Source organism: Phoenix dactylifera, chromosome 15 (assembly GCF_051530095.1).
Source record: "Phoenix dactylifera cultivar Ajwa chromosome 15, Ajwa_hap1_PhDact_Kaust_v1.1, whole genome shotgun sequence".
Lineage (NCBI taxonomy): Eukaryota > Viridiplantae > Streptophyta > Magnoliopsida > Arecales > Arecaceae > Phoenix > Phoenix dactylifera.
The window spans coordinates 3395309-3501484 of NC_143204.1; the positions used below are offsets into that span (position 1 = coordinate 3395309).

A 106176-nucleotide genomic window follows, 5' to 3' on the forward strand; every position below is an offset into this window, starting at 1 on the left:
ATAGAAGAATACCTCTAACGCTAATCTAATGTGCAGAATTTCCACTAGGTGCCCAAGTGTTCACCCTCCAACGTTGATCCACACGAAAACTTGATTTAAGTCTTAAGCTCCAAAGACTTGATCCTTAATGCAGAATTCTTCTAAAGAACTCTAATGGCTTGCTTTCCTTTCTTTCTATTTTTCTTTAACCTTCTAAAATCACTTCTAATCCTTTTGTCCTAAAGAAGACCACCTTGTCTTGGCTTAGGACACACTAGAAGAAATGCTAGAAAGAAAGAAACTAATGTAAGAAAGAAAGAAGAGAGGAGTGGGGTGGAGTTGGAATGATGAAACCCATGGAGTGCTAGCCTATTTATAATAGGTGTAGGGATGCATCCACACATCCTCTCATGAAAGGGCATCGTCTAAAGGGCCATATCAAATAAGAGGAGGTGCAGATCAAGTGAGGAGGTGTATCAAATGATATGTCCTTTCATGTGGTGCCATATTTTGACCAAGTCAACATCATATGCTAATCACATGTCCATCACGCCTCACCTCTTAATCTTTCATGATGATGATCCAAGGGCTCCAATGCAAGGCGCCATTCACTTGACCCATTATGTCTTCATCCAATGGTAGGATTAAGATCCAATGGTCAATTATGATAGCCATCCTCTAACCCAATCCAATTGGGTTAAACCAACTCTCCATTATGTCTTCATCCAACGGTAGATCAAGATCTAACGGTCTAGATTGAATGATTTATTAAATCTAATCCAATTAGACTCAAACCAAGCCAATTAGGTGCCAACTCTTGGCTAACCCATATTAGAACATGATCTAATCAAATTAGATCAATTAAGAATCGGATTCGAATCCAATTCGAATCAAGAGGTAAGGGTTTGCAACATCTGCTAGGATGTCTATCTTGCAAACATGATCTAATCCAATTAGACCCTTAATAAGTTTTCTTGTGTGTGACCCATTGGGTTCCATACTTAGCCAGCAATAGGTGTGAGTGCGAGTTAACCCAACTTGATTAGAACTCTTCTAATCGATTTAAGTCCAAACTGCGCGCACCTGAACTTAACAATTAGAATCCTTTCTAATTGGTAATCGAATTAAACTCTTTAATTTAATCAAACCTATAAGACAAGATTGACGTCTAGGAACGTGTCATGTCTACCCGAAAAATATGAAATTTGGTAGAAATACCAAAAATACCCTTCAGTGGCAAGTTACCGTGCAATTCAATCCTTTAATCAAACTGCATCCCGAATATATATATGAGTATGAATATATGTCAAACTCAATTTCATATTCATATATTTCTCAATATTCTAATGATAATTCGAATAATGAAACATTAGAAACTCTTTCTAATTTTCATTGTGCTTTGATCAAAGGCTTCCTGAATTATCATATGATTAGAATAAATAGGATGCGATCTTCTCTTACTAAAAGTGATTAATTCCTTGTTGACCTACTCATAACCTTCGTATACAATCCACCATATCCAGAAGACCTCGTACATAACTTATTGTCATGAATGAGTGGAAACCAAAATATGAATTTATGTGCACAAGATACTATGGTGATCTCAGGTCAAAGGATCAGTTGCACAACTCCCACTAGGAGAATCATCTTTTGACATGTAAGTAAGACTTCATAAGATTTCTCTTTGTAGGTCAATTCAGGGAACTCATTTCTCTAATGAGCACCTACATTTTTGTATTAGTGTCTCCACACAAGTGATTGTGAGATCAATCACCCTCTGCATCGAGCATACATAAGATGTGCCAGTCTTTCCGGTAAACATTGATCTCCGACTCAATGTACTAATGACCGGAAATATTTAAGATTAGAATTTTAGGATTTTAGGTCTCACTAGTATGATCTCATCATAGCCTCAAAATCATTGCCTTAATCTAAGGGGTTCATCACAAATATAATCAACAGCATATGATGAAACACAATGCTTTTATTTATATTAAATATCATGTACATGATTTGGAAAATCAAAAGAAAATCCTTCACAATACATATTGCGATTGGCTTGTAGAGCATCTACTCTTTCACTAGAAGTCTTTCCTTCGCATTCAAGGCTCTTTCTCTGACATCGGATCTTCAGTGCATTCAAAGAGGAGACTCAGAGTTCAAGAAGCCCCTTCTTCCTCTTCCAAAATCTGTTTGAGGGCTTCTAACTCTACTCTTTTCATATTGTTTAATATTTGCTTGTTAAGAAGCTTTCCTTGTAACTTTTTCCAAACTATTTTCTTACTTAATTCAATCAGAGGATTGAATCAAGGGTTGTAAGGTTTGTTGGTGAGCCGAAGGTAAAACCAACGGTGTAAGGGTTCGATTGTGATCTCGGAAAAACAATCGGGTGGTTCCAGTCGGTGAGCCAGTGAAAACCGACCGAGTTCGTTGTGATCTCGCAAAAATAACAAGTTGGGTTGTAAACTTGTAAAACAACCGGCTGTAATCCGGAGAATTATAGTGACTCCCAAGTGAAGCTTGGAGAGTGGTCGTAGGAGCAAGGGTTAGCTCCGAAGCATTATAAATTGGTTTGTGTTTGTATTGGTTGCTGTTTTCTCTCTCTCTCTTCATTCACTTCATCTAGTAACTTAACTAATTTGCTTGCAATAGATTTAGTTAATTACTAATCATAGTTTTTAATTGGTCGAGAATTAATCCAAACCCAATTCACCCCCCCTCTTGGGTTGTCTTCTTGGGCAAGATCATCCAATAATAAAATAGATAAGCAGCAAATGATAAAACACAATGCCTTTATTGATATATATCGAGTGTCAAAGTACATGATTTGGAGGATTACAAGAGAAACCCATCAAATGATTGGCTTATAGGGCATCTACTCTTTCAATCTCCCACTTGCACTAAAACCAATCGCCCTTATATTTTAACCCCATTCAATCGAGGTGACGATTGAATTGCTGCTGTGGTAGAGCTTTAGTAAATGGGTCTGCTATATTGTTCTTTGTGTCTACTCGTTCAATCTTGACGTCTTGTCTTTCGATTATCTCTCGAACAAGGTGGAAGCACCTCAAAATGTGCTTGGATTTATGATGAGACCTTGGTTCCTTAGCCTGTGCAACAGCTCCAGTGTTATCGCAATAAACTGGGACTGTTCCGGCAATCTCAGGAACTACACCCAGCTCTATGATGAACTTCTTCATCCAGACTGCTTTCTTAGCAGCTTCACTAACAGCTATGTATTCTGCCTCAGTAGTTGAGTCAGCTACAGTTTGCTGTTTGGAACTTTTCCAACTCACAGCTCCACCATTCAAAGTGAAGATATATCCAGAGATTGACTTGCTATCATCTAGATCAGATTGAAAGTTAGATCTTAATAGCCTTCTAGTTTCAATTCTGATCCTCCATAAATCAGAAAAACATCTTTAGTCCTTCTCAAGTATTTGAGAATGCTTTTCACAATTTTCTAATGATCCTCCCCGGGATCTGCTTGAAATCTACTTACCATACCCAAGGCATAAACTACATCAGGCCTGGTACATAACATAGCATACATGATCGACTCTACTGCCGAAGCATAGGGAATAGAACTCATTCTATTCCTCTCTTCAGATGTCTTAGGAGACATCTTCCTAGAGAGTTGTATGCCATGTCCTATAGGTAAGAAATCTTTCTTACTTCCATCCATGCTGAACCTCTTCAGCACATTATCTATGTACCTAGACTGGGACAAACCTAGCATCCTTTTAGATCTATCTCTATAGATCCTTATACCAAGTATATAGGATGCTTCACCCAAGTCTTTCATAGAAAATTTCTTTGATAGCCAAGTCTTGACCAATTGCATCATTGGAACATCATTTCCAATGACCAATATATCGTCCACATATAATATCAAAAAGACAATAGCACTCTCACTAGTCTTCTTGTACACACAAGGTTCATCTATATTTTTAATGAAGCCAAACTCTTTGACTATCATGTCAAAATGGATGTTCCAACTCCTAGATGTCTGCTTTAATCCATAAATGGATTTCTTTAGCCTACATACTTGATTTGCTCTTCCTCTTGAGACAAATCCCTCTGGCTGTGTCATATAAACCTCTTCCTCAAGGTGACCATTAAGGAAGGCGGTTTTGACATCCATCTGCCAGATCTCATAATCATAGTATGCAGCTATAGCAAGCATAATCCGAATAGATTTGAGCATAGCTACGGACGAAAAAGTTTCATCATAATCAATACCTTGTTTTTGCCTGAAACCTTTTGCCACTAGCCTGGCCTTGTAGGTTTCTACTTGGCCATTAGCTCCTATCTTCTTCTTGTATACCCATTTGCACCCTATTGGAATCACTCCCTCAGGTGCATCAACCAAAGTCCACACTTGGTTTGTATACATAGAATCTATCTCGGATTTCATGGCGTCCAGCCATCTGTCAGAGTCCCTACTCGTGACAGCTTCCGAATAGGTCAGAAGGACATCGTTATCAACAATGTGGGCTCATCATTCTCAATGATAAATCCATACTTCTCAGGTGCATTGCGCACTCTTTCTGACCTTCGGAGAGGAGTAGTGTGTAGTGGCTGTACCTCTTCCATGGGTACATCTGGTTGAGGATTATTATGTGTCTCACCTTGTAGGTCTTGAACTTCATCAAGTTCAATTCTTCTATCCTTGCCCTTTTCTAAGAAAAACTCTTTTTCCAAGAAAGTGGCATGCCTAGCAACAAATACCTTTTGTTTGGTAGGATCATAGAAGATATATCCTAAACTGTCTTTAGGATAACCTACAAATATACATTTGTTCGATCTAGCACTTAGCTTATGTCCAAAATTTCTTTTGACATAAGCATGACAACCCCATATCTTAAGATACTTAAGATTAGGTTTCTTTCCTTTCCATATCTCATATGGAGTGCTAGATGCAGACTTAGATGGTACTCTATTTAATACTAATGCAGCAGTTTCTAGGGCATGTCCCCAGAAGGAAATTGGAAGATTTGTGAAGCACATCATGGACAGTACCATATCTAATAAGGTACGATTCCTCCTTTCAGCTACACCATTTAATTGTGGCGTATATGGAGGTGTCCATTCAGAGAGTATACCCTTTAATTTAAGATAGTCTAAAAATTCACTAGAAAGGTATTCTCCTCCTCGATCATATCGAAGAATTTTAATACACTTCCCAGTTTGTTTTTCGACCATACTTTGATACTCTTTAAATTTATCGAAGGCTTCGAATTTATGTTTCATTAGATACACAAAACCGAACCTTGATAAGTCATCAGTAAATGTGATGAAGTAAGAGTATCCACCTCTAGCTGGAGTTGACATAGGACCGCACATATCAGTGTGTACGAGTTCTAACAACTCACTTGCCCTTTCTCCATGTCCCGAGAATGGAGACTTGGTCATTTTATCCATAAGACAAGATTCACAAGTTTCTAATAATTCAAAATCATAAGGATCAAAGAATTTATCTTTATACAACTTGTGTAACCTTGTCTTACTAATATGATCTAATCGGTAATGCCAGAGGAGGGTATTATTAATATTCTCTCTTTTTCTTTTATTATCTTTGCCAATATGAAACATAATATTATTAAGACATAATACTAAAAGACCATTTTCCATAGTGCCATGATAATAATACTCATTAGATAAAGAAATAGAGCAACCATTGCTCTTTCCATTTATTTCGAATCCTTTCTTAAGCAACAAAGGAATTGAAATTACATTTCTAATGATTTTTGGCATAAAATAATAGTCTTCTAGCTTCAAGAACTTTCCGGAGGGTAGCTCCAGTATGTAGGTGCCAACAGCTTCAGCCTGGATGGATTTTCCTCCAGCGCCATATAGCTCGAAGTCATCTTTCTTCATACTTCTAATTTTCTACAGTCCATGCAAAGATTTGCATATGTGAGAACCACAACCGGTATCCAATACCCATGAATTAGAATCAGAAGAACTTAATGTCATATTGGCATGTAATAAAAACATACCTTTTCATGCAACACTTGCATCAGGCTTCACACTTGCAAGAAAGCTCTTGCAGTCCTTTTTCAATGCCCCGTCTTGCCGCAGTGGAAACAGGTACCTGGTCCAGAGATTTTTTTTCCCTTCTTCTTTTTCATGCGACTCTTAGGGTTTAGTTTTTTCTTTGAACCCTTGTTGCCCGACTTCTTCTTTGAGCTCTCACCAACAAGAAGGATCGGACCCTTGTCCTTCTTGATGTGAGACTCTGCTGTTTTCAACATATTTAGAAGCTCAGGCAGGGAGGAATTTAGTTTGTTCATGTGATAATTCACAACAAACTGCGAGAATGAGTCGGGTAGTGATTGCAGGATCAAATCCTGACTGAGCTCACTGTTCATAGCAAAGCCAAGTTGACTCAATCGAGTGATCAAGTTTATAACCTTTAAACAGTGGTCTTGCACAGACGATCCCTCGATCATTCTAGCACGGAACAACTGCTTAGATATCTCATATCTAGCAGTTCTGCTCTGCTCACCATATAACTCATTCAAGTTAAGGAGTATGGAGTGAATATCCATGCTATCATGCTGCCTCTGCAATTCATTATTCATAGAAGCAAGCATGATACATTTGACAGTCAAACTATCATTTTTTCACATACGATATATGACCAATTCCTCCTCAGTTGCATCTTCCCCTGCTGACCCTAGGTCAGGAGTTTCAAGAATGTAGGAAAGTTTTTCTTGTGTGAGAACAATCTTTAAATTCCTCAACCAGTCCACATAGTTGGGACCAGTCAATTTGTTTATATCTAAGATACCTCTAAGTGAGAGTGAAGATGCCATTTATGCAGAATTAATCTATAATTACAAAGAACACTAATATAAGCAGACCAATCATGATGACATGTATTCAATCAGACAAGGACTTTTATCTAATTGTTACTCCCACTATTTTTATCGAATATCATAATCCTCAAGTATGATGAACGAGAAAATACTAATTTTCTTAGTGGGGTTGAGATCCAAATTTCTTATAAAAGACCTTGTGGGAATCACAACAAGCCCTTATAAGTTCAAAGGTAGGAAACTCTTTCCAATTGCATCCCATACAATTTCCAACTTTATTCTGTCCTTTAGCACACATATAGTCTTGTGGGAATCACAACAAACTATTGTGTCTAGTTAAGTCAAACCCTTCATTTTTATACAGTCATATTTGAATAATGCTGCCCTTGTGGGAATCACAACAAGGCAACATATTAAAATATGCCATATGCATCATATGCACCAAGATATTACAATATCAATCCCTAATACTAGCCATGTGGGAATCACAACAAGCTAGCGTAGATATTGACATAATAATATCTAAGCATGAAGAAAGGACCTTTATAGTGTTATATCAGCAATTAGCTTTTCCATTGAGGTCAATCAAATAGTTGGCCAGGTAAGCAGATGGGAGGCTCTCCTTACTTAGTAAGATCCTAATTAAATAACCACCTGTAGCCTCTTTCCTAGACACCAACTTAGTCAATTGATTCAGAATGGCTCAGCTTAAAGCAATTAACACTACGACTTAATTATGAATTTAGTGAGGGCTTTCAAATAGTAGTATCTTACTAACATTAAGCTCAACCATAAAGAACAATCAAATAATTGGCCAGGAAAGCAGGTGGGAGGCACCCCTCACTCAGAGAGTGAGGTCCTAATTAAGTAACCATCTGTGGCTTCCTTCCTAGACACCAACTGAGTCGATTGTTCCAGAATGGGTCAGCCCAAAGTTTTCATACTACTATATTGGTCTCATTGCACATTCTATAATTTAGCACTAGCAATTATACTGTGCTACAACATGAATATAACACTATCTCATGGCATAAACTAATCATGCATACAAACAACCTAGCTATCTCATAGCATCAAGATAATAGCATGTATTATCATTTGGTTAAAAGGATTAAGGGTGGCTCTGATACCACTGTTGGGTTTTCCAGTGCCCTAGGGCGCAGCGGAAGATACGTGATTATAAAATTTTCTTATAAAACCCATTATATGAAACCCTAATAAGCCAAGATCACCTTAATAGTATAACCAAATAATGTAGAAAATATAATCTTGGTATAAAAGAATACCTATCACGCTATATCCAATATGTCTGAAGATGTCCTAAGGTGCCCAAATGTTTACCCTCCGATGTTGATCCACACAGGAATGGGTTCAAGACTCTAGCTCCACCAAAACTTGATTCTAATTGTTCAATCCTTCCAAAGGATTTAATTGGCTGATTTTCCTTCACTTCCTTCTTCCTTTCTACCTCTAAAATATTCACTAGCCTTTTTGTCCTAAAGAAGACCCTCTTGTCTTGGGTTAGGACAAAAGAGAGAGGCTTGTAAGAAAGAAGGGATAAGGGAGAGAGAAGGAGAGACTTTTTATTTGATGATCTTTAGAACCCCAAGGCACCTCCTTATTTATAAGAGATGGGAGTTGCATCATAAAGGGATGCATCCCATCCACACACCTCATCATGATGAGGCATGTGCCAAGAGAGGCATCCCATCATGATGGGGTGCTAAGAAGAAGGGTGTATCAACTTCTTTCTCATGTCTCCCTCTTAAATTCTGATGATCCAAGGGCCCAAATGCAGTGAACCAAAGCCAATGGTCCAGATCTAGGCGCCATCTAATGGTCCAGATTAAGGCATCATCATCCAGAGTGCCATCCAATGGTCCAGAAGCAAGATACCATCACCGATGGTCCAGATTCAGGCGCTGAGCAACGGTACAGATCTTTCATCCAGAGAGCCATCCAGTGGTCCAGATTCAGGCGCTCACCAATGGTCCAGATCTTTCATCCAGAGAGCCATCCAGTGGTCCAGAATAAGGCGCCAACCAGTGGACCAGATCCTTCATCCAGGAAGCCATCCAATGGTCCAGATGAAGGCGCCAACCAGTGGACCAGATCTTTCATCCAGGGAGTGATCCAATGGTCCAGAAGTGAAGGCCCTATCAAACCCAATCCAATTGGGTTTAACCAACTTAAAGAAAATATTAAACCTAATCAAATCAGGTTTAATTAAAGCCAAATGGGTTTCAACTCTTGGCTAACCCATATTAGGTCATGATCTAATCATATTAGATCAACCTAATCTAAGAATCAGATTCGAATTTAATTTGAATCAGGAGCTAGGGTTTGCAACACGTGCTAGCATGTTCATCTTGCAAACATGATCTAATCCAATTAGACCCTTGATCAATTTTCTTGTGTGTGACCCATTGGGTTCCTTATCTTAGCCAGCAGTAGGTGCAGGTGCAAGTTGACCTAACCTGATTAGAATACCTCTAATCCAATTTAGGTTCAATTTAATGCTAAACCTGACTTAGCAATCAGAACCTTTCTGATGCTTTGATCTAATCAAACTCTTTGATCCGATCAACCCACAAGACGTGATTGACGTCTAGCAACGTATCATGTCTACCCGAAAGATGAGGAATGTATTGGATAAATCCAAACATACCCTTCAGTGGCAAGTTACCGTGCAATTCAATCTCTCAGTCATACTATATCCTGAATAAGTGCAAGAGTATGGATCAATATCAAACTCAATCACTTATTCATGTCTCTCTCAATCTTTTATATGATAATTCAAACAATGAAACATTAGAAACTCTTTCTAATATTTATTTTGCTTTGATCAAAGGCTTCTTGAATCATCATAAGATTAGAGTAAGTAGGATGTTACCTTCTCTTACTAGAAGTGACTGATTCCTTGTTGACCTACTCACAACCTTCGTACAAAATCCACCATATCCAGAATACCCCGTACACAACGCAATGTCGTGAATGAGGGTAAACCAAAACATAGCTTCAAGTGCACAAGGTACCATGGTGATCTCAGGTCTAAGGATCACTTGCACAACTCCCACTATGAGAACCATCTTTTGATAATTAAGTAAGAATCCATAAAATGTTCTCATGGCTGGTCATTTCAGTGAACTCATTCCTCTAATGAGCACCCACATCTTTGTATTAGTGTCTCACACAAGTGATTGTGAGATCAATCATTCTCTACATCGAGCATAAATAAGATGTGCCCGTCTTTCCGGTAATATTGATCCCCGACTCAATATACCAATTTGACTGGAAATATTCTAAATTAGGATTTTAGGATTTTAGGTCTCACTGGTATGATCTCATCATAACCCTAAAACCAATGTCCTAATTTATGGGGTTCATCATCCAATAATAAAATAGATAAGCAGCAAATGATGAAACACAATGCCGTTATTGATATATATCGAGTGTCAAAGTACATGATTTGGAGAATTTCAAAGAGAAATCCATCAAATGATTGGCTTATAGGGCATCTACTCTTTCAAGTAGGAGGCTAGCGGAAGGTGCAGTGACCCTTCGGGTAGGCAACGGGGCAAGAGTTGTTGCTGTAGCTGTGGGCACCTATCCTCTGCGATTACCGTCTGGATTTAGTTTATTGCTTAGAGACTGTTATTATGTCCCTGCTGCTAGCAGGAATTTGATTTCTGTTTCATGTTTAGCACAGGATGGTCATGTTTTGACATTTGACAAAAACTACTGTTCTATTTATTTCAGAAATAAATTAGTTGCACGTAGTTTCATGATCGACAGTCTCTATCACTTGCATATTGATGTATCTGTGAATGTGTCTGAGCAAGTAGTGAATGCCATAGGATCTAAAAGATCCAGAGATGAGATAAACCAGAAGTATTTATGGCACCTCAAACTTGGCCATATTGGAGAGAAAAGAATGAACAAAATGGAGAAAGATGGGCTTCTCGGCCCATTGACTTCCGAGTCATATCCAGTTTGTGAGTTCTGTCTTCAAGAAAAAATGGCTAGATTACCTTTTGTAGGACATTGGAAGAGCACCACTGAAATACTTACCCTGGTACACATTAATGTGTGTGGCCCATTTGATGTGTCAGCCAGGGGTCGTTATTCATACTTCATTACCTTTACCGATGACTATTCACGATATGGGTATATGTATCTTATGAGATACAAATCTGAGTCTTTTGAAAAGTTCAAAGAATTTAGAAATGAAGTAGAAAAACAGACTGGAAAAACTCTTAAGGTTCTTCGATCAGATCGAGGAGGAGAATACCTTAGTAGAGAATTCCGAAACTATCTCAAGGAGAATGGCATAGTCTCACAATGGACGCCTCCGGGTACACCTCAACTCAACGGGGTGTCAGAAAGGAGGAATCAGACTCTATTGGATATGGTCCGATCCATGATGAGCTTCACAGATCTACCTATGTTTCTTTAGGGAGATGCCTTATTATCCGCGATTTATTTACTGAATAGAGTTCCTTCTAAATCCGTTCCTACCATACCGTATGAGATATGGCATGGTAAGAAACCGAGTCTTGGTCATCTCAAGATTTGGGGATGTCCGACCCACGTCAAGCGACAACAGGCGGACAAGTTAGAGCCTAGGACCATAAGTGCTCGTTTCATAGGATATCCTAAAGAGTCATTAGGATACAATTTTTACGTCTCAGAGGATCACAATGTGTTTGTGAGCCGACATGCCATCTTCTTGGAAAAATAGTTTATCCTTGATAGAGACAGTGGAAGAAAAATTGAGCTTGACGAGAAAGTCTTTGAAAAGCAACGAGTAATGGATCCTATACAGCCTATTCACATAGAGCTAGTACACGTAGTACCTCCTCCATCTCGTAGATCAAGTAGGGTCTCTCATCCTCCTGATAGATACTTAGGTATACTAGTAGAGGATACCAAGAAAATATTTCTCATGGGAGATAGGGAACATGTACAGGATTCCAATACCTACAACGAGGTGATATTTGATATCGATTTCGAGAAATGGCTGGAAGCGGACCTTAATAGATCCACTAAAAGATATAGTACCTATTGGATGTAAATGGATCTACAAAAAGAAAATAGGTTCGGATGGAAAGGTAGAGACCTATAAGGCAAGGCTAGTGGCGAAAGGGTATAGTCAGCGCGAAGGCATTGACTATCAGGAGACCTTTTCATCTATAGCCATGCTGAAATCCATTCGAACATTGCTTGCCATTGCAGCATTTCATGATTATGAAATATGGCAGATGGATGTGAAAATTGCTTTCCTAAATGGATATCTTGATGAAGATATCTATATAAAGCAGCCTTTGGGTTTCACTTCCAGTGATGGTGATCACAAGGTCTGCAAACTACAAAGGTCCATCTATGGACTAAAGCAAGCATCTCGGAGTTGGAACACTCGTTTTAATGATGCGATCAAATCGTTTGATTTCATCAAAAATAAAGAGGAACCGTGTGTTTACAAAAAGGTTAGTGGGAGTGCTGTCATGTTCCTCGTGCTGTACGTAGACGACATCCTCCTGATAGGGAATGATATTCCCATGCTAACTTCGGTCAAAGTCTGGTTATCAAAAGAGTTCTCCATGAAAGATCTTGGGAAAGCATCCTATATTTTGGAAATTAAGGTCTATAGAGATAGATCTAAGAGGATGCTTGGCCTATCACAGAAGATGTGCATAGAGGAGGTACTGAAGAGGTTCAGTATGGAAAACTCCAAGAGGGGTCTATTACTCCTAAGGCATGGGATTCATCTCTCCAAGAAGATGTGCCCCAACACATCTGAAGAGATACAACGCATGAGCAAGATCCCTTATGCTTCGGCAATAGGAAGCCTCATGTATGCTATGCTATGTACACGACTTGATATAGCTCTTGCTGTGAGTGTCACTAGCAGATATCAGTCGAATCCAAGAGAAGAGCACTGGACTACTGTGAAGAACATTCTTAAGTACTTAAGAAGAACTAAAGATTTCTTCTTAGTTTTTGGAGGATCATCAGAGTTAAAGGTAGAAGGATACACAGATTCAGACTTTATGACTGATATTGATGATAGAAAGTCTACATCTGGATATGTGTTCTTGTGCAATGGTGGTACGGTAAATTGGAAAAGTTTCAAACAACCGTTTATTGCTGATTCTACCATGAAAGCTGAGTATATCGCCGCCTCTGAAGCTGCAAAGGAAGCCTTCTGGTTCAAGAAATTTATTGCAGAGCTAGATGTAATGCCATCAGATGCCATCACAATCTACTGCGATAATAATGGTGCTATAGCTCTTGCTAAGGAGCCACAGTCTCATCAGAACTCCAAGCATATAGAGCGGCGTTTTCACCTCATACGCGACTACCTCGAAAAGAAATATGTCGAGGTGCAGAGAGTAGACTCCACAGACAACATGGCGGACCTGCTTACTAAGCAGTTAAATCAACAGAAGACTGAAGCCCACCTTGAGAAGATGGGACTTAGATATATGTCTGATTGGCTTTAGTGCAAGTGAGAGATTGTTAGATGTATGCCCTAGAAGCCAATCTGGCGGACACATTATTAATTCTGGGATATAAAATTTGTACTTGACTTTATTATTATTGAATAATAAATGGGCATCTTTTCATTCATATTGTTTATGTGTCTATGAATCGTCCAAGGAATTAATAAAATGATGATACATATTCTCAAGAGTTGAGAATTTGAGCCATGTATTATTGGTGATTAATTTCTAAATGCTCCTGATCAATGGATCATCACGAGGACGGTGATCGATCCGATCAGTGCACATCACTTTTCTTATGGATGAACGAGACTCGAGTCCACAGTGTAGGGACACTGAAGTGATAGTGCAGGTGTTTGTTAGAGAACAAGGGTACTGAGCGTGACCAAGACAAGAAGTCACTTGGATGTCTATCCACTCGTCAGTGACTTGCTTGATGTTGCAGTAGTATGACTAGTCCTTTGACCTGCGGTGCTTTGGCTACTCACAGTGAGGTTATTGTAGTTTGACTACATATATACATGGTCTCTAGTCATATGGATCCTTGTTGTGTAGATTGGTTGCAATAGGTTCACTGTAGGAGTAGGGTATGCACTTATATGGAATCTATTGACCTTGATAGAAGAGGAGTGATCCTATATGATTTATTAGACTGAGTTCTAAGACCTTGGCTGGGGCAGTAATATACAGTGGAGAAAGAGTTCTTCCACTCTTGAACTCAAGTCGAATAAATCTAGACATATGACAGACGACGGGGTTTGACGAGTTATCCATGACCTCCGGTCTGTAGGGATTCACGATAGAAGGACTGTATCATACGATAACTGCACCAAGAGGTTCATCATTCTATTCTGCTGGGTAGCCACTACATACTGCTAGGTGTCACTGGGAGATGGTGAGACTCACAGGGATCATCTCCATGGTCGATAATCTCTGGTGAATTGAGTTGGAATTGTTTTAACCCATTGAAAGGAGTTTTCAATGATATTGTGATAGAGATTGCAATATATCTCACTACCAGTTAGAATAGAACCAATGGAATCACATACATTAGAAGTATTGACCGATCCGATGGTTGAAGTGTGATTAAGAATCACATATGATCAATTAGATTGATAAATTGAAAAACTCGCTAAGAGTTAGTGGTTAGAAGAAAAAAATAATTGCAATCGGATTGCAATTTAAATTAATTAATTGGACTTGATCATGAGTCCTACTTGGAGTGGGATTCATGAAGTCCTAATTGGATTAGGATTTCAAATTAAATTAGAGTCCTACTTGGAATAGGATTTCTAAAGTCCTAATTGTCTTAGGAATGAAATTTAAACAAATCCTGATTAAATTAGGATTTTCTTAAGTCCTAATTAATTAATCTAATTAATCAAATGACTCCTAATTGGATTAGGATTGAAGAGTTCAATTGAGTCATGGTTCAATTAAATTCTAATTGGATTTGAATTTGAAGGAATTAAAATGGGTGTACATAATCCTATTTTGAATAGGATTGGACCCATCCTTTGGACCCAACCCTCCCTACTTAATTTGATCAACTAGGGGCTGACCATACGGGAGAAGAGGGAGGGGCCCACGCCTCTCCCTTGGCTGGTGGCATGAAGGAAAAAGGAGGGGCCATGCCCTTTCTATTTTGAATTCACAAAGGGATAAAGATGAGCTCCTAAAATTTAGGAGCTCATCTCTATCCACACACCATAAAAGAGGGGTTCAAAGGGGCTACGAATTTTTTATGATTTTTTTTGGGATTTTTGGCAGCAAGGAACCTCCTTCCATTCCTCCTTTCAGCCACAAGGAAGCAAGGATAAAGAAGCTCTTGGCGTGGTCTACTTCATCCCCTTCCTTGGTTCCAACGCGAAGGAAAAAGAAAAGGCTGCGGGTTTTTTGTTCTCCTTCCATTGAACCATCCTTCTTCTTCCTCCTCCCTTAAGCATTCAAGAGTTGATTGATAGGAAGGATATCAGCCATCAATAGCCTTCTCTGCAAGGGAGCTAGCACCCCGGGGAGATCCAAAGGCTTCGATCGACTCACTACTTCGTGTGGATACCCGTAGAGGCCGGACGCGTGTGCGGCTTCCACTGAACCCTCATCAAATACCACGTGAATCAGATTTGCGGAGACCATCTACCCGCACAAGGTGAAGATCTGATCTTCTTAATCATGATTTTAAAATGATTTAATTAAGAATTTAATTCTAATCTATTTATAAATGATTTTAAAATACGTTCATGCGATGAACGGGATATGCACATGTCTTTTCGCTGCATATCTGAAAATTTTTGAATTTTCAGCGGCATGTGACAGATCCTAACAATTATATGCCCAAGATTATTAGAAATGTAATTTCTATTCCTTTGTTGTTAAAGAAAGGATTTGAAATTAATGTAAAGAGCAATGGTTGCTCAATTTCTTTTTCTAATAAAGTCTATTGCAATGGCATTATGGAAAATAGTCTTCTTGTTTTATCTCTTAATGACAATGTATTTCATATTGATAAGAATAATAAAAGAAAGAGAGAAGAGGTGAATAATACCCTCCTTTGGCATTGCCGACAAGGTCATATTAGTGAGTCAAGAATACACAAGTTATACAAAGAAAAGTTCTTTAATCCTTATGATTTTCAAAATAGTATAGGATACATTTTCTATCATCCTACTGAACAAAAGGTCTTTGTAGGTAGGCATGCCACTTTCATGGAGAAAGAGTTTTTCTTTGAAAATTGTAAGGATAGAAAAATTGAACTTGAAGAAGTTCAAGACTTACAAATGGAGACACAAGATATTTCTCAACTAGATGTACCCATTGATGAGGTACAACCGCAACACACATCTCATCTCCGAAGGTCAGATAGAATGCGAAATGTACCTAAGAGGTATGGGTTTATCATTGAGAATGATGAAGCCCACATCGTTGAAAATGATCCTCTGACCTATTCGGAAGCTGTCATGAGTAGTGACTCTAACAAATGGCTAAGGTTATGAAATCTGAAATAGATTCTATGTATACCAACCAAGTTTGGACTTTGGTTGATGCACCAGAGGGTGTAAACCCCATAAGTTGCAAATGGGTCTATAAGAAAAGTATTGGAGAAGATGGCCAAGTAGAAACCTACAAGGCTAGATTGGTGGCGAAAGGTTTCAGGCAAAAGTAAGGAATTAATTATGATGAAACTTTTTCACCAGTTGCCATGCTTAAATCTATTCGGATTTTGTTTGCAATAGCTGCGTACTATGACTATGAAATTTAGCAAATGGATGTCAAAACCGCCTTCCTAGATGATTATCTTGAGGAATAGGTTTATATGACATATCCAGAAGGATTTGCCTCAAGTGGGACAGCAAATCAAGTATGCAAGCTTAAGAGATCTATTTATAGATTAAAGCAAGCGTTGAAGAGTTGGAACATCCGTTTTGATACAACAGTTAAAAAGTTTGGTTTTATCAAAAATGTAGATGAACCATGTGTGTATAAAAAGACTAGTGGGAGTGCCATTGTCTTCTTAATATTGTATGTAGATGGCATACTAATTATAGAAAATGATATTTCTATGTTACAATTGGTCAAGACTTGGCTATCAAAAAGCTTTTCCATGAAAGACTTGGGAGAAGCATCCTATATACTTAATATAAAGATCTATAGGGATAGATCTAAAAGGATGTTAGGCTTGTCCCAGTCTAGGTACATAGATCATGTGTTGAAAAGATTCAGCATGAAAGGAAGTAAAAGATATTACTTGCCTATGAGTCATGGCATACGTCTCCCTAAGAAGATGTCTCCTAAGACATCTGAAAAGAGGAATAGAATGAATTCTATTCCCTATGCTTCGGCAGTAGGATCAATTATGTATGCTATGCACTAGGCCTGATTGTTGGACATATTCTGCCGCTGTGCGAGCTATACCTTGCGGGGTCCCTGAGCAGCACAAGGAGGGTCACTGTCAACATGTCCTGCCGCCTGCCAACGCGATGGCTTGGTTAGTAGGTGGGTTATACCCGAGGGTCCCTGAACCCATGGCGAGGCCAGGTCGGAGTTCGAGGTGGGCGAGGCCTGGTCGAAGTCGACTCGTGGCGCTGCCTTTGGTGGGGTTTAAGGAAATAGAGTTGCGCCTTCACTAACACCGGTCGGTTTTGGTGTAAAGGTAACGCTTGATCCTGACAACTGGTATCAGAGCCAGAGGTCTCGAGTTCGAAACCCAGGCATCGCGTTGGGGGGGGAATGTTGGACATATTCTGCTGCTGTGCGAGCCATACCTTGCAGGGTCCTTCAGCAGCACAGGGAGGGTCACTGTCAGCATGTCCTGCTGCCTGCCAACGGCGATGGCTTGGTTAGTAGGTGGGTTATACCCGAGGGTCCCTGGACCCATGGCGAGGCCAGGTCGGAGTCCGGGGTGGGCGAGGCCTGGTCGGAGTCGACTCATGGCGCTGCCTTTGGTGGGGTTTAAGAAAATAGAGTTGCGCCTTCACTAACACCGGTCGGTTTTGGTGTAATGGTAGCGCTTGATCCTGACAACACTGATGTTACTTATGCCTTAGGCATAACAAGCAGATTCCAGGCTGATCAAAGGGAGGATCATTGGATAGCTGTAAAAAATATTCTTAAGTACTTGAGAAGGACTAAAGATATTTTTCTAGTTTATGGAGGATTTGAGTTGAAACTAGAAGAATTTTTTGATTCTAGTTTTCAGTCAAATCCAGATGATAGCAAGTCTACTTCAGGGTATATCTTTACCCTAAATGCTGGTGCAGTGAGTTAGAAGAGTTCCAAGCAGCAAACTGTAGCTGACTCAACTACTGAGGCAGAATATATTGCTGTAAGTAAAGCCGCTAAAGAAGCTATCTGGATGAAGAAATTCATCTCTGAGTTGAGAGTAGTTCCTGAGATTGCTGAACCAGGCTCAGTTTATTGTGATAACACTAGAGCTGTTGTTCAAGCAAAGGAACCAAGATCTCATCACAAATCCAAGCACATTCTAAGACGCTTCCACCTCGTTCGAGAGATTGTCGATAGACAAGACATAATTATTGAACGAGTAGATACAAAGAACAACCTAGCATACCCGTTCACTAAAGCTCTACCACAGCAACAGTTCGATCGCCACCTCGATTATATGGGGATGAAATATAAAGACGATTGGCTTTAGTGCAAATGGGAGATTGAAAGAATAGATGCCCCACAAGCCAATCGCAATATGTATTGTGAAGGATTTTCTTTTGATTTTCCAAATCATGTACATGATATTTAATTATGAATAAAGACATTGTGTTTCATCATTCGCTGTTTATTATATTTGTGATGAACCTCTTATATTAGGGCAATAATTTTAGGGCTATGATGAGATCATACTAGTGAGATCTAAAACCCTAAAACTCTAATCTTAAGTATTTTCAGTTGTTGGTACATTAACCCGGGGATCAATGTTACCGGAAAGACTGGCACATCGTATGTATGCTCGATGCAAAAGGTGATTGATCTCAAAATCACTTGTGTGGAGACACTAATATAAAGATTTGGGTGCTCATTAGAGGAATGAGTTCACTGAATTAACCTGCCACAAGAATATCTTATGAAGTCTTACTTACATGTCGAAAGATGATTCTCTTAGTGGGAGTTATGCAATTGATCCTTTGACCTGAGATCATCATGGTATCTTGTGCACATAAATCCATGTTTTGGTTTACACTCATTCATGATAATAAGTTGTGTACGAGATCTTTTAGATATGGTGGATTGTGTACGAAGATTATGAGTAGGTCAACAAGGAATCAATCACTTCTAGTAAGAGAAGATCGCATCCCATTTATTGTAATCATATAATAATTCAGAAAGCCTTTGATCAAAGCAAAATAAAAATTAGAAAGAATTTCTAATATTTCATAATTTGAATTATCATTAGAAGATTAAAAGAAACATAAATATATAATTGAGTTTGACATAGATTCATGCTCATATACATATTCGGGATGTAGTTTGATTGAAGGATTGCATTGCACGGTAACTTGCCACAGAAGGGTATTTTTGGTATTTTCACCAAATTTCATATTTTTCGGATAGACATGACACGTTGCTAGGTGTCAATCTTGTCTTGTAGGTTTGATCGAATTAAAGAGTTTAATTCGATCACCAATTAGAAAGGGTTCTAATTGTTAAGTTCGAATTCGCGCATTCTGGACCTAAATCGATTAGAAGAGTTCTAATCAAGTTAGGTCAACTCGAATCCATACCTACTGCTGGCTAAGTATGGAACCCAATGGGTCACACCCAAGAAAACTGATCAAAGGTCTAATTGGATTAAATTATATTTGCAAAATAAATATCCTAGCAGGTGTTGCAAATCTTAGCTCCTGATTCGAATTGGATTCGAATTTGATTCGAATTGGATTCGAATATGATTCTTAATTGATCCAATTTGATTAGATCATATTCTAATATGGGTTAGACAAGAGTTGGCACCTAATTGGTTTGGTTTGAGTCTAATTGGATTAGATTTGATAAATCATTCATTTTAGACCATTAGATTTTTATCTACCGTTGGATGAAGACATAATGGTGAGGTAGTTTGAACCCAATTATATCGGGTTAGATAGGGCTTTTAATCAAGACCATTTAATCTTCATCAGCCGTTAGATGAAAACATAATGGATCATTATGATGGCACCTTGCATTAGGACTATTGGATCATCCTAGAACCGTTGGATGATCACATAACTCATTCCCTTGATGGCACCTTGATTCTTAGCCCTTGGATCATGTGATGTTGTTTTAAAAAGAAGGATTCATGGCATGATAGACTCAAAGCATGATGAATGATGGCGTGATGGCTTGTGGCATGAAAAAGAAGGAGAGAGAATACATGGAGGTTATAAGTGGATAAGGATGAAGCATTCTCTCTCATTCTTATCACATCTCTTCATAGTACGGCTCCCTATTTTTGATAGCGCCCCATCCTATGATATGCCTTCTCATCAGGAGGCACATCCCTTGGATCCCATGCCTCCTTTCATGAATGAAAGGATGGGATGCATGCATCCCCGCGCCATCTATAAAAGGGGAACCATTCCACCATATTTCTTCATCCCATTCCACCGCACTCCTCTCTTCTTTCTTTCTTACATTAGTTCCTTCTTTCTAGCATTGCTTCTAGTGTGTCCTAAGCCAAGACAAGGTAGTCTTCTTTAGGATAAAAAGTTTAAAAGTGATTTTAGAAGGTAAAAGAAAAAAAAAGAGGAAAGAAAGCAAGTCAATTAAATCCTTTGGAAGGATTCAGTATTAAGGATCAAAAGTCTTTGGAGCTAAAGTCTTGAATCAAGTTTCCGTGTGGATCACCGTTGGAGAGCGGACATTTGGACGCCTCGTAGAGATTGTACACATTGGATTAGCATTAGAGGTATTCTTCTATTTCTGCATTTATATTATATTATTTGATTGTTACCATTAAGGTGATCTTGGCTTATAAGGGTTTCAAATTCCTAGCTTCCGCTGCGCCTTATGACATGATAGAACCCTACAACGCATGCCTCTGGGTGGGATTCATGCATCCCCCTAGTTCTCCTCAATCCTAAATTCAAACTTTGAACGAGTCAAACAAAAGACTCGCTAAAAATTCAAACTTTGAATGAGTCAACAAACAAAGTAAAACAAAAAGGACTCTCTAACTTCATGGCAAGAAAAAACGTGATTCCTGTTTGGCTTCACGCACGCCCTTGAGGAGTCCTTTTGGGAGCGAAATTGCACCCTTGCATTGGCGCCCCCAAATGGTGTGAAATCATGTTGCTACGTTGGTCTTTGAATGACGCCCACGAAGAGTCCCATGTGCGCTGAATCTGGCTTGTTGCATTGGCGCCTTTGTAGAGTCCCAACTGCAGTGGAATTGGGCCACTATGCTGGTACCCCTGAAGAGTCCCAATCTGAGCGAAACTAGGTTGCTGGCTGCAGTGCCGAAGTGTCCTCATTGGGTTGAAACTCCGCTGCTGCATTGATGCCCTTGGAAAACCCCAAGTGCCGTGAAACCAAGCTGCTGGTTGGCACCCCTTGGAGTGTCTCGAGTTGAGTGGAACTCCTGATTCCCATCAATTCCCCCTGGCTGAGAAAAACACGACTCCAGCAAGTTGCATAACTGAAAGAACTCATACCAATCAAAGCATAGGTGCTGGACCTCCTCTGACTTTACCCACAAACAATCAGATAAAGGATGATTCTTCTACTTAACCAGAAATTTCTTATATCCCCCACGATGTGTCAAGACTAGCTGATTGTCAAAAATATCTTCAATTTTATGGCTTACCTCCTCAAACTGCCTCATGGATAGTGTCCTTTGAAGTGCTAGACTCTCATATTTCAAATTAGCAATCCGCATCGGTTTCAAAACTATTTTCTTATTATCATGCTTAAGAGAGTAACAGTTTGAATACCCATCAGACTTTACCTATCTATCAAACAGCCACGATCTTCCTAACAGGAGGTGACATGCCTTCCTGGGTAGGACATCACACCACATAGCAAGAACTTCTAATTAGCAAGAACTTCTAACCTTGTGAATGCACGACCACCTCGAGGGAAAGGAAACCCTCTATTGCTGCTTTCTAGCGGTCCTCACCCCATTAGAGTGCTGGCAGGGCGACGATGTCGTAGTTGTGCCTCGCCATGAAGAGCAAGCTGGTACAACTCCTCCAAATTGAATAATCAGGACGTCATCAACTCCCTTCAGATATCCTCTCGCAGCCCAAATCGGTACCGAGCTGGTGCTTGCCGCTCCGTCTCCGTAACTTGGTGGCGAAGGAAGAGTTCGTGGAATTTGGATGTGTAGTCTTCCATGGATGAGTTTCATTGGCCATGTTTCAACAAATCTTCAAAAAAGATTTCTTCATAATCCAATGGTACAAACTTTTCTTTCAGCCATAGCTTCATCTCATCCCAATCAATTATGGAAGGCTGTCGAAGATGATGAAGCTTCTCCTCCATGCTATGCTACCAAATTCATGCTTGGCCCTTCAACTTCATCTTGACAATTCGAACACTCATATTGTACCAGTCTTGAAAATTGCTTGAATCCAGGCTTCCACTATAATCAGCGACGTCAACATGGCCCCGCTTCAATGCTTCGTCAAAATCAGCATGATCCTGCTACTGCTTCTGCCACCAATAAGGGTTCTCAAAATTAATCCCCACACGAGGATTAATTGGTGGTGGTGTTTGAGGACCCCTTGGCGGTGGCTAGTGTGGAGACCCCTAGATGGACAAAACTCAGCTTCAGGATCATCTCCTGCTGGTGCTTTCGAATTTTCTAGATTGTTAGGGCTACTAGGTTCATCTTCCATGTTCTCAGGCTTTGGGAAAACATATTCCCAAACAACATCTATCCTCTAAATCAAGTCAGCAACTTCGTTGGCAACACCGACCAGCAACTCATCTCATTGTCCTTATGATAGTTGACCAGTGTTGTAAGCATGACCACTCCTCATACTCATGATGACAGCAGCTCCTACGGAACACCGCTTTGACACCAAAATTGATGTAGCAGGGGGCGATGGGAAGGAGGATGAGACGATGGTGAATGGCATGACAACAATTTTCTTTTCTTTGGTGCGGATGTGGCTTGGGTAGGGATAAGTGGAGAGTGTTGTTAATTTGGGTGAGGATGTGGCTAGATTGGGTGTGGGCACGTTTAGCTTGCGTGTGGCGTAGCTAGGTCAAATTGAAGGATTTTGGTATGATTTAGGGGGCAGCGGAAGCGCGGGATTTTAAAAAAATTTTAATAAAATCTCATTATATCAAACCCTTATGAGCCAAGACCACCTTAATGGTAATAATCAAATAAATAAATATAAATATAGTAATAGAAGAATACTTCCAATGCTATATTCAATATGTAGAATTTTCACTAGGTCCCCAAGTGTTCACCCTCCAACATTGATCCACACAGAAACTGGGTTCAAGACTCTAGCTCCAAAGAGCTTGATCCTTGATGCAAAATTCTTCCAAAGAACTCTAATGGTTTGCTTTCCTTTATTTCTAATTTTCTTCCTTTTGTTGGAAATTATATCCTAAAAGTTAATCGTCAGCCTATTAATGATTGAATTTGTATATGAATTGATTTATTAATAAAATGTTATTTGGCATTATTCATCATTTTGTTTATTCCTCTTCAAATGAACTCTTGTTATGTGATGAAGTCTTTAGGACTCTTTTATGGTTAAGGAGGATTTATCTACGAGTCCTTAAAATAGTTCGCGACCAAATGATATGCTGTTACTAGGACGACAGCATTATCGAGATTAGGTCGTTGTATGCCATATACATTGATTGTCCTCTTAACCAAGTAGTGTAGAGACACTGATATGTTACACAGGTGAAGTATAAGAGTACACTTCACTGAACATGATCATTTCGAAATGCTCTACTGTCGAGAGATGTTTCGAGTGGACATGGATATATGTGTCCCTCCGATCTGAGATCACAACGGTAACCAGCAAGCAACTCACTATACTTTGGTACCGGACTATCTGAGTTTCTAATTTAGTGACGGAAGGTTACTAGGTGCAGTCAAGTACTTGCGAAGTCGGTGTGTGAGTCAAGATGGAATTAACCCCTCCTGGTGACAAGATATAATGCCCTTGTGTTCAGTTTAGCAAAACCTTGATCGGGATAATCCTTGTGAGAAGTCATAGGACTTATAAAGTTGAAACACATTTTGGATGCACTAATATAAGAGTTGACAGAACTCTTAAGTTATCATAGGTATTATGAGTCATAGGGATGAATTATATGGTAACCATAGTCCAAGGGTTCTTGAATATTGCTTTGCAATCATTTAGCCTATCCAGACGTCGAATACCATTGCTAGATGGTCATTTTGATTAGTACAGAAAGTTATTCTTGTGCTACTGACTTAGATTCGAACCGATAGGGTCACACGCATAGAAGTTTCTAGGTTGATCAAATGGCTGATCGACGATTAAGAATCGTCCAGAGGTACATTGATCAATTCGATTGACAAATTACCTGTTGCCCAAGAAAACAACCCAAGAGGGGAGGGTGAATTGGGTTTTAAGTAATAATTGCAAATTAAAACTTAATGAGTAACTAATTAAGATTATTGCAGGCAGATTAATTAGATTACTAGTAGTAGTGAGTGGAGAGGATGGAAGAGACAATGAACCAATTACAAACACAAAAGGTTTTATAGTGGTTTGGAGCTAACCCTTGCTCCTATGTCCACTCCCCAAGCTTCACTTGGGAGTTCACTATAATCCCTAGGATTACAGCCGGTTGTTTTACAAGTTCACAACTCAACTTGTTTTCACGAGATCACAACGAACTCGGTCGGTTTTCACAGGCTCACCGACTAGAACCACCCGATTGTTTTTCCGGGATCACAATCGAACCCTTACACCGTTGGTTTTTAACTTCGGCTCACCAACAAACCTTACAACCCTTGATTCAATCCCCTGATTGAATCAAGTAAGAAAATAGTTTGGAAAAAGTTACAAGGAAAGCTTCTTAATAAGCAAATATTAAACAATATGAAAAGAGAAGAGTTAGAAGCCCTCAAACAGATTTTGGAAGAGAAAGAAAGGGGCTTCTCGAACTCTGAGTCTCCTCTTTGAATGCGCTAAAGATTTGATATCAGAAGGAGAGCCTTGAATGCGAAGGAAAGAGTTTGTTGGATGGAGTTCAATGCGCTTCTTCCTTCTTTCACTTGTATTTACTCTTGAGAGCCTTTGGTAGGTGGAAATCCCTTTTTGTTTGAATGGAATAGCTCTCTTAGTGTCTACTACTGTTCACTCTGACTATTTAAGCAGTCCCCATTGAAAACTAGCCGTTAGACACTAATTTGTGGCCGTTCTGCACAATTTGCAACTCCTGACAATGTATCCGTTGGGGTCGGAGTCGACTCGGCTGTTGCTGGAGTCGACTCATGCTTTACTGGAGACGACTCGCCCACCGGTCAAGATTTGAATTAAAGTGCTGTCCTGTTCTGGAGTCGACTCGGCCAAACCTGGAGTCGACTCGCCAATATCTGGAGATGACTCGGCCCTCTGGAGACGACTCGTTCTGAGGGTTCCAGAGATCTATTTTTCTGCATTTCTTTCTCGAGTCGACTCGGATCATCTTGGAGTCGACTCGGCTCTCAAAGCCCAAAAACTGATCTTCTGTCTTTGGAGTTGAACTGCCTCGGAGTCGACTCGGATCGTCTTGGAGTCGACTCGGCTCTCAGAGCCCGAAAACTGATCCTCTATCTTTGGAGTTGAACTGCCTCGGAGTCGACTCGGATCGTCTTGGAGTCGACTCGGCACTCAGAGCCCGAAAACTGATCCTCTGTCTTTGGAGTTGAACTGCCTCGGAGTCGACTCGGATTGTCTTGGAGTCGACTCGGCTCTCAGAGCCCGAAAACTGATCCTCCGACTTTTAGTCTTGTTTTCCTCTAAGAGTCGACTCGGACGTAACTAGGAGTCGACTCGCCAAACTTCGGAGTCGACTCGTAACCTTCTGGAGTCAACTCGGTTGCAGGATATGAAATACATCATTCTGTCTTTCTTCTGTTATCCTTAGGAGTCGACTCGGAAACGTCGGGAGTCGACTCGGCAACCATCGGAGTCGACTCGAACCCTTCTGGAGTCGACTCGCTGACAGGGTCTGAAAATCAACTTTCTGTCCTTCTGTCAGTTCTCAGTCGGAGTCGACTCGTAGTGTACCGGAGTCGACTCGAGCTTGTGCCAGAATATCTGAAACACTTGGAGTCGACTCGCAAGCTTCCGGAGTCGACTCGAGCTTCAGACTTTGGCTTAATTGTGTTCAACACTTAGCCGAATAATCTTGAACAACAGCTCGATGCTTTTAAAGATAAATTCACATATATTTGCCTGAAACTCTAAATTGAATTCATTAGTATAACTTAAAATATACTCAAATGCTTTGAGCTCATCAAAATCAAATAGGGGTATAACCAATCACTCCACAATCTCCCTCTTTTTGATGATGACAAAATATTGAGTATTTGTAAAGTGAATTGCTCAACCAAGAGAAGATTTATAAAAGAGTTTTGAAATGAATTCAAATGTCTAGTCATTTAATTTATCCAAAATTGAAAGGTATGAAACAGTAAATCCTAAAATTAAAGCTCTCCTTTTCATTTGGAATTATATAAGCCTTCATATCATGCAATCAATTGTTTGGCTTATAAGTGTTTACTGAATTTGCTTTCTTAAGATTTCAGATTCTCTCCCTCAACATATGCATTCAATTTTGTTTAGATTCTCTGAATTTCCTTTTAATGTCTTGAAACTTTTGAGCTTAAATTTTTAGTTTTAGAGGAAAAATCTGACAATTTATTTTTGAGTATGATTCAACTAATCTCCGAATATCCCTTGAATAGATTCTGGAGATTACTCCTTGAGGAGCCCCAACAGAGAGATAATGAGCCTCGAGGTATCGAATCCACTAAGAACAAATTACTTTTTGCATTAAGAATTTTCTTTTTAGTGATTCCCCTTACATTTCAAATCTACATATTTCTCTCCCTTTTTGTCATCATAGCAAAAAGACACAGAATTAGAACTCAAGAATGCACAATTTTGAAAGGAGATTTCTACTCATTGTATTAAATTCAAATTTGAGTACAAGTGTGATTACATATCAAAAGAAGTCCTCAAGGGACTGTACATCATAAAAACAGATAAGAATACACTACTTTTTCTTTGTAGTGGAGGATGTGGCTTCCGTACTCAGTCTAGTGTGTTTGATGACCATGCTTAACCCCTCATTGATGTTCCCTAGTTGTTCGCGAATCTCCGAGGTGACTCTAGACTGTGTCGAGGAAATCTCGTTCACACTCTCCTGGAGGGTGTCAAGCTTGAAGATCAACGCATTAGCTAGCCGCTCTGCACCCTGACTCTGGTTGCCTAGCTCATGTCTGATGCTGTCTCGCATGTGTCGTCCTTGACGTCACTCATGTTCCAGTATTGAGCTTGAACTAGGCTTCGTACATTGAATATTTCCTCCTTCAGGTGTGCAATCATCTCTGTCACGGCTGCCAAGGAGGGGACTATCTTGGTGGAGGGAGCAGTCTGAGGACCTCGTAGCTCCCTCAGCAGATCATCCCTCAGCTCCCTCACTATCTCCTGCCTCAACTCTCGGAGCTGCTCAGAAGATATCCGGACTTCGAGAGGTTGCTGAGGTGGTGGAGCTGCATATGGTCCGGCTGAAGTGGATGGGAATGAAGGACCATAAGTGGAAGGAAAAGTGGGAAGATCTGTATAGTGCTCCTAGTCATGGTCAGGGCTAGGGGAGTGATGAGTGGTAGGATCAGATGGTGTGGATGTGGATGGTTTCCGTACCCAGACTGCTCCGACCTTGTGGAATCCCATCCGATGGAAGGTCCCCTCACCCATGCGATCTGTAAAATGCAGTGAGCGAGAGGGTTCCCCCTCAGGGATAGGGATCTCTAACTCCCTAAAGTAGATGAGTTTAGGAAAGTTGATAGGAGTGTCTTGGAGTATGTGGAACATCAAAGCTAGGTCTCTCTCTGAGATGAAGTCAAACCTACCAGTTTTGGGGAAGAGAGTCCTAGAAATGATACTTAGGAGAAGCTGCATTTCAGCCGAAAGCTGATTTGCGAACACCTCCTCTATAGGGGACTGAGGTGGACTTCCTAAGATGGCCGTAAGGGCCTCTGTCCTATCTGAGGGGTGTGTGGAAAAGATCCCCTCTCTGGAGAGATGGAGGACTCGAGCAATGAAATCCTCGGAAATGAAAACTGGGGCACCCGCTACAGTCCCCTGGATACCGCCGCTACCCCGTGCGACAGTACCGTAAAATTTCCTAACTAACCCTGGATAGGTAGGGAGGTCAAGAGAATAAAAGAACTCTAAGCCCTGGGCCCTAAGGTGATGCCCTAGGTTGAACCCTTCCCGGGAGAGGAAGTCAAAGTTGACTTGCCTCCCGGTAGAGACAACCTTCCCGGCGCATGAGCGCGAGGGAACCAGCCTAGGCGAGGAAGAAACCGGAGGTGGTGGCCTCGTGGGTTCTTTCCGAGCCTTGGACCGTCACTCGGCCCCACTCGCGGAGAAGGATCTCTTCCGGCTTGGGACAACGACTTTCCTAGGCATTTTTGACCTAAACACGGAGTGATGGACAAGAAAAATGGAGGAAAACTCGACGGAGAGGACCTAGAACGAGTCGGAGAAGAGGTCGGAGACGACTCTAGGGCTTTTGAACAGTGGCGGCTGAAAATAGAAGTGAAGAGAAAAACATTCCGCTTAGGGTTAAAAGTCGGATTTCCGACCTCGAGTCGACTCTGGTAAGTCGCGAGTCGACTCGACCTCGAGTCGACTCCCTAATATGCGCGAGTCGACTCGCCCACGAACCGACTCTAAAATCTATTCAAGTCGACTCGAACTTTGGCACATAACCAAAAAACGTGTTATTTCCGTGCCAAAAAAGAGAGTTATGGAACTATCAAAAATTTAAGAACTGATTTGATGATCATAGATAAGAAATCCTATGTCTAACATAAGCTAATCATCAAATCAATGAATTAGAGGAGAGTATCACTAGAATGGATCAATCACTCCTAACCCTCTTCTAAGTATACAAAATCGATCTTCACTCAAAGGTTTTGTGAAGATGTCAGCAAGTTGATCATCAGTACAAACAAATTGAAGTGTCACATCACCATTCAGTACATGATCTCTTATGAAGTGATGTCTTATCTCAATGTGTTTAGTTCTTGAATGCTGAATTGGATTTTTAGTTAGATTAATGGCACTTGTATTATCACAATTAATGGGAATCTTATCTTGTTTAATGCCATAATCTTCAAGTTGTTGTTTAATCCACAAGACTTGAGCACAACAACTTCCGGCAGCAACATATTCGACTTCAGCCGTAGATAGTGCAACCGAGTTTTGTTTCTTGCTAAACCAAGAGATTAAGTTTTCTCCTAAGAATTGACATGACCCGCTGGTGCTTTTTCTATCAAGTTTACAACCAGCGAAGTCTGAATCAGTGTACCCTATTAAGTTTATAATTGATTCTTTAGAGTACCATAGACCTATGTTTTTTTGTTCCTATGAGATATTTAAAGATTCTCTTAACTGCAATTAGGTGTGATTCCTTAGGATTAGATTGATATCTAGCACACATGCATACACTAAATATGATATCAGGTCTACTTGCTGTAAGATATAATAAAGATCCTATCATACCTCTATACATCTTTTGATCTACTAATTTACCTGATTCATCTTTGTCTAGTTTGCATGATGAACTCATGGGTGTGCTGATTGGCTTGTTTCCATCCATATCAAACTTCTTAAGCATCTCCTTGATATATTTTGCTTGATTGATGAAGATGCCTTCTTTAGATTATTTGATTTGGAGCCCGAGGAAATAGTTCAGCTCTCCCATCATGCTCATTTCAAATTCACTCTGCATTAAGTCAGCAAATTCTTCGCAGAGGCGATTGTTAGTAATACCGAAAATAATATCATCTATATAAATCTGTACTACTAATATATCTTTGTTTTTCTTCTTTAAAAACAGTGCTGTATCAACATTCCCTCTAGAGAATTCTTGGTCTAATAGAAATTTGCTAAATCTTTCATACCATGCTCTAGGAGCTTGTTTTAGACCATAAAGTACTTTGTTCAGTTTATAAACATGATTGGGGTATTGATGATTTTCAAAACCAGGAGGTTGTTCTACATACACCTCATTAATATACCCATTCAAAAAGGCACTTTTTACATCCATTTGAAATAGTTTGAAGTCTTTAGAGCATGCAAATGCTAGTAACAATCTAATTGCTTCAAGTCTAGCTACAGGAGCAAAAGTCTCATCAAAGTCTATACCTTCTTCTTGATTATAGCCCTTTGCTACTAGTCTAGCCTTGTTCCTAATCACAACTCCATTTTCATCAAGTTTATTTTTGTATATCCATTTAGTTCCTATTATTGAGTATTCAGTGGGTCGTTCAACTAAGTTCCATACTTTGTTTCTAGTAAATTGGTTTAGTTCTTCTTGCATAGCATTTATCCAATTTACATCATTTTCAGCTTCTCCAATGTTTTTAGGTTCTAAGTGTGAAACAAAAGCTAGGTGATTAATTAAGTTCCTAAGAGAAGCTCTAGTTCTAATAGGTTGTGATGGATCATCTAATATTAATTCTTTAGGGTGACCGTATGCATACCTCCAAGCCTTTGTAAGCCCATGATCATCAATTACCTCTTGGCTTGTTGAAGTTTCTCCAATTTGCTTCGGTTCATTCTCTTGTAATGTCATATCTATCTTATTCTCAAGTATTTCTGCATCATCATTAAGAGCTACTTTCTTGCTAGAAGAGATATCATTAATATCATCAAAAACAACATGTATAGACTCTTCAATAACAAGGGTTCTTTTGTTAAAGACTCTATAAGCTTTATTTGATGTAGAATATCCCAAAAAGATACCTTCATCAGATTTAGAATCAAATTTACCTAAGTTATCTTTCCCATTATTATGAATGAAACACCTACACCCAAAAACATGAAAATAGTTTACTTTGGGTTTTCTATCTCTCCAAAGTTCATAAGGTGTTTTCTTTATAATTGGTCTCAATAAAACTCTATTTAATATATGACATGATGTGTTAATGGCTTCTCCCCAAAAATACTTAGGGAGGTTACTTTCACACAACATGGTTCTAGCCATTTCCTCTAGGGTTCTATTCTTTCTTTCCACAACTCCATTTTGTTGTGGTGTCCTAGGTGCAGAGAAATTATGAGGTATTTCCTTTTTACTATAGAATTCATCAAATAGATGATTTTCAAATTCCGTTCCATGATCACTCCTAATAGCTATAATTGAAGCATTTCTTGAATTAGTAACTTCCTTATGAAATTTTTTAAATACTGAAAATGCTTCATCTTTATGAGCTAAGAACATGACCCATGTGTATTTAGAAAAATCATCTACAATGACAAGGCCATACTTGTTTCCACCAAGATTTGTGGATCTAGTTGGTCCAAATAGATCCATGTGTAGTAGTTCAAGGGGTCTAGTAGTTTATGGATTTAAAAAAGCTCCTAGATTGTTTGCCATATTGACATGCTTCACAAATTTTATTTTTCTCAAATTTTAGTTTCGGCAAACCTATTACAGAATCTCTTTTAACTAATTTTGATATTGTATCCATACTTGCATGACCTAACTTACGGTGCCATAACCAACTTGCATCATTAACCTTAGTATCACTAGCTACTAAGCAAGGACTGTTTTTAGCAAAATCTTCAAGATCTACTACATAGACGTTACCACGTCTAATTCCTTTAAATACTAAGCCATTGTCAATTGAGTTGGTTATGACGCATAAAGATGGTTTAAACAAAACATCAAAACCTCTATCACATAATTGACTAATGCTAAGTAAGTTATGCTTAAGACCATCTACAAATCGTACATTATCAACGAAGGTTGAAGAGGTGATTTGTACTTTACCTATACCAACGATGTGACCTTGGTTATTGTCTCCAAATGTCACAGCACCTCCCTTTTTAGGCTCTAGGGTGAAGAATTGCTCCTTGTCACCCGTCATGTGTCTTGAGCAGCCACTATCCAAGTACCAACAGTTTTTGTCGACCTTGGCTGCAAAACACTCCTACACAAGGAAATCATACAATTTTAGGTACCCAAGTTTTCTTGGATCCTTCAAGGTTAGTAACGTTGGTTCCTTTTGGAACCCAAATCTTTTTAATCTTTTTTTTAATTTCAGGTTTTTTGTGGTTACACACATTAGCTATATGTCCTACTTTACCACAACGAAAACAAGTTGCATTTTTTGTTTTACTTTCTCCGGCCTTTATAAAAAAGTTTTTAAGAAATTTTTGTTTGTTGTTAGGCTTATATCCTAAGCCGGCTTTACTAAATACAGCTCTTTGACTATTAAGTATCATGTCTAGTTTTTCGGAACTAAAGGTAAACTTCTCAACTATAGGTTTATATTTTTCAAGTTCTTTTGTTAAGTTTAGTTTTTTTGTTTTTAGTGAATTTATATCTTTTGTAAAGTTATCTTTTAGAATTCGGTTACTGTTTTTAAGTTCTGAAACTTCCTTAGTTAGTCTTTCGTTATCTTTACTTAAAGTATTAGTTAGCAATTGGTTGCTTGTTTTAAGTTCTAAGTTTTCTTTGATGATAGAGTCCTTGTCCTTAATTAATTTATCGTACTTATGAGTGTAGGATTGATTAGTTAGTTTCAAATCTTTATTTTTAAAGTTTATTGTCTTATATTCATCCATTAGTTCATTAAAAGCATCATATAATTCATCAAAGGTAAAATCTAAGTGTGTTTCAGATATTACCTCATCATCATTTGCCATGAAGCAAAAATTTGCTTTTTCCTCTTGTTCCTCATCCGATGATGATGATGATTGATTGGAGTCTGTCAAGGTGGTGACAAGAGCTTTCTTCTTCTTGTATTTGCTGCCCTTCTTCAGCAAGGGACAGTCGATTCTGAAATGTCCCGATTTCTTGCATTCATAGCAACCGATTCCCTCACTTTCCCTTTCCTTACTTTTGTCCTTGTTGTAGGAACTTGAGGGACCTCTCCTCTGATGAAAGGACTTCTTCCGGTTGATGAATTTTCTGAACTTTCGCACGAGAAGAGCCTCATCATCATCTCCCTCATTGTCTTCTTCTTCGCTGCTGCTACTGCAGGATGGATCTTTGTTAGAAGAAGTAGATTTGAGGGTTATTACCTATTTCTTATGAGAGGATTCTTCTTCGCTGTGTTGTTTCATCGTGAGCTCATGCATCATCAAGGATCCAAGAAGCTCCTCGAGTGGCAACTTGTTCAAGTCCTTGGCTTCTTGGATTGCCGTTACCTTGGCTTCCCATGACCTTGGCAAAGATCGAAGAATTTTTCTGACAAGATGATTGTTAGCATAACTTTTGCCAAGGCTTTTTAGACCATTGACAATATCAGTAAATCTAGTAAACATGCAAGTGATAGTTTCATTAGAATCCATTTTAAATAGTTCATACTTATGAACTAGCATATTTATTTTAGACTCCTTTACTTGATTCGTGCCCTCGTGGGTCACCTCAAGTCTGTCCCATATCTCTTTTGCAGAATTGCAAGTAGAGATTCTATTGAATTCATTATTGTCTAAGGCACAATAAAGTACATTCATTGCTTTGACATTTAGTTGTGCCTTCCTTCTATCATTGTCATCCCAATCTTTTTCAAGCTTGGGTATAGTAATGTTATCTACATAGATAGAAGGAATATATGGTCCATTAACTATGATGCTCCAAACATCATAGTCTTGGGCTTGGATAAATATCCTCATCCTAGCCTTCCAATAGGTGTAGTTGGTTCCATTGAAGAATGGAGGCCTATTGGTGGATTGCCCCTCACTAAGAGAAGATCCAAAAGGGGTTGTCATTTTAATCTTTTACTCTTTTAATATAAGAGCTCCTGCTCCGATACCACTTGTTGCCCAAGAAGACAACCCAAGAGGGGGGGGTGAATTGGGTTTTAAGTAATAATTGCAAATTAAAACTTAATGAGTAACTAATTAAGATTATTGCAGGCAGATTAATTAGATTACTAGTAGTAGTGAGTGGAGAGGATGGAAGAGACAATGAACCAATTACAAACACAAGAGGTTTTATAGTGGTTCGGAGCTAACCCTTGCTCCTACGTCCACTCCCCAAGCTTCACTTGAGAGTTCACTATAATCCCTAGGATTACAGCCGGTTGTTTTACAAGTTCACAACCCAACTTGTTGTTTTCACGAGATCACAACGAACTCGGTCAGTTTTCACAGGCTCACCGACTAGAACCACCCGATTATTTTTCCGGGATCACAATTGAACCCTTACACGGTTGGTTTTTAACTTCGGCTCACCAACAAACCTGACAACCCTTGATTCAATCCCCTGATTGAATCAAGTAAGAAAATAGTTTGGAAAAAGTTACAAGGAAAGCTTCTTAATAAGCAAATATTAAACAATATGAAAAGAGAAGAGTTAGAAGCCCTCAAACAGATTTTGGAAGAGAAAGAAAGGGGCTTCTCGAACTCTGAGTCTCCTCTTTGAATGCGCTAAAGATTTGATCTCAGAAGGAGAGCCTTGAATGCGAAGGAAAGAGTTTGTTGGATGGAGTTCAATGCGCTTCTTCCTTCTTTCACTTGTATTTACTCTTGAGAGCCTTTGGTAGGTGGAAATCCCTTTTTGTTTGAATGAAATAGCTCTCTTAGTGTCTACTACTATTCACTCTGACTATTTAAGCAGTCCCCATTGAAAACTAGCCGTCAGACACCAATTTGTGGCCGTTCTGCACAATCTACAACTCCTGACAATGTATCCGTTGGGATCGGAGTCGACTAGCTCGATCTGGAGTCGACTCAACTGTTGCTGGAGTCGACTCATGCTTTACTGGAGACGACTCGCCCACTGGTCAGGATTTGAATTAAAGTGCTGTCCCGTTCTGGAGTCGACTCGGCCAAACCTGGAGTCGACTCGCCAATATCCGGAGACGACTCGTTCTCAGGGTTCCAGAGATCTATTTTTCTGCATTTCTTTCTCGAGTCGACTCGGATCATCTTGGAGTCGACTCGGCTCTCAGAGCCCAAAAACTGATCTTCTGTCTTTGGAGTTGAACTACCTTAGAGTCGACTCGGATCGTCTTGGAGTCGACTCGGCTCTCAGAGCCCGAAAACTGATCCTCTGTCTTTGGAGTTGAACTGCCTCGGAGTCGACTCGGATCGTCTTGGAGTCGACTCGGCTCTCAGAGCCCGAAAATTGATCCTCTGTCTTTGGAGTTGAACTGCCTCGGAGTCGACTCGGATCGTCTTAGAGTCGACTTGGCTCTCAGAGCCCGAAAACTGATCCTCCGACTTTTATTCTTGCTTTCCTCTGAGAGTCGACTCGGACGTAACTAGGAGTCGACTCGCCAAACTTCGGAGTCGACTCGTAACCTTCTAGAGTCGACTCGGTTGCAGGGTCTGAAATACATCGTTCAGTTTTTCTTCTGTTACCCTTAGGAGTTGACTCGGAAATATCGGGAGTCGACTCGGCAACCATCGGAGTCGACTCGAACCCTTCTGGAGTCGACTCGCTGACATGGTCTGAAAATCAACTTTCTGTCCTTCTGTCAGTTCTCAGTCAGAGTCGACTCGTAGTGTACCGGAGTCGACTCGAGCTTGTGCCAGAATCTCTGAAACACTTGGAGTCGACTCGCAAACTTCCGGAGTCAACTCGAGCTTCAGACTTTGGCTTAATTGTGTTCAACACTTAGCCGAATAATCTTGAACAACAGCTCGATGCTTTTAAAGATAAATTCACATATATTTGCCTGAAACTCTAGATTGAATTCATTAGTATAACTTAAAATATACTCAAATGCTTTGAGCTCATCAAAATCAAATAGGAGTATAACCAATCACTCCACATTACCCTAAGCAAAAGTTGCAATAAAATAATTATTGAATTATTGGAGGAATAATTGGCAATTAGATTGCTGATGAATTCAATTTGATTGAATAGTTGAGCTTAGGCTGAGCCAAATTGAATCTAATTCAATTTGGGCTACACTTGGGTTTGACCTAATAGGATTGGGTTCAACCCAAGTAGATTGGAATTGACCCAATTGATGTGACTTGATCATAGTGGCTCATCTTCAAGGATTAGATCACAGTGTTACCCTACACGCCATAAGAGATCCCATTGAATGAAAAAAAAAGAATTATGAACCCTTCTTTCTCCTTTGACCGGACGGCCTGATGATTATTCCAATCGGATTACTTGACTACTAGGATTAGAAAACTTGTTTTAGGTATAAATGTTTCAACTACTTTGAACCTGTAGCTCTGATACCACTATTGGGAATCTTAGTAGTCGCATGCATATAATTTTAAAAATTTTACAGCGGAAGCATGAATAAAACTATTTAATTCCTATGCATGCTAGAAATCAGATCTCTACAATGAAAACAGATCCTAGGATTTAAACATTTATCTCAAACAAGAAACTATGATTGTATATTAAACATACAATCCTGAAATTTCAGTAACCCTGAAATTTCTTCTTTGACATGGTCAGCAACTCGCTGTCAAATACATCGGGGCAAAAAGGAGATACCAAAACAAATCTATTCTTGGAATACTCTCACCCAGTTAAGTGGAATGAGTAAAAGGTTTCTTTTCCGTCCCCTTTTATCCCTAGCTTTGTCAAACCTGGAGGAGCACAAATGGTTTCTCAATGGGACATTGTGGAACAAAGCAGGGTATATTCTGGTTTGTTCCAGTTTATTTCACAACCAAACAACTAAAAGAAAGCCAGGTTGTTAAAAAATGAGGTTTAAAAGTCACGGGAAATTTGATCAAAGTCATGGACAGTTCCTTCGGGCAAAGCTTACCGGTTTAAAGAGATGTATGCTAATTCGCAGTGCCAGATCGTCAACAGAAAATGGATTTAACGCAGTAAATATGGAAAGAAGCCCGAATATTACGGATGACAAAGAATTGCTGTATACATGATAAGCAGAAAAAATGTCTATATGCAGCAGTTCTTGACTCCAAGGGCGTGAGAAAATCCAGGAATCAAAAGAAAAGGAAAAGATGCAGTATAATTTTCCAAAAATAGAGCAGAAAATTCTCTAGGCTATATTTTTGCACATCAAGCAGAACTTGGCAACTATTTCTTGATAAGCTAAAGCACATCAGTCCTGTATCAAAAAAAAAAAAACACACACACACACACACACATCACTACTGCTGCATTGAAATACCCTAGTTCTGGCTTTCCAAGTGATCAAGGCACGGCATGATGCTATTTGGAAACAAGAAAAAGAGATGCAGATTAGATGGTACAGTATGCAAGCAGCTTGCCCAAGTGTTCTGCGGCATGACACACATTCACTTAACACACAAGGAAACAACAAAACCATAACCAGAAATCATATTTTTTCAATTAGGACCAGCCTATTTTATCCAATTCATATGTACATTACTTCAATCTTTGGAGGTCATGAGCAACATGGCCAGAAAGATGAAGAGGGAAATCACATTTACGATTCCTCTAAAACAACTCTGGATCACTTTACATATTCAAAGCAAAAAGTAAAACTTAAGAAAAATAGAGAAAAATAAACTTAACCAATATATATAGACATGAAGATGAAACATATGGGAAAGAAAAATGATTAATGTGCTCTTCTAACAAAGGATCCCTAAAACTAATCAGAATAACAGAGTTTCATGGGCAGGAGTCCAGGCAGGAATCTTCCTTCTTTTTAATCTTTTCTCCTGTTCATTTTCTTTAGAATTGTCAAAGTCAAATCTTCCCTGGTTTCCTAGAAACTCTCAGAGAGTACAGAATATGTTAGCCAGTTCTAGCTGGCCTATGTCTTTACCTTTTCCATTAATCTAGAGACGTTTTGAAGGAACCATAAGAATTCACGGCCTTTTGATGCTTAGATCATTGACTCTTTCTAAGACCAAATGTATCTTCAAGTCCACTGGTAACTTTTTTTCTCCTCTCGGCTATCATATCCGAATATGCCTAACAGAGAAAAATAATGACATGAAAAGCAAATTTCAAATCTATGGTAATTATATGCTTGTCAAGGAATAGATGCAAAAGGGCTATAAATTTAACTGCAAGATTTAAATCAAATTAATGTCCAGAGCTTTAGTTATTGAAATTAGCATATCTCAGAATGTTAACTGGGAAAAGGAGTTTGCAGGAAGTCACTATCAGTTCTCCATGAGTTCAATTTAACCCACCGTATTCATTGCTTTTTTCTAATGCTGTTTAATAAAGAACTACAACGTGATATAATGTTATTGAGTGTTATTGTAGTGTAATGATTTGTGATTCAAAGATTAGAAGCCAAAAATAAAGTGTTATACATTTACACACCAATTTTTATATAACTCTGCTCAAGGTCGGCGGAATCTGTATCGAACACCGTACCGCTTCCTTAGCGGCACGACTCGGAACAGGCTGTGTTGGGCCTATACCGACAGAGAAGATGACACGCAGACTGTGGGAGAGAGAGAAAAAGAGAGAGATGAAAGAGGGAGGGAGCCCGGTGGAGGGCTGGCGGACGCCGGCTGTGGCCGTCCTTAGCTGCGGGAAGCAAGGCTGCGGCCGTTTTCCTGTTCCAAACAAAACAGGGGTCCGGCTGCGGCTTTCAAAAATTTTGCGGCCTTTCCCTCTCCCTCCCTCCCCCACTAGCTCTCTCTTTTCTTCTTTTTTGGCTCTGGCAACAAGTTTCGTTTCGGTTGTCAGAATTATACCGGTGAGCCACCGGTACAACACGGGACGGCCGGAACTGCTCAGTTCGATACGGTTCCGTCAACCCTGACTCAGTTGCTAAACTCTGCAATTAACTTGGGATATATAGCATTAAGAGATGCATTACCAATATTAGTTGGAATTATTTTATCCGGAGAAATGGTCAAAAGATGTAACTGACTTCAGGATACACGTTATTTGACTATCACAGTACTGATGTAGTGTTATTCGGAGAGCCTGATGATGCACATTTCAGTTAAAATAGACAAGACAAGTATGCAGGTGGATGCTAATAGTATTCGAAGAAAAATCAGAACATATGTTGTAAAACTAAGCTGAACTACAAAAGAATATTTAGGAAAAATATTAAGGGAAACATGAATGCAAATCCAAATTAAAACTGATAACCAGGACCATAGTCAGATTTTGTGATCCCAGATTTTTTCTAAAGTAGAATGTAAGGAATTTGGAGAAGTTTTGATATATTTGGAGCAGTACTTTAGGATATTCTAAGCACATGATGTTAATAAGAAAGTAATACTTATAAAACACTAGTAGGATCAATCTTGTTTTTTCGGGTATGTATTTGGTCATAAAGAGGGTTTGGACATCTTGCATATTGAAGAAGGAAAGATCATGACAAAGGTACATAAAACAACTTGCTTGGATGCCCAACAACTATATCCATATAATATCTCTCACAATCTAGAATGGCCAAAGAGAGGTGGATGGAGATGTCAGGGGCATCCAAGCAATGTCATTCACTGCATAATCTCAAAATCTTCAAGATTCCAGAAATCACCTTTAAGATAGATTCAATCAAGATTTTAGATGTCGGTCCATGACAGACCAATGCTGATAGATGGGTATCCTATGTATTGCAGGGCATCGAATAATACCAACTAATATCAAATCATGCTTGTGCAATATAATTTGTCATGGCCTAGTATTGACAAGTACTGAGCTAATTCTTTCGTCTTCATCATTTAATTGTAATGTTACCTCGACACAAGATGCAGGTGTCAAAAATCTGGGTGTTTTGATGAATCCAACAACACAACCTCAACAAACTTGCCAAGTGCAATTTCAGACAATGAAATCGCCTTAGCTTAATGGGAAGAGCAAGCGATATCACCTTCCTTGGTCCACTTTCCTCACTATTCCTTTCTTTTTCATTCTTCCCCCTTTGTTTCCCTCTCCTCCATTCCTCTCTCTGAGGATTTAATCTTAAGTCCCTTGTCTTCTTTCCTATGCCAATTCCTTATCAAGATGTCAATGTGTGCACTTCATTTGGCATTGGTGCACTTTTAACATTATGCCCTCATCCATTTCTCTATAGGCATACATATCATTCCTCCCTCTACCTTTCTCTCCATCATTGACTCCCACTATATCGGCCGTTCAATGCAGTGATAAAAAAGTGTATACTTTTAATGATGCACATAATTTGATCTTGAATACATATTCTAATTAAATAAATTCCTCATTGTACCTCTCTGGTTCTCCCCTAGTTTTCCAATCTTTCTGTATACGTGTCCCTCTCTCTCCCTCTATCCTGACTATTTTTTCTCTATTGCCCTTCTCCTTGTATCTACTTTGCTATGTTAACTTACTTCATTGATGCACAAATTTGCTTAGAGGAAGCACATTTCTTCTAATGTGCATATTTTAGTTGTGCGATCTATATTTGGCAAACACAATGTAACACATGAAAAATTTTAATACACACGCACATGCACATAAATATAAATTATATAAGCTGGACTTTAGTTAATAGTTTGTATTGGGCCCGGTTTGCTTGCATCAAAATTTGTTGTTATTAGTAGCAGTTTTCTAGTTAAGATATGGTTAGTGTATTTTCTCAAATCCCAAATTACATTGCGATGAAATCCTTGTACTATTAAATCATTAGATTTATTAGTCGTCCAAGATTTTTAAAAAGGAGACTTTGACTAGGAAGAGAGGTGATAATCCTTAATTTGCAAGGAATGAGTGCCTATGTCTTATGCCTTTATTGAGAGTCTAGTATGTTTTTGCACATAGTAGTGGAACACGATGACCTAAATAGTGGTTTTAGACATTTCAAGTAATATTCTTAACTGAAGTGGTGAGATAGGTATCGGATTTGGATTGAATTAACTCACGGGACTTGGATGATTGTTGATTGGAGTCAATTTTGAAAAGCGAAGCCTAGTTTCACTTTGAAAGGTCTGTAGCATAATTGGTTGTTTGTCTGATACAGAGGAAATAAGAGTCGAACTTATATAATATTTTTTTGTAGTTAGAAAACTTTAAGTCAAGGTTCGCCATCTTGGTACAGGACCTCGTACCATTACCTCCTGTTACTGTGTTGGTAGGCCTAGTATGGGGGCCGGTTTAGTGTAAGAACACTCGGTACGCCCCCTCGTACTACGTACTAGTTCGCTACTGGTATGATACGATACGATACGGTCAGTACCTATCGGTACAGCAAATCTTCAGGTAAGATATTAGCTAGGTTTTGAACAGAAGGTGGGCATCTAGCTCCTCTTAATTCTAACTATATGTGACTTAGTTGTAGGTCAAGGTACATACTTTCAAGCATAGGATCAAATTTTGGAATCCTAACTCATTTAGCAAACATATTCTCCTACTTGGGGTTTGTTTGTGTGTAGTGGCTGAGGGCGTTGTGAGAGAGTCGGTGGGAGTCCTGACAAGAAAGTAGAATCCTTGTTAAAGCAGGCCTTGAGTTGGATCTATAAATGAGGGTTTTTCTTTTTACATTGTAGAAGAAGATGGGCACTCCTGATACAAAGTTTGGCGATCTCTTGTGCTCTAATAATAGTCATCACGTTAAATCCTAGACAAGTTGGCTATGGTGCCCAAGTGCTTGGTCCCCTCCGAAGTCCGCTGCAGAGATTAGCGAAACATGATTTAGAGCATCTTGGAGACAATAAATCATAATTTGATCCATGGAGTAAGTCTCCTAAAAACAGAAGTTTATTTATTTCTCACATTAATTTAAATACATAACCAAATTTCTGCATATAGTATTAAGTTTCGAATTTTCTGAATAATACAATTTCTACAAAATTTACAAATCTTCTTTATCTGAAAATTAATTTTCTGGGAATTTGTGCTAAGATATTTTCTAACATTTCTGCATATTATATTTCAAAGAATATCTGCATAAAACCGATTTTGCATATTAATTTCTGTACAATAAATTGCAGTAAACTATATTCAAATATCATATTTTCCAATATTATATTTATATAATTTGTATTTCTAAATAATAGAATTCTGTTTATTAGTTTTTTGGATATAAATAGTTTCAGCTATTAAGAAAAAATCTGCATACGAAAAATCTGCAAATTCAGCTTATAAGCCGCATGTTTTGCTTTGAACTTATAAAGATTGAATAAAAAAATAGAAAATTAAATTTTAGGCTTATTATTATTTCGCCAATTTCAAAGTATAAAGGAATCATGTGGGTAATATCTAGACATTTATGTAAGTTACTTTATTAATAATTAGGTTTTATTGTGTTGGATTGCATGGCTTGATTTGTCATGAAGAATATTCGAGGTAAGTAGTGATTCATTTTTTTTAGAGCTTTCTATTTATTTTCCTCTGAGTAAATATAGATAATTAAATAAATTATAAATTGACTAATATGCAGGTTTTAATTTTATGCAACTACGTTTTGAATGAAAAATAAATTTGTAATTAAAAGCATTACTTTTACTTTTATTGCTAATATTATGCATATTTTGTTTAGAAATTTTTTGTTGAACATGAATGATATATGAATGCCTTTGATAAGTTCTTTTGAAACTTTGACCATCAACTTGACTACATTTTGGACCCTGCCAATGGGGATAATATATTGGTACTTTGACTATTTCGAAACTCATTTTTTTGGACCACTCCATAAAGTATAAGTATGGTATTTTGGCCCACTACACTGGGTATAAACATGGTTGTCTAGCCCAGAGTATGCTGAACCATCTCAAACCGGATGGTTCAAGGTGTACTACTGAACTGTCCAGGAATTGAGATAGTTCGACTAATCAAAATGGAACACCTATAGAACTAGTCAGAACTAGAGCAATCAAGGCTGAACTAGTCATTTTTTGCTAGATTTGAACAGCTCTGATCTAGTTCATGTAAGCCAAAGCGGCTTATTATAATAAAACTCCTCGACTCCCTCCCCCCCCACCACTTCTTCGACGCCAAAGCCAATGCCGACGCGATCACCCTTGATCTACACCACCAATGCCTATATCTTTCCCTTCTAGCTATTTGAATTGGTATGCCTCTCTCTCCATCCCGCTCCTCCCTCCTTGCCCTCTCCCTCTCTTTTTCTCCCCTTTGTCTTCTCTCTCTCCCCTTAGTTCTCTTTTTAAAGTTAAGGTTAGGGTTTCTTCCTCACTCCCTCTTCTTCTTCTGATCCTTTGTCTCCGGTGTACCACAGCTTGATATGGTAAGTAGGAACAATTTTAAAGGATCGTTCTTAACCTAACAACCTAGAAAACTTTGACGACATTTATACCCTGTAGTAGGGACAAACAAGGATTGTTGAACCAATATTGTCCCGAACTGATAGCTGGCTAATACAACCTCCCAGTACCAGTTCGGCGAGCCAAACAAAGGTATAAATATGATCAGTCTCATAGGTTATTGGATTGAGAAAGACCCTTTAAAATTGTTCTTATATGATGAATGCTTCAGCAAATTTGAATATTTTTAGTATTAAATTTTTCTTATAAAAATGTAATTGTTTTGTTTTATATGCTTAAAATTAGCAAGAAAAATTTACTAACTTACTACTTAAGCAAGCTAGTTGAGGTATTCAATACTTACGGAGTTTCAAGCTCATTATTTAGTTTCTTCCTTCTTGATAGATCCAAAGAACTAGTGGCTACCAAGGTACTTTATGGGCAAAGTACGCCATACCAGCCTGAACCAAGCAATATGGTACATACCGTACCATACCGGTACGATACTGGTACTTGGTACACCAAAAAAAATCTCGTATCATACTGTACCGATACTTGCTAATATGGCACCGGTACGGGGTCCGATATAGAGATGGTGAACCTTGGTTATGGGAGTGCGACTAGATACAACATTAGAACTTTTAGCACATTTTATAACTAGTCCTTTTTTTCTATGTATGATTATTGGAAGTATTTTGTAGGTTTGCTTTCTTTGATTACATTGAATTTTTTGGAGAGCTATTGAAGTTAGATTCTTGTAAAAAAATTTCTTGTAGTTTCTCGTTAGCTTTTGGTCTTGTTAAATATTAAATTTAGTTATTTTGATTTACTCCACAAACTTTATTGAATCAATTATGCTTTCATGTTTATATTGGACTAATCACAATATGCCTTGTATGCATGTAGGGCAATGCCTATAAGTATACGGCAATTGCTATGTCCCTAACTCACGATTTTATGCCGAGGGCATAAAACATGATGCATAATTTTTAGTCCATAAATTAGTTCTCGATGCACACAAGTCTAATACATTGTATTCATGTTTATCATTCAAAAGGTTACAATGATGGGTACCTGTACCAAGATATTTTGATCTGGGAATACAAGTAACCTCATTTAGTATGTATGTTCCTTTACCTTCGATTGCTTTTCTCCTTGCCATGTAGGCTTCCCCACCTAATGTGCAGAGGGTTGCGAGCAATGAAAATAGATGTGACAACAAAAAGGCCAAACTAAAGAAGAGAGTGGAGGAAGCAAAGGAGAAGCAGGTCAAATATAATCCAAGAAAGGAGAAGTAATGAAAGTGAAGGATACATAAGAAAAGAATGTCGAATATGTCTTGGAGGATTCGAAAGCATTGTCTAACATTGAAGGTGACAACAGTATTACAGCACAAAGTGTGGGAATAATAGGGTAGTAGATGTAGGCAGTAGATGTCGTGACAGGAAGTTACACAAAATGTGTTTAATTATTTTGTAGTCTTATTTAAAAATCTTCCAAACAGCCCCTTTGAGAAAGCTCTTTAATTTCCCTTCTATCACCTAGGATCGACCAACACTAGATGCTATCCTAGGATGATGGTACAAGGAGATTGTCTTCAACTCAGCCCTTAGTCAAGTTTCATATTATTAAGGCTTCTCCAACATGTGCGTCTTTGAATGAAACATGTGCACCTATAGTTGTTTGAAAAATGTTGCACTATAATTGTGAATTCAAAAACATGTGCATAAGTCAAAATGTGTGCACTATCATGGTAAGAGATTGCTGCCTTGATCATCTTTGATGCTTGGAACCGCATTGTGGTGTTCTGATATATTTATAATGTGTGTATTCACACCTGAATGAAAATCGTGCATCTTTGTTGTTAGATGTTGCACTATAATTTGTCCACATCAAATTAAACTGAATATAAGCTAAGTATAAACATAGAACGAAAGAATGAGGCCAGGAAGGCGCATTATGGACACATGCTAAAACACCTGCGTTAGCTACTTAAAATGTGCATCAACTAGTATAAATCTATGGATGTAAAGGACAGTTTCATTTCATATACATAATCAAATGACCAACACATGCTTGAAATGGACTATTGATAGTCAAGACCTTTAAAGGCTCTCAAGATAAGTAGATCTTAGTCAAATTTAGTTGAACAGTGAACCAATATTTCAAAATAAAAAGAATGCTTTAGTTTTTAAAAAATTATTTACTGTAAAGTATGTCTATGCAATGATCAAAAAGTGTGAACCTTCCTGATGGATGCATATTATGATTCATATCAAATCCATTCACTCAAACATAAATTGATTTAGCAAAATATTGTGCATCTTCTTTTACTATGTGTGCATCTGCACAGATATTAACAATCAGATAACTGCTTGCATGTCATTCCATATAACATCGATGAAAAACACATAATCAGAATTTTAATGAATCTACATTAACTTGCAGCCATGGCATAATAGAAAGGGATGCCAAGCACATCCTATTGCCTGTATCAACACATCCTCCTATTAGCATCAGCATCTTTACTTGCTTGGAGTTGTTTGAAAATCAACATTGGCCAATGGACATTTGCCATGAAAGCTTGCTGCATCCTTCAAGGTCTCAACTCTCAAGTTTCTCAACTCATGAAGGGAGTTTGGTGGTCATGGTCTCAAAAATCCTATCCGTTTTGTATTAGTATGAGCAAGGATTAAGAACCTAGTCCATGCTAATGGTACTCCATCCAAGTGCCAGTTCCGGTCATGCATCCCTATAGATATCCTCTATCTCTCTCCCTCTTTACTTTCCTTTCTTTCTTTTTCCTTTTTCTTCTACCTTCCTTTTTTTCCTTTCCTTTGTCCTTTTTCTTCTACCTTCCCTTCTTTCCTTTCCCTTTTTCTTCTTTTTTCTTCTACCTTCCTTTCTTTCCTTTCCTTTTCCTTCTTCTTCTTATCCCGTCCATTCTTTCCTTTTCCCTTTTTCTTCTTCTTCTCTTTCCTTTCTTCCTCCTTTCCTTTCTTTCTTTTTCTTCCCTCCTTTCTTTCTTTCCTTTTTTTCTTCTTCTTCCATTTCACTTTTTTCTTTTTTTTTCATCTTTCATTCATTTCTTTCCTCTTTTTCTCTCCCCACATTCATGGGTTTCGGAGTCCCAACCTCATCCTGGTCCTGTTTTCTCATAAGAATGGGACAGAATGACCGAAACGCCTCCTACCCCATCAAGACTCGTACAACATATCCAGTACCTTGAGTTTCTCTAAACTAGATTGCCTCAGTCTGTCGTATCGAGACAATTGCATCCCAACACTTGAGATTAAAATCTGTCTGACAGATACCAGGAATCATAGCAGCCAGCGACTAATTTGGTATAGTATCGATGCACACCTTATCATGTCGAGGCATACCAAACCAGAGAAAGGGAGGGGGAGAGGAAGAAGGGGACCGAGCGAGAGGGGTGAGGGAGAGAGGGAGGGAGGGGGAGAGAGGAGAGCGAGGGAAAGAGGAGGAGGGCGTTACCTGGTATCGATTAGCATCGAGAGGAGCGAGATGGGTGGCCAAGCGAGCGAGACGAGCGACTGACACACACACAAAGCTTTGAAGCTCCAATCATGGCAAAAGGGGAGAGAGAGAAAATGGAGGGTTAGGAGGTCCTCTAGAGGGTTTTAAAGGACCAAACCGTCCCAACTCTTGACCAGTTCAGCTCTGTATGGCCCGAACCGTCTGATCCAAGAAATAGGTTTATATGTTGAACCGGGATGATGTTCGAAATCCAGTCTGAATCAGAGACTGTTCTAATTCAATTTGCATCAAATTTCATCATTGTGGTCTAATGGATTTGGCATGCCGTAGTCCTAGACCACTTGGAGTTGGACCAATGGTAGGGAAGGGTTAGCTAAGGCGCTGCTTCGATTGGATCTAGCCTTAGTAAAGTAGAAGTTGAAAGAGATTTTACCATAAGCTGTGGTTGGAAACATCTCCCGTACCACCTCAGACTACTATCCTATGATCATTTACATGGAAGGTATGCATTCTGCTAAACCCTCTAATCGTCCCTTCAGGTGTTAGCATCCTGAGATACCAAATTTTTATTTATTTTTTTATTTTTTCTCTGCATTGTTTTTAATGTTGTTTTGGACTAATTTGAGACCATCTTGGAACCATACTAACCCAGCCCCAAACTAAGATGGCTATGGATACCAAGATTTCAACCCCTGAGTCTAGCATTATCTTCTTCCTCATTCTTCACTACAAGGTCCGCCAAACTGGTACCAAAATTTATATTGGTCGATGGTCAATTCGGTACCGTACCGACACAAGGTACACAGAGGCGTGCTGGGCGTGCCAGTTTTGAACATGCACACCAGTTTTTTTTTTCAATATTTTTTAGGTTCGATTTATTGGCAATCAATTGTTTTCATCTTTTTCAATGATTTTAAGTATAATTTCATATTTTTTGAATTTTTTGCTATCTCTACGATCTCAATACAATCTAAATAATGCCTCTTGATGTTTTAGAGTGATGCAAAATATAAAATGATTAGTGAGATATTGCATGCTACAAGAATCAACATGAAATATCATAAAATCAATTAATAAGACACAAAATATAGTATAACATACATAATGATATCTAAAATTTCGTCAAGTAGTGATATCTCGTAGATATTCAGATCATTAGCATCATGAGGAGGCACCCCACTAACCAAGTGGTGTAGTCTTGTATGCTCATCCCATAAAGAGCGTGCACTGGATTATAACCACTCTCAGATCTCTTACTCAAGTTCTGGTTCTAAAAGGCAAGGTCTGCCAAATCGATACCAGAACATGTACTGGTTGGCGGTTGGTACGGTTCAGTACTGTTTTGGCTCCGTACTATATCGGACAGGTAGGGCATGCCGATCATGTACTGGCATGCCCAATTTATTTTAGAGTTTTCAAAAAAAATTAATTGGTAATCACTTTTTTTGAAAATTTTCAGTAATTTAAGTCTAATTTGATTTTTTTATATTTTTTTGATTTTTTGATGGTTTTTGATATTTCTATGATTTTAATTTAACCTAAATGATGATCTTATTGTTTTAAAATGATATAAATTACAAAATGATTAGTGAGATGTTACACGCTATAATGAAAAACAAAATATCCTCAAATCAAGTAGCGACGTAAAAATTAAAAAATAATACAATCAATTACATATATTTAAATTACAATATACATACCGATATCTAAAATCGGATCGAGTAGCGATACCTCTCATAGATATCCGAATCATCAGCATAGCCAGGAGGCACATCAGCCTACCCCTCTAACCAAGCGACATTGTAGTCATGTACAATCATCCTATAAGAAACGTGCTCCATATTATAAGCACTCTCGAATCTCTCGATGAAGTTTTGGCTCTGAGTGATTTTCTCTAGCTGAAAATACGGCTAGAAAGGGGCATATCCGAATATGCCGGCAGCAAAATTCGATCCGTAAGATATTTCAGGATGCATAGGATAATAGCCGACAGCTGACTTCTTACCCTTCGTGCCTCTCTTTCTGGTTATATTAGGAGGATGTATGTCGCCCTCCTGACTGAGTCGACCGGATAGCATAGTAGCCTCATTTAAGCATCTCTTCATCATATCTCTGAGAGAATATTTCGGACAAGGAGTAATGTGGTGACTGACTCTCCTATTGTTGTGGCTGATCAGTTGGAAGGATGCGTGAAATATTGGTCTCGGCCCATTGCTTTGCGTCGACCCGAGTCTCACTGACTACAAAACTGGCCGGTCATGGAGGCGATCCTCGCTTATCAAGCTTTAACTCCTGCTGCTGGCCCACAAGCTATATGATCATAAGATCATACTCATTATTAACGAAAGCACTATGGATCGGATCTGTGTACTTGAACTCCACTTCCTCATGAATGCACTACAGCCTCAACCTCAAATTCTAGTGAACATATACAACATCGTTGAAGCACTTATGTGTCAAATGGTTCCTCTGCTTGCTGTAGATAAGGATGAAGATGGACCAGTTGCGCTTACAGCCACTCGAGGAGACCGTCTGAGAGGATCTAAATAGTTAGCTGCTTCAGATTTTTCATAGATAATCCAAAATGAATCCACCATTCAGCTGCAAAAATATTAAAAAAATTAGATATAAGATAGTACTAATGTTAGTAACTATCTAATGCCAGATAAATATTCTCCTAATGTGTAATATACCTGAATTCATACTTTTCTTACGACAGCTGCTGAGAATCCAAAGCTATCACTACCCTCTCTAAATATTTTGGTCTGTGAAAAGAAATTGTATTGTACTATATTAATAATAGAAGATACTAGTTAACTTATACATGTCACTTAATTTAACTTACCTCTTCTGAACATAGGGCCGCAACTTCTAGATTTGGTCCCATCTTGTAAATAACATTATGCAAAGCGGCCAGAAGTCCATATCGTTTTCAGGTACGCTGTACTGAAACCGAGGATTCAGGTAGTAAGCTACAGATAGAGTTCATTATTTCTTAGTAAAATTGTACAAGTACAGAAGTAGTCTAATTTTCAGTATTCTTGCTTACATGTTATATGCAAGTTCCTACCTATCTGGTAGTCCCACCGCCGCTTAATGATGTCGATGTACTCGTAGGCATGCATCGGATTTACCTCCAAGATCTAAATCTTTGCCCTCTCCATCATGTGATACAAAAAGCCCATCTGGCGATACTTCTCACAATCCACGTTCCGAAGCACTCGTGGGCTTTGATGAAAAGAGAGTACCTGATTTAGGTTGAATATAAGAGCCAACAAGCCTACTTGAACCTTAGGGGCTCACGGGCCTTGAGAATATGCGATAAGTATAAGGATCAGCGAGCTTGGACAAACCTCAAGGGTCAACGAACCTAGAGAATATACGAGGACAAGTATAAGGGCCAGCAAGCCTGCTCGAACCTTGAGGACCCACAGGTTTTGAGAATACACAAGAACAAGTATAGAGCTAACATGCTTGCTCAAACCTCAGGGGTCAACGGGCCTTATTTCGAAAACACTTTGTATGATAAGACCAAGCGTGCCTCCTAGAATGAGCTAGGACTCGTATGATAAGACCAAGTGTGCCTCCTAGGCGGAGCTGGGATTTTTTAGATAAGAAATTCGAAGTCATTGGCTTCCATGGATGGTACAACTTGTAATGCTTTAGCCCCTGGGGGAGATTTGGAATATAATTTCATTGATGATTAGCAGTAAGAAATACAAAAATTTGAAAGCATAGCTCTTACTACTTTTGCATCCTACCATTGCTGGAGTTCGAACTTCTCGGGTTTGATTGCTAAACGTGGATATACCCAACTCAGCTAGGCTTAACTGCCATTTCACTGAGGCTCAAGAGCTCAGGCTCTTTGCTGCAAATCTTTAGAGGATAGTGGCTATCACCCTAGCGAGTGGCTGGTTACCATCCCGCCTTTCAGGGGTCCGACTGCCTCGACCAGAACTCTAGTGATCATTCACATATTGGCCGAGGTACATCTTCAAACAAGGGTTTCAATTTTCATCTTTTAATTGAAGACATTCCTCTATGTCATGCCATGGTCTTTGTTGAATTGGTAGTACTTGTCCATGTCCCTCTTCTTAGCAGGGTTTCTGAATCTCGGTTCTGAATCTCCATTAGGATCTAGGCTGTCGATGTGTTGAGAGGGATATACCTCTCAGACCTCAATAATGGACTCCAAGGTCATGCAATGCTCCATTCTTGGTGGTGTTTTCTCCTCATATCATGTCTCGGTCTTTGCGCTTACCACATACTTTCCTACCATCTCTTTCCGAGCAGTGATAGTCTCCTTAGCATTGAAATATTTATCTACTCAATCTAGGAGATTGGATAGATCTTTCAGAGGCCTTTTCTCTGAGGAAAAGCTGAGGCACGAGTTCCTTAACCAATTCATCACCCGACTATTGCAACAGAATGGTCAAGATCACACACTTCCAATGCCTCGACATTGACTGGCTGATGTAGTTTTGAAGGGACTTGTCTTTCCCTCGCCGATGGCAAACAAGCTAGTCAAAGCTTTCCTTCGCTTCCTGCTACTGACTAAGTGGTTAGAGAACTGGCGACCAAGTTGGTTGAAGGAAAAAATTGAGCCCGATCAGAGACTTGAATACCAAAGCCATGCCTTCCTGACCATGGCCAGGAAGGCCTGGCTCATCGCAACATTGGAAGCCTCTTGAAACAATATAAAAGCTTTAAAGCTCTCAAGATGATTTATTAGATTGATGGTACCATCATAAAGCTCAAAATAGTGTACTTTGAAAACTCGTTCGGTAAAGGCTCTTCCATGATTTCTCTAGTGAAGGGAGGTTCAATCATCACCTTGAAATCATCGCGAATTTCAACCGTCTAATCCTGTACAACCCTGATCTAGTTGCCCATCTCCTCAATTTTATGATCGAGGTCTCTCTCCCACCTGGAGACTCTTTCCAGTCAATGTTGAGAGAGATCAATGGGATTGAAGCTTGCTCTGCAAGGGGAGCAAGAGGGATTTGCCTCTGGCTTCTCTCACAACCTTCAGGGTGGAGGTGACTGGCGCCAGCTCCTTGATTCTACGATTAAGGTCTCTCTCCTGCTTGGGGACTCATTTTAGTTGGTGCAGAGCGAGAGCGAGAGCGAGAGCGGTTTGCCTCTAGCATCTCTCATAGCCTTCAGGGTGGAGGTGACTGTTGCCCTGCATTAAATCGTCTCAACGATGCGGTAGGCCTGCTGAAGGAGGGATGATCTACCATTGCAAATCCTACACCATTGTTGTGAGAGCCTTCACCTACTAAACCAGTAGGTCTACCTAGCCAGCATCGGCGGTCTCAACACCTGGTCGAGGAGGAGACCTTAGGAAACCATGCAGGGAGCCAGTGGACTCTAGTTGGACGGCTCCTGGGTTATTGTTCCTCCTGAGCTTCATGGCTCTTCCTTGGTTCCCACAAATGATCCCAATCTGTTGCCACTATTCCCGAGACGTCGAGGTGGACCGCCTCCATGAACCTATATAACAACAAATAATGTGCGAACTCGCCGGATTAGCTCCACCCAAGCCCTCCGATGCTTAAGTCAAAGAGGAATTTCTAGTGGAAATGAAGGAAGAAGAAAGAACAACAAAGAGACAAAGTCTACCCTAGTCCAAGTTATTACCTTCCTACGAGGACCTTCAGATCTATTTACAGCTAGAGCTCGAAATCTTTTGGAATCGTATCCCAACAAACTTGGGGTCACATTGCAATAAACTGCTAATGTGGTGTAACAACTTTGGAGACGTACTATAATAACCTAGCATGTGATAGAATTGCGTGCACCTTTGAGGCAAAATGACCGAGATGCTTCTTTCGTAGGGAGGATTCTACTCAGTTCGAATTAGTAGCAAAGGTTACCGACTAGGTTGAGAGGCAAGGTTTGCCGAACCAATACTGGTACCCATACCAGTCGGCATCCGGTACAGCTCGGTACCGATTCGGTGCTAAACCGAACCTGTAGGGCATGCGGGTTCACGGACCGTGAACTGGCATGCCCTAATTTTTTTTTGCAGTTCTCAAAAAATTTTAGTGGTAATCACTTTTTTCGAACTTTTTTTATGAATTTAAGTCTAATTTGATGTTTTCTTTTTTTTTAATGTTTTCTTGATTTTTTTTGATATTTTTTGATATTTCTATGATCCTGGTTTAACTTAGATGATGTATCTTATTGCTTTAAAATGATGCAAATGATAAAATAAACATAAAATATCCTCAATTTAAGTAGTGAAGTGAAAAATATAAAATAATACAACCTGTATAACATACATACCGATATCTCAAATCATGTTGAGTGCCGATGGTTCTCGTAGATATTCGAATCATAAGCATAGTCGAAAGATACACCAACCCATCCCTCTAACCAATCGGCGTTGTAGTCTTGTACGTTCATCCTATAAAGAATGCGCACTGAGTTATAAGCACTCTCGGATCTCTCGCTAAAGCTCTAGCTCCGAGAGATGTCCTCTAGCCGATTCTATGGCTGTGGAGGGCTCCATCCGAATATGCCACCAATAAAATCCGACCCATGAGATGCTCCGGCTTGCTTAGAATAGTAACCACCGAAAGATGCTTTAGACACACCATATTCATATCTGTATCCAAATGGGTCATAGTTGTCTGTGGTTGCAGATAATAAGATCAAATATACAACTCAGAACCTAATATGTCCATGGATCCTACTCCACATACGAGGTCATTTGCAACTACATCATATTCTCCTGAATGACCTCGAGGAGCCCGTCTCCTATATGCAATCATATTCCCGTGGGCTCTACCAGATTATGCATCGTAGTCTTTCCACAATAGCAGCACTGTGGCATTATTTCCACAGTGTTGCTGTGGCAATAATGCTGGTGTTTCTTGACTCGGTGTGAACAGATCGGTTCCTACCATGTCGGCATCGAACCGGTCGAAATCGACGGTTCCGACTCGAAAAAGATTGGTTTTGGTTGGTCTTATTGCCATTTCAGCCCATATGGACTGAAACCATTTTCTATTAGCGAAACAACCCAGTTTCCAAGCGGGTCGATTCATTACTACCTGAACCGGATGGCTCGGCCCCGTTCGGTAGATCTTGCTGAGAGGTGTCGGCCTCGGAGGTGAGCCACTTCTAGTCTACTCGGCCCAGCCTCTAGGTTTGCTCAAGGAAACCAGAGCAGAATTCCTAGATAATTTTCAGGTGCGTAGGATCTGCCACACGAGTCATAAGCTAGACGAATCCTTGCACGCCAAATCGTGCTGGCCATTTATTGCCACAACATTTATCCTCCTAGGTCTCTGTTGCCCAAGGTGACAAGCCAAGAAGGGGGGTGAATTGGTTTCTCTAAATTTTTACTATCTTAATTTAATCAATCGATGAGTGAGTGAAGTTTAAAACAATACACAATGCAGACACACAAAAAGTATAGTGGTTCGGTGCTCTCCTAAGCACCTACGTCCACTCCCCAAGCGACCTCTTGGGAATTCACTATAATCCCGCGGATTACAGTTGGATTGTTTTCCGGGCTCACAATCCAAAAACCTTTACACTTTGGTTTTCCGGGATCACCAAGAACCTATGTTGGTTTTACGGGCTCACCAACGAACCTTCACAATTGGTTTTACAGGCTCACCAACAAACCTACACCGTTGGTTTTACGGGCTCACCAACAAACCTTCACCGTTGGTTTTACGGGCTCACCAACAAACCTTTACAAGGTGATTAAAGAGAAGAAGAAAGTTGAAACTCCTAAATGAGCAAGTATAACAATTATAAGCTACAAAGAAGAGTTTAGAATATAGTTATCGCTTGATGAGACTTCTCTCTTTTTTGTCAAGAATGTTTCACTCTTCAAGGATGGATGGAGCTCTTAATGTCTCTTGGAATTTGCTCAACCACTTCCTTTTAACTCTTTGAATGAAGCACTTGGATGAAGAGAGTTAGGGCTCTTGTCTTTCTTGTGTAAGCTTTGATATTTTTCAAAAGTCCCTTTTCTTTGATGAATAGTGTCCCTTTAAATAGTTTTCCTCGTCCATTGGACACCCCCCATTGGTTAGATTTCAAAAACTAGCCGTTACTTGCTGTTGGGAGGATAAAAAGTACTTCGGCAGAACTAGCCGTTATGCTTCTGCCCGTGCTTGGGTCGACCCAAACTTTCCTGGGGTCGACTCAAACCACTGTTCATCAGACTTGGGGTCGACTCAACTTTCACTGGGGTCGACCCAACTTTCACTGGGGTCGACTCATGCTACATTGGGGTCGGCCCTCTCAGAAAACACAGAACCTTACATTTCAACCGTCTTTCACTTAGGTCGACTCAACTCTTTTTGGGTCGACTCAAAGTTCAGGTGGGTCGACTCAATTTTCATTGGGGTCGACCCTCGCAGGGATTCCAGAGAACCAGTTTTTGAATGACACAGCCTTTGGGTCGACTCATGTTCAGTTTGGGTCGACTCAGGGTGGGGTCGACTCAAGTTCCATTGGGGTCGACCCTCTCAGGAATTCCAGAGACTTGTTTTCATGAGGCTTGAAGATGGGGTCGACTCAACTTCCACTTGGGTCGACCCAAGTACTGTTCATCCGTGCTATTTTTGCAGAAGTGTGCCCGATGGTTCCTTGATGTGCCGGGGTCGACTCCACCAATCTTGGGGTCGACTCATTCCACATTTTGCTGCAACTTAAGGTTAGATTCATCCATATAATCAATGAAATATACTTCAAGCAATTTTGAATATATGTCATGGTGGTGCTACATACTCTAATAAATGAAAATTACTACCGTCCACTTAAGAGTACGTTTCACTTGAAACTTGGCCGTATTGGAATTTAGAATTCACTATCCCTTTTCTATCGCAAATTTTCTCATTGGTAATTATTGAAGTACATCTTGATGTCATTCTTCTAATGTACCGTGGGTGACAAACTTAGTAATGATGTATCATATTACCTTATAATATCTAATTAGATATTCCCTTAATGGTTGTATTAATCATCAAAATACCACTATCATTCTCAGTCTCCCCCTTTTTGATGATTACAAAATATTGAGTATGAGCAGATTGTTACTTAACTTAAAATCAGTTTTAGAAGAGCTCAAGTTGCTGAATTTCAGCTTTTCAAATTTGAGAGTGAATTCTCCCCCTTTTTCATCCAAATATTGCCAAATTGAACTTTTTGATTTACTCCCTCTTTCTTTTATATTTGGTTAAAGATGAAACTTTAAAAATTTGAGATAAAGCAAGAGTTTCAGATTATGTATCGAGGTGTAAAAGGTATGTGCCAAATTCTGAAATGTGATTAAAAGTTTAGACTTTAACATTTTCATTGTTACATATCGCTCCCCTTTAAGTGTATATTATCCCCTTTTATTAATTTTCAACTTTGTTTGATAACCTATTGCAACTTCTTTCTTTCCTTACTTCTCCCCCTTTTTGTTATCATCAAATAGGTGCATGGCAATAGATAAGTAGACGCAGTAAATAATAAACATTCAGATTTTACTGATCAAACATGGAACATTGTAGTACACTAACACCAAAAATACAATGTTCTTCAATCAAAGTGCAAAGTACATGATCAACACAAAATACATATGAGAACTAGATAAATCCTAGGCACTAATCATAGTGCTAACATCAGCCTAGGGGGTATCTAATGGCTGTGATCTGGTCCTCATCCTCCTAGCATAAGTGGCGAGGGGAGGTCGAGCCTGATGGGACTGAGTCTGGCGTGGATCTCGCTGAGCTGGATGACTCTATGCCGATACCTCTGACTCAGCTGCTCGGGGCACAGATGGACCATGAGCCTCTCTCTCTCCGTAAAGCTCCTACCTGCTCTCTGAGATCGCTAATCTCAGCAGTCATGCTATCCATCCTGCTCCATATCCCATCAGAGAGAGTCCTCACTTGAGCTGATACAAGCTCAGTCATCCTACTCCAAAACTCCTCTGTACATCCCGTAGGTGTGGATGACGAAAGTCCAGCCTCTGAAGGTGCTGTAGGATGATCCGCAGGCACCTCATCCTCAGGAATGGGGTCTCCAATCTCTGGTGCATCACCCTCTGGTGCATGTATCCCTGCTCCTGCACGCACCCACTGCCCGTTCACCTTTTCATAACCCATGCGAATTAGGGATCGTGCAGTGTAAGTGTCAGTAAATAATAGATGCCTGGAGATCTCTTCCTCTACTGATATGTCATGCTGTCGGAAGACCAGGGTGAGTATCATACCATAGGGCAAGGAGACTCTCGAATTGCATATGGCCTTTCTCATCTGTCTGATCATCATAGCTGGGAGGTTCAGGGGAATGCCCTGAATAACGTGCTCCATAACAACCAGATCTCGCTCAGATATGAGATCAAATCTTCCACTCTTCGGAAACAGTATCCGACCTATGAAGTTATGCAATAACCTCATCTCAGCTGATAGAGAGCTAGCTACTAAATTTTCTGAATAATCAAAATCCTCTCTCTCAAAAATCAGCTGCAGAGCTCTCAACTTACTTTCTGGTTTTTCCGGTGTAGCTCCTTCGCAGGGGAGATGAAGCAACTCACTCAAACTTTCTTCTGAAACCCTAACCCTTACTCCTCGGACTTCAAATATAAGCTCTCCCATTCCAACTTAACCAACCCTGGGTAGATCACCACATCTAGGGAGCAAAGATACTCTCATCCTTGCCTTCGGATCCAATCACCTAACCGGAACCCTTCTTGATCCAAGAATTCGGAGTGGATCCTTCTCCCCATGGTCACCGGTCTCCCCGCATATTTTGCAAGTTGTACGGAGGGGGAGGGAGGAGGAGGAGGCTCTACACATGTCTCACCTTGTGGAGGCACTGTAGAAGACTCTCCAGCATGTCTATCAACACGGGTTGTCTGTGAAACTCTCCCGGATCTCTTAGCAACGGCTCGTTTGGGTCCCATTCCTTCCAAGATCTTGATCTAACAGCTTAGGAAAGCTTCCTTCTACTGTTTGGAGATGATTGGAAGAGATTGGAGAGTTGGACATAGGGTTTTAGGAAGAGGACAAGATGAAACAGTGCCCTAATGTCGCTCACGGGTCCCTCATTAAAAAACAGGGTCCCGCCGTTGGGTCGACCCCAGATTTTTCTTGGGTCGACTCAACGTTGGGTCGACCCACCCCAATCTAACTTGGGTCGACCCTAGTTCAGAAAATTTTCTTTCTCTTCCTTTTAAAAAAAAATCTTCCTTTCCTCCAATCCTTACAAATTCTTTATAGGACAATGATACATGAGCAAGGAATCTATAGATGACTAGTTTGACTAATGTTTCATGGGTTTTTCGAAATGGGAGGAGAGTATCATGAGACAACTTGTTCCTTCTTATATCTCAATCAAAAGGATCACATATACCTAATTCCCTCCTAAGCATGCAAAATCTGTCTTCACTTAAAGATTTTGTGAATATGTCAGCTAATTGTTTCTCGGTACACACATGCTCAATACATATATTTCCATTTTGAACATGATCTCTAATAAAATGATACCTTATTTCAATATGTTTGGCTTTAGAGTGCTGAACTGAATTCTTGGTAAGATTAATGGCACTAGTGTTATCACACTTTATAGGAATGTTATCTAGTTTAATTCCATAGTCCTCTAGTTGTTACTTGAGCCAAAGTACTTGAGCACAGCAACTGCCGGCAGCTATATATTCGGCTTCAGCCGTTGACAATGCTACTGAATTCTGCTTTTTGCTAAACCAAGATACTAAGTTATTTCCTAAAAATTGACATGTTCCACTAGTGCTCTTCCTATCTAATTTGCAACCAGCAAAATCTACATCAGAGTATGCAAGCAAATCTAAATAGGAGTCTCTCGAGTACCATAATCCTATGTTTGTAGTTCCTCTCAAATATCTAAGAATTTTTTTAACAGCACTTAGATGTGACTCCTTAGGATCTAATTGGTATCTAGCACATATTCCCACACTAAACACTATGTCTGGCCTACTAGCAGTAAGGTAAAGCAAGGATCCAATTAAGCCTCTATAAAGCTTCATATCTATACTTTTTCCTTTTTCATCTTTGTCTAGCTTATTAGTGGGATTCATTGGGGTGCCTATTCCTATATGATTTTCATTCCCAAACTTCTTTAATATTTCCTTTGTGTATTTAGTTTGATGAATGAAGATACCTTCCTTAGTTTGCTTGATTTGTAATCCGAGAAAAAAGTTTAGTTCTCCCATCATACTCATCTCGAATTCTCCTTGCATTAATTTAGCAAACTCTTTGCAAAGATCATCATTAGTGGCACCAAAAATTATGTCATCTACATATATTTGAACTACTAGCAGATTTTTGTCTTTTCTTTTGAGAAAAAGTGTTTTATCTACATTTTTCCTACTGAATTCATTATTCAGTAGAAATTTGCTTAGTCGATCATACCAAGCCCTAGGTACTTGTTTCAACCTATATAATCCTTATGTAATCTAAACACATGATTTGGCAATTCATGATTCTCAAAACCAGGAGGTTGCTCTACATATACTTCTTCCTCTATAAAACCGTTTAAGAAGGCACTTTTTACATCCATTTGATACAATTTGAAATCCATGAAGCATGCAAAAGCTAGAAGTAATCTAATAGCTTCTAATCTGGCCACGGGAGCAAATGTTTCCTCAAAATCTATCCCTTCTTCTTGATTGTATCCCTTAGCTACAAGTCTAGCTTTATTTCTTATAACTACCCCATTTTCATCTAACTTATTACTAAAGATCCATTTTGTTCCAATTATAGAGTTATGCTTTGGTCTCTCAGTTAATGTCTATACATTACTTCTTTTGAATTGATTTAATTCTTCTTGCCTAGCATTTATCCAATTTATGTCTTGTTGCTGGTGGTCCAAACCGAGAACGATTGGCACTGCGGTGTGAACGGGGTTCCGTCTGAGTTGTCTTGGTTGGTGTTGGTTGCGCTCCACCTTCCGCCAAGAAACCTGCAAACAAGCCTTGCACCACCACCAGGGTGGTGATGGCCCTCCGACGGTCAAGTCAGAGGAGATTGGAGGAGGAGGAGAGGTGATAATCGCAAGTAAGAGAGTGCTCTGGGAGATATTGCTCACCTCCCCCCTTTCTCCCCCCAGCCGCATATATACCTGGCTGGGGGGTCTCTCAGGGGGGTTCGTTATCGTGGGGCACGATGGTGTGGCCACTAACATGGCCGTTACAGGGCGTCGTGGAGCAGCACCGGGTACGGCCACGTCAGGGCATAGTGGGGCTCCGCTTTGTACGGCTGATGCAGGAGATCGTGGAGCAGCATCGGATACAGCCGTTGCAGGGAGTAGTGGAGCAGCATCGGATACAGCCGTTGCAGGGAGTAGTGGAGCAGGAGGCCGCGGCGTGCCTCTGGGGAATAGCCTGTCGTTATCAGGAGATCTCCGACTCGGGGTCGGAGCGCTGGATCAAGGGGCAGCCGACTCGGGGTCGGGCTGCGGAGCCGAGGATGTCCGACTCGGGGTCGGATTGCTGGATCAAAGGGCAGCCGACTCGGGGTCGGGCTGCGGAGCCGAGGATGTCCGACTCGAGGTCGGATTGCTGGATCAAAGGGCAGCCGTAGTCTTCCTGGGCGCGCGTGCCGGTCACGTGGGGCATGGCGGCTTATTTCCCCCGTAACAGTAGCCCCCCACTTCCGAGCCTGGAACCAGAAGGGGAACAGGTGAAGGAAGTGATGTTTCGGGATTGCCGCCGTTCCTCGGAGAGGCGCGCGCGCTTCGAGCTCCCCGCCCTTTTTATGGCGTATGGCGGTTATTGCCGACCTGGCAGTCTGAGGATTTCGGCGGACATCCTTCCTTAATGGTGTCGATTCGCCTTTGGGGCGCGAGCGACCCTTCGGCAGCCAGGCGTCCTTCTTTTTCTTTTAACTCTCGGTAGCGTCTTGCTGATTCCTGGCTCCCGAAATTCTTCCGGCGCTAGGCCAGGCATCCGAGGGTTGGGCCTCAGGAAACTCTTCCGGCGCTAAGCCAGGCATCCGAGGGTTGGGTTAGGCCTCAGGAAATTCTTCCGGCGCTAAGCCAGGCATCCGAGGGTTAGGCCTCAGGAAACTCTTCCGGCGCTAAGCCAGGCATCCGAGGGTTAGGCCTCAGGAAATTCTTCCGGCGCTAAGCCAGGCATCCGAGGGTTAGGCCTCAGGAAACTCTTCCGGCGCTAAGCCAGGCATCCGAGGGTTGGGCCTCAGGAAACTCTTCCGGCGCTAAGCCAGGCATCCGAGGGTTGGGCCTCAGAAAATTCTTCCGGCGCTAAGCCAGGCATCCGAGGGTTAGGCCTCAGGAAACTCTTCCGGCGCTAAGCCAGGCATCCGAGGGTTAGGCCTCAGAAAATTCTTCCGGCGCTAAGCCAGGCATCCGAGGGTTGGGCCTCGGAAAACTCTTCCGGCGCTAAGCCAGGCATCCGAGGGTTAGGCCTCAGGAAACTCTTCCGGCGCTAAGCCAGGCATCCGAGGGTTAGGCCTCAGAAAATTCTTCCGGCGCTAAGCCAGGCATCCGAGGGTTAGGCCTCAGGAAATTCTTCCGGCGCTAAGCCAGGCATCCGAGGGTTAGGCCTCAGAAAATTCTTCCGACGCTAAGCCGGGCATCCGAGGGTTAGGCCTCAGGAAATTCCTCCGTTGGTCGACCAAGGCTGGCGCATGCCGAGGCAACTGGTCGGGGCTTCAGGCTAGTCTGCTCCCGGGATGGTCATCGGGTTAGCCTGGCATCCGAGGGCCGAGCCTCGGGACCTTCCACTCGTTGGTCGGCCAAGGCTGGCGCAAGCCGAGGCGACCGGTCGGGGCTTCCGGCTAGTCTGCTCCCGGGATGATCATCGGGCTAGCCAGGCATCCGAGGGCCGTCAAGCCTCAGGAAATTCCGCTCGTTGGTCGGCCAAGGCTGGCGCAAGCCGAGGCGACCGGTCGGGGCTTCAGGCTAGTCTGCTCCCGGGATGATCGTCGGGTTAGCCTGGCATCCGAGGGTTGTCAAGCCTCAGGAAATTCCACTCGTTGGTCGGCCAAGGCTGGCGCGAGCCGAGGCGACCGGTCGGGGCTTCAGGCTAGTCTGCTCCCGGGATGATCGTCGGGTTAGCCTGGCATCCGAGGGCCGAGCCTCAGGACATTCCGCTCGTTGGTCGGCCAAGGCTGGCGCAAGCCGAGGCGACCGGTCGGGGCTTCAGGCTAGTCTGCTCCCGGGATGATCATCGGGTTAGCCTGGCATCCGAGGGTTGTCAAGCCTCAGGAAATTCCACTCGTTGGTCGGCCAAGGCTGGCGCGAGCCGAGGCGACCGATCGGGGCTTCAGGCTAGTCTGCTCCCGGGATGATCGTCGGGTTAGCCTGGCATCCGAGGGCCGAGCCTCAGGACATTCCGCTCGTTGGTCGGCCAAGGCTGGCGCAAGCCGAGGCGACCGGTCGGGGCTTCAGGCTAGTCTGCTCCCGGGATGATCATCGGGTTAGCCTGGCATCCGAGGGCCGAGCCTCAGGACATTCCGCTCGTTGGTCGGCCAAGGCTGGCGCAAGCCGAGGCGACCGGTCGGGGCTTCAGGCTAGTCTGCTCCCGGGATGATCATCGGGTTAGCCTGGCATCCGAGGGCCGAGCCTCGGGAAATTCCGCTCGCTGGTCGTGCGCTTGTCGCTCGCTGCCCGACGGGGTTTCTCCGTGGCCAGCCGCGATCATGTTTCTCCTTTTCTCTAAGCGTTGCCTGGGGGAACACGAGAAGGGCATTAAACGCTAATTAATGCGTTACCTGGGAAATCGGATCGCCAGCTGCTGCTTGCGAGGAGTGTTAGTTGAGCGGCCGCGATACGCGGGTTCTTCGAGGAGGATACGGCCTGGGCGCGAGCGGAGATATGTGGACCTAGGGGTACATGACACCCGGATTGTCCTGCACAAAGAATGCGGTTTAAGGAGAATGACGCTTAGGAAATCGCGGGGAGATACGCCTCGAGAGCCGGAACGGCTCCGGTTTCAATGCGCCTGCATTTATTGGAGCCACCCGCATCGGAACGACCAGGGGGCCGCAGTTTGGCTATAAATACAGGTGCAGGTACGATGGAGTTTGCCAAGCCGGAGCTGTTCAGGTTGCCATGGATCGCGGACCTCCTCCTTGGCATATGACTGAGAGACTCCTGTTGAAGGAAAGGGGAGGCGCTCCCCTTGCGACTTCAGCCAACTAGCCGTTTCATCTGGGATCAACAAGGAGGGTCTTCCCGGCGGAGCTCCGCTCTAGGCGTTTCATCCGGGATCACATCTCCCCTCCTTGAAGTTCAGCCTCCCGATTGAGCTCTGCACCAGACGCTCAGTCCGGGACCGCGCCTCCATATGCTCTTCCCCCTCGAATTCCTTCTCTTTCCTACCACCGGGGAGGATGGGAATATCCTTTGGAGGCGGCGTCCCCCTGGGGGCAGCGGGAGCTTCTTCTGCGGCGGCTCCTCGTCTTTTTGGTGAGGTGCTGGATGGCGCCTCCGGTTAGAAGCACCCACTTCCGGTGGGATTGCAGCTGCTTTGGGTTGAGGGTTTGGGATCCTCGGTCCTCAGCTCCACGGATTCTCCACCTCTTCTTTGCTTTCTTTACTCCCTAATTCCCCTCTGGGAATTCCTTGTAATCACACGAGCACGCCATTGTAACCAGAAATTATTGAAATGAAAAGTGTTGCACCTTTTCAAATTGTCTTTCTGGCCTTGTTGTTCTACTGGTAATACATCCGCAGGTTAGCGGAATTCCAGCCCCTTGGAATTTCTCGGCCATCTAGGGCTTCCAACTGGTAGGAGCCAGGTCGGTTTACCCAACGAACTTTATACGGGCCTTCCCAATTCGGCGCTAGCTTCCCACCTTCCGTAGGTTGAGATGCCTTAGCTCGCCTCAGCACCAGATCTCCAATTCTGAAAAACTTCGGTCGGACTTTGGAGTTGTAATATCGGGCCACCCTCCGCTGATACATTGCCATCCGAACCTGCGCCATTTCCCTTGCTTCTTCCAAGAGATCCAGGTTCCCTCGGAGTTGCTCCGAGTTGGCCTCGGGTCGGTGTGCGGCTACCCGAGGTGAGGGAAGTCCGAGCTCTACGGGAACAACGGCTTCCGTGCCATAGGTTAGGCTGAAAGGCGTCTCCCCGGTAGGAGTCCGATGCGTGGTCCGATACGCCCAAAGGACATTCTCGAGTTCCTCGACCCAAGCTTGCCCCGTCCGTCCGATCCGCGCTTTGATACCTTGGAGGATTGTCCGATTTGTGACCTCGGCCTCGCCGTTGGTTTGGGGATGCGACACGGACGTGAACCGATGTTCGATCCCGAACTCCTCGCAAAAGTCTCGGAAATGCTTGTTATCAAACTGTCGACCGTTATCCGAGATGAGGACCCGAGGTACCCCAAATCGGACAATGATGTTCTTCTTTACGAACTTCCGGACTTGCGCCTCCGTGATGGTGGCCAGTGGCTCTGCCTCCACCCACTTGGTGAAGTAGTCGATGGCGACAATCAAAAATTTCCGCTGGGCCGAAGCGATGGGGAATGGTCCGAGGATATCCATTCCCCACTGTGCAAAGGGCCAGGGGGCGGTGATTGGCGCCAAGGGAACAGAGGGGACTCTCTGGATGTTGGCGTGGCGCTGGCAGGCGTCGCATTTCCGTACGTGATCCTTTGAGTCTTCCAATAAGGTCGGCCAATAGTAGCCTTGCCTCATGATCTTATGTGCCAGGGACCTAGCCCCCAGGTGCGATCCGCAGATGCCTTCGTGGACTTCGCTGAGGGCGTAAGCCGCTTCCGAAGGGCGGAGGCACCTTAAGAGGGGGGCGGTGAACGAGGTCCGATACAGCCTCCCTTCGTAGAGTACGTAGTGGGCGGACTTCATAACAAGTCGCCGAGCTTGATCTTCATCTTCGGGAAGGATCCCTTCGGCGAGGTAAGCTACAAGCGGGTCCATCCAAGATGGTTCCGGATCAATTGCCATTACCGCTTCAGCCTCGCCGATGCTCGGGGCATCTAGGGTCTCCAGGTATATCGCCCTTGACAAGTTGTGTGCCTCAGCGCCCACCAAGCGGGACAACCTGTCGGCCCTAGCATTTTCGCTCCTTGGGACCTGCTGAATGTCAATACTACCGAGGTCGGGAATGAGTGCTTGCACCTTCCGGACGTAGCTCTGCATGGTCGGGCTCCGTGCCTCGAACTCCCCTCGAACCTGCCCGACCACCAGCTGGGAGTCGGTGAAGACCTTCAGACGCCGGATGCCGAGCTCCTTGGCGAGTTTGAGTCCCGTGACTAGGGCCTCGTACTCCGCCTCATTGTTGGTCACTGGAAATCCGAACCTCAAGGCATACTCGGCTATCACTCCATCGGGATTGGTAAGGACCAGCCCAGCCCCTCCACCTTCAGGGTTCGACGACCCGTCAATGTGGAGCGTCCAGATCGGGAGATCGAGGCTGGGTGTTTCCGGCGGCCTAGGTTCCGCCTCCTGCACAGTGCACTCAGCGAGAAAGTCCGCGAGCACCTGGGCCTTGATGGCGGGCCGGGGCTGGTAGCGGATGTCGAACTCACCAAGTTCTACTGCCCACTTCACCAGCCGTCCCGCATTCTCAGGATTGCTGAGGATCTGCCGCAGTGGTTGATCGGTCAAAAGGGTGACAGAATGAGCCTGGAAATAGGGGCGAAGCCTCCTGGTCGCAGTCAGCAGCGCGAAGGCGATCTTTTCAGCCTTCGTGTACCGCGTCTCGGCATCCCGGAGGACTCGGCTGGTGTAGTACACGGGCTTCTGAAGTTTTGCCTCTTCCCGAACCAGTACTGCGCTGACTGCGGTTGGGGAGACCGCCAGGTAAAGGTAGAGCATCTCCCCCTCTTGCGGCTTGGACAGCAGGGGAGGAGACGCCATGTACTCCTTGAGCTGGTCGAACGCCACTTGACATTCAGCCGTCCAGAGGAAGTCTTTCGGGCGCTTCAACACCTTGAAGAACGGTTGGCAGCGTTCGGCCGATTTTGCCACAAATCGTCCGAGCGCGGCGACCCTCCCAGCGAGCTCCTGAACCTCCTTCACTTTGGTCGGAGGGGACATATCTTGGATGGCCTTGATTTTGTCCGGGTTGGCCTCGATCCCCCGCTGGTTGACAATGAAGCCGAGGAACCTCCCGGCCGAAGCACCAAAGGCGCACTTCGCTGGGTTTAGCTTCATACGAAACTTCCGCAAGGTGGCGAAGGTCTCCTCCAGATCCGCAATGTGCTGATCCGCATGGCGGCTCTTTACCAGCATATCGTCCACGTACACCTCCATGTTCCGGCCGATCTGCTCCTTGAAGATTTTATTGACGAGGCGCTGGTAAGTAGCGCCAGCGTTCTTCAGACCGAAGGGCATTACCTTGTAACAGTACAGCCCCCTGTCTGTTATGAAGGCCGTTTTCTCCTCGTCCTGTGGAGCCATCATTATTTGGTTGTAGCCGGAGAAGGCGTCCATGAAAGACAGCAGCTGATATCCGGAAGTCGCGTCGACCAGTTGGTCTATTCGCGGGAGCGGAAAGCTATCCTTGGGGCACGCCTTGTTCAGGTCGGTGTAGTCGACGCACATCCTCCACTTCCCGCTCGCCTTCCGGACAAGTACGACGTTTGCCAGCCACTCGGGGTAGCTCACTTCCCTTATGAAACCTGCCTCCAAGAGTTTGTCTACCTCCTGGTCGACCACCCGGATCCGATCCGGGGCACAGTGTCTCTTCTTTTGCTTTACTGGTCGGTGGGTCGGGTCGACGTTGAGGGCGTGAGAAATGACCTCCGGGTCGATCCCAGGTACATCGGCCGCCGACCAGGCAAACACATCAGCATTGGCTCGGAGGAATTCCACTAACCGGAGCCGAGCTTCCAAGTCGAGGTTGGCTCCGACCCGGACCGTGCGGTCCGGGCGGCCTTCTTCGAGGGGAACTTCGATTACGCCCTCGGCCGGCTCCCCGTGCCGCAAGGCCACTTCGTCTCTGGCGTCAAGGGACTCGACGCTTAGGGCCTCCATGGGCTTCTTCCCTTTGAGAGTTGCTAGGAAACACTGCCGTGCGGTTGGTTGGTCACCTCGGACCTCTCCAATCCCGGCCGCCGTGGGGAACCGCATGAGCAAATGGTAGGTAGAAACCACCGCGCGAAGGGCGTTCAGTCCGGGTCGTCCGAGGATAGCGTTGTAGGCCGAGGGGACACGGACGACCAAGAACCCGAGTCGCACTGTGGCTTCTGCGGGTGCAACGCCCGCAGTCACAGGCAGCTCAATGACACCTTCGGCCGAGATAGCGTCTCCAGTGAATCCTATGAGGGGGGTGGATGTTTTGTGCAACAATTGTCGGGACAAGCTCATCTTTTGGAAGGCCTCGTAATACAAAATATCAGCTGAGCTTCCACTATCCACAAGAACACGCCTTACATCATAGTTCGCCATAGTGAGAGAGATCACCATGGCGTCATCGTGGGGAGTCTGAACCCCCTTTACATCTTCATCACAAAAAGTGATTACATTTCCGACCCGCTGCCTCTTCGCGACGGCCACTCCTGATGCTTCCGCCGAGCCCCCTGCGTTCCTCACGGGCCGAGAGCAGCCCCCAGTGATGGTGTGGATCACTCCCGCAACGGGTCGATTCTGCTCCCGAGGCTCCTGAGGGGCCGGGTCGGCCGGACGCGGGTCTGCCGGGGGACGTCGGTCGTTTACATATCGACCGAGACGCCCTCGGCGAATGAGAGCCTCGATCTCGTCCCGAAGCTGGAAGCAGTCTTCGGTATCGTGGCCGTGGTCTCGGTGGTACTCACAGTACGCCCGAGAAGGCCTCCTCCCAGGGATCTTCTTCATCTGCCTCGGGACCGGGAGGTCCTCCCGCCCCTTGACCTCCATGAGGATCTGGGCCCGGGGGGCCAGGAGTGGGGTGTACCGGTTGAAGCGTCGGTGCGGAGAACGAGGGCGTGTGGCGCCGTGGTTCCTTGCTGGTGACGGGCTTCTGCGCCGGCGTTGAGGCGTCGGGCTCCTCCTCTGGGGTGCCTCTTTTCGCCTTTTCTTCCCGGGCTTTAGAGGGGCCTCGGCGGCCTCCTTGTTCCGGTGGGAGGCTGCCTCCTCGGCGTCTGCATACTGGTTTGCCCGAGATAACAGCTCCGGGAAGCTCCGCGGCAGGCGTTTGTCCAGGGAGAAGGTGAGTCTGCCCTTCCGGAAGCCACGCTTCAGGGCTGAGAGAGCCACTTCCTGGCTCAGGTTCCGGACCTCCAGTGTAGCCTTGTTGAAGCGAGTGAGATAATCCCGCAGGCTTTCTCCCTCGTTTTGCCGGACATCAAAGAGGGAGTCGGAGACCAGTCGCCGCCTGCTACTGACGGCGAAATGGCTGATGAAGAAGCGGGTGAACTGGTCGAAGGACTGGATGGAGTTAGCCTCCAGGCCGGCGAACCATGCCCTTGCCGGGCCACGGAGGGTCGCCGGGAAGGCCTTGCAGAGGAGCGGATCCGATGCTCCATGGAGGAGCATAAGAGTCCTGAAACTCTCCACGTGGTCCCGCGGGTCCGCCGCCCCGTCGTAGGGTTCGATCGCCGGCATTTTGAACCCCGGCGGGTTCGGGGTCCGCAGGATCCTCGAGGCAAGCGCCGGCTGGGAGGAGATCTCCAAGTCAGCGAAGGGATCTTTGGAGTGGCCCTTCAGGACCTGGAGTTGTCTGTGGAGATCGTCCACCCGCCGGTCCAGGGAGCGCGACCGGTGGGTGGGGGACAAGGAGCGGCGCGAGGGGGACCGACTGGAGTGCGGGCCCCTCGAGGACTGGGGTGTCTGAGAACGCGCCCGGGTCCGCCTCTCGTACCCCGCACAGCTCCGATGAGAAGGTCCTGGCAGAATGGACCGCACTCGAGAATCCTCCTCACGCCGGCGCTCCTCTCCATGGGAGAGGAAGGAGCGCGGGTTGTGAGGAAGAGGCGAGTGCTCGGGGGGCAGCGGCTCCTGAGCCCGTTGCGGCACCCGAGAGATCACACCCTGCAGATTCTGCACTGCCTCCGCGAGGGTGCGAACCTGCTGGGCTAGCTGGTCGAACTGAGCAGCTTCGACCGTCTGAATGGGAGAAGGGGCGGTGGAGTGCTGCTGAGAGTGCGTTGGGGACGCAGCAGCCTCTCGGCCGGAGGCGCGAGAGGCTCCGCGACCGGAAGCATTGGAAGCTCCACGACCACCTCGCCGTGCCATTACGATCGTTCTAAGATTCGGTCCCTTCCTCTAGCGCCAACTGTTGCTGGTGGTCCAAACCGAGAACGATTGGCACTGCGGTGTGAACGGGGTTCCGTCTGAGTTGTCTTGGTTGGTGTTGGTTGCGCTCCACCTTCCGCCAAGAAACCTGCAAACAAGCCTTGCACCACCACCAGGGTGGTGATGGCCCTCCGACGGTCAAGTCAGAGGAGATTGGAGGAGGAGGAGAGGTGATAATCGCAAATAAGAGAGTGCTCTGGGAGATATTGCTCACCTCCCCCCTTTCTCCCCCCAGCCGCATATATACCTGGCTGGGGGGTCTCTCAGGGGGGTTCGTTATCGTGGGGCACGATGGTGTGGCCACTGACATGGCCGTTACAGGGCGTCGTGGAGCAGCACCGGGTACGGCCACGTCAGGGCATAGTGGGGCTCCGCTTTGTACGGCTGATGCAGGAGATCGTGGAGCAGCATCGGATACAGCCGTTGCAGGGAGTAGTGGAGCAGCATCGGATACAGCCGTTGCAGGGAGTAGTGGAGCAGGAGGCCGCGGCGTGCCTCTGGGGAATAGCCTGTCGTTATCAGGAGATCTCCGACTCGGGGTCGGAGCGCTGGATCAAGGGGCAGCCGACTCGGGGTCGGGCTGCGGAGCCGAGGATGTCCGACTCGGGGTCGGATTGCTGGATCAAAGGGCAGCCGACTCGGGGTCGGGCTGCGGAGCCGAGGATGTCCGACTCGGGGTCGGATTGCTGGATCAAAGGGCAGCCGTAGTCTTCCTGGGCGCGCGTGCCGGTCACGTGGGGCATGGCGGCTTATTTCCCCCGTAACATGTCTTTTTCAGCTTCTTCATAAGTCTTAGGTTCTATTTGTGAAACAAAAGCAAGATAGTCATTTAAATTTCTAAGAGAGGATCGAGTTCTTACCCCTTGAGATGGATCACCAATGATTAAGTCTTTAGGGTGTCCATATGCATACCTCCATTCCGTTGGCAAGTCTTGAGATTGTGGTGGCACACGATCATTTTTCTTTTCTTGATTTGGCACGTCATCAAGATTCAATTTTTCAAAGTCAATAATTCCTGCATCATCATCAAGAGTATTTTCTCTCCTAGGAGACTCACTATCAGACTCATCAAAAATGATATTAATTGACTCTTAAACTACTAGAGTTCTTTTGTTGAACACTCTGTATGCCCTGCTAGATGTAGAGTATCCTAAGAAGATACCTTCATCTGACTTGGCATCAAATTTACTCAAATCCTCCTTGCTATTGTTTAAAATGAAACATCTACATCCAAATATTCTAAAGCTAGAAGTAATCTAATAGTAATCTATGGCACAAAATCAGGGCCAGCTGCTGATAGTAATATAGGAATATAAATAGGTTTTATATTATTACTAAATATATTCTTTACTTATTTGGCAAATTACATATCTGTACCCTAGCTATCTGTACCCTAGCTGTAAATCCCTAATTATTAGGCTTGTAAACTTCTATATAATGTACAACTCCCAAAGGAGAGGTAGGCTGTTTTTGGCTCTCTAAAACTATTGTGTGCTTTAACTTGGTATTAGAGCCTCAACATTACAATCGAGGCAAAATATCCCCTAGTGTCTTGGAGTTTTGTTCTTGTCTTGCGCAGCACTTGTGATCCCAAAGTGAGAAAACTTGTTCAGGTATTTGCTGGTCTTGTTATATTGGCGTCCTTCTCTGTCCTGCCACCTAGCTTGTGACTCATTCTTGCTGGTTACATCATGAATTCTGAAAAGTCAGAATTTTTTTGTGTTCGTTTTACTGGGAAAAATTACTCGGCGTGGGCATTTCAATTCCAATTATTTGTCAAAGGGAAAGAATTGTGGGGTCATCTTGATGGGAGTGATTCAGCCCCTGAAGACAGAGAAAGATAAGGATCAGTATGCCAAGTGGGAAGTCTAGGATGCTCGGGTCATGTCTTGGATCCTAGGTTCGGTTGAACCTCATATTATTCTTAATCTGAGGCCGTATAAAACTGCCAAGGACATGTGGAATTACATGAAAAGGGTCTATAACCAAGGTAATACAGCTAGGAGATTTCAACTGGAGTATGAGATGGCAAATTTCACACATGGCAGACTCTCTATTGAAGCATATTTTTCTGATTTCCAAAATCTATGGACTGAATACTCTGATATCGTTTATGCTAATGTTCCTCCTAATGCACTTGCTGCTGTCCAAGCTGTGCATGAAATCAGCAAGCGGGATCAGTTCTTGATGAAGCTCAGATCTGATTTTGACACTGCACGTTCTAATCTGATGAACCGTGATCCAGTACCCTCGTTGGATGCTTGTTTTAATGAGCTTCTTCGTGAGGAACAACGCCTTTTCACTCAAACTGACATGACCCAGCAAGATCATGCGCGTAACCCTATACCTGTGGCTTATGCAGCCCAAGGGAAGTTGAAAGGCCGTGACATGAGTAATGTACAGTGCTATAGCTGCAAAGGTTTTGGTCATATTGCAACAAACTGTTCACGAAAATTCTGCAATTATTGTAAGAAATCAGGGCATATCATATCAGATTGTCCCACTCGGCCTCCCAAGAAAAACGAGAGTGTTTTCCATACTTCAGTTGGTGCCTCAAGTTCTGCCTCTCCGGTCATTCCTTCTGCTCCTCCACATCAGCCTTCTCTCACTCCTGAGATGGTACAACAGATCATAGTTTCTGCCTTTTCTGCCTTAGGGATCTCAGGTAACAAAATCATCTCTTCTCTGCCCTGGTTTTTTGATTCTGCAGCCTCTAATCACATGACAAACAGTGTTGTTCCTCTTACCAATGTGAAAAAGTATGCTGGTCCTCTTGATATTCACACAGCCGATGGGACTTCTTTGCCTATCACGGCTGTTGGTGATATTTCTCCCTCCTTAACTGATGTATTTGTGTCTCCTAGCTTAACTACCAATCTTATTTCTATTGGTCAATTAGTTGACAATAACTGCAATGTTACTTTCTCTCCTGCTGGTTGTGTTGTGCAGGATCAGGTATCCGGAAAAATGATCGCGAAGGGGCCTAAAGTGGGACGACTCTTTCCTCTTCACACCACACCTCCACCTTTTTTTTTTGCATCTCCTTCTTTTGTTACTTGTAATGCTGTTAGACCTGATTATCAAAGGTGGCATAGATGTCTTGGCCACCCTAATTCTCATGTACTCCGCACTTTGTTCAATTCTGGTCTGCTAGGCACTAAAGATTCCTCTTCTCTTAATGATGTTCAATTCGATTGTACGGCTTGCAAGCTGGGTAAAAGTAAAGTTTTGACTTTTCCAACTCATGCATCTCGGGCAACTCACTGTTTTGAGATCATTCATAGTGATGTTTGGGGGATTTCCCCTGTTGTTTCCCACGCTAACTACAAATACTTTGTTACTTTCATAGATGATTATAGCCGATTTACTTGGATTTATTTTCTTCGCTCTAAGGATGAAGTCTTTACTATTTTTCAGACCTTTGTTGCTCTTCTAGAGACTCAATTTTCTGCCAGAATTAAAGTCTTTCGTTCTGATTCTGGGGGAGAATACATGTCTACCAAATTTCAGGCACTTCTTCAAAGCAAAGGAATTCTCTCTCAGCGTTCTTGTCCGTTCACTCCACAACAAAATGGTGTTGCCGAGCGAAAGAATCGTCATCTTCTAGATGTGGTAAGAAGCTTGCTCCTTGAGTCCTCTGTCCCATCTCGTTTTTGGTGTGAAGCTCTTTCCACTGCTGTCCATTTAATCAATAGGCTACCTTCCCCTACTCTCAATAATGCTTCACCATTCTATCTTTTGTTTAAACATTCTCCTCATTACTCTCACCTTCATACGTTTGGTTGCGTTTGTTTTGTACATCTTCCTGCTCATGAACGCACTAAACTTAGCGCTCAATCTGTCCAGTGTGCTTTTTTGGGTTATGCTACAAATCAAAAGGGTTATCTTTGTTATGATCCTTGTGTACGTAGGATTCGTGTCTCTAGGAATGTAATCTTCTTTGAAAATCAGTATTTTTTTCAAAATCATGTTGAGTCGCCGTCTCCATCCTTATCTGTTTTGCATAATTTTGATTCCCCAGCGCATATAGAAAGGTTTAAACCTGGTTTTGTGTATGAGAGACGTCCTCGGACAATATCTGGTTTTCCTCCAGATCCCTCTAGGCCTCCTCACGATCTTGCAACGGAACCTGATTCTGCCTCAGACTCAGTGGTTGATCCAGTCCCTCTTCGCCGCACTATCAGACCTTTGAAACCCCCTGATCGGTATGGTTTCTCATCTCATGTCTCCCTTGTAGCTACACTGTCTTCTATTTCCATTCCATCATGTTATAAACAGGCTATGGACCATGAGTGTTGGCAGAAAGCAATGGCAGCCGAACTTCACGCCCTTGAGGAGAATCACACTTGGGATATTGTCTTGTCCATCTTCGGTGAAACCTCTTCGGAGTAAATGGGTGTATTCTGTTAAATTGAAATCTGATGGTTCTTTGGATCGCTACAAAGCTCGGTTGGTAGCTCTGGGTAACAAACAGGAATATGGCATCAACTATGAGGAGACCTTTGCTCCTGTTGCCAAAATGACCACAGTTCGCACAATTTTAGCCATGGCAGCCTCTCACTCTTGGCCGATCCACCAAATGGACGTGACAAATGCTTTTCTTCACGGTGACCTAAAGGAGGATATCTATATGACGCTTCCTTCAGGTATGACTGCCTCCTATGCAAATGATGTTTGTAAGCTTAGGCGTTCTTTGTATGGGCTGAAGCAGGCTCCCCGGGCTTGGTTTGAAAAGTTTCGCAGTACGCTGTTTAACTTCTTTTTTACACAGTCAGTTTGATGCCTCACTCTTCTTCCACAAAACTTCCATTGGTATGGTTCTTCTCTTGGTTTATGTGGATGACATTCTCATTACTGGGACTGATGTTGCTCTGATTTCCTTATGGATGGACATACCGAGCTTCTCAAGTTCCTCGAGGTCCTTGATCATAGTCAAACAGTGATCGTGGACAGACTGCCCCTCACGCATCTTTGCCTTGAAGAGCCTCTTGGACACTTCAAAGCGTGCAGTGCGGCTCTGGTCACCATACAACTCTTGCAGATGAGCCAGTATTTCCCTAGCAGTCTTTATGTTCTCATGCTGGCATTGAAGTTCGTTAGTCATGGATGCCATGATGTAGCACTTGACCTTAATGTCGTCATCAGTCCACTTCTGATGCGTCTCACGCTGATCATCAGTAGGACGTGCTGGTAACCTAGGGATATCATTCTCGAGCACATACCCTATTTTCTCACAATTTAGAACAATTTTCAGGTTCCTAAGCCAGTCTTTATAGTTGGTTCCGGTCAGTCTGTTGGTCTCAAGGATTCGGGTCAAAGGGTTTGAAGCTGACATTGTGATCTGTAGAGAGTAAAGATTCTAGTTAGACTTTGTACTTGAACTTAATTTGTTCTAGGGACTTTTAAAACAAATATGCTCCCACTATTTTCTCGAATCCCTTATACTCCCCTGATGGAGAAACGAAAACCCTACGCGACTAGGATTTCTAGTGGGTACTGCGGTCTCACCGATTTACATGCCGCCTCACCTAACAGTTATTGGTGACATATAAATGGATGAGTGTACAACTCTTGTACAATGCTTCTCAAGCATATTGCAGTGGTACTTGGTCTCTAAGTGATGAAGACCTCACCTAACAGTTATTGGTCCCATTACTTAGTTAAGTCAGACCCACCGTATAACCGCGGAAATAAAGTCGTCATTGGGTCCTCACCTAACAGTTATTGATGCCCAACCCCACCTTTACCCCACAACATCTCATGTCTAATAGAGAGGTCCAGTCCCCCGATGCAACTTGCCCATTGTGTCCAGCCGAGACAAATCAACGCCGGAAAGACCTTAGCAACTCTACTACGGTGGAAGACCTATGGACTTAATATTGCATAATCAAGTCTTAGTGTTTGCAACTTGAGTTCTTCATAAGAGGTAATCGAACAATTGGCCAGGTAAGCAGGTGGGAGGCTCCCCTTACTCAGAGAGTAAGGTCCTAATTAAGTAACCACCTTATAGGCTTGCCTAGACACCAATTAGATCAATTAATCTAATATGACTAACTCATGTTGGTTCACCCTCGACTGATTAGGGAGGTTTCGATTTAGGTCTCACTCGATCGCGAATTCACATCTCATGCAAATATAAGTCTACCCGCATAGACATAAGCATTAAACATCCAGGCATTTATCAAAAATAAAATTAAATGGTGATGATCATGGATCCAAGATGGGATCATTTTACAAGCACATGCACGTCAATTGGTTTGATCGTCTTCAACTCTTGACTCGATCTTGATCCTCTAGGTCCAATTGTGATCAACTCCTTGATCCATCTTCAATCAACCCTTGATCTTGATCCGCGCATGTTGAGCTTGTTGATGTATATATCTATCAACCATCGACGTGCAACACACATCACAGTTTACATCCCAGATTGCTTTAAAAATTAAATAAAAATAAAAATAAAATTACAACCCTTTTCATTGAGACACGCAGGTCTCTAATACATGAATTTAAGATGCACGCAGGCATCTGACAATTAAAATTACATGCATCACAGAACATCACAGAACATCGCAGAACATTTCAGCACATTCAAAGGGTCCATCCATGATCATCACCATACGCATCACATGCATAAAAAATTATTTTCAGATCTGTAATTTAACTGATTATATCATCTCATGACTTGCTGATCATGCATGTTTTGATTCTAAACATTTGTAATCACATTATTAATGCATTAGAATCATTAATCTAAGCATCCATTAATTAGTATGCAGAAAAAACAGCAAGCTGAAAATTCTGCATACTTAATTTTCAGCAAGCATAATCCCTTAAATTTCAGATCTAAAATGCCTTGAAAAATTTAATTCTAATCTTAATCTACATAACCATGGCTCTGATACCAATGTTAGCATCCCACATATGCCATGAAAATTTCGAAATAATTTTCAGATTGCAGCGGAAAAACATATGCGGACACATTATTACTTCTAGGACATAAATTTGTACTTGACTTTATTATTATTGAATAATAAATGGGCATCTTTTTCATTCATATTTTTTATGTGTCTATGAATCGTCCAAGAAATTAATAAGATGATGATACATATTTTCAAGAGTTGAGAATTTGAGCCATGTATCATTGGTGATTAATTTCTAAATGCTCTTGATCAATGGATCATCACGAGGACGGTGATCGATCCGATCAGTGCACAGATCACTTTTCTTCTGGTTGGACGAGACTCGAGTCCACAGTGTAGGGACACTGAAGTGATAGTGCAGGTGCTTGTTAGAGAACAAGGGTACTGAGCGTGACCAAGACAAGAAGTCACTTGGATGTCTATCCACTCGTCAGTGACTTGCTTGATGTTGCAGTAGTATGACTGGTCCTTTGACCTGCGGTGCTTCGGCTACTCACAGTGAGGTTATTGTAGTTTGACTACACGTATACATGGTCTCTAGCCATATGGGTCCTTGTAGTGTAGATTGGCTGCAGTAAGTTCACTGTAGGAGTAGGGTATGCACTTACATGGAATCTATCGACCTTGATAGAAGAGGAGTGATCCTATGTGATTTGTTAGACTGAGTTCTAAGACCTTGGCCAGGGCAGAAATATAAAGTGGAGAAAGAGTTTTTCACTATCGAACTCAAGTCAAATAAATCTAGACATATGACAGACGACGAGGTTTGACGAGTTTTCCATGACCTCCGATCTGTAGGGATCCACGATAGGACTTTATCATACGATAACTGCACCTAGAGGTTCATCATTCTATTCTGCTGGGTGGCCACTACATACTGCTAGGTGTCACTGGTGGATGGTGAGACTCACAGGGATCATCTTGATGGTCGATAAACCCTGATGAGTTGAGTTGGAATTGTTTCAACCCATTGAAAGGAGTTTTCAATGATATTATGATAAAGATCATAATATATCTCACTACCAGTCAGAATGGAACCTATGGGGTCACACACATTAGAGGTATTGACCGATCCAATGGTTGAATGTGATTAGGAATCACAAATAATCAATTAGATTGATAAATGAAAACCCGCTAAGAGTTAGTGGCTAGAAGAAAGAATAATTGCAATCGAATTGCAATTTAATTTAATTAATTGGATTTAATTAATTGGACTTGATCATGAGTCCTACTTGGAGTGGGAATCATGGAGTTCTAATTGGATTAGGATTTCAAATTAAATTAGAATCCTATTTGGAATAGGATTTCTAAAGTCCAAATTGTCTTAGGGCTGAAAATTGAACAAGTCCTGATTAGATTAGGATTTTCTTAAGTCCTAATTAATTTTAATTTTAATCTAATTAATTTCATGACTCCTAATTGGATTAGGATTGAAGAGTTCAATAGAGTCATGGCTCAATTAAATTCTAATTGGATTAGAAATTGGAGAAAATTGAAATGGGTTCACAAAAATCCTATTTTGACTAGGATTGGACTCAAACAATGGACCCAAATTAAAACCCCCTTTAATTTATTTAAATAGCAGATTTAAATGAACTTGAGGGAGGGGCCCACGCCCCTCCCCTTGGGGTGTGCGTGGGAGAAAGAGGAGGGGCGCACGCCCCTCCTTGTTAGCCAAAAAGAAGAGATAAAGATGAGTTCCTAAAAAATAGGAACTCATCCTTATCTCTTAACTAATTAAAAGGGAGCATGGAATTTCGAAAAATATGGAGGTTTTTCTCCTCATTCCAGCCGTGAGCACCCTCCTCCATCTTCCTCCTTTGAGCCACAATCAAGAGAAGAAAAAGAAAAGCCTAAGACGCCCTCTTCCTTCTTCATCTTGGTTCCAAAAGGAAGAAAAAGAAAAAAGGCTGCAGGGCTTTGTTCTTGTTCCTTTGGTTCTTCCTTCTTCTTCCTCCTCTCAAGCCAATCAAAGGTTGATTCAAAGGAGAGGACTTCAGCCATCCATAGCCATCTCTGCAAGGGAGCTAGCACCCCGGTGAGATCCAAAGGCTTCGATCGAGTCAGTACTTCGTGTGGATACCTGTAGAGGCCGGACGCGTGTGCGGCTTCCACTGAGCCTTGATCAAATACCACGTAAATCAGATTTGCGGAGACCATCTACCCGCACAAGGTGAAGATCTGATCTTCTTAATGATTTTAAAATAGTTTAAAATAATTTAATTCTAATCTATCTACAAACGAAAGGTTTTAAAACACGTTCATGCGATGAACAGATCCCGCATATGTTTTTCCGCTGCAATCTGAAAATTATTTCGAAATTTTCATGGCATATGAGGGATGCTAACAGTGGTATCAGAGCCATGGTTATGTAGATTAAGATTAGAATTAAATTTTTCAAGGCATTTTAGATCTGAAATTTAAGGGATTAGGCTTGCTGAAATTTATGTATGCAGAATTTTCAGCTTGCTGATTTTTCTGCATACTAATTTTTAGATGCTTAGATTAATGATTCTAAAGCTTTGATAATGTGATTACAAATATTTAGAGTCAAATCTAGCATGATCAGCAAGTCATGAGATAAAATAATCAGTTAAATATCAGATCTGAAAAATAATTTTTATGCATGTGATGCGTATGGTGATGATCATGGATGAACCCTTTTGAATGTGCTGAAATGTTCTGCGATGTTCTGTGATGCATGTAATTTTAATTTTTAGATGCCTGCGTGCATCTTAAATTCATGTATTAGAGACCTGCGTGTCTCATGAAAAAGGGTTATAATTTTATTTTTATTTTTATTTAATTTTTAAAGCAATCTGGGATGTAAACTGTGATGTGTGTTGCACGTCGATGGTTGATCGATATGTACATCAACAAGCTCAACATGCGCGGATCAAGATCAAGGGTTGATTGAAGATGGATCAAGGAGTTGATCACAATTGGACCTAGAGGATCAAGATCGAGTCAAGAGTTGAAGACGATCAAACCAATTGACGTGCATGTGCTTGTAAAATGACCCCATCTTGGATCCATGATCATCACCATTTAATTTTATTTTTGATAAATGCCTGGATGTTTAATGCTTATGATTATGCGGGTAGACTTATATTTGCATGAGATGTGAATACGCGATCGAGTGAGACCTAAATCGAAACCTCCCTAATCAGTCGAGGGTGAACCAACATGAGTTAGTCATATTAGATTAATTGATCTAATTGGTGTCTAGGCAAGCCTATAAGGTGGTTACTTAATTAGGACCTTACTCTCTGAGTAAGGGGAGCCTCCCACCTGCTTACCTGGCCAATTGTTCGATTACCTCTTATGAAGAACTCAAGTTGCAAACACTAAGACTTGATTATGCAATATTAAGTCCATAGGTCTTCCACCGTAGTAGAGTTGCTAAGGTCTTTCCGGCGTTGATTTGTCTCGGCTGGACACAGTGGGCAAGTTGCATCGGGGGACTGGACCTCTCTATTAGACATGAGATGTTGTGGGGTAAAGGTGGGGTTGGGCACCAATAACTGTTAGGTGAGGACCCAATGACGACTTTATTTCCGCGGTTATACGGTGGGTCTGACTTAACTAAGTAATGGGACCAATAACTGTTAGGTGAGGTCTTCATCACTTAGAGACCAAGTAACACTGCAATATGCTTGAGAAGCATTGTACAAGAGTTGTACACTCATCCATTTATATGTCACCAATAACTGTTAGGTGAGGCGGCATGTAAATCGGTGAGACCGCAGTACCCACTAGAAATCCTAGTCGCGTAGGGTTTTCGTTTCTCCATCAGGGGAGTATGAGGGATTCGAGAAAATAGTGGGAGCATATTTGTTTTAAAAGTCCCTAGAACAAATTAAGTTCAAGTACAAAGTCTAATTATAATCTTTACTCTCTACAGATCACAATGTCAGCTTCAAACCCTTTGATCCGAATCCTTGAGACCAACAGACTGACCGGAACCAACTATAAAGACTGGCTTAGGAACCTGAAAATTGTTCTAAATTGTGAGAAAATAGGGTATGTGCTCGAGAATGATATCCCTAGGCTACCAGCACGTCCTACTGATGATCAGCGTGAGACGCATCAGAAGTGGACTGATGACGACATTAGGGTCAAGTGCTACATCATGGCATCCATGACTAACGAACTTCAATGCCAGCATGAGAACATAAAGACTGCTAGGGAAATACTGGCTCATCTGCAAGAGTTGTATGGTGAGCAGAGCCGCACTGCACGCTTTGAAGTGTCCAAGAGGCTCTTCAAGGCAAAGATGCGTGAGGGGCAGTCTGTCCACGATCACTGTTTGACTATGGTCAAGGACCTCGAGGAACTTGAGAAGCTCGGTATGTCCATGCATAAGGAACTGCAGATAAATCTGATCCTGCAATCCCTTCCTAATTCATTTGGTCAGTTTATAGTAAACTACAATATGAATAAAATTGAATGCACAAAGACCGAATTGTTGAATATGTTGGTAACTGCTGAAGGGGCCTTGAAAGGTTCAAGGGGCTCTGTTCTGGCTGCTGAGCTGACTTCTGGTTCCAAGAGAAAGTCTACTTGGAAGAAAAAGAAGCCTGCTAAGAAGCAAAAGAAAGACAAGAAGCCTAAGAAGGAAGTTCACAAGAAAAGGGCTAATGACAAGGGAAAATGTTTCCACTGCAACGTCGACGGCCACTGGAAAAGGAACTGCCCTTCATACCTCGAGAGCCTGAAGAACAAAAAGGCAGACACACCTTCTGAAGGTATGTTAGATTTGCTCGTAATTGAAACTAATCTTACGGTTTCTTCTACTTCTAGTTGGGTTATAGATTCTGGTTCTAGTGCTCATTTGTGCACTACTATGCAGGGTCTAAAGGAAAGTAGGAGGCTGGCGGAAGGTGCAGTGACCCTTCGGGTTGGCAACGGGGCAAGAGTTGCTGCTGTAGCTGTGGGCACCTACCCTCTGCGATTACCGTCTGGATTTAGTTTATTGCTTAGAGACTGTTATTATGTCCCTGCTGCTAGCAAGAATTTGATTTCTGTTTCGTGTTTAGCACAGGATGGTCATGTTTTGACCTTTGACAAAGACTGCTGTTCTATTTATTTCAGAAATAAATTAGTTGCACGTGGTTTCATGATTGATAGTCTCTATCACTTGCATATTGATGTGTCTGTGAATGTGTCTGAGCAAGTAGTGAGTGCCATAGGATCTAAAAGATCCAGAGATGAGATAAACCAGAAGTATTTGTGGCACCTCAGGCTTGGCCATATTGGAGAGGACAGAATGAACAAAATGGAGAAAGATGGGCTTCTTGGCCCATTGACTTCCGAGTCATATCCAGTTTGTGAGTCCTGTCTTCAAGGAAAAATGGCTAGATTACCCTTTGTAGGACATGGAGAGAGGACCACTGAAATACTTACCCTGGTACACACTGATGTGTGTGGCCCATTCGATGTGCTAGCCAGGGGTCGTTATTCATACTTCATTACCTTTACCGATGACTATTCACGATATGGGTATGTGTATCTTATGAGATACAAATCTGAGTCTTTTGAAAAGTTCAAAGAGTTCAGAAATGAAGTAGAAAAACAGACTGGAAAAACCCTTAAGGTTCTTCGTTAAATCGAGGAGAATACCTTAGTGGGGAATTCCGGGATTATCTCAAGGAAAATGGCATAGTCTCACAATGGACACCTCCGGGTACACCTCAACTCAACGGGGTGTCAGAAAGGAGGAATCGGACTCTATTGGATATGGTCCGATCCATGATGAGCTTCACTGATCTACCTATGTTTCTTTGGGGAGATGCCTTATTATCGGCAATTTATTTATTGAATAGAGTTCCCTCTAAATCCGTTCCTACCACACCGTATGAGATATGGCATGGTAAGAAGCCGAGTCTTGGTCATCTCAAGATTTGGGGATGTCCGGCCCACGTCAAGCGACTACAGGCGGACAAGTTAGAGCCTAGGACCATAAGTGCTCGTTTCATTGGATATCCTAAAGAGTCATTAGGATACAATTTTTACATCTCAGAGGATCACAATGTGTTTGTGAGCCGACATGCCGTCTTTCTGGAAAAACAGTTTATCCTTGATAGAGGCAGTGGGAGAAAAATTGAGCTTGAAGAGAGAGTCTCTGAAAAGCAACGAGTCATGGATCCTATAGAACCTATTCATACAGAGCCAGTACACGTAGTACCTCCTCCACCTCGTAGATCTAGTAGGGTCTCCCATCCTCCCGATAGATACTTAGGTATACTAGTAGAGGACACCGAGGAAATGTTCCTCATGGGAGATAGGGAACATGTACAGGATCCCGATACCTACGACGAGGCGATATCTGATATCGATTCCGAGAAATGGCTGGAAGCCATGAAGTCAGAGATAGACTCCATGTATTCCAACCAAGTCTGGACCTTAGTAGATCCACCAGAAGGTATAGTACCTATTGGATGTAAATGGATCTATAAAAGGAAGATAGGTTCGGATGGAAAGGTAGAGACCTATAAGGCAAGGCTAGTAGCGAAAGGGTATAGTCAGCGCGAAGGCATTGACTATCAGGAGACCTTTTCACCTGTAGCTATACTGAAATCCATTCGAACATTGCTTGCCATTGCAGCATTTCATGATTATGAAATATGGCAGATGGATGTGAAAACTGCTTTCCTGAATGGATATCTTGATGAAGATATCTATATGGAGCAGCCTTTGGGTTTCACTTCCAGTGATGGTGATCACAAGGTCTGCAAGCTGCAAAGGTCCATCTATGGACTAAAGCAAGCATCTCGGAGTTGGAACACTTGTTTTAATGATGCGATCAAATCGTTTGAGTTCATCAAGATCGAAGAGGAACCGTGTGTTTACAAGAAGGTTAGTGGGAGTGCTGTCGTGTTCCTCGTACTGTACGTGGATGACATCCTCCTGATAGAAAATGATATTCCTATGCTAACCTCGGTCAAGGTCTGGTTATCAAAAGAGTTCTCCATGAAAGACCTTGGGGAAGCATCCTACATTTTGGGAATAAAGGTCTATAGGGATAGATCTAAAAGGATGCTTGGCCTATCACAAAAGATGTACATAGAGAAGGTACTGAAGAGGTTCAGTATGGAAAATTCCAAGAGGGGTCTATTACCGCTTAGGCATGGGATTCATCTCTCCAAAAAGATGTGCCCCAACACATCTGAAGAGATTCAACGCATGAGCAGGATTCCTTATGCTTCTGCAATAGGAAGCCTCATGTATGCCATGCTGTGTACACGACCTGATATAGCCCTTGCTGTGAGTGTCACTAGCAGATATCAGTCGAATCCAGGTGAAGAGCACTGGACAGCTGTGAAGAACATTCTTAAGTACTTAAGAAGAACTAAAGATTTGTTCTTGGTCTTTGGAGGAGCATCGGAGTTAAAGGTAGAAGGATACACAGATTCAGACTTTATGACTGATATTGATGATAGAAAGTCTACATCTGGATATGTGTTCTTGTGCAATGGTGGTACGGTAAATTGGAAGAGTTCCAAACAACCGATCATTGCTGATTCTACCATGGAAGCTGAGTATATCGCCGCCTCTGAAGCTGCAAAGGAAGCCTTCTGGTTCAAGAAATTCATTGCAGAGTTAGATGTAATGCCATCAGATGCCATCACACTCTACTGCGATAATAATGGCGCCATAGCTCTTGCTAAGGAGCCAAGGTCTCATCAGAAGTCCAAGCACATAGAGCGGCGCTTTCACCTCATACGCGAATACCTCGAGAAGAAATATGTCGAGGTGCAGAGAGTAGACTCCGCGGACAACGTGGCAGACCCGCTCACTAAGCAGTTAAATCAGCAGAAGACAGAAGCCCACCTTGAGAAGATGGGACTTAGATATATGTCTAATTGGCTTTAGTGCAAGTGGGAGATTGTTAGATGTATGCCCTAGAAGCCAATCTGGCGGACACATTATTACTTCTAGGACATAAATTTGTACTTGACTTTATTATTATTGAATAATAAATGGGCATCTTTTTCATTCATATTTTTTATGTGTCTATGAATCGTCCAAGAAATTAATAAGATGATGATACATATTCTCAAGAGTTGAGAATTTGAGTCATGTATCATTGGTGATTAATTTCTAAATGCTCTTGATCAATGGATCATCACGAGGACGGTGATCGATCCAATCAGTGCACAGATCACTTTTCTTCTGGATGGACGAGACTCGAGTCCACAGTGTAGGGACACTGAAGTGATAGTGCAGGTGCTTGTTGGAGAACAAGGGTACTGAGCGTGACCAAGACAAGAAGTCACTTGGATGTCTATCCACTCGTCAGTGACTTGCTTGATGTTGCAGTAGTATGACTGGTCCTTTGACCTGCGGTGCTTCGGCTACTCACAGTGAGGTTATTGTAGTTTGACTACACGTATACATGGTCTCTAGCCATATGGGTCCTTGTAGTGTAGATTGGCTGCAGTAAGTTCACTGTAGGAGTAGGGTATGCACTTACATGGAATCTATCGACCTTGATAGAAGAGGAGTGATCCTATGTGATTTGTTAGACTGAGTTTTAAGACCTTGGCCAGGGCAGAAATATAAAGTGGAGAAAGAGTTTTTCACATAGACATATGACAGACGACGGGGTTTGACGAGTTTTCCATGACCTCCGATCTGTATGGATCCACGATAGAAGGACTTTATCATACGATAACTGCACCTAGAGGTTCATCATTCTATTCTGCTGGGTGGCCACTAGATTCTCTAATTGAGGATATAGCATTACAATCAAAATATTTAGTGATAATTCTAGAAAATCATTCTCCTCTTTTAAAACCAAGGATTGTTATCCTTTTAGACTCAGATTCAAAGACAAAAATATACCCAATGGCAATATTTCAGCAAAAAATCACACTAACTGGATAAACAATCAAATCTAGATATAATCAAGCACCTCAACAATTTTATAGAAAAAGACATGGCTGAATCTATGAAAAGAATAGGTTCAAGATTATTCCAACACAAGAAAGATCTATGGATGAGAAATGATAAACAAAAATTGTATCAACATGAGAATCTATTACATAGATCAAATATAAATGAAACTACCATCATCCAAGCGAGTTCATCCCTAGCTTCACCAAAGAATTAGCTCTCCATGAATTTTTGGCTCCTCTTGATGATTTCTTTGTAATGCAGCCTTTTTTTCTCTTTAGAACGGCGTGCTCCCCAAGTATATATATGATTTTGGGGCTAAAAACCCTAGGAAACACGACTTAGACACGTTTGCATGTGTTTTTCCGTCTTTACCCTCGAGCACCAACGTCAGCATGAGGTTCGGGAGACTCTCCAGATCGCATCTGATCTTCAAATTTTATGTTCTTATAGTCATTTGAAAGCTCTGGAAGTCTAGTTTCCAACAAAATTTGAATCATCTCAATTGGACTTCTGTAGCTCCCGAAATCATCAAAATACTACACAAAGGTCTGATCTGTCAGGGCCCAGGCTGGCGGTTTAGGGAAACCTAACTTTGCAACTTCATAACTTTCTCTCTGGAGCTCCAATTGACCTGATTCTTGATGCATATGAAACCTCAACATGTCTACTTCATCTCCACTAAGTTTCATTTCATTCGGACTGCAATGGGATATTCAATATTCTTAACTCCATTCCTACAATAAAATCACCAAAATCAATTAAGACTTGGACACTTTGTGAAGTAAAGTTCAGATTAGAAAAATATCATAAAAATATCCAAATCATGCTTAAGTCTTAACAATTTAGCCTAAAGTGGTAGTGTTAAAAGGTACATTTTCATGCACCTATCACCACTACATACTGCTAGGTGTCACTGGTGGATGGTGAGACTCACAGAGATCATCTTGATGGTCGATAAACCCTGATGAGTTGAGTTGGAATTGTTTCAACCCATTGAAAGGAGTTTTCAATGATATTGTGATAGAGATCATAATATATCTCACTACCAGTCAGAATGGAACCTATGGGGTCACACACATTAGAGGTATTGACCGATCCAATGGTTGAATGTGATTAGGAATCACAAATAATCAATTAGATTGATAAATGAAAACCCGCTAAGAGTTAGTGGCTAGAAGAAAGAATAATTGCAATCGGATTGCAATTTAATTTAATTAATTGGATTTAATTAATTGGACTTGATCATGAGTCCTACTTGGAGTGGGAATCATGGAGTTCTAATTGGATTAGGATTTCAAATTAAATTAGAATCCTATTTGGAATAAGATTTCTAAAGTCCAAATTGTCTTAGGGCTGAAAATTGAACAAGTCCTGATTAGATTAGGATTTTCTTAAGTCCTAATTAATTTTAATTTTAATCTAATTAATTTCATGACTCCTAATTGGATTAGGATTGAAGAGTTCAATAGAGTCATGGCTCAATTAAATTCTAATTGGATTAGGAATTGGAGGAAATTGAAATGGGTTCACAAAAATCCTATTTTGACTAGGATTGGACTCAAACAATGGACCCAAATTAAAACCCCCTTTAATTTATTTAAATAGCAGATTTAAATGAACTTGAGGGAGGGGCCCACGCCCCTCCCCTTGGGGTGTGCGTGGGAGAAAGAGGAGGGGCGCACGCCCCTCCTTGTTAGCCAAAAAGAAGAGATAAAGATGAGTTCCTAAAAAATAGGAACTCATCCTTATCTCTTAACTAATTAAAAGGGAGCATGGAATTTCGAAAAATATGGAGGTTTTTCTCCTCATTCCAGCCGTGAGCACCCTCCTCCATCTTCCTCCTTTGAGCCACAATCAAGAGAAGAAAAAGAAAAGCCTAAGACGCCCTCTTCCTTCTTCATCTTGGTTCCAAAAGGAAGAAAAAGAAAAAAGGCTGCAGGGCTTTGTTCTTGTTCCTTTGGTTCTTCCTTCTTCTTCCTCCTCTCAAGCCAATCAAAGGTTGATTCAAAGGAGAGGACTTCAGCCATCCATAGCCATCTCTGCAAGGGAGCTAGCACCCCGGTGAGATCCAAAGGCTTCGATCGAGTCAGTACTTCGTGTGGATACCTGTAGAGGCCGGACGCGTGTGCGGCTTCCACTGAGCCTTGATCAAATACCACGTAAATCAGATTTGCGGAGACCATCTACCCGCACAAGGTGAAGATCTGATCTTCTTAATGATTTTAAAATAGTTTAAAATAATTTAATTCTAATCTATCTACAAACGAAAGGTTTTAAAACACGTTCATGCGATGAACAGATCCCGCATATGTTTTTCCGCTGCAATCTGAAAATTATTTCGAAATTTTCATGGCATATGAGGGATGCTAACAATTCTCATTACTGGGACTGATGTTGCTCTGATTTCTAAGCTTCAGCAGTTGTTACATGACTCTTTTCATATGAAAGATCTTGGTCATCTCACCTACTTCTTGGGATTGGAGGTTCATTCTCAACCCAATGGGATTTTCTTGAATCAACATAAGCATACCCAAGATCTCATCACCTTGGCTGGTTTGGAGGATACTCAATCAATTGATACTCCTTTGGAGGTGAATGTCAAGTATAGGAAGGCTGAAGGAGACCTTCCATCTGATCCAACTCTTTATCAAAAACTTGTTGGGACTCTTATTTACTTAACTATTACTCGGCCAGACATCTCCTATGTCGTTCATATAGTTAGCCAGTTTATGAACTCTCCTCGGCATCTTCACTTGGCTGCCGTTCGTCGCATTATCCGCTATCTGTGCGGAACTCCTACCCGTGGGCTTTTCTTTCCAGCTGGTTCTCCTCTCAACTTACGGCTTATAGTGATGCGGATTGGGAAGGGTGTCCGGATACTCGCCGGTCTACGACGGGGTGGTGTATGTTCCTTGGTGGTGCATTGATTTCTTGGAAATGTAAGAAACAAGATTGTGTGTCCAAATCATCCACCGAGGCTGAATATCGTGCCATGTCGGCTGCTTGTTCTGAAATTGTATGGTTGCGTGGTCTTCTTACGGAGCTTGGTTTTCCCCCAGATCATCCTACTTCGCTTCATGTTGATAACACTAGTGCTATACAAATTGCAGCCAATCTTGTTTACCATGAGCGAACCAAGCACATTGAGGTCGATTGTCACTATATTCGTGAAGCCTTTGACCGGCGAGTGATCTCTCTTCCTTATATTTCTACTGACCTTCAGGTGGCTGATGTCTTCACCAAAGCTATGACTAGGCAGCGGCATCAATTTCTTGTTGGCAAATTGTTGCTGGTCGATCTCCCAGCATCAATTTGAGGGGGGATGTTAATGATAGTAATTTATGGCACAAAATCAGGGCCAGCTGCTGATAGTAATATAGGAATATAAATAAGTTTTATATTATTACTAGATATATTCTTTACTTATTTGGCAAATTACATATCTGCACCCTAGCTATCTGTACCCTAGCTGTAAATCCCTAATTATTAGGCTTGTAAACTTCTATATAATGTACAACTCCCAAAGGAGAGGTAGGCTGTTTTTGGCTCTCTAAAACTATTGTGTGCTTTAACACTTATTAGCTGCAAGACACTCCTGCAATCAAGATCAAGAATAAGCTTTAGGTACCCAAACTATGTTGAGTCCTTTAGGGTTAGTGATTGATGTTCCTTTTGGGTCCTTTGGCTTCCTTTTATGAAATTTCTTCTTTTCTCTCATGAATTTTCTGAATTTTCTTCTAAGCATAGCCATTCCTTCTTCATCATATTCCTCCTCATCATCAGATTCTTCTGATTCAGTTTTCTGTTTTGGAGTAGTGGACTTCAAGGCAATGGTCTTTCTTTTCTTGACCTCATCTTCTGAATTTTGCCTCATGGTCAACTCATGGATCATGAGTGATCCTAGAAGTTCTTCCAATTGCAATGTATTGAGGTCCTTTGCTTCTTGAATTGCTGTTACTTTGGCCTTCCAAACTCTTGGTAGAGACCTGAGAATTTTTCGCACTAAATCAGAGTTAGTATAAGACTTTCCTAAACTTTTTAGCCCATTTATGATTTCTGTGAATCGAGTAAACATTTCAGTTATGGACTCAGTGGACTCCATTTTAAACAGCTCATACTTATGAACTAATATATTTATTTTTGACTCCTTGACCTGATTAGTTCCTTCATGTGTGACCTCTAGTTTATCCCAAATTTCTTTTGCGGAGATGCATGTAGATATTCTATTGAATTCACTTACATCTAGTGAACAATAAAGTACATTTATTGCTTTTGCATTTAGTTGTGCTAGTCTTCTATCACTCTCATTCCAATCCATTTCTGGTTTGGGAATGATTGTTCCCTCTATACTAATTGTGGGTGTGTGTGGTCCTCTAGTTATGATATTCCACAATTCATAGTCTAGAGCTTGAATGAATATCCTCATCCTAGCTTTCCAGTATGTGTAATTTGAGCCATTAAACAGAGGTCTATACGTGGATTGCCCCACACTCAGAACATCCTACTTGAGTTGTCATGATCTTTGTCTCTTGATTGTGAGATCAACAAATACTATGTGAGCACCTCGCTCTGATACCACTTGTTGCCCAAGGTGACAAGCCAAGAGAGGGGGTGAATTGGTTTCTCTAAATTTTTACTATCTTAATTTAATCAATCGATGAGTGAGTGAAGTTTAAAACAATACACAATGCAAACACACAAAAAGTATAGTGGTTCGGTGCTCTCCTAAGCACCTACGTCCACTCCCCAAGCGACCCCTTGGGAATTCACTATAATCCCGCGGATTATAGTTGGATTGTTTTCGGGGCTCACAATCCAAAAACCTTTACACTTTGGTTTTCCGGGATCACCAAGAACCTATGTTGGTTTTACGGGCTCACCAACGAACCTTCACAATTGGTTTTACGGGCTCACCAACAAACCTACACCGTTGGTTTTACGGGCTCACCAACAAACCTTCACCGTTGGTTTTACGGGCTCACCAACAAACCTTTACAAGGTGATTAAAGAGAAGAAAATTGAAACTCCTAGATGAGCAAGTATAACAATTATAAGCTACAAAGAAGAGTTTAGAATATAGTTATCGCTTGATGAGACTTCTCTCTTCTTTGTCAAGAATGCTTTACTCTTCAAGGATGGATAGAGCTCTTAATGTCTCTTGGAATTTGCTCAACCACTTCCTTTTAACTCTTTGAATGAAGCACTTGGATGAAGAGAGTTAGGGCTCTTGTCTTTCTTGTGTAAGCTTTGATATTTTTCAAAAGTCCCTTTTCTCTGATGAATAGTGTCCCTTTAAATAGTTTTCCTCATCCATTGGACACCCCCCATTGGATAGATTTCAAAAACTAGCCGTTACTTGCTGTTGGGAGGATAAAAAGTACTTCGGCAGAACTAGCCGTTATGCTTCTGCCCGTGCTTGGGTCGACCCAAACTTTCCTGGGGTCGACTCAAACCACTGTTCATCAGACTTGGGGTCGACTCATGCTACATTGGGGTCGGCCCTCTCAGAAAACACAGAACCTTACATTTTAGCCGTCTTTCACTTGGGTCGACTCAACTCTTTTTGGGTCGACTCAAAGTTCAGGTGGGTCGACTCAATTTTCATTGGGGTCGACCCTCTCAAGGATTCCAGAGAACCAGTTTTTGAATGACACAGCCTTTGGGTCGACTCATGTTCAGTTTGGGTCGACTCAGGGTGGGGTCGACTCAAGTTCCATTAGGGTCGACCCTCTCAGGGATTTCAGAGACTTGTTTTCATGAGGCTTGAAGATGGGGTCGACTCAACTTCCACTTGGGTCGACCCAAGTACTGTTCATCCGTGCCATTTTTGCAGAAGTGTGCCCGATGGTTCCTTGATGTGCCGAGGTCGACTCCACCAATCTTGGAGTCGACTCATTCCACATTTTGCTGAACTTAAGGTTAGATTCATCCATATAATCAATGAAATATACTTCAAGCAATTTTGAATATATGTCATGGTGGTGCTACATACTCTAATCAATGAAAATTACTACCGTCCACTTAAGAGTACGTTTCACTTGAAACTTTGCCGTATTGGAATTTAGAATTCACTATCCCTTTTCTATCGCAAATTTTATCTCATTGGTAATCATTGAAGTACATCTTGATGTCATTCTTCTAATGTACCGTGGGTGACGAACTTAGTAATGATGTATCATATTACCTTATAATATCTAATTAGATATTTCCTTAATGGTTGTGTTAATCATCAAAATACCACTATCATTCTCAGTCTCTATTTATAGGTGGTTAGTCTACTTGTTCAAGTCAGTTGCCCTTCTATGTCAGCTCCCCTAGGTTGATTAGCAAAGTTAGGTTCGTGAGGTATAACACTTAGCAAGCATTACAATGAAGACAGACCTATTTACTTAAATGATATGAAGTAAATATCATGTTATTCTTTCTATTTCCATTTACTTAAATGATATTATATGTAGGTAAGAAAAAACTCCCCATTTTAGTTAATAAAATAAAAATTGCATAAAAATAAAAAGTAAATGGGATTTTTCTGTTCAGTTAATAATCAAAAACTCAAATTGCATAAAAATAAAAAGTTGACATTTCTATTCCAGTACAACTTTCAGGAATTTGGGATTTATTCAAAATAGAGACTTTCAATGATAGGATATTTCTGAAATCTTAAAGGCTCATAAATTTTTATCATGCTTGAGCATTGCTGAAACTGATAAGTCCATTAAGAGAAGTCATTAGACTAATTTGCCAAAAGTTTTGGCCTAATATGATGCTAATCAGCACATAGCACCTCAATGGAGTAACTCATTTTCAGCATTTGCACAAATGCAAAAATGGAGTTCTCTAAGTATAGATTGGATACAGACTTACAGGTGAGATGGGTATTATGACTACAGATGAATGGTCTTAAAGAATGCAGAAAACCTAACGTAAGACTTTAGATGTCAGTAGTGAAAGTCCACGAAATTTCACTAGGGCAAAAGTATAGATCTCATCAGTGACTCATGTTTATAAAACTGGCAGTTGATGGATGATGATTATTCATAGATTAAGAATAGTTTTTTATGTGACTTGATTGATCTAAATGCAGTTCTTTTGCCAACTAAGCAACACTTATGTTTGTCATTATCTTACATCGAGGTCGGCGGAACCCGTACCAGGCACCGTACCAGTTCTCTAGCAGCACAAATCGATATGTGCAGTGTCGGGTCTGTATTGATGGAGGACACGACACGTAGACCGTGGGAGAGAGGAAAAGAGAGAGAGAGAAGGGGGAGAGAGCGAGGAAGAGGGGAGGACCGGATGCCGGCAGAAGGCCAGTGGAGGCCGCGAGAAGCTAGGCCGCGCCCTCTTCGCTTGCCCACTTCACTTAAAAATTGCGAAATTTTTTAAGGCCCTGGCTGCTTTCCCTATTTCGAATGGAAAGCATCCATGGTCTCGCTTCCTGCGGCCGAGGCCGGCCTCCACCGGCCCTTCGCCGGCCTCCCGCCCTCTCTCTCTCGCTCTCTTTTCTTCTCCTTCTCCAGCTCCGGCAACGGATTTCTTTTCCACTGCCGGAACCATACCGGTAAGCCACTGGTACGACTCGGAAGCCTAAATTAAGAGCATGATATATCGGAGCATAAATCCAAGTGAGCCACCAGTATGGTTCTTGTCACTTTGATTGGTTTCGTCAACCGTCTTACATAAATCAAAGCATGATATAAATGCGAACATATACAGCAATAAAATCTAAGTGGCTTCACCAGAGATAAGTGGCATCTTATTTAACAATTATCAATGCATAAATCCGAAAAGCGAAACCTAAATTAAGAATATCAAAATATCCTTATCATCAAGTAATCAGAACCTACATTAACACCACCACTTCAAAAATCAGAAGAGATGAACCGGACAGCTCATTAAGGCAACAGAAATAATAGGAGAATAAGGGGATGCCTTCCAAACCTTAGGATAAGAATACAGAAAGATATACCACCATGTGCATATCAAAGAGAGGACTCCAGCAGTGATTATTAATGAATGAAGGAATATCCAGCTACATGCAACTACCATCACTCCAGTAAGCAATATAGTCCATGGCTGACACCTAAAGAAACAAATGGATTACCCAAGTGACTAGGAAAAAGGCTTACCAGTGCATAATAAAATGAGCGAAAAGAAGAGTATAATTCAATAGCTACTCTCCAGGATTACTAAATTGATCTAAAAAAGTTTGATCACAAATTATGTAATACAAATTCTACAAATTTGAGCATAAAATATAAAAACAAAATATTTGGTGGCATTCTGTTGACTCAGTGTGATTTACATGATTATCATAATAATTCTAATGTATCATTATATTGCATATTAAATGCCATAGTCATAAACAACAAGCCTTATCCCAGTTATCTGAAGTCAGCTTTGTGGAAATATTATATTGCATATTAAATGCCATAGTCATAACCAACAAGCCTTATGCCAGCTATCTGAAGTCAGCTTTGTGGAAATATTCACTCTTATCATTATATTGCATATTAAATGCCATAGTCATAAACAACAAGCCTTATCCCAGTTATCTGACTTCAGCTTTGTGGAAATATTATATTGCATATTAAATGCCATAGACATAACCAACAAGCATTATCCCAGTAATCTGAAGTCAGCTATGTGGATCTATATCTATAAACTATTATTATTACCTATTTCATTTGTCAAGGCAAGCTTTCTTAATCCTCTTTCACTTTTATGGCAATGTCAGTTTACGTGACAAGAAGAAGATCTAAAAAGAAGATTTTGTCCTTACTATGGTCTTCTGAAATCTTTTAGCACATTTGTGTATCAGTTCTGTTGCTTCTCCACCACACATAAGAAAAAGAGAGCTCCTAAAAGGCAATAAAATCAAAGAGCAAAGGCTTCTCTTCTTCCTAGTGGTATGCTAAGAATTCCATCGTAGGTAATGGCGAAATCAACATGATCTTCTAAATGCAGTCAAAACTCTTGGCCCAAAAGTTTTGGGAGTTCTAGATAAATACATGACATCAGAACAAATATATTTTACAACAAAATAAGCTCAAATACAATATCAGTGGAACCGGTACTGGGCACCGTACCAATTCTCCGGCAGGACGAGTCGGTACGGGCCCGCGCCGTGCCATGCCGTGCCGAGCCCATACTGAAGTGGGGGAGAGGGACGAGAGAGGAAAAGAGAGAGAGTGGGGGAGGGAGGGAGGCCGGCGGAGGGCAAATCACTTTGCCGACTTCACTTAAAAATTAAAAAATTAAAAAAGCGGTCAACCCCTGTTTCGAACGAAACAGGAGAACGGCCATGGTTTCAACCTTCCGGCCCTCCGCCGGCCCTCCCTCCCTCTCCCTCTCCCTCCCTCGCTCGCTATCTTTTCTTTCCTTCTCCTTCTCCTTCTCCTTCTCCGCCTCTGGCAACGCTTTTCATTTTCGTTGCCGGAATCATACTGATGGGCCACCGGTATGGCTCACAACGACCGAAACCGTCCGGTTCGAGACGGTTCCACCAGCCCTGCTCAAATGGATGTTAATCATTAAATGAAGGACCAATATGAATGTTAAAGGAAGTGTCCTCTCATTTGACATTAGCTGTCTTCTCTGCAAGAATCTACCCTACACAAAGAAAACCTTAAAAAGACAAGTGATGCTATCCTGACATTATTGGTCCTCACACTGGAATTTTTATTAAGGCAAGCACAATGCTTCTTGGTACAACCCATGCATGGGCATGAAGGAGACATTTGTAGGCAAGGTAATTTTATATGCCATTGATAACTCATATGAAGGGCAACTAAGGAGGGAAAAACATCAACAAAGTCTCTCAGTCCTGGTGCTAATATCAGTAGGGCACCGGGCCTATGGTATCAGGATGTCCCACATACCAACACTTCAAATGTTGGAATCCCAATATATACCAAGACCCCCTTTTTCATTGGTTTTCATGTTCTCATTATTGTTTTGGGATTTCTATGCTATTTAGGGTTATTTGAGGTCTTTTGATTGGGTTTCTAATTATCAGTAATCGTCTTGGCACCCATTTCGCAATGTTTCTTCTTTTTTTTTAGGTTTTTTATGGCACTTTGATTTTAGATAGGCTAGTGATTGAAATTTGAACTCATAAGTTTATTTGGGATAATAAATGCACAAAACTGTAAAATTTCATGAAAATAGCAAGGTAGCAAGGCAATTTAAAGCGACATTTATGTTTGGAAAATTAGCCAGCTATCAAATGCAACAACAAAAGGAAAGCAGCAAAAAGAGAAACAACAAGGACAACAACAACAACAAAAACAGGAACAACAACAAGATAGCTCTCTGATAGCTAGAGAGGATGCATGTCACATTGTGTGAGACCCAAGCACACTGATAGCTCTCTGCTTGAGTGCACTATTGATCCTGTCTTGCCAGCTTTAGATCTTGTCGTGTTGCAGGAGTTATAGACTGCTTCAATAGCTTTCTCATGTACATTACCTTTTCTTGCACTTTGGAGTAAAATATAGAACACTAAAACAACTTGTTCATTCTTTTGAAAGGACAATCCATGCAATTGAGATCAATTATGAAATTAACTTGAACAGGTCTGTTCTGGCCTGCAAGAGGCACCATGATCAATGGACTACATATATATATATATATATATATATATATATATATATATATACATACATACATATACACATATACATATGCACATATACATATACATATGCATATGCATATGCACATATGCAACTCCACATGTACATATACACATATACACATAGATATATACATACATACATATATATATATATATATATATACATATGCGTACACACATATAGACACACACACACACACACACATATATATATATATGCGCTGCACTTAAAGTCGTAGTGTAGTTTCTTCTTTTTTTTGGGTAATGTTGAAGAAATAAGATATACAAAGAGAGAAGCAAGCACATAACTGAGAATAAAGTTAAAAAAAAAGCCTAGTGTAGATGACAACATCCTATGCAATCCATCTTTAAAATGAAAGCAAACACAGGGGCTATAATGGAGTACCAGGCGACCAATCTAAAAAGATGTGTTGTTCCACCGATCAATCTGCAGCATAATTAGCCTCTCTGAATATGATAACTTTACTTATTTTGAATTTTTGGTGCTAGCTAAAAGCTAGTCTTTTTAAATCACTCCATCCTTAAAAGATTGCTCAACAAGCGTGGCTTATTAGAGCTAGCACAAGTCTTCTCCACATCCACCAATCTTGGATAGCATAATGAATGCATACAAATTTTTTATCGTTGTCGCATAGAAACTCTAAAAAAGATAAACACTAGTTTTACTAAAACTCTCGCTCTCATTTCAGTGATTTACAGGATATATATACACAAGGAAATCCACTTAACCATTTATAGAAGTTGTTCCTTTAGTTCCTCGAATCAAGGTGTGTTAAAACAACTTGCTAACAGCGTATTTGGTTCGCTGGGATCGTCGCAGATCTCGCTAGGATGTTGCAGAAGTTCCACTCAAATATTGCAATAAATTTCATTAGAAAAAGAAATGGAGCAACCATTGCTCTTTCCATTAATTTCAAATCCTTCCTTTAATAATAAAGGAATAGAAATTGCATTTCTAATAATTTTTGGCATATAATAACAGTCTTCTAACTCCAAGAGCTTGCCCGACAGCAACTCCAATCTATAGGTTCCAACAGCTTCAGCCTGGATGGACTCTCCTCCAGCGCCATAAAGCTTGAAGTCACATTTCTTCAAACTTCTAATTTTCTGTAGTTCATGCAATGACTTGCATATATGAAAACCACAGCCAGTATCCAATACCCATGAATTTGAATTTGAAAAACTTAATGACAAACTGGCATGTAACATAAACATACCTTTTGATGCAACTCTTGCATCGGGCTTTACAGTTGCAAGAAAACTCTTGCAATTTCTTTTCCAGTGGCCTTCCTTGCCGCAATTAAAATAGGTACTTGATCCGGAGATTTTCTTTCCTTTATTCCTCTTAATCTTGCTACTTTTAGGGTTCAATCTTTTCTTAGAACCCTTACTGTCTGACTACCCTTATCTTTCTTGATATGGGTCTCGGCTATCTTGAGCATATTCAATAGCTCAGGCAAAGAGGTATTCAGTTTGTTCATGTGATAATTCACAACAAACTAAGAGAAGGATTCAGGGAGTGACTGCAGGATCAAATCCTGACTTAGCTTACCATCCATAGCAAAACCTAATTGAGTCAATCTAGTGATCAAGACAATAACCATAAGAATATGGTTTTGCACGGATGTCCCTTCACTCATCCTCGCATGGAATAACTGCTTAGATATCTCATATTTAGCAGTTCTACTCTACTTTCCATACAGCTCCTTTATATTGAGAAGTATAAAGAAACTATCCATGCTATCATGCTGCCTTTGCAATTCATTGCTCATGAAGACCAGCATGATACACTTGACAATCAAACTGTCATTCTTCCACATCTTATATGTGACAACCTCTTCTTCAGTAGTATCATCCCTTATCAATCCAAGATCAAGGGTTTCGAGGATGTAAGAAAGTTTCTCCTGAGTGAGAACAATCTTAAGATTCCTCAACCGGTCCACATAGTTTGGACCAGTCAACTTGTTGGCATCCAAGATGCCTCTCAGTGATAGTGAAGAAGCCATTAATTCAGAATTAATTTTACATAAGCAAAGAAGAAAACTAACATAAGCAGACCAATCATTATGACATACATACAATTAGATAAGGACTTTTATCTAATTGTTACTCCCACTATTTTTATCGAATATCATAGCCCTCTCCTATGATAAACGAAAAACCCGAATTGATTTTTTTTAGTGGGGTTGAGATCCTAATTCCTCATAAAGGCCTTGTATTAGCACAACAAACCTTTATAAGTTCAGATGTAGGCAACTCTTTCCAATTACATCTTATACAATTCTCAACATTACCTTGTCCTCTAAAACATTTATAGCCTTGTGTTAGCACAACAAACTATAATGTTTTAGTTAAGTCAGTCCATTCATTTCCATACAGTCATATTTGAATAATGTTGCCTTTGTGTTAGCACAACAAAGCAACATACTAAAATATGCCATAAGCATCTTAATGCACCAAGACAATATTATATTAGTCCCCATAGCAAGCCTTGTGTTAGCACAACAAACTAGCATTGATCTTAACCAAATAGTGTTGAAGCATGGAGGAAGGCTAGGAGTAGCATTGATCTTAGGTTGGTCCTCTACTCAACAACTTAAGTTTTTAGGCCATGAGTTCGCGACACATGGCATTGATGTGGCGACATGGAAGGTTGGGAATGGCACCTTAGCCTTCCTCATGAACACACAATTTTTTGCCATAAATTAAATCCTGGCGTTTGCATGAGTCCTTTAGCTCTATTAGCTTTGCAGCCATTCATGTCATCTTTTTAGGTTTGAAGCTTCCAAATCAAGGTTCGCTATCTTGGTACCGGACCCCGTACTTGTATCACACTAGCACAGTATCAATACGGTACGGTACAGAATTTTTTTGGCATATTAAGTGTCAGTACGCCATCCATACCAAATACCGGTACTGAATCGGTATGGTATGGTACTCCCCATACCACCCAGTTCGGACCGATACGGCATACTTTGTTCCAAACACTAGAACACCTACTACATATTTTACCTTAACACAATTTTGATATTCACCCGCAAGCTTTATGGTTTCATATTCCTTATAGAGTTAAGCATTTTATATCTAGGGAACCAGCATCTATTGAGAGGATGTAACTTCATCCACAATATTGGCTAGATCTAGCATGTGTCTAGGCACAATTTTGGCCACACTAAGATCAAGAACTAAATTTGCATTCTTAAATTTGTCATGGCATTTTTCTGGTAACGCGGCATTCAAATTTCAATATCATGGTCAAGTTTATCTTTTTCCCATATTCTTGAATTGTACTTTAAATTGTTGACCTTGTCGTGCATCTACCTATCTAAAGCTCTTGCTCATCTTTTACTAGTTTCAGCAACGAAAATATATTGCCTACATTCATCATCTTTACCCAAACTTAGCACTCCATTCACAAAGTTATTTTAAACTTTAAAATCAAGGTACGTTGAACCGGTACTAGTAGGCATACCGGTCGCCTACCAGACCAGTTCGAGACCGGTTCATACTGAAACGGTTCCGGTACGAAACGATCTTTGTTTATATATATTTTTTTTATTTTGGTTCACGGACGCATGTGGAAAAAACTTTTTCTTTTTTGGTTTGCGTCCGTGTCTGCGCGGACAGAGCTGGCCATAGCCACTGTGAAATTTATGACCCGCACGGGGCACGAGAAAGCGCGTGGAAAAAAAAAATTTGGTTCTCGTCCGCCTCCGTGTCTGCGCGCGGACGCGGCAAGGCTTACCACTCTGTGGCATTTATGACCCGTGCGGGGCAGCACGCTCGTGCGATTCCCCATGCAGGCGGGGGAATTGCGCGCGACGCAATTCCTAGCGCGGTAAATCGCGCCCGCGTGCCATGAAATCGCTCTGCCCCACACGCGGGGCGCTTTGTCCCGAGGGAGCGGGTGGCCCAAAAGGGCCATGCGCTGTGGTTTAAAATCCACAGCGCGAGCTGTGGTTAAAAAAAAAATTGGTACCAATGCGAACCACCCGGTTCGCACCGATACAGGCCGGTACGAGATCGATACGCATCCGGCACACATGCATACCGATCGGTACCAGTCCAAAAATAGCTAGAACTGGTACCCGGATAGCTGGAACCGGTATCCACACTGTCCGGATACCGGTTCCAGGCCGAACTAGTCTGTACCGGGCCGAACTGGTCGGTGCAGACTGGTTTGGCAGACCATGTTTAAAATATTACTCTATTAACTCTGCTTTGTGCAATTTTACCCAGCAATAGTCTAGAATTTGCAATATGCAACCAACAACAGTACCTTAACAAATGAACTTTCACAGGGAGCATGACCCCTTTTCACCCTCAAAATTACTATGCTTGTTAATTAAATAAAAGGTTCCAAACTACACCAAATATCAGCCCCTTTATGTTTCTAAATTTTCTTCTTGGGCCTTAATACCTCAATTCCCTAGTCTCCACTCCAATCATTCATCTCTATATCGGATACACCATCTTTGCCACCATACAAACCACACCCTACTTGTATGTCTTTGATTCAACACATCACCTAATATCAGAGATTCTGGTACCTTATGCTGTTCTCTTAAAATTCCACCATGAGTATGCATATCATAGAATTCCAACGGTTTTCAGTCCACTCTACTCCATTAGATGCATAAAGAACAAACTTTTAGGCATAATGTCTCCTTTCACTGGAAGCACAGATAAGCTTATTTATTTATTTATTTATCGGCAGTTTTTCGCATTTAAGATGTTACATCAAGCATGTGAAGTAGCCTGTGATGATGATGTCCACAACCAACACAGGTTGCATGAACTTCTGGGACATCTTTTACCACCCCCTACAAAATCCTTCCAGTATCATCACCGCAACCTAGAGTCTTCAAATTTTCCTTTGATGCTAGTGCAGAAGCTATCAAAACTGATGCAACAATAAGGTACAAATGTGATTGATCTAAGCTGCTTTTTGAGATCAACTACAACCTCTAAAAGCTAATGAAGATAAACTACACCAGATGAACTAGTAAGAGACAACAAACATAAAAACAAGTTAATCAGGCATGAGAAAAGTAAAAAATGGAAATTTAAAACTGTTAGAGATAGAATATTAAAAATCATGAACTTAGGCAACATTAATCTCATTCTTAGAGCAAAGGCATACATGCAATTCTAAACCAAAAACAGAAAGTTGAGGAAAATTTCACTAAGCAATGATATACTTTTGAAATTAAAAAATAAATAAATAAAAAGGCAAAAGCAGAGCCTAAATGGAGACAGCACAATGTCTGATGACGAAACAAAACTGCAAATGAAATGACCACTGTCATACAATTCAGAGTGGAAAAAAGAAAAGAAAAAGAAACCCAACCTAGAAAACCAGTAAGATTATTGTTTTTGTTCAAATTGCTTTTGTTTCTGTTTTTGTTTTTGAAACCCCACGAGAAAAACCGAGCTGGACAGAACAGCATATATGGCGAAACCCTTTGGTTTTTTAAATTGACTCTCAAATCCTTTAGAGTCTTTGGAAGCAGAGATTTGCTGCTTTCAAGAAAGAGTGAAAATGAAACCCAGGAATAGCAGAAGTTTTGTGAAAATGCCATCTTCAATGTCAATCTCCATGTTCTCTTTCACTAATCTATAGAGAAACAAAAACACAAAAACAACAACGACGCCAAACAGACCCTTAAAATAAATTATAAGGAAAATAAAGGCCAATAATATGAGGAAACGTTATATGGCAAACTGAAATTATTAATTCACGTAATTGATGTTAGCATTGTTATTACCACCTCAAGAATTGTATTTAAATGGTAAAGGGAGTAGATAATTTTTCCTTTTCCAAGAAACTCACCATGAGGGTTTGGTGTCCCAAACGGAATCGTATTCAAGTGAGAGATAGTTGAGATAGCCGTCCATGTCCTCGACCACACCATCTTCGCCCAGGAACGGAGACTCCTCGGACTCCTCCCCATTGCTACTGCGAAGAGGATAGGATTTGCGAGAGGGACCCGGAGGAGGGAGCTCGACGGAGACGGGTTTGGTCACGAAAAAGGAACCGGGGTAACGGAGTTTTGGCGGGAAGACCCGGCGGCGGCGGGGAGGAAACGGGATAGAGAAAGGGAGAACGGATACTACTTCCATTCTAGCCACGGGCTGGCTCAAGTTTTTCGCTACGTTTTCTTCCACTCCATCCTTTGCCTTCTCGACATATGCTAGCCTCCTTATTCGCCACCACGTGCATTGCACGTGATATAAGAGAACGCATATTGAAATATCAAATTGTTTAATCTGTGCCTAATTCCAAATCAAGACATCACTAATGGCATTATTCAGTTATAACTGACCCTACAGGAATCCTCATTGACCATCAAGAAGAACAATTATAATGTCCATTAGTTGTCCTATTTTATGTTATTTGATTAGTTACAATGGCTATAGAAAATAACAAACAATAATGAAAAATAATTGCATTATTTTCCAAATTATTGTTCACTTTATAGAAATATTATTTTTGGATGGTGCAAACATTTTTGGACAAAAATTGACATGAATTTAAATTTTGAAAATAAATATTATTTTCAAAATATGAAAATAAAAACCATTATTTATGGTGCAATAGATTATTATAATACTAAATAGTCTAATACAGTTGTTGTTGCTGGAAATCGGACCCGGGGGTGATCGCAAACCAGGATGAGGAGCTTCTGCCATAGACGGTGGCGGACGGCTGTCTCCAGCAGACCTGCAAGAAGCCCAGGTCGAGGAATCCGGCGAAGGCCCTTCGATGCTTAAGTCAGAGAGGATTCATAGATATTCTAATGGAGAAATCTTTTTGTAGAGGAGGAGAAAGTCCCCTCTCTCCCCAGAGTTCCTTCCTTTTTATAGAAGGGGGTGTGGCGGTTATTCGCAATCGGATGTGATTGCGCAAATTTAGGGTTAAATAGATTACCTTAGATGGCACGGAAATTTAGGTTAACTGGCAATTGGTTGAGATTGCAAGGATTTAGGTTTGACAACTGTTGTAGCGGAAACTGTGGGATTTGATTTTGAATATGGAGGATTTGGTGACCCCTTCTTTATGCAGACGCTCCGATTTAGAGATCGGCTTAACTTTCGATGGAGTTGGGGTCGGTCTAAACTTCTGACTAGGTCTTTCTTAGCCTCGAGTTCAATCAAGCTATGCTTAGCCGAAACCATGCTTACCGAGATCACGCCCGCCGAGACCATGCCCGCCTAGATCACGTTCGCCAAGACTATGCCCGCCGAGACTAGGTTTGCCGGAACTAGGCTTACTATCGGATTCGAGTGCTTTAACCATATGTATTCGGTGATCCACTTTTTTCCCCATCATCTACCCCCCGACTTCTGAGTTCGAGCCGTTTTCAAGCTCGGGCGAAGGAAGTAGCCAATTCTGTCATGTTGATGAGATTAGGCAGTTTCATATTATTTTGTCGTTTGTAAATGAGGTTAAATGGGCCAACCTCGGAGTCAGTGTCCCTGTACTTGGCCTCAAGGCTTTTTATCAATGAAATATATATTTTCTTCATCTGGTATAAATTTTGTTGCATTTTCGGACTTGTCTCTCCCTGTGTTCTAGACGAACCTTTGTCTTCGATTATTTGGGCAGGACTTCACACGTCGTTCACTTTTGAATCTGATTCCGACGTTTTTCGAAGAATTTTACTAAGTCTCCGGGCGCAGATTTGGTTGTAGCGCGGGCCGAGGTCAAGCTATTATTTGGCCGTTGAGTCGCAAGCTATCACAGGCTTAAGTGCCCTTCGATCCATAGTCTCTGCCCTAGGCATCTTAAACCGTGGTCAAGGCGTCATTAGGTCTCTTCCAAATGACTCGAGGCATTTTCCGGTGTTATGAGAACACTTACTATTGTAACAGGGACCTATGGTTCGTAAGCAGATCAACATTAGAAGAAGTTTTGAATGGTCAGGAGAAATCCTTGAGGAATGTCTTATTGGTTGGATTTTCAAGCATTTGAGAGAGACCCTTAAAAGGGCTTTATTGATAATATATCTTGAGGTTCTCAGAGTTCCAACTTCGGGGAATAAGAGTTCCATCGAGGGACTCTAACTTGTATGCTTCGGGTCGTTGGATCAGAACGACTCGATATGGTCCTTCCTAATTTGGGGCAAGCTTTCCATACTCCATAGGCTAAGAGGCTTCAGCTTTTCTTAGGACGAGATCACCCACTTTGAAGAGCTTGACCTTGATTTTAGAGTTGTATTATTGTGCCACTTTCTGTTGATATCTTGTCATGTAGATTCGAGCGGCTTCCTTTGTTTCTTCAAGAAGATCTAAGTTGCTTCTGAGTCGCGATGAATTGGAAACTGCATCGTAGTTCTCCACCCTTGGTGATGGAAGCCTGATCTCCAAGGAGATGACTGCTTCCGTTCCATAAGCTAGGGGTGAAAGGGGTTTCACCGGTTGGAATTTGGAATATGGTTCTGTAGGCCCAGAGGACATTATAAAAATCTTCGACCCATAGTCTTTTGGACCGATCGAGTCTGGCTTTAAGTCCTTGAAGAATGGTCCGATTTGTTACCTCCGTTTCTCCATTGGTTTGGGGATGAGCGACCGAGGTAAAACAATGGTCAATGCCAAGCTCGGAACAGAACTCCCTGAAGCGGGCATTGTCTAACTGACAGTCGTTGTCAGATATGACGATGCGGGAGAGCCCAAACCTGCACATTATCGATTTTCAAATGAAATCTCGCATCTTTGCTTGGGTGATTTGGGCCACTGGTTCAGCTTCGACCCACCTGATGAAGTAATCAATGGAAACAATGAGAAATTTTCTTTGTCTGGTGGCTTGGAGGAACGTTAAGTTTCGATGCCATTTGGATCTGATTGTATCCCGAGAAAGCATCCATAAATGTCAGCAGCTGGTGTCCCAAGGTAGAATCAATGAGTTGGTCGATCCTAGGAAGGAGAAAACTGTCCTTCGGGTAAGCCTTGTTTAAGTTGGTGTAGTCCACACACATGCGCCACTTTCCATTAGCTTTTTTCACGAGGACCACGTTGGCAAGCCAGTTCGGGTAGGTGACTTCTCTGATAAAGCCGGCCTCAAGGAGTTTGTCCACCTCCCCGACCGCTGCTTGCTGTCGTTCTAGTGCAAGGCTCCATTTTTTCTACTTAACGAGCATGTAGGTTGGGCTCACCTGGAGTCGGTGAATCATAACTTCAGAATTTATTCCTGGCACGTTAGTGGGCGACCAAGCAAATATGTCGGTATTGGCTTGGAGAAATTTGATCATGCGGTCTCGCTTATGAGGGCTTAGGCTAGAGCCGACCTGTACGGTTTGATCCGGGTGGCCCTTTCTTAAGGGGATTTGAAGGAGGATCTCCCCGAGTTCTGCTCGTTGCTTCCTAGGCTCGTCTCACACTTTCAGGGTCTCGATAGGTAGTGCCAAGGCCGAGACTTGGACTAATATTTCAGTCGGGTCTTAGCTTAATCAAGAGTCAAAGTGCATTTCCTTTACGTATATAATACCTGAGTATGTAAGATCCCATTAAATCAATTATGATTGAACAAGTGCATTTCTGCATGTTCTTACAGTTCTTTAACACCCAGGAGCCATAAGTTCTATCAGTTAGGTTCCCAACTGTATATATTCTTGGGTGCAATAATGAGAATGGAGGGTAGTGGGATTTTGGTTTCTATTCAAGATAGGGAGAACTAATTTTGTGGGTTGTTATGAATATCTATGGGTCCAAACATTCATGGTGAAAAGATTTGTAGCAGGTATATAAGAGAATTGGTGCTAGGGATTAATTCAGTTAGATGGACTTAGTATCATTTGGTTCTCTGTGGAACAGTGGGCCTATGTAGCATCATTCCAGAATGGTGTTTTTATGCCTCATAAAACTAAGACCTTCATTTGCATTGTCATTTTAATAAGCACATGAATGGTGATGATTAACACTTGCTTTGTGGATTTGAGGAAGAGATAGTGTCTCAATTGTTTCTTCGGTATGCTTCTAGCAAGGGTTTCGTTAAAAAGTTAGCTCGTCACTTTTCTGTCAGTGTGTGTAGGAGAGGCTAATGATGTTAAAGCATCCATCTTTTGCGGGATGAAAGGCTTTCGGCAGTATTCCTAAGGTGAAGTAATCAAGGGCACAGAGAGAGAGAGAGAGAGAGAGAGACACTTTCTTTAAGGTCATCAGTATTGCTTTGGGGATCTTGTTCTACGATAAAAGAGTCTTATAACGATATAATCAGATTATGCAATTCTCTATTTTTGCCATTTTTCACATCTCCATATGGAGTTGTTCTCATATTCTATATCTTCTTTAGGTCTGTATGTTGTCTTTTGTCCCTCATCATTTTACAAATGTAGCAAATTCTATCACTTTTCATTGCCCTCATACTCTGCATTCTTCTATATATACATTTATGCAATTGCCCATACAATCTTGTAAACATCAGTTCTTTCTTCTTTAAGCAAGAATAGACTAAACATATCATCTTCATTTGATTCAAGAATTTTATTTACTTGATTACAGAGAAACCAAGTAAAGAGGGCAAATGCTCCTACCATGAGTGGAAATCCTCAAAGAAATTCATTGTAAACTCTTATTTCATTTTCAATTTATTAACTCGATGTATGTAATAATTTTCCAAAATTTTGTTGATATGTTTGATTGATTTCATTACATGTGGCTAGTCAAAATATTATTTGTAGGAAGTGATGTTATTTCAAATAGAGGTACCAACACAACCAAGGTTTATCAAGGAACACTTGTAAGTAAGAACCCATCCCAAGATGGCAGGGGATGCACACTTGGAACTGACTTTTAAGAGAGATTTACAATGTGGTGAGGATGCATGGCAGGCCTTTAAAAAGGATAGACAGACAATACTTATTCGAAGATGGTTTTGGCTCGACAAATGTATGGTCATAAATATATGTAATACATAATTTACCT

The 106176-nt window shown here is 41.7% G+C and overlaps 1 protein-coding gene across 9 annotated transcripts; it reads right to left on the bottom strand.

Moving 5' to 3' along the window:
- Nucleotides 1–17655: 17655 nt before the first annotated feature.
- LOC103721442 (retrovirus-related Pol polyprotein from transposon TNT 1-94) lies at nt 17656–101669 on the bottom strand. Of its 9 annotated transcripts, XR_016398482.1 has the most exons (6): nt 101087–101669; nt 92535–92676; nt 49421–49521; nt 49269–49340; nt 48276–49176; nt 30937–37858 (listed from the first exon to the last, which is right to left on the bottom strand). XR_016398482.1 is itself a non-coding variant. In XM_088711683.2 (3 exons), exon 3 carries the CDS (start codon nt 31331–31333, stop codon nt 29681–29683), a length of 1653 nt encoding a protein of 550 aa, XP_088567809.2. In that variant the 5' UTR covers nt 31334–37858; nt 48307–49176; nt 49269–49451; the 3' UTR covers nt 17656–29680. The 9 variants fall into 9 exon arrangements, 6 of the variants coding, with proteins under 6 accessions (XP_088567809.2, XP_088567808.2, XP_088567810.2 ...); XR_016398481.1 differs by having other exon boundaries at nt 49269–49521; XR_015973628.2 differs by lacking the exons at nt 49269–49340; nt 49421–49521 and having other exon boundaries at nt 101087–101663.
- Between the last annotated feature and the right edge of the window lie 4507 nt (nt 101670–106176).

Excerpts from the sequence above, each read along its gene's own strand:
- LOC103721442 (XM_088711684.2), bottom strand. The coding sequence starts at position 31,333 with ATGGATCTATTTGGACCAACTAGATCCACAAATCTTGGTGGAAACAAG.